We start from the raw sequence: 127,618 nt of genomic DNA, 5'->3' as shown, positions 1-127,618 counted from the left end.
AGGATTCAGCAGCAGCCTTGTGTTCCGATCGGGGACAGATGAGATCTCACAGGGCCCCAGCTCGCTCAGTGAGTCAACGGGCCAGATCCCCACTGGTGTCAATGGGCTGTGGCTCCACTGGAGTCAATGGGGCCAGATCACCACTGGTGTCAATCGGCTATGGCTCCAATGGAGGCAATGGGGCCAGATGCCCGCTGGTGTCAATGGGCCACAGCTCTGTTGGAGTCCATGGGGCCAGATCCCCGCTGGTATCATTGGGCCATGGCTTCTTTGGAGTCGTTGGGGCCAGATCCCTGCTGGTGTCAATGGGCTGTGGCTCCACTGGCGTCAATGGGGCCAGATCCCCAGCAATCCGAAGGGCTGCTGTACCCATCTGCCAAGGGGTAAATGACGCGGGAGGGAGAGAAAAGGTTGTGAGCACATTGTAGGCGGTGGGTTGATCAAACAGTTTAAAGATTGCGTGAATGTAGGAGGGAGCATTTAAACACACCCACATACCCTGTCCAGCCTGACACACAGTGCTTTTGTGTATGTGTTTACTGGTTTACAAACACTAACTGTCTCCTTCACACACACACTTACAAAATAGACTGAGCATCCAGCTCCCATTTCCAAATACGTTGCCAAATGCACATGCCTACAGGGAGAGCTGCCGTCGCTCTCGGGACACCCTCCTTTGATAGGGTTAAAATTTTGTCAGCGCCATCCAGCACAGCGCCAGCTTGACACCAGACAGCTACACCAGCGGTCTCCAAACTGGGGTGCCGAGATGATACCGGGGGGGGCCGCAGCAAGAGCGCCGCCGGATGACACGCCACCAGTTTTTTTTCTTCGGTGGAAGCTCTGCACGTCCGTGGCTGATGTTCCTCTCTGGCAGCGTGCCTGCGGGAAGTCTTCTGTTCTTCTGTCGGTGGCGCGTCTTCTGGTCTTCCTCTGTGGCAGATCTTCCGCTCTTTACCCTAGGGATGCGCGAGCCAAAAAGTTTGGAGACCACTGAACTAGACAATGCCTGTGAGCAGCACGGGCCTTCCCATTCCAGGGCTGGGGAACATGTTCCTGTTTGCACCACAGTTACCAACTGGGGCAGGGGACCAAACTGCACCACAGTTGAGTCCTGATTTCCTTTTGTTTTGGGCTCCCAAACACTACCAATGCCTTGGACTTGTCTTTTGTTCCCAGCCCTGTGTGATGACTAGCAAAGGGCAGGTGGGTGAACAGAGCATGTCTGGTAACAGAGACTGCAAGGCCCTGAGGGACACCATGACAGCTGAATCCTGCAATGCAGCCACAGTCTGGGAGGCCCATCCACACAGCGGCAACACCCTGTCACACCTTGGGTACAACTGACAAACATGTTGCAGCCCAACTGACAGGCAAAGACAAAACCCGGTGCCCTCACTTAGTTAGGAACCATAGTGTGTCTACCAGACTGTGTGCTGACTATCACTCCTCTGTTCCTTGGTGTTAACATGTGAAAGCAACCACCTTACAAATAGGGTTTGGACAACACCCTCTACCCTGCCTGCACCACGTCACCTTGCCATGCAAAGCAGTGTGCCCCACAATGCCAGATGAATATTTAAGTGTCATGTCACCCTCAGAATGTGTGTCAGGAGATCTCTCTGATCATGTTAGAGGAGTCATGGTGCAGAGAGGCCATTCAAAGCTCCAGATACCATCTCAACAAAGCAGCTGTCCTCATCGTCACCCTGAAACAATCACCTCCCTGGAGGAGCACTCATTCCCATCTCCCTAGACCCCAGTCTCCAGCGTATCAGTGCACCACAATTCCTCAGCCATGGAATCTGCACAGAATCCAGAAAACTCTGCTCCAGAATCTTTGCTTTCTGTTTTTTATAAATTATGTTTCTAGCCCTTGTGGTTGTTTTTTTAAAAAAAACTCTGAAAACGTGACCAAGTATAGTGGAAGCTTCTTGAGTCTGCAGACAGCCTGGGACAATAGCTCTGAGGGGCCTGAACTGCCCCAATCAAGAAAAGGGAGTGTTGACTCTGAAGCCTAATGCTGACATATAAATGTCAGCACTGACAGATGTCACTACTGATAATTTCAGTAGAACTATCAAGCTAATTTTCTTATCCCAAATTGCCTCCCCCATTTTCCCTGATGCTATAAGCCTTGACTGTTCCTTCCCTGCTGCCCAAACCTCCAGCTTTCCCCTAGCACAGTGACTCTCAAACTGTTGGTCGGGACCCCAAAGTGGGTCAAGGGGTCACCAGGGCTGGGATAGACTAGCTGGGGCCTGTGGCCAAAGCCCACATCTGAGGGCTTCAGTTCTCCACTCTCCCCCAGCCCCTGCACGGGGCAGTGGGCCTTAGGCTTTGCCTCACACACACACCCTAGGCCTCGGGGGCTCAGGCTTTGGTCCCTGTCATAAATATAAAGGGAAGGGTAAACACCTTTAAAATCCCTCCTGGCCAGAGGAAAAACCCTTTCACCTGTAAAGGGTTAAGAAGCTAGGATAACCTCTCTGGCACCTGACCAAAATGACCAATGAGGAGACAAGATACTTTCAAAAGCTGGGAGGAGGGACAAAAACAAAGGGTCTGTGTCTGTCTGTGTGATGCTTTTGCCGGGGACAGAATAGGAATGGAGTCTTAGAACTTAGTAAGTAATCTAGCTAGATATGTGTTAGATGCTGTTTTCTTTAAATGGATGAGAAAATAAGCTGTGCTGAATGGAATGGATATTCTTGTTTTTGTGTCTTTTTGTAACTTAAGGTTTTGCCTAGAGGGATTCTCTATGTTTTGAATCTAATTACCCTGTAAGGTATTTACCATCCTGATTTTACAGAGGTGATTCTTTTTACTTTTTCTTCTATTAAAATTCTTCTTTTAAGAAACTGAATGCTTTTTCATTGTTCTTAAGATCCAAGGGTTTGGGTCTGTGGTCACCTATGCAAATTGGTGAGGATTTTTATCAAACCTTCCCCAGGAAAAGGGGTGGGGTAAGTTTTGGGAGGTTTTTGGGGGCAAAGACGTTTCCAAATGAACTCTTTCCCAGTAACTGGTGTTAGATGTTTGGTGTTGGCAGCGAAAGCCCAAGGGAAAGTGTAAAATAGTTTGTACCTTGGAGAAGTTTTAACCTGAGCTGGTAAAGGTAAGCTTAGGAGGTTTTCATGCAGGTCCCCACATCTGTACCCTAGAGTTCAGAGTGGTGAAGGAACCTTGACGTTCCCCCATCCTGGGGTCATGCAATAATTTTAGTTGTCAGAAGGGGGTTGTGGTGCAATGAAGTTTGAGAATCTCTGCCCTAGCTGTTATGATGTGAGGCACTTCTGTGTTGTCATTAAAAACTCTATGGCATATTGAAACTTAACCATGTGGGGCCTTGTGAAACAAACAGAGATGAACATCATTGTAACTAATCGGAGCGGCTGGACTGGCTGCACTGTTCATGCTCCCAACTACTTCACCAATATCTCCATGCCCCCAAGCTGCTGCAGAATACCTGCCCTGCTGCCCTGGAGCCTGGCACAGAACTTAGGGCCAGCTTGGTAAATGCTGTTAGAGAGCTTATTCCTTCACTCTCCCACTTCCCTGGTCTCGCATGAACAGAGGGCAACAATACCCGAAGTCCGAAGGTGCAAACAATTCGATGTTTATTGAGGTGAACTTCCAGCAAGCTTAAATTCAAGGTCCTTTTTCCTTATTTTTGAATCCCAACTTACTTCCTGTTTGCCCCTAATTTATATAGTAATATTCTTAGCTATACCTTAACCAATCACTCTACTGAAATTTAACTAACCAATCCTAACATATTGTAACATGATAAGCTAACCAATTATATCCCAACACCTTAATTAGTTTACACCCAGCAAAATTAATTATACAGCAGACAGAAACAATCACAGAACCAGACAGAGACCATGCCAATAAACAATAGGAAAGTGGGAACTATAATGACAAAACAATACAGAAGTGAGGATTTCACAACGACATCTATAAAGACATAAGGGTTTCCCAGCTGTGTCTATTGATAAGTGAGTTCTTACCAGATAGAAAACTATCAACCTAAATTTCCTTTTACATCTTCTCGGCTCTTCCCTTTCTCTGGAGGTGATAGATCGGATCACCTTTCTAACAGCCCCAGATTGACTAGTTTGGAATGTGAGGAGGTGACCGGTCGCTTCCCAGCTTATGGCTGCCTCTGCTGCTTAGCCAAAGGCCTTGGCCTAAGAACAGGGCCTCAGACTGTCACAGTGAGAGAAGACCCTTACGCAGATTCTTTCTTGTATACCTCTGTTACTAGCTAAATGATGAACATATACCTACATTCTTAGAGCATAGGCCTTTACAGACAGGTCTGAATATCTATATCCTAACACTCCACCCCCTTTTTTTCTTTTTTTTTCTTTTGGGATCCTCCTGCCCAGATATCCCTGGAAAAGCATAGGACATATGACGACACACTTTCTGATGGGGCCAGGCATCAAGGTGGAAGGTTTTGAAGCTCCATCTGTCCCACAGCCCCTTGTGTAGTACCATGCCCTGCACCTTCTCTCGTACAGGCATACCACACCTATTCCAGTTAGCATTCCAGACTTCCCAGTATAGTGGGCCCGAGAAGGTTGGTTCTGGGTTGTCAAGTACACTCGGGGGGGCTTACTACATTACTTATAGGTTATAATTAGTGGCTGTTCTCTAGGGGGTTGTGCCCCCCTTGATCGTTTCCATATGCAATGTAACACACATATAGTTAACAATACACCAGCTGCTATGATAATCCACAGCAACACCGAGAGTCCTGACCACTGCAGTATGGTCCAACATCCTGGCCACCATCAAAAACACTGCTTCTCCTCCTTTGATAGGGTTAAAATTTTGTCAGCGCCATCCTGTAGTGTGTATTGTAAGTGTGTCCAACTGTTGGCACTTGCAGCAAGTTGCTCTTGTAATCTTTGTGTACTTTTGTCCATATTGTGTGTCCATTGAATATCCACAGTGAAATTTGGTATTGTCCAAACCAATTCAACTACTTGGTACGGTATGGGGTAGTAGGTGATGGTTCGATTGTTTACAACGATTAAGTCTACTGATCCATTGGTGCACCATAGTCCAGGTGGCAGTGTATAGAAGTTCATAATTTGGTCATACAGTGGAAGGATTTTGCTTCCTAGTGTTATATTGCAGGATTGCATACATTCCCAAGAGAATACACTGTACCCCATAAACATTACCCCTAAATGCTCCCCCCTTTGCAATAGGCTATTGATCCAGCTCCTCCATAGTCATAGGAGAGGGGCACATCCATGTTCCTCCTCTGGATATACACCTGCTTAATGTGATGACAGTCCAATTTACCCCATTCCACCCCCACCTATTTCCTAGTGGCTCCCAACGCGCTCCCCCTTCCCTAGTTACTCCCATAGGGTTCAAGGGAACCACCTTATTTGCATTTCCTTCCCATGGTATCATAGTAACAATTACACAAGAACTGTCCCCACAGGTCGGGGATGTTATTTTCCAGGTAGATGGGTATGTTTTTGCAATTGTGGATAAACATGGGCTAGCCTTCCAATTTAATACTGAAGGCCATTGTTCTGACCAAGCATCTCTCATATATTGCAGGATTGCATACATTCCCAAGAGAATACCATTAACATTATTAACTGAGCATTTTTAATATCTACGCACACTTCTCCCCATGTTAGTCTTCTGAAGCCATCCCCTACCCATGTCACCAGGTCCCCTTCCCAATGAGTTAACTGCAAGTTTACCTCTACTGCTGTCCTCCACCCTGTGGCAACTGCTGATAGTTGCTGTTCCATTAATTCATTAATTTGTTGTTGACATTTCATATTTTGGCTTACTAATTGTTTGGTTACCCACTCGTCCCCCAGATTCCATGTACCCAGCATAGTGTTCCCCGCTGCCCACAACCCCCTTTTCCGACGACAATTCCAGATGTATCCCCTCACCCACCCATTGAATTGTTGTTTCAATCCTTTTATGTACATACTACAATTAGGATGGATTTGGTCCACCCACCATTCCTTGGGGCGTACCACCCCTGGAATAGAGTGAAAGGACACGTTAAAAAGTGCTGGCTGCACCTGCTCCCACAATGGCTCCCAGACATTTGCTCGTCGGGGAATATTCTTGGCTCCAGGCTGTGGCCACTTTAAATTTGGATTCTTTCAACTTGGCGTCCATATCCCCTGTAGGGTTACATTCTGTAAAATGGTTAACTCATCGTACACCCAGTGTCCCAAAGGGGATTTTACGCCTAATGTAATATGTACATAAAAATCACACCTTCGGGGATTATCTTCCATGGAAGTACCATTGTGGTTACATATGGTAACATCACACCCTAAATGTGGGGCCCTATTTTCCCAAGAGGGTTCATTTGCTCCAGGAGACCAGAGGGTTATATTCTTTGGACCCTCTGTAACAAACCACATAGCTGGGTAACTGTGTATTCCACTATCGTTAATCATGGCAGCACCCAGGGAGTACCATGCGATATTTCCTGATAAATTTGATATTCTCCACTTGCGATTCCCCCATCTAATCCATAAACCATATACCGACACTGCTCCCATCCATGACCTGGCCCTAACCCCTGCAATCCTGGAGCATGGTCCCTTTTGTCCCCTGCCCCTGCCCACCCTGGGGCATGGTCCCCTCCAGGGCATGCTCCTGCCTCTGCACACCTTGGGCCATGGCTTCCCCCAGGACATGCTCCTGCCCCTGCACCCCCTGTAACGATGATGGCTTTGGTGCTTTCAGCTGGTGGCCCAAAGAGGCTGCTGGATGCAACTCAGAAACCCATCTCCCAGCAGCCATAGGAATAGTCCCTCCTTAAGAAGCTGACCAAATGCTTCACTGAGGCTACTTAGAATCAAAACATATTAAGATACAAGTACATAGCCAATATTCATAACTTCAACTACAAAAATGGTACACACATACAGATAGCATAATCATAATCAGCAAATCATAACCTTTCCATAGACACCTCACATGACAACCTTTGTACCATATTTGCTGCAAATATACAATAGTGGCTGCAACAATAATCTATAGAGTCACAGGTGATGTCAGTAACGTCACACCCCCACCACCTTAGATTCTGATACCACACCTTGGAGCACTCACACTCCCACTCCCATTACCTAGGTGACGTTTTCAGCAATCTTCCATCCTGGTGCAGAGGATGTTCTGAGCCCGCCTCCGGGCCTGACCTCCGCCAATCCCGTGGTGGCCCGTAACCTGCTCGGGTCGACATCATGGCCAGTGAAAACCCCCCGTGGCTGCATGAGCCACAGCTAGTGCAGGGCGGGCAGGCAGCGGGAGGAGCAGCCGGGCCCGGCCGAGCCCAGCTCGGTCCAGCATGGCCAAGCACCATCACACCCCGTCATGGAGCCCATAGCCCATCATCAAGGTCAAGAGCAAAGTAATAACCTGCCAGCGGTGCCACCTGACACATCTCTGCCCTTCCCCAGAGCCCCAGGGGGCAGCACGTTCAGCCTTTGGCCCTGGGGGAGGCACCAGATCCCTGTTGCAGGGGGTCCTGCTTGGCCCATGGCTGCAGCTGGGACAGGATGGGCATGCTTCGGCTACTGCCAACTCAGCCCGTGTCTCCACTGCTCTGGTGGATGTGGGGTCAAGCGGGTTATTCCATGCACGGGGCTGCAGCCTGGGGGGCTCAAGTCACCCTTCAGTTCAGGGGCTGGCTAGCCCTCAGTCTGTCCCCATCCCCCAAGGAGGCAGGGGGCTAGCTCGGTAGCTCTGTGTGGTGCAAAGCCCTCGCAATAGCTGGCAGGTTATGCAACAGAACCATGCTGCAATCTTGCAGACTGTGACAGCTCTACCTTCAGTCCCTGGGACATCAGTGGACTGTGGAGGAAGGGCCCTCACCAGTGGAGCTGGCAGAGGGACAGGCAGATCTCTGCCCGGCTTGTGCCAGTTGATCAGCTCTTCAGGCCAGAAACTTTGCCTCTCTGGCATGGGGCAGACAGAAAAGCAGGTTCCTGGCTGTGGCCACCCTGGAATCCACCTGGCTTCCTCTCTGGCATCTCTGCCCGCTGGAGTCTGGCTAGGGGCTACAGGACAGTGCCGTGCATCTGCTGTTTTGATCAGCTTCTCTTTGTCTCTCTGTTGGGTGACTGATTTTTTCTGAGGGGAGCAGTAATGAGGGAGTTTGTTGGAGGAAGTACCTGGGTTGTCTGAGGAGAGATGCGGGGCTGTATATGCAGCCTCCCATGCCTGGCTAAGGCGGTTGGTCAGAGAAGTTCCCTTCCACCCCCCATTAACCCTTTATTCTGCCAGCCCAGGCCGAGTGCCAGAGCTCTGAGCATCCCTGCTGCCACAGCAGTGCAGGTTTGCCCAGTGTTCATGGCTGCCACGTGGACTTTATTGTTGCCTCTGGTAGGGGGTTCCACGGGAGGAAGTGTGGGACCTGAGGGCTTGGCTCTCCTGACAGTTGTCTCCCTGGATGGATTTTAACCTTGCCGCTCAGAGGCTCTAGTAGGCAGCAGCTCCTTGTGGAAACGTGACCGTGGAATTGCCTCCTGGCACCGGAGTGCCTTGCCCTGATGTTTGCATGTGCCAGGCTTACAGTTGGTCAGGGAGGCCTCTGCAAACCCAGTGGTGGAAGTGGAGCAGTGGCTACCGGGTCTCGTGAAGCTTGGTTTACAGGGGAGTGAGGGGACATAGAGGAGGCTTTTGGGTCTCTTCCTGCATGGCAGCCTAGCTATATGTGACCCAGGTCTGCTTTCTCTGCCTTGCAAAGTAATGCTGGGCAAGGGGCTTTCCATAGCCCCCTGCAATAGTGAACTGGCCGAGTGCAGAGGCAGTGCTTCCCGTGCAACCTGGGTGTGTGACCCTGTTCAGGCCTCCTCGCACCTGGGAGCATCCCTCTGCCCTGCAGTGCCACCTGGCATTCCCAGTGGTACCTCTCTTCTCACTGGCTTGACTCCTCAGCCCACACATTAGATCCTGGCAGATCCTTGGGCTCTGGACCCCATATGGGCCAGAGGGTGCCCTGCTGCAGCGGTCAGTGTGGGGTGGGAAGGAGCCTCTGGAGAGGTGAGGGTGCTGGGGTGATGCTCAGGGCTCCTGGGGGAGGAGTTGGTGTCGGGGACCCAGTAGGCCATGTGTAGTCTGACCTCACTCCATGTGTGTGCAGGCACCAAGCCCTCGCTATCTTGGTTGGTGAGAGCCCCACTGATCCCCTATGGACTGGACATGAAGCAAATTGTAGGGCAAAGCTGAGTCTGAACCCCCAGGCTACTGTGCTGGCCTGTAGCTCTCTGGCCCTGACCCCTCTTCTCTGCCCCCAGTTTGACACCGAGTTCCACCACTTTGCCATGAAGCGCTCCAGTGTGGGCGGCTTCCAGGAGTTCTACCAGCTGATCCAGACAGTCCATCAGATCCCTTGCGTGGATGTGCTGTTGGGGTACATGGACATTGCTGCCCACAACAATGATGATAACTACCACAAGGCACTCTCCTCTGCCAACCCGCTGCTCAGGATCATCATCCAGAAGTGGGGTAAGTCTTGCCCAGCGAGACAGCACTGGGCACTGTTAGCTGCCCATGTTGGCCTTGGGTTCCTTACCTGACAGAGCTTCCTCCAAGGGGAAAGTGGGGAGTGAATTGGGTTGACTTCCTATTCCAGAGCACTAAACATCAGACCAGCTGCAGCCTGTTTTGTGATAACTTCGTGGTATGTTATTTTATATCCTGGCTCTGATGGGAACTGTCAGCCGTGTCAGTTCATTTGCTTTGATGGTGACTTGTGGCCCAGTGGGAGGGGTGGCTGGGTGGACTTTAACTGTGCAGCTGTTGTGCCTATAGTAACATCCTAGTTGGAAGACGTGATTTTGGGGTGGGGGGAGTCTGGCTGTGCCTTTTCCATATCTTGCATTTGGGGGTGGGAGGGCCTGCCGTGATCTGACGTGTTATAAAAGCATTATAGTCAAAGAAGGAGATGCTCTCTTGATGCTCGAGGATTCTGTTTATTGCTTAAATCTACCACAGCATTGCTGAAAGCATGGCTCTGGGGAAAAGTTAATCTAGGACCTGTCAGGGTTCCCTCCCCACTCTGAAGTACAGATGTGGGGACCCGCATGAAAGACCCCCTAAGCTTATTTCTAGCAGCTTAGGTTAAAAACTTTCCCAAGGCACAAATTCCCTTTCTTGTCCTTGGACAGTATTGCTGCCACCAAGTGATTTACACAAAAGTTCAGGAAAGGGTCACTTGGAGTCCCTATTTCCCCAAAATATCCCCCCAAACCACCTTCCCTTTCCTATTGAGGCTTGAGAATAATATAATAACCAATTGGTTAACAAAGTGAGCACAGACCAAACCTTTTGGTTTTTAGCACTGTCAAGGTTCCTTCCCCACTCTGAACTCTAGGGTACAGATGAAGGGACCTGCATGAAAACCTCCTAGGCTTACTTTTACCAGCTTAGGTTAAAACTTCCCCAAGGTACAAAATTATTTTACCCTTGGATTTCCACTGCCACCACCAAACTTTATCTGGGTTTACTGGGAAACGTGGTTTGGACACGTCTTTCCCCCTAAAATTCTCCCAACCCTTGCACCCCACTTCCTGGGGAAGGTTTGGTAAAAATCCTCACCAATTTGCATAGGTGACCACAGACCCAAACCCTTCGATCTTAGAACAATAAAAAAGCATTCAGTTTTCTTACAAGAAGACTTTTAATAGAAGTAAAGGAATTACCTCTGTAAAATCAGGATAGTAGATACCTTACAGGGTAATTAGATTCAAAACACAGAGAATCCCTCTAGGCAAAACCTTAAGTTACAAAAAAGACACACAGACAGGAATAGTCATTCTATTCAGCACAGCTCTTCTCTCAGCCATTTAAAGAAATCATAATCTAACACATACCTAGCTAGATTACTTACTAAATTCTAAGATTCCATTCCTGTTCTGTCCCCAGCAAAAGCATCATACAGACAGACCCAGACCCTTTGTTTTTCTCCCTCCTCCCAGCTTTTGAAAGTATCTTGTCTCCTCATTGGTCATTTTGGTCAGGTGCCAGCAAGGTTACCTTTAGCTTCTGAACCCTTTACAGGTGAGAGGATTTTTCCTCTGGCCAGGAGGGATTTTAAAGGGGTTTACCCTTCCCTTTATATTTATGACAAGGACAATCAGGTTCTTAAAAGAAGAACTTTATTATAAAGAAAAAAGTAAAAGAATCACACCTGCAAAATCAGGATGGAAGGTAACTTTACAGGGTAATAAAAATATTTAAAACACAGAGGACTCCCCTCTGGATTCAGTTTCACAGTTACAAAACAGGAATAAAACCACCTCTTAGCATAGGGAAAATTCACAAGCTAAAACAGAAGATAATCTAATGCATTTCCTTGCCTTACAACTTTTGTAATTTTAGATGGTTCAGTTCAGGTATGTTTTTAGGAGACATTGTACCTGCCTGGTCTCTCTCTCCATCCAGAGAGAGAACAAACAGAGCACGAACAAAACCTCCCCTCCCAGATTTGAAAGTGTCTCCTTTCCTTATTGGTCCTTTTGGTCAGGTGTCAACAGGTTATTTGAGCTTCTTAACCCCTTACAGGTAAAGATTCAGTACAGCTGCCCAGGAAGGTTTTATGCTATCTTTATTTGTATGTTTATGACATGCCCCCCAAATCATAGATGATGCTGGACAGCCTGTTCCATGCTGGCTGTGATTTCTTCCTGGAGCTCTAGGAGAAAAACAGAGTTAATAAGACACATGCCCCTCTAGACACACTACTGATTATATAAAACTAACAATATTTTCCAAATTTTAAGGATGTAAATGATTCTGGGAAAAACTTTCACAGGAGAGTGCATCAGCCACTTTGTTAGAAGCCCCTAAAATGTGTTGTATTTCAAAATCAAAATCTTGGAGAGCTAAACTCCACCAAAGAAGTTTTTTGTTATTTTCCTTGACAGTATGAAGCCACTTCAGCACAGCATGGTCGGTCTACAGGTGGAAACGCCATCCCCAAACATATGGGCGTAGCTGTTCCGGAGTGTACACAATGGCATAATATTCCTTTTTGGTGATTTAACAGTGGCTTTTCCTCTCAGTTTTTTACTGAGAAATATGACAGTATAGAATTCTTGATCTGGTTCTTCCTGCACTAAAACTGCTCCCACACCTCGCTCGGACGTATCTGTGGTTACTAGGAATGGTTTGTCAAACTCTGGGGCCCTTAGCACAGGGTCAGACATGAGTGTTGCTTCAAGCTGGTTAAGGCCTTCTGACACTCTTCATTCCACTGAACTGCATTTGGCTGTTTCTTTTTGGTTAGGTCTGTCAGTGGGGCAGCAATTTGGCTGTATTGCAGTACAAATCACCTGTAATAACTGGCCAAGCCTAAGAAGGATTGGACCGGTTTCTTTGACTTTGGGATAGGCCACTTTTTGATAGCATCCACTTTGGCCTGTAGGGGATTGATAGTTCCTTGACCCACCTGGTGTCCAATGCATGTCACTCTTGTTTAGGCCTATTTGACACTTTTTAGCCCAAACAGTTAGTCCTGCCTCCCTTATGCGCTTGAAGAATTTTTGTAGATGCTCCAGGTGTTCTGCCCAGGAATCAGAAAATATGGCCACATCGTCAAGGTAGGTGACTGCAGATTCTCCCAATCCCACTTGTAGACCATCTACAAGTTTCTGGAAGGTGGTGGGTGTATTTCACAGCCCGAAAGGGAGCACATTACATTCATACAGCCCCTTATTGGTGATGAAGGCCGACTTTTCCTTGATGGATTCATCTAGCGGTACTTGCCAGTACCCATTGGTTAAGTCTAAGGTAGAGATGAACTAGAAACAAGTCCCAGTTTCTCCAACAGCTCATCTGTTGTGTGGCATTCGATAGTCGTTTGGGCGAGTTACTGCATTTAGCTTATGGTAGTTCACGCAAAAGCGTATTTCCCCATCTGATTTGGGAACTAGAACCACTGGAGATGCCCAGGCACTTTCAGAGGGGCAGATTACACCCATCTGTAGCATGTCCTGGATCTCCCGTTTTATAGCAGTTTTAGCTTGAGGAGTTACCTGGTAAATGATTAGGAGTTACCTCGTAAGGTTGGGATTTAATTGGGCGAGTATTACCTGTGTCAATGGAGTGGTATGCCCATTTGGTCACTCCTGGGGTAGCTGAGAACATCGGCACAAAGCTGGTGCACAGCTAGTACTATCGCTGCATACGTCTGAGGGTCATGGAAAGGTTCACCTCTTCCACACCACCAGCATTTTTTCCTTCATAGTAGACACCTTCAGGCCACTCAATGTCATCTCCTCCCTGGGCTGTAAACTGACAAACCTTTCATTCTCTGGAATAAAAGGACTTTAGAGAATTAATATGGTACACCTTAGGCTTTCGGTTGGAAGTGGGGAATGCTATGAGATAATTAAGAGCTCCAAGGCGCTCCTGGACCGTGAATGGCCCTTCCCACGATGCTTCCATTTTATGGGCCTGGAGCGCCTTTAAGACCATGACCTGGTCCCCTACTTTGAAGGAACGCTCTCTGGCATGTTTATCATACCAGGCTTTTTGCTCTTTTTGAGCATCCTGTAGGTTTTCTTTAGCAAGGGCTAGAGAGGTTCGGAGGGTGTTTTGTAGGTTGGTTACAAAGTCCAGAATGTTAGTTCCTGGAGAAGGTGTAAACCCCTCCCATTGCTGCTTCACCAACTGCAATGGCCCCTTAACCTCACAGCCATATACAAGTTCAAATGGTGAAAACCCCAAACTGGGATGTGGTACAGCCATGTAGGCAAAGAGCAACTACTGCAACACTAGGTCCCAATCACTGGAGCGCTCAGTTAAGAATGTATGTATCATGGCCCCCGAAGTCCCATTAAACTTCTCCAACAGGCCATTTGTTTGATGGTGCTAAGGGGTGGCAACCAAGTAGTTCACCCCATGAGCTTCCCAAAGGTTTTTCATGGCCCCTGCCAGGAAATTAGTTCCCGAATCCATAAGGATGTTGGATGACCAACCTACCCTGGCAAAAATGTCTGTTAATGCCTGGCACACACTTTTAGCCCTGATGTAGCTTAGAGCTACTGCTCCCGGCCATCGGGTGGCAAAATCCATGAAAATCAGTATGTACTGCTTTCCTCTGGGTGTCTTTTTAGGGAAAAGACCCAGAATATCCACAGCTACTCACTGAAATGGGACTTCAATGATGGGAAGTGGCTGGAGAGGGGCTTTGATCTGGACTTGGGGTTTCCCCACTTTTTGGCACACTTCACAAGACTGGACATAGATAGAAACATCCTTGCCCACTCCCACGCTGTGGAATGACTTCCCCAAACAGTCTTTGGTCCTGCTTACCCCAGCATGGCCACAAGGATGATCGTGGGCTAAGCTCAAGAGCTTTACCTTGTAATTAGTTGGAACTACCAACTGTCTCTGAGGATGCCAGTCCTCCTGGTGCCCACCAGAACAAGTTTCCTTGTATAAAAGACCTCTTTCTACAACAAACCAGGATTGATTAGAAGAGCTGAAAGGTAGTGGGTTGTTCCGTGCCTCCGTCCAAACTCCCTGGAGGCTTTCATCTGCTTCCTGTTCGGCCTGGAACTGTTCTCTTGATGGTGGAGACATCAGTTCCTCATTGGATTGTGGACTCGGGCTTGGTCCCTCTGGACACGATGCAGGTGATGGGGCTGTTTCCGTTGACTGTTAACCGTTCTCTGCTGGTGCACTATGTTGTGTTTCAGGCTCTGGCTGAGCCTCTTGCACAGGTTTAGCTGCTGCTGCCAGGGCAGCTCGATGGTGCCCTCTGGTTTTGGAGCTGTAGACGGGGTTGCAAGTGCTGGATTCAGTGCTGGCAATGGTTCTGGTGCTGGTTTCTCCGCCTATTCATTCTGGTTGGGTCTCTGGGACTGGATTTACTACTGCTATTGCAGTCATTGGCATGAGATCCAGTTCTACCTCCTCAGTTTGGGTCTCTGGGAACATAGACGGGGCCCTGTAGAAGGCTCAGGAACAGGGATAGGTGTGGAGGTTTGCGTAGCCTGGCTGCGGGTGACCATTCCCACCCTCTTGGCCCGCTTCACATCGTTGGCCAAATCTTCCCTCAGCAGCATGGGAATGGGATAATTGTGATAGACTGCAAAAGTGCACATTCCTGACCAGCCCTTGTACTGGACAAGCAACTTGGCTATAGGCTAGTTTAAAGAGTTTGACTTGAAGGGTTGAATCATCACTTGGACCTCTGGGTTGATAAATTTGGGGTCCACTAAGGACTGGTGGATAGCTGACACCTGGGCTCCAGTGTCCCTCCATGGGATAACCTTCTTCCCACCTGCAGATCTTCCAGAGATTTAGCACTTGCTCCTGATATCCAGGCATCCCGATTTTTTACAATGGGGTAGGCGTGTCGGGAAAATGCCATGTCTGGTTTCCATCTTAGGGCTCTGAACTGCCGACGGGCATGCTTGGGTGTTAGCTCCATTCTAATTCTGGCCTTTTTTAAAAAAAGTTCTTAGTTGTTCATGTGTTCTTTAAGCATTTCAGCTAAGCGTCCACTGAGCTGCAGCCTCTGCTCCACCATATACTGGTCTGTTGAGATGCTGTATCCAAGGCAGGCACTTTCAGAATTTTCTAAGAAGGCCTCTGTATCATTGCCTACCTTGTAGGTGGGGAAATTTTAGGAATGGGGAGAGGTACCTGGAGAAGGACTGTTAGGGTTATCTGGTAGACCCAGCTTAACCCTTTCCAGCTATAAGAACTTCAGCTCTAACTCCATCTCCAAGTGTTTTGCCTTTTTCCTCTCCTCCACCTCCAAGCGCTGTAAGTCCATGTGTCTTTCATATGCCTTCTGTTTCTCTTCAGCTTCTTCTGGCTAATTCCAGTTTCTTCTGGACCTCACTTTCTGTCATCTTTGCTAACTTTCCTGCCTTAGCCTAGCCTAGCCTGAGAGCTGTGGGGGGAGGAGGGGAACAGCTTGTGAATTCCTTTGCTATAGCTTAACTACTCTGTCCTCAGGCAAAGAAAAAAAAAACAAACCTCAAGCTGCTCTCAGCTTAAAAAAAAGTGTCCTTTTAAAATCCTGAGGTCTGCGCTTCTGGTTCAAAATGATCCCATCACTGCCACCATGTCAGGGTTCCCTCCCCACTCTGAACTCTGCACTAGTAGGAGCATTGCCAGCAGATCTAGGGAATTGTTTATTCCCCTCTATTTGGCACTGGTGAAGCCATACCTGGAGCATTGCATCCAGTTTTGGGCCTCCCACTACAGAAAGGATGTGGACAAATTTGAGAGAGTCCAGCAGAGGGCAACAAAAATGATCAGGGGGCTGGGGCACATGACTTATGAGGAGGCTGAGGTAACTGAGCTTGTTTAGTCTGCAGAAGAGTGAGGGGGGATTCGATAGCAGCCTTCAACTACCTGAAGTGGGGTTCTAAAGAGGATGGAGCTCGGCTGTTCTCAGTGGTGGCGGATGACAGAACAAGGAGCAGTGGTCTCAAGTTGAAGTGGGGGAGGTCTAGGTTGGATATTAGGAAACACTATTTCACTAGGAGGTTAGTGAAGCACTAGAATGTGTTACCTAAGGAGGTGGTGGAATCTCCATCCTTAAAGGTTTTTAAGGCCCGGCTTGACAAAGCCCTGGTTGGAATGATTTAGTTGGTGTTGGTCCTGCTTTGAGCAGGGGGTTGGACTAGAGGACGTCTTGAGGTATCTTCCAACCCTAATCTTCTATGATTCTGTCTGTGCTTCATGAAACTTTGGATCTAAATGGTAAAAGACAGTTGTACCCAATGTAATCATGGCATCCTTTAGGAGTGTCATTAATGCCACTTAACTAGGGAGCAGTGTTCTAAAAATAGTTTACCTGGGCCACAGGTCACCATAGTGTCCATCTTTGGGGTGAACAATCAACCACTAGTACCTGCAATTTCTACCTGAGTTCTTGTCAAATCTTTGACTTTACTTAGAGTAATTTTACACTTCTCTGGAATAGAATTCTTCACCAACCCCACAACATATCAGTAGCGATAGTGACGTATAATTTCCCCAAATATGCCCTTTTATTTCTTTAATCTGGTGGCACAGATTTAAATTAGGGACCAAATTCAGGAGTGCCTTAGAATCCTTGTAAGACACCAAATGTCAGGTATCTATTAAAAAAAGGTATCTTTCTGCAGCTATATCACTTTCAACACGGATTTCATTTTGTACACATTTGCAGCATCTCCCAGGAGTGAGCTGAACAGAAATGTCACTTCCATTTGTCCCATCTCTACCTAGATAGGGATTGCATTTCCCAAATAATAGGCAACATGCATCTGATTAGGAAGGAGATCTCTTCAGGAGCGACCTCCTGCAGGGCCTGGGCCACAACTGCTTTGGGAGCCAAATGCATGGGTATTTTGCTTAGTTACAAGTCATTTACTAGGGAATACTCTTCCCAGCCCTTTAGACAAAATATTGACCTAACCAATTGAACAATAGGGGGATTGGAACGGTGATAGGAAATAAGGGAATCCCTCTGACTTAGCCTATCTTCTTTTATTGTTACAGAGGGTGAAATGACATTTCCCCCCATCCCTGCCCTGTTCCAGCTCTTTGTTATAGTTCAATATATTATAAGTGAGGAAATGGTAGTAAAAATATCTGCTCTCCAGAACAACCTGAAGCAACATCAGAGCAACTGGGAACGAAACCATTTGTTCCCGAAAGGGGAACTTGATGACTACCAATTGCTTTGAAATGGGGGAACAGTATAACCATGGTGCTCAGGGTTTGTTTAGACTAGGAAAAGTGATGGAGTTTAGGTCAGGTCAAGGGGAAAGCTAACGCCAACCACTGCTCATGGGCTGCATCTGCACTACAAGTTTAATTGTCTTTTTACACCAAGATCACTAACTTGAGCAGCCAATGCCATGTACAGCCCTAGTGGATGTAAGGCACAGGTAGTTTTTGCCTCAGTGTAGCTTGTTGGGATCAAACCTCTCTCCCACCTGGAGCTGATGAACATTCCTGGCTGGAAGGACACACACTCCTATGACTCGAAAGGAAAGGAATTGATAGAAAAGATCACAGGACTGACCCCAAAGAAGGGTGAGCTGCAAAGGCAGAAGCAGGGAACTCATCTCAGGGAGCTGAGAGACCACGGTGAAGATGGTGCAAGATCACTATGTGGGAATTAGCAAATGTGATTTAAAAAAAAAAAAAGTCTTTGGCCAGCCCTAGTCAAGACATTTATTACAATTCTCTCTCATGTGGATTTTCTGATGTCTAATAAGGCTTGAGCTCTGATTGAAGGTTTTCCCACACTCAGAGCATGTGTAGGGTCTCTCTCCACTGTGGATTCTCTGATGTGTGATAAGCTTTGAGCTATAACTGAAGCTTTTCCCGCACTCAGAGCAGGTGTAGGGTGTCTCTCCCAGGTGGATTTTCTGATGTCTAATAAGGCTTGAGCTCCGATTGAAGGTTTTCCCATGCTCAGATAATCCGTAGGGCGTCTCTCTCATGTGGATTCTCTGATGTTTAATAAGGTTTGAACTCTGATTAAAGCTTTTTCCACACTCAGAGCATGCGTAGGGCGTCTCTCCTGTGTGGATTCTCTGATGTGTGACCAGGGTAGAATTCTGATTGAAGCTTTTCCCGCACTCAGAGCATGTGTAGGGCTTCTCTCCTGTGTGGATTCGCTGATGTGAGATGAGGGCTGAACTATGAATGAAGCGTTTCCCACACTCAGAGCATCCATAAGGTTTTTCACCCGTGTGGATTCTCTGATGTGTGGTAAGGGCTGAGCTATAACTGAAGCGTTTCCCGCACTCAGAGCATGTGTAGGGTTTCTCTCCTGTGTGGATTCTACAATGTGTGATAAGTTGTGAGTGCTGACTAAAGCTTTTCCCACACTCAGAGCATGTGAAGGGCATCTCTCCTGTGTGGATTCTCTGATGTTTGATAAGGTTTGAGCTCTGATTGAAGCTTTTTCCACACTCAGCGCATGTGTAGGGCCTCTCTCCTGTGTGGATCCGCTGATGTGAGATGAGGGTTGAATTATCGATGAAGCGTTTCCCACACTCAGAGCATCCATAAGGTTTTTCACCCGTGTGGATTCTCCTATGTGTGATAAGGTTTGAGCTCTGATTGAAGCTTTTCCCACACTCAGAGCATGTGTAGGGCGTTTCTCCTGTGTGGATTCTCTGATGTGTGATCAGGGCAGAGCTCTGATTGAAGCTTTTCCCGCACTCTGCGCATGTGTAGGGCGTCTCTCCTGTATGGATTCTCTGATGTGAGATGAGGGCTGAACTATGAATGAAGCGTTTCCCACACTCAGAGCATCCATAAGGTTTTTCACCTGTGTGGATTCTCCTATGTGTGATAAGGTTTGAGCTCCGATTGAAGCTTTTCCCACACTCAGAGCATGTGTAGAGTTTCTCTCCTGTGTGGATTCTACGATGTGTGATAAGGGCTGAGTGTCGACTAAAACTTTTCCCACACTCAGAGCATGTGTAGGGCATCTCTCCTGTGTGGATTCGCTGATGTGAGATGAGGGCTGATCTATCACTGAAGCGTTTCCCACACTCAGAGCATCCATGAGGTTTCTCACCTGTGTGGATTCTCTGATGTGAGATGAGGGCTGAACTATGAATGAAGCGTTTCCCACACTCAGAGCATCCATGAGGTTTCTCACCCGTGTGGATTCTCCTATGTTTGATAAGGTTTGAGCTTTGATTGAAGCTTTTCCCGCACTCGGAGCACGTGTAGGGTTTCTCTCCAGTGTGGGTTCTCCAATGTGTGATAAGGTGTGAGTGCTGATTAAAGCTTTTCCCACACTCAGAACATGTGTAGGGCATCTCTCCTGTGTGGATTCGCTGATGTGAGATGAGGGTTGAACTATCAATGAAGTGTTTCCCACACTCAGAGCATTCATAAGGTTTCTCACCTGTGTGGATTGTCCGATGTGCAGTAAGGTGTGGCCTCTGACTGAAGCATTTCCCACACTCAGAGCATCCATAAGGTTTCTCACCGGTGTGGATTCTCTGATGTGTGATAAGGGCAGAGCTCCGATTGAAGCTTTTCCCGCACTCAGAGCATGTGTAGGGTTTCTCTCCAGTGTGGGTTCTCCAATGTGTGAGAAGGGTTGAGCTCCGATTGAAGCTTTTCCCACACTTATGGCATGTGTAGCGTGTCTCTTCCAAGTTGATTCTCTCACGTGTATTAAGGTCTGAGTGGCTACTGAAGTTTTCCTCTGGCCTCTGCTCAGTCTCACATGCTTTTGCTTTTTCTGGGAGTGCACAACTCCTGGAAACATTCCCTTTGGATCTTCCTGATAACGTTCCATGTGGTTCTTCTTCCTCAGCATCTTCCTGCTGGGGTTTCTCCTCCTCATTTTCACTCACCATCCCATCACCTGATGGGAGACAGAGAGAATCCAGACATAGGTCACTCCCTGTGTCAGAAAGAAAGGAAATCTCAGAGAAAGGAATGGAGAAGGGGATAAACAAACCAAAATATGTGTGGGAGAGATCAAACCTGTGGGAGCTGATTTTCCCCAACCCCTTCCTCAGAGAGAGGAAAGGATCAGTTTTGGTCCGCATCTCACCAGAACACTCGGGGAAAGCGAGATCGGAGAGGGACGGGCTGCCAGTTGTAAGTCAGAATAGGTGACATCTGCCATAATGATTCCACGCCTACAGGGAACAATCCTGAACTTGGAGAGCTCACAGGCTCTTTGTAGGGAATCCCAAATGTTTCCTGCATTCCCAAACAGTTTTTGAGTTGGTTTAAACAATTCCTCACCTGGAATTGGTTAAACCAGCAGGCAGCTCTTGGGAGCACTTTTTGCTCAGAGCCCTGGAGGTCTGGGACCCACAGATCTTCCCCTCGTTCCAGCTGCAAGATCACACCAGGTTTGGAAACTGGAAACCCTACTCCAGGCAAAGAAAACAAGGGAGGTCAGTGGAATTTGTGGGATATGTGTCACAAAGATTATTCCATGGTTTTAATCCCAACCCATTTTTAAGCAGTCACATCAGGATTGGAAGGGACCTCAGGAGGTCATCAAGTCCAACCCCCTGCTCAAAGCAGGGCCAATCCCCAACTAAATCATCCCAGCCAGGGCTTTGTCAAGCCTGACCTTAAAAACTTCTAAGGAAGGAGATTGCACCACCTCCCTAGGTAACGCATTCCACTGTTTCACCACTCTCCTAGTGAAAAAGTTTTTCTTAATATCCAACCTAAAGCTCCCGCACTGCAACTTGAGACCATTAGTCCTTGTTCTGTCATCAGCTACCACTGAGAACAGTCTAGATCCATCCTCTTTGGAACCCCCTTTCAGGTAGTTGAAAGCAGCTATCAAATCCCCCCTCATTCTTCTCTTCTGCAGACTAAACAATCCCAGTTCCCTCAGCCTCTCCTCATAAGTCATGTGTTCCAGTCCCCTAATCATTTTTGTTGCCCTCTGCTGGAAGCTTTCCAATTTTTCCACATCCTTCTTGTAGTGTGGGGCCCAAAACTGGACACAGTACTCCAGATGAGGCCTCACCAACGTCGAATAGAGGGGAATGATCACGTCCCTCGATCCCCTGGCAATGCCCCTACTTATACATCCCAAAATGCCATTGGCCTTCTTGGCAACAAGGGCACACTGTTGACTCAAATCCAGCTCCTTGTCCACTGTAACCCCTAGGTCCTTTTCTGCAGAACTGCTGCCTAGGTATTCGGTCCCTAGTCTGTAGTGGTGCATGGGATTCTTTAGTCCTAAGTGCAGGACTCTGCACTTGTCCTTGTTGAACCTCATCAGATTTCTTTTGGCCCAATCCTTTAATTTGTCTAGGTCCCTCTGTAACCTATCCCTACCCTCCAGCTTATCTACCTCTCCTCCCAGTTTAGTGTCATCTGCAAACTTACTGAGGGTGCAATCCACGCCATCCTCCAAATCATTTATGAAGATATTGAACAAAACCGGCCCAAGGACCGACCCTTGGGGCACTCCACTTGATGCCGGCTGCCAACTAGACATGGAGCCATTGTTCACTACCTGTTGAGCCCGACAATCTAGCCAACTTTTTATCCACCTTATAGTGCATTCATCCAGCCCATACTTCTTTAACTTGCTGGCAAGAATACTGTGGGAGACTGTGTCAAAAGCTTTGCTAAAGTCAAGGAACAACACGTCCACTCCTTTCCCCTCATCCTCAGATCCCAAGGCCATCTTCCTTGGCTCAAAGTGGCAGGAGAGTTGTTATTATTATAAATCATATTCATTACCTTAGTGCCTAAGGACCAACTAACAGTGGGTCCCCATTGTGCTAGGCAAAGTACAAACAGAGAATAGTAGATGGCCAATGCCCTGAAGAATTTACAATCTAAATAGACAAGACAGACACAAAATGGGGGTATAATGCACTGTTAGAATATAGATATTCAGGCCTGCCTGTAAAGCCTATACTTTAAGAACTTAGGTGTACAGTAACTCCCCACTTAACTTCCTCTCGCTTAATGTTGTTTCACTCTTACGTCCCTGCTCCACTACAGAACATACTCCATTTAGAGTTGTGAAATGCTCCGCTATAACGTTATTTAGCTGCCTGCTTTGTCCTCAGCTGACAGCCCCCCTATCAGCTCTCCTATGCGCCCCCCCAGCACCTCCTGCCCACCAGCAGACCCTGCAGATCAGCGCCTTCCCCCTGCTCCCCCCGCCTCCTGCTTGTGGCAATTAGCTGGTTTGTGGCATTCAGGAGGCAGGAGGGAGGGGGGAGGAGTAAGGAGTCTGCACGCAGCCTCCCCCACCTTTCCCTGCCTCCTGCCTGCAGCAATCAGCTGGTTTGCAGCATTCAGGAGGCAGGAGAGGGTGGGGGAGCCTGCAAGCCGAGTCCTTACTCCTCCCCCCTCTCTCCTGAATGCCGCAACCAGCTGACTGCCACAGGCAGGAGGTAGGGAAGGGAGGGGGCGAAGCGAGGATGCAGAGTGTGGACGAAAGCAGGAGGTGGTGTGGGCGGAGAAGAGGCACGTTAAGGCTGGCTTGCAAATCCTGAGTGATGATGATCTTGACAGGAAATGCAGCTCCAAAGTGATTAGGGGAGTTGATCATCTAATGACTTGCTATAAAGAAATTTACCAAGAAAAAAAAAGGAAAGCAAAACAATCTCTAGATTTGTTTTTTCGCGTTCAGAAAGTTCAGCAAGAACAGCAAGAAGAGCAGCCGGACAATCCACCCTCTTCCACTCTCTGACTCCACCACCTCAACCAAGCTTCATACTTAGCAATGATGATTGTATATTAAATTGTTGTTTTCATAGAATCATAGAATATCAGGGTTGGAAGGGACCTCAGGAGATCATCTAGTCCAACCCCCTGCTTAAAGCAGGACCAATCCCCAATTTTTGCCCCAGATCCCTAAATGCCGCCCTCAAGGATTGAACTCACAAGCCTGGGTTTAGCAGGCCAATGCTCAAACCACTGAGCTATCCCTCCCCCCAAAATAGCTTTAAAATAGTTTAAAACTTACACCTGTATTAAATTGCTTGTTTAAAATTGTTTAAAATGTATATAATGCCTTTTGTCTGGCAAAAAAAAAAAATTCCCTGGAACCTAACCCCCCCATTTACATTAATTCTTATGGGGAAATTGGATTCGCTTAACATCGTTTCACTTAAAGTTGCATTTTTCAGGAACATAACTACAACATTAAGTGAGGAGTTACTGTATTTTTAATCACTTAGCTAGTTACAGGGGTATAAAAACAAAGAATAAAAATCACACTCTGCCTATGTATGGGCCTTCTCTCACTAGGATAGTCTGAGGCATTGTTGTTAGGCTAAGGCCTTTGGCTAAACAGCAGGGGCAGCCATAAGCTGGGAAGCGTAGGGTCACATCCTCACATCCCAAACCAGTCACATTGAAATAAGGTTGTATTGGGCTGTTAGGAAGACGATCCTGTCTGGACAGTGCCCATCACCACCAGATAAAGAAACAGATCTTAAGATGATTAAAGAAAACTTAGTTTGATAGCATCCTGTCTGGCAAGAAATCACTTATCAATGGTTGTGAAACCCTCATTTCTGTATTGTTTTATATTTATGGCCACCACTTTTACATTATTAATCAGTCTGGTTCTCTAATTGTTTCTGTCAGCTGTATAATTAACGTTGCTAGGTGTAAGTTAATTAGGGTAGTGGGATATAATTGGTTAGAGAATTATGTTACACTATGTTAGAACTGGTTTGTTAAATTTCAGTAAAATGATTGGTTAAGATATAGCTGAGAATATTACTATATAAACTGGGGTCAATCAGGAGGGGGAAGGGAAATTGGAATCATGTGTGTTAAGGGGTGAAACGGGAACAGGGACACAGGCAAGGCTCTGCGGCGTCAGAGCTGGCAAGGGGGATGCTAGGTAAATGCTCTGCAGCGTCGGAGCTGGGGAGGGAACACTGGGGAACAGACTATCAGCATACAGAGATAAGCTCGACTAGTGTGAAAGGCTTCGGAATATGCTTGCTTGGAAACTAACCCCAATAAACATTGCATTATCTGCACTTCCCGACTTCTGGTCTTTTGCTTCTTCCTGTCTACGTGACAAGAACCAGGGAAGTGGGAGGGTGAAGGGAAAGCCCTCTAACAAAACTGACATGACCTGATAACTAAGAGGTAAGCCTTTAAGGAAGGTTCTAATACACTTTGGAACCGAACAGGGATTCCCATGAGGGCTGAGGAGGGGGCAATGGTAAATATGAATTTAGATCATTTTCTTGTTTTATATCTTTTCCCCATAAGGGTTAACCTCTGGCACATTGTCATGGATCCACAGGACCTGTGCAATGCCCTGGCTTTTAAACAGTCCTTGGGAGGTGCCCCTTGAGTGCACTAGACCTCCAAGGCGTCCCACTCTTTCACAAGGATGGGCCATGTAGCTTCAACACCTGAGACTAAGCCTATGGCTTCAACACTCCTATTCCAACCTGTGAGCTCTGCCCAGCAGGTCCAGCTGAACCACACTGCTGTTCAGAGACTGTTCCTCACGCATGCTTCAATGCACCTCAGCAAGTTTTTGCTAAAAGAAAAGGAGTACTTGTGGCACCTTAGAGACTAACCAATTTATTTGAGCATGAGCTTTCGTGAGCTACAGCTCACTTCATCGGATGCATGCCGTGGAAACTGCAGCAGACTTTATTTATACACAGAGAATATGAAAAAATACCTCCTCCCACCCCACTGTCCTGCTGGTAATAGCTTATCTAAAGTGATCATCAGGTGGGCCATTTCCAGCACAAATCCAGGTTTTCTCAGGTTGTGCTGGAAATGGCCCACCTGATGATCACTTTAGATAAGCTATTACCAGCAGGACAGTGGGGTGGGAGGAGGTATTTTTTCATATTCTCTGTATATAAATAAAGTCTGCTGCAGTTTCCACGGCATGCATCCGATGAAGTGAGCTGTAGCTCACGAAAGCTCATGCTCAAATAAATTGGTTAGTCTCTAAGGTGCCACAAGTACTCCTTTTCTTTTTGCGAATACAGACTAACACGGCTGTTACTCTGAAACCTGTCAAGTTTTTGCTGTGACACTGGGCAGACATAAAACACAGCAGGGTTTATTAGTCAACCAAAACACACCATTGGAAAGTCCTTAGATTAGCACTGGGAAGCAAAGAAGACAATATAGTCTATACTGGCCACTGCCCTTGAGCCATGCTGCTGTAGAAAACATTTTGGTTTCCTTTCACTGTGCCTGTCCATTTGTCTTCACTCCAGTAGAGCTCCCTGCATCTGCGAGCCCAGTTCTTCCTGCTCCCAAAAACATAACAAGTCCATGTATGCTTCACTCAGCCAAGCGGAAATCCTCCCATGGACAGGTGAAAATTATTCCCTTGTCTCTGTCGGGTATTCCATTGATGTAGGTTGGTCCCAGCCAGTCCTTAATGACCCATTCATATCACCCCATGACAGTTACGTGACAAAACACCTCATGTCTCCTGCTCTTTATAATCATAGCAATACCAATAACAGAGGGAAACTGAGGTGTGTATTGGCATCCTACAAGTATCTCCAAAATTCCTACCTCTATCACACACCAACTGCTCACAGCCCTTGGAGAGAAAGCGAAGCACAAGAACTGGACATTAGTCCAGTGAACACAGTGGAGGACAAGCTGCAATCCTCAAACCCTGATCAAAAAGTAGAGGCATGTGGGTCCCTACCCATAGAGAGGGGCTGGCTAGAGGCCTGATACTTGAGAGGGCATTCCTTAAGCAGACCATAGAGGCAGGTCTAAAGCTTAGCTACCCCAGAACTGTGACATCGCAAAAGCACATTTTGGGGAATAAAGAACAAAGGAAGCAGCACTGGACTGGGGAGGGATCCTGACTGAAAGATTCAGCCAGTCAGACTGTTGGAACTTGTGGTGTGAGAGACTTTTGAATTGCCTTCGGGAACGTCTACACTGGCAAGTTTCTGCACAAATCATACCACTTTTATTAAAGCGCTGAAATTAAACTGCGGTTGTGTCCCCACCCTGTGCTCCTCGTGAGGGTGGAGCGCATCCACATTAGCAGCTCTTGCAACAGCAAAGAGAGCAGTGCATTGTGGTAGCTATCCCACCAAGCACCTGGCCGCAGGGTGATTTGGGAAGGGTTTGCAATGCCTCATGGGGCAGGCACAGTGACTAAGGTGTAATGGGAAGGACAATTAAACTCCCCCAGTGTGTGGAGAAGGCTGGGTAATTAAACAATAAAATTCAGGAGCAACAGCCTCTAATTATTCCGGAAAAGGAGAATGTAAGAAAGAAGAACTGGGCCACGCAACCTCGGGAGGAACAGGTTCAAAGATCTAAGGAGCCTGGAGGGAAGACAGCTTGCAGCTGCTGCAGATGGGGGAAAGATGGGTGGGTGGGGGAGAACACACTCTCCAAACGCTCACTCCTGTTGACTCTGATGTGATTTTATGATCTATGACCTAGTCTCATGTCTTGTGGGCAATTTTATACATGCTAGAGGTAAAATGTCATTATCAGAGTATTGCTTATTACCTCGGAACATGCATGGAGGGGCAAGGAGCTGGACGAGCGCAACTCCATGGGACCGGATGCACGGCATCGGACGGTGCTAAAGGAGTTGGCGGATGTGATTGCAGAGCCATTGGCCATGGTCTTTGAAACCTAATGGCGATCAGGGGAGGTTCTGGAAAAAGGATAATGTAGTGCCCATCTTTAAAAAAGGGAAGGAGGAGGATCCGGGGAACTACAGGCCAGTCAGCCTCACCTCAGTCCCTGGAAAAATCATGGAGCAGGTCCTCAAGGAATCAATTTTGAAGCACTTTGAGGAGAGGAAAGTGATCAGGAACAGTCAACATGCATTCACCAAGGGCAAGTCATGCCTGACTAATCTAATTGCCTTTATGACGAGATAACTGGCTCTGTGGATGAGGGGAAAAGCAGTGGACGTGTTATTCCTTGCCTTTAGCAAAGCTTTCGATACAGCTCCCAAAGTATTCTTGCCAGCAAGTTAAAGTAGTATGGGGTGGATGAATGGACTATAAGATGGATAGAAATCTGGCTAGATTGTCGGGCTCAACGGGTAGTGATCAATAGCTCCATGTCTAGTTGGCAGCCGGTATCAAGCGGAGTGCCCCAAGGGTCGGTCCTCAGGCCGGTTTTGTTCAATATCTTCATAAATGATCTGGAAGATGGCGTGGATTGCACCCTCAGCAAGTTTGCAGATGACAGTAAACTGGGAGGAGTGGTAGATACGCTGGAAGGCAGGGATAGGATGCAGAGAGACCCAGACAAATTAGAGGATTGGGCCAAAAGAAATCTGATGAGGTTCAACAAGGACAAGTGCAGAGTCCTGCATTTAGGACGGAAGAATCCCATGCAGTGCTACAGACTAGGGACCGAATGGCTAGGCAGCAGTTCTGCGGAAAAGGATGTAGGGGTTACAGTGAACAAGAAGCTGGATGAGTCAACAGTGTGCCCTTGTTGCCAAGAAGGCTAACAGCATTTTGAGCTGTATAAGTAGGAGCATTGCCAGCAGATCAAGGGATGAGATCGTTCCCCTCTATTCGGCATTGGTGAGGCCTTATTTGGAGTACTGTGTCCAGTTTTGGGCCCCACACTACAAGAAGGATGTGGAAAAATTGGAAAGAGTCCAGCAGAGGGCAACAAAAATTATTAGGGGGCTGGAGCACATGATTTATGAGGAGAGGCTGAGGGAACTGGGAAGCATACATGGACTCGTTATGTTTTTGGGAGCAGGAAGAACTGGGATTGTTTAGTCTGCTGAAGAGAAGAATGAGGGGGGATTTGATAGCTGTTTTCAACAACCTGAAAGGGGGTTCCAAAGACGATGGATCTAGACTGTTCTCAGTTGTAACAGATGACAGAACAAGGAGCAGTGGTCTCAAGTTGCAGTGGGGGAGGTCTAGGTTGGATATTAGGAAAAATGTTTTCACTGGGAGGGTGGTGAAGCACTGGAATGGGTTACCTAGGAGGTGGCAGAATCTCCTTGCTTAGATGTTTTTAAGGAAAAAATGTATAATGAAGAGAAACTGAACAGAAATAAAACTGGAGTGTAGGGTCTAAAGCAACAAGGCTTGGGTAAGGATTTGGGGTTAAAGGTCTGGGATCCCCCACAGCTCTAGATCCCAAACTCTCCTCCCTCCCACTGATGCACCCAGGCCACCTCCCGGGTGCTCTTTCTCCACACTCCCCTCCCCTTCTTCCCATTACGCTCAGCCGGCACCACCTCCCAGCACCTTGGGAGCTTCTTGTGTTCCCCCCCTATTAGCCAGGATGGGCAGGAATGGTGTCCCTAGCCTCTGTTTGCCAGAAACTGGGATTGGGTGACAGGGCATAGATCACTTGATGATAACCTGTCTGTTCATTCCCTTTGGGGCACCTGCCATTGGCCACTGTCAGAAGACAGGATACTGGGCTTCATGGACCTCTGGGCTGACCCAGTATGGCTGTTCTTATGTTCTCCCCATCTCTCACTACCTCATCCCTCCCTGCTGCTTCTTAGCTCTAATCCTGCACACACCCTCCCCAAGTCCTGGCACCCAAAAATGATCTACTCCCCCTCTTCTCCTCCCCTCACCCATGGGGTCCCAAATGGCAGCATTATACATTCTTCTATCAAAAGAGGAGCTCATCTGACTGTCACACAAGCTATGCATAAGTCTGTGATGTTATTGACAGAATCAGTAACTGTACAGATCACTATTGCAACCACTGTTATATATTTGCAGAAAATATGGTACAAAGGTTGTTGTGTGAGGTGTCTGTGGGAAAATTATGATTTGCTGGTTATGTTTATACTGTCTATATATGTGAATCAAATTGTAGTTGAAGTTATGAATATTGGCTCTATACTGTCTGTATTTCAAACTTATGCTATGCTTCTGGGTGACACCCCAGACAAGTTGGGGTCAGCTCTGCCCAGCCTGCTGGGTGGCCCATTAAGGACCACCAGCTTTACAACTAACCCGTTGAGAGAAGGCAGATACACCTTGTGAAGCAGCAAGGTATGCAGGGACAGGTGTATGAACAGAACTCTTGAGGTTTTTCCAGGCCATGTGATGGACAGCTTGTCTTGGGACAAAGAAAGAATGACCACATGGCAAGAGACTATAAAAAGCTGCTGCAGCTCCTCCATCTTGTCTTCAATCCTGCTTCTTACCTCTGGAGGGACTTTGCTACAAATGGAAGCTCTACACAAAGGACTGATGATCCATCCCAGCTGTGGATGTCCTCCGAGACTTGATTTTAACCTGCAGTTTATTCCATCACTGCTACAAGCCTGAACTAAGAACTTTGCTATTATGTATGTAATTAATTTCATTTAACCAATTCTTGCTCTCATCTATATCTTTTTCCTTTTATAAATAAATCTTTAGATTTTAGATTCTAAAGGATTGGCAACAGCATGATTTGTGAGTAAGATCTGATTTGTATATAGACCTGGGTCTGAGGCTTGGCCCTTTGAGATCTAGAGAACCTTTTTTCTTTTACTGGGGTATTGGTTTTCATAACCATTTATCCCCACAATGAGTGGCTCTGGTGGTGATACTGTCACAACCTCAGGGATTCCCATGGGGAAGGCAGATCAGCACTGCATGTTGCTAACACTGTTGCAAGCATCGCAAAGCATTTTGGGGATGGTCAAAGGTGTGAGTGGGGAGTGGAAGATTCTTTTGCAGGCTGCAAGAGGCCAAAGGGGGAAGGAGAAAGAGAGAAGAGAACGGGTTAACACAACACTGCAGCTAGCAAGCTCAGTCCAATGATATGACACTGGCCCCAGCCCAACGACGCTGCTCACAGCCAAGACTTGGCTGACAGCCAAGAAAGACAGGGGCGTGAATGTGCCCAAGCAGCCATGAGAAAGAAAACCCCAACTGCACAGACCTACAAGGCAGCGAGGCCAGGAAAGAAGAAAACAAGGTCTAAGACTGAAGAGATTGAAAACACCGGCGAGAGAGCAAGAAGGGGCATTGAGCCTTGCATCCCTGGAGCGAGGGTGTTTTGAGAAAGCTGAAGACACCATGGAAAGCTGGTTTGGACTGACACAGAGGGCACCAGGAGCAGAGGTCCCTGAACGAAGCACCCCGCACAAGGAGCCCAGGACTTAAAACCCTCTTGAGAGCTGGAGCAACTTGGAGATCACAGCGAATCCTTGGATGACCTGGCCCCAGGACAGCACTCCTGTCCACCCTTCCCCCACTCTTCTTCTTACGTTAAACCCAGGCTTGGCCAGCTTTGGGTCGGGCGTATGTGAGTATGAAAGTGGGTTAGGGCTTGGGGCACTAACTCTTCCTTCCTTCGAGTAACATAGAAGCATTTCCAGCACTCTCCGCTGTTATTTTATTATTTTATCATAGAATCATAGAATATCAGGGTTGGAAGGGACCCCAGAAGGTCATCTAGTCCAACCCCCTGCTCAAAGCAGGACCAATTCCCAGTTAAATCATCCCAGCCAGGGCTTTGTCAAGCCTGACCTTAAATTTTATCAATAAAGTTTAAAAATTTAGACACCTGATGTGTTCCGTCATCTCCTCCCTTAACGATTCTGTGGCCTCAGCCTGATCACCCGACGGCTCAGACAGACTGCTGACAGAAATCTGTCACAATACTGGGAAACTGGAGTGTCTAAGGAAATTGCTTGTGTGACTTGTTGTTAGCCAGTGGGGTAAAACCAAAGTCCTTTCTGTCTGGCTAGTTTGGTTTGGTTTGCCTTAGAGGTGGGAAAACCCCAGCCTTGGGCTGTAACTGCCCTGCTTTAAGCAATTTGTCCTGAATTGGCACTCTCAGTTGGGTCCCACCAGAACCAGCATCGTAACAGAGTCATACACCTATTTACTTAACTTAGAATTCTACAGGCAACATATTTTCTTCTTAAAATGAGGAAGGCATGAAAGCTATAGTTATTAATGTATCCAATAAGGATACATTAAATGCAATTTTAAAATGACTGATGGCACCAAAAAGGCACATGTCCAAAAATTATACTAGTGAGTGGGGGATAAGGCAAAAAAGGGGGCAAGGAAACTTGTCAAAACTTGTAGGATGAATAAAGGTATAAAGTTACTACTACTCAGGTTCTTTAGAGACCCCACAGCTTCGAATAACCGAGGGGACAGGACTCCTTACCCAGCAAGACCACTGACTCATAGTTCTCCTGCATGACATCCCTGTAGAGGGATCTCTGAGTGGGGTCCAGCAGAGCCCCCTCTTCCCTGGTGAAATCCACAGCCACCTCCTCGAAAGTCACCGGCCCCTGAAAGAGCAAGAGTCCAACACTCAGTACCTGCTACCCCAGTGACAGCCCCACTATTCATGGAACAGCAGGACCAGGTAAATGGAAGGTCTGGGAGGCACATGTTAACAGTCCCACCCCACCTTGCTTACAGCAACCAGGAGGCATCAGAGGGTAGAAAGAAAGAACCTTTGTGTCTGCCAGCTGACAGACAGAGGCAGGGTCTTCACATTTATCACATACCTACTAGCCAGAGCTTGATATAGGAGATGGGACTATCTATGGACACTGCTGGTGGCTCCCTGTTAGGAATCCCAACACTCTCCAAATAAAATATATGGAAGAAAGGGGATGTCAATAGTAAAGAAAAGTGGTGGGATCTGAGTTACTACACAGAATTCTTTCCTGGGTATCTGGCTGGTGAATCTTGCCCACATGCTCAGGGTTCAGCTGATCGCCATATTTGGGGTCGGGAAGGAATTTTCCTACAAGGCAGATTGGAAGAGTCCCTGTGGGTTTTTCACCTTCCTCTGTAGCATGGGGCACGGGTCACTTGCTGGAAGATTCTCTGCACCTCGAAGTCTTTAAACCATGATTTGAGGACTTCGGTAGCTCAGACATAGGTGAGAGGTTTATTGCAGGAGTTAGTGGGTGAGATTCGGTGGCCTGCGTTGTGCAGGAGGTCAGACTAGATGATCATAATGGTCCCTTCTGACCTTAATATCTATGAATCTATAAAAGTTAGGTCAGAATTGTAGAAAATTGATAAGGGAAGCTATCAGCAAATCAATGACCAATCAATAAAATAAGAAGGAAGCTTTTAAAGTACAAAATTAATCCTAACAATGGTAGTGGTAAATAGATGGAAATGGCAGAATTATCAAAAATAACGCAGAAGAGGTAAAAGTGTTCAATAAATATTTCTCTCCTGGATTTGGAGAAAAGCAGATGATGTACTCATATCATAAGATGTTGACGACGACATTCTTTCCATTCCAACAATAACTCATGAGGACGTTAAACAGTAGCTATTAAAGTTAGACATGTTTAAATCAGCGGGTCCAGATAACTTGTATCCAAAAGTTTTAAAAGACCTGGTGGAGGAGCATGGTGGATTGTTAATGTTGATTTTAAATTAGGACTTGGAACACTGGGGAAATTCCAGAAGACTGGGAATAAAGCTAATGCTGTGCCAATATTTAAAAAGTGTAAAAGAGATGACCCAGCTAATTATAAGAGTGTTAGTCTGACATCGATACTGGGCAAGTCTGATCAGCCGATACTGGATTTCATTAATAAAGAATTAAAGGAGGGTAATATAATTAGTACCCATTAATAAAGGTATCATTATTGGATAAGATAAAAAGTTTCGTTGCAGCTAATAGTATTGATGTAATATACTTCTGTAAGGTATATGACTTCGTTCAGCACAATATTTTGACTAGAAAACTAGAATGATACATAATAAAAACGGCATACATTAAATAGATTAAAAACTGTGATTGTAAAGGGGGAATCATGGTCGAATGGATTTATTTCTAGCGGGTTCCCGCAAGGATTGGTTCTTGGCCCTCTGCTATTTAACATTCTTATCAATGACCTAGAAGAGAATACAGTAACTCCTCACTTAACGTCCTCCCACTTAACGTTGTTTCAAAGTTACGTCGCTGCTCAATTAGGGAACATGCTCGTTTAAAGTTGTGCAATGCTCCCTTATACCATCGTTTGGCTGCCTGCTCTGTGCACTGCATGTAAGATTTTGAGGAAGAGCAGCGACTTTACAGGAGAGCAATGCATAAGTTCCTCTTCTCCGCCTCCTCCCCATCCTTCCCAGCGCTTCCCCCACCACCAAACAGCTGTTTGGTGGCACTTAGGACTTTCTGAGAGGGACAGGGAGGAGCGGGGAAGCGCTGTGTCTCCACTCCTCCCTCTCCTTCCCAGAAAGTCCTAAGCGCTGCCAAACAGCTGTACATAATGCCTTTTGTCTGCCCCAAAAAAATTTCCTTGGAACCTAACTCCCGGCATTTACATTAAATCTTATGGGAAAATTGGATTAGTTTAACACCATTTCACTTAAAGTTGCATTTTTCAGGAACATAACTACAACGTTAAGTGAGGATTTACTGTAGAAAACCATCACTGATAAAGGTTGCAGTTGCCACACAGACTGGGGGTGGTGGTAACTAATGAAGTGTCAGTAGATTCAGGTTCCAGCACTGGGAATCTGGGAAGTTTTTTCAGCCCTGGCTGGAGGGTTATTTCCTGTTCCACAAAGAGGGGAAGTTCCATTCCCAACTCCTGTGCCTTGAAATTACGCCCTATCTGACACTACACCCCATATTCAGCATAGTGGTAGGATTATAGTATGATTTGGACATAATTATGATGCATTTTGTGCAAGATGCGTCATGTGCAGTGTTATTGGAAAAGTTACGATTTGCTGAATAGGATTATCCTATTTGTGTGCCTGTATCATCTTTGTATCTGAAGTTATGGATATTGACTCTGTATCTGTATTTCAAATGTGCTTACTCTGGGTAACACCCACAACTAGCCTTTAAGGTACAACAATGAAGAAGCAAGACAGTGGTGATGGCTCATCAACAAAGACAATGGACCATGGAAGACCTTAGCCTTCCTGTGAATGTTTCAGCCAGCCTATGAATCATGGCTACCATGACTCAGCAGGGTATGCTAGGTCATGTGACCAGATCACATGACACTGAACTCCATTTTGGTATCTGTATTTTTCCACAAAGTGGACTAGGAATTGAGTTTGGAACAAAGGGTTCCTGACATATGGAAAAGCCACAAGGTTGGGTGTGACATCATCTCTTGGCCTCATTCCCCACACAAGAGAACTGGAAACATCTGAGGAACAAAGACTGAACTGGGGGAAGTGCTGGTCCCAGGGTAAAGGGATTTCTAGCTTGTGTATTGAAACTTGATGGACTGCTTGTATCATCAGTCAGGGTGAGAAATTGCTAATCCAAATTCTATCCATCTAGTATGTTGGGCTTAGTTTGAATTTTTGGTTATTTGCTAAGTAATCTGCTTTGATCTGTTTGTTATCACTTAAAATCTATCTTTCTGTAGTTAATAAACTTGTTTTATGCTTTATCTTAATCTGTGTATTTTGAGTGAAGTGTCTGGGGAAAATCTCAGCTTGGTTAGCACAAGCTTGTTCTACATATCTTTCCCATATCCAGGGGAAGGCGAACTATATTAATGAGCTTACATTATACAGATCCCTGTGAACTATAAGATGGTATAATTCTGGATTTATACTACAGCAGGTGTGCAAAGTTGGGGAGCTGGGAAATTGGCTGTTGTCTTCTATCTGTCCTTGAGTGGCTTAGGTAACGCACTCAGGTAGCTTAGTTGGGTATATGGCGCCAGCTGCTGTTGTGTTGGGTGATAACAGGGCCTAGAGAGGCTGGCTGCATCTCCAGCAAAGCAGTGTGAGAAGGGCCAGCCCAGCTTGAGGGTTAGAGGGCACAGCGGTTCCCAGAAGCCCCCAAGACTGCACCCTGGGGGTGACAACCCATTGCAACCTAGATTACACAAGTCTCAGCAGGTTTGTCACATCCTGTCCCCTCCTTTTCTCCACCCTAGATATTTCCTGCCTCCCACCACCTCTAGCAGCTCCCAACTTCCTATGCATTTACTGCTCCTCTCCCTCCAAGCAGAACCCACCACCAGCTCCCTGATAATCCGTTACCTGAGCCAGCTCCATTGCAGCCATTTCCTTCTCCCTGGGAGGATGGGATGATCTGGAGTGAAACGCAGATGTTATTCTGTAGCCTGCGAGGGTAAGAAGATCTATGTGAAAGAATTCAGATGGAGCTTTTGTCCATTCCACAAGCCGATTCCCCTTGGATTTTTCCCTGCTAATGGACATTCTAGTTTCTACCACACTGTGAAGCACAGAGTGACCTTATTCCAGTTCAGGCCTAGCTCCCTCCCACCAGGGTGTAACCCTGAGACATGGTCAAACCCTCCCAGTAACAGAGTGTGTTACACTTATAAAGTTTGCGGACGATACCAAGCTCGGAGTGGTTTCAAGTGCTTTGGGGGATAGGATTAAAATTCAAAATGATCTGAACAAACTGGAGAAACGGTCTGAAGTAAATAGGATGAAATTCAATAAGGACAAATACAAAGTACTCCACTTAGGAAGGAACAATCAGTTGCACACATACAAAATGGGAAATAACTGCCTTGGAAGGAGTACTGCGGAAAGGGATCTGGTGGTCATAGTGGACCACAAGCTAAATATGAGTCAACAGTGTTACAAAAAAAGCAAACATCATTCTGGGATGTATTAGTAGGAGTGTTGTAAGCAAGACATGAGAAGTAATTCTTCTTCTCTACTCCACACTGAGTAGGCCTCAACTGGAATATTGTGTCCAGTTCTGGGCGCCACATTTCAGGAAAGACGTGGACAAATTGGAGAAAGTCCAGAAAAGAGCAACAAAAAGTGATTAAAGGTCTAGAAAACATGATCGAAGAGGGAAGATTGAAAAAAATTGGGTTTGTTCAGTCTGGGGAAAAGAAGACAGAGAGGACATGATCACAGTTTTCAAGTACATAAAAGGTTGTTACAAGGAGGAGGGAGAAAAATTGTTCTTATTAACCTCTGAGGATAGGACAAGAAGCAATGGCCTTAAATTGCAGCAAGGGTGGCTTAAATTGGACAATAGGAAAAACTTCCTGTCAGAGTGGTTAAGCACTGGAATAAATTGCCTAGGGAGGTTGTGGAATCGCCATCATTGGGGATTTTTAAGAGCACGCTGGTCAAACACCTGTCAGTGATGGTCTAGATCAGTGCTTCTCAAGCTATCCGATGTGGGGGACCAGCAATTTTTTTTCCCCCAATTGCACGCAGATTGGCACCGGTCCGCAGACCACCACTTTGGGTAGCACTGGTCTAGATAATACTTAGTCTGCCTTGAGTGCAGGTGACTGGACTAGATGACCTGTCAAGGTCCCTTCCAGTTCTATGATTCTATGAACCAAAGGAGTCACTTTGGGGGATTCTCCCTCTCATTGTAAACCTGAGACAGCTGCCTTGGGGACAAAGTTGTTTGATGCTCCAGCCTTTGTACAGTCTCTTCTGGGAGTGCCCCCTTTCATGGGATGAGGCCTTGTTTTAGCTTTTGGCAAGTGTGACCCCAGGGGCTCTGAGACTGGGACTTCTTCATAGAATCATAGAATATCAGGGTTGGAAGGGACCTCAGGAGATCATCTAGTCCAACCCCCTGCTCAAAGCAGGGCCAATCCCCAACTAAATCCTCCCAGCCAGGGCTTTGTCAAGCCTGACATTAAAAACCTCAAAGGAAAGAGATTCCATCACCTCCCTAGGTAACCCATTCCAGTGTTTCACCACCCTCCTAGTGAAAAAGGTTTTCCTAATCTCCAACTTAAACCTTCCCTACTGCAACTTGAGACCATTACTCCTTGTTCTGTCATCTGCTACCACTGAGAACAGTCTAGATCCATCCTCTTTGGAACCCCCTTTCAGGTAGTTGAAAGCAGCTATCAAACCCCACCTCATGCTTTTCTTCTGCAGACTAAACAATCCCAGTTCCCTCAGCCTCTCCTCAGAAGTCATGTTTCCAGTCCCCTAATCATTTTTGTTGCCCTCCACTGGACGCTTTCCAATTTTTCACATCCTTCTTGTAGTGTGGGGCCCAAAACTGGACACAGTACTCCAGATGAGCCCTCACCAAAGTCGAATAGAGGGGACAATCACATCCCTCGATCTTCTTGCCTCAGCACACCTTGTTTCTTTCTGTGACTCCCCAGTGAGTCCAAATGAGTAGATACTCCTGATAGAGACTGAACACAAGAACATCCCACTGCATCAGACCAATGGTCCATCTAGCTCAGTGGCCAATGCCAGGTCCCCCAGAGGGAATGAACAGAACAAGTAATCATCAAGTGATCCATCCCCTGACACCCGTACCAGCTTCTGGCAAACAGAGGCTAGAGACACCATCCCTGCCCATCCTGCCTGTGACACTGGCAGATAAAGTGTTAGCTCTTGCAAAAGCCCCCATGTCTTAACTGAACATGGACAAACGCAGAGCTGGAATCAGTCTGGCTCACCTGTGTTAGTATTGTTAAAACAGGCATTAGGGTTATAAGAATGTGTTTAGACTTTATGGAATACTTGTGAGTTGCTGCCTCGGTTAATATCTGACTAGTTGCATTGTGAGCCTCTGTGGCTCTGTCAATCACCAGACAGGAGAGAGACTCTACCTACGTGAAGTGCTGGTTGGCAACAAAATGGATTACACCCTGCCTGGGAGGAAAGGTCCATCAACAGCAGACAGAGCATTATGGGATGTTAAAGACGGCAAAAGACTGTTGTGCTCTTGACTTCCCCTTAGCTGAGTTTGCAGCTCAGAGCACATGGCAGGAAGGGGATAAAAAAACTCATGTAGAAGGAACTGATTATCTGTATGCTGCTTGGACTCCCAGGGGCAAAGTTTCAAGGCATAAGCAAGAGATCCCCAGCTGCTTAGCCTGGGTTAGTTCTAAAGAATATATAGAACTTGCTTATTATAGAAGCTTCTATTACCTTTCGAAATTTAAGACTGTAACTCTTCTGCATCTATATGATTACCTGCTTTAACTCTGTAAACAACTCTCATTTCCTTTTAAACAAATCTTAGGGTATGTCTACACTACGAAATCAGGTCGAATTTATAGAAGTCGTTATTTTAGAAATCGGTTTTATATATTCGAGTATGTGTGTGTCCCCACAGAAAATGCTCTAAGTGCATTAAGTGCATTAACTCAGCGGAGTGCTTCCACAGTACCGAGGCTAGCGTCGACTTCCGGAGTGTTGCACTGTGGGTAGCTATCCCACAGTTCCCGCAGTCTCCGCTGCCCATTGGAATTCTGGGTTGAGATCCCAATGCCTGATGGGGCTAAAACATTGTCACGGGTGGTTCTGGGTACATATTGTCAGGCCCCCATTCCCTCCCTCCCTCCGTGAAAGCAAGGGAAGACAATCGTTTCGCGCCTTTTTTCCTGAGTTACTTGTGCAGATGCCATACCACGGCAAGCATGGAGCCCGCTCAGCTCACTGTCACCGTATGTCTCCTGGGTGCTGGCAGACGTGGTACTGCATTGCTACACAGCAGCATCAACCCCTTGCCTTGTGGCAGCAGACGGTACAGTACGACTGGTAGCCGTCCTCGTCATGTCCGAGGTGCTCCTGGCCACGTCGGCCAGGAGCGCCTGGGCAGACATGGGCGCAGGGACTAAATCTGGAGTGACTCGACCAGGTCATTGTCTTTAGTCCTGCAGTCAGTCCTATTGAACCGTCTTATGGTGAGCAGGCAGGCGATATGGATTGCTAGCAGTCCTATTGCATCATCTTCTGCCGGGCAGCCATGAGATGTGGATGGCATGCAGTCCTTCTGCACCGTCTGCTGCCAGCCAAAGATGTAAAAGATAGATGGAGTGGATCAAAATAAGAAATAGACCAGATTTGTTTTGTACTCATTTGCTTCCTCCCCTCCCCTGTCTAGGGGACTCATTCCTCTAGGTCACACTGCAGTCACTCACAGAGAAGGTGCAGCGAGGTAAATCTAGCCATGTATCAATCAGAGGCCAGACTAACCTCATTGTTCCAATGAGAACAATAACTTAGGTGCACCATTTCTTATTGGAACCCTCCGTGAAGTCCTGCCTGAAATACTCCTTGATGTAAAGCCACCCCCTTTGTTGATTTTAGCTCCCTGAAGCCAACCCGGTAAACCATGTTGTCAGTCGCCCCTCCCTCCGTCAGAGCAACGGCAGACAATCGTTCCGCGCCTTTTTTCTGTGCGGACGCCATACCAAGGCAAGCATGGAGGCCGCTCAGCTCACTTTGGCACATTAAACACCAAACGCATTATCCAGCAGTATATGCAGCACCAGAACCTGGCAGAGTGATACCGGGCGAGGAGGCGATGTCAGCGCGGTCAAGTGAGTGATCAGGACACAGACACAGATTTCTCTGAAAGCATGGGCCCTGCCAATGCATGCATCATGGTGCTAATGGGGCAGGTTCATGCTGTGGAACGCCAATTTTGGGCTCGGGAAACAAGCACAGACTGGTGGGACCGCATAGTGTTGCAGGTCTGGAATGATTCCCAGTGGCTGCGAAACTTTCGCATGCATAGGGGCACTTTCATGGAACTTTGTGACTTGCTTTCCCCTGCCCTGAAGCGCATGAATACCAAGATGAGAGCAGCCCTCACAGTTGAGAAGCGAGTGGCGATAGCCCTGTGGAAGCTTGCAACGCCAGACAGCTACCAGTCAGTTGGGAATCAATTTGGAGAGGGCAAGTCTACTGTTGGGGCTGCTGTGATGCAAGTAGCCCACGCAATCAAAGATCTGCTGATATCAAGGGTAGTGACCCTGGGAAATGTGCAGGTCATAGTGGATGGCTTTGCTGCAATGGGATTCCCTAACTGTGGTGGGGCTATAGACGGAACCCATATCCCTATCTTGGCACCAGAGCACCAAGCCGGCGAGTACATAAACCGCAAGGGGTACTTTTCAATAGTGCTGCAAGCTCTGGTGGATCACAACGGACGTTTCACGAACATCACCGTGGGATGGCCGGGAAAGGTACATGACGCTTGCATCTTCAGGAACTCTGGTCTGTTTCAAAAGCTGCAGGAAGGGACTTTATTCCCAGACCAGAAAATAACGGTTGGGAATGTTGAAATGCCTGTATGTATCCTTGGGGACCCAGCCTACCCCTTAATGCCATGGCTCATGAAGCCGTACACAGGCAGCCTGGACAGTAGTCAGGAGCTGTTCAACTACAGGCTGAGCAAGTGCAGAATGGTGGTAGAACGTGCATTTGGACGTTTAAAGGCGCGCTGGCGCAGTTTACTGACTCGCTTAGACCTCAGCGAAACCAATATTCCCACTGTTATTACTGCTTGCTGTGTGCTCCACAATATCTGTGAGAGTAAGGGGGAGACGTTTATGGCAGCGTGGGAGGTTGAGGCAAATCGCCTGGCTGCTGGTTATGCGCAGCCAGACACCAGGACAGTTAGAAGAGCACAGGAGGGCACGGTACGCATCAAAGAAGCTTTGAAAACCAGTTTCATGACTGGCCAGGCTACGGTGTGAAAGTTCTCTTTGTTTCTCCTTGATGAAACCCACCGCCCCTTGGTTCACTCTACTTCCCTGCAAGCTAACCACCCTCCCCTCCTCCCTTTAATCATTGCTTGCAGAGGCAATAAAGTCATTGTTGCTTCACATTCATGCATTCTTTATTCATTCATCACACAAATAGGGGGATGACTACCAAGGTAGCCCAGGAGGGGTGGTGGAGGAGGGAAGGAAAATGCCAAACAGCACTTTAAAAGTTTACAACTTTAAAATTTATTGAATGCCAGCCTTCTTTTTTTGGGCAATCCTCTGTGGCAGAGTGGCTGGTTGGCCGGTGGCCCCCCCACCGTGTTCTTGGGCATCTGGGTGTGGAGGCTATGGAACTTGGGGAGGAGGGTGTTGGTTACACAGGTGCTGTAGTGGCAGTCTGTGCTCCAGCTGCCTTTGTTGCAGCTCAGCCATACACTGGAGCATACTGGTTTGGTCCTCCAGCAGCCTCAGCACTGAATCCTGCCTCCTCTCATCACGCTGCCGCCACATTTGCGCTTCAGCCCTGTCTTCAGCCCACCACTTACTCTCTTCAGCCCACCACTTACTCTCTTCAGCCCACCACCTCTCCTCCCTGTCATTTTGTACTTTCCTGCACTCTGACATTATTTGCCTCCACGCATTCGTCTGTGCTCTGTCAGTGTGGGAGGACAGCATGAGCTCAGAGAACATTTCATCACGAGTGCGTTTTTTTTCTTTCTAATCTTCACTAGCCTCTGGGAAGGAGAAGATCCTGTGATCATTGAAACACATGCAGCTGGTGGAGAAAAAAAAAGGGACAGCGGTATTTAAAAAGACATTTTATAAAACAGTGGCTACACTCTTTCAGGGTAAACCTTGCTGTTAACTGTACATACATAGCACATGCGCTTTCGTTACAAGGTCGCATTTTGCCTCCCCCTACCGAGTGGCTACCCCCTCAAACCTCCCCCCTCCCCGTGGCTAACAGTGGGGAACATTTCTGTTCAGCCACAGGTAAACAGCCCAGCAGGAATGGGCTCCTCTGAGTGTCCCTTGAAGAAAAGCACCCTATTTCAACCAGGTGACCATGAATGATATCTCACTCTCCTGAGGATAACACAGAGAGATAAAGAACGGATGTTGTTTGAACACCAGCAAACATACACTGCAATGCTTTGTTGTACAATGATTCCTGAGTACGTGTTACTGGCCTGGAGTGGTAAAGTGTCCTACCATGGAGGACGCAATAAGGCTGCCCTCCCCAGAAACCTTTTGCAAATGCTTTGGGAGTACATCCAGGAGAGCCGCGAATGCCAGGGCAAAGTAATCCTTTCACATGCTTGCTTTTAAACCATGTATAGTATTTTAAAAGGTACACGCACCAGAGGTCCCTTCTCCGCCTGCCGGGTCCAGGAAGCAGCCTTGGGTGGGTTTGGGGGGGTACTGGCTCCAGGTCCAGGGTGAGAAACAGTTCCTGGCTGTCGGCAAAACCGGTTTCTCCGCTTGCTTGCTGTGAGCTATCTACAACCTCCTCATCATCTTCATCCCCAAAACCTGCTTCCGTGTTGCCTCCATCTCCATTGAAGGAGTCAAACAACACATCTGGGGTAGTGGTGGCTGAACCCCCTAAAATGGCATGCAGCTCATCATAGAAGCGGCATGTTTGGGGCTCTGACCCGGAGCGGCCGTTCGCCTCTCTGGTTTTCTGGTAGGCTTGCCTCAGCTCCTTAAGTTTCACGTGGCACTGCTTCGGGTCCCTGTTATGGCCTCTGTCCTTCATGCCCTGGGAGATTTTGACAAAGGTTTTGGCATTTCGAAAACTGGAATGGAGTTCTGATAGCACGGATTCTTCTCCCCATACAGCGATCAGATCCCGTACCTCCCGTTCAGTCCATGCTGGAGCTCTTTTGCGATTCTGGGACTCCATCATGGTCACCTGCAGCTTGCCATGCTGGCCAAACAGGAAATGAGATTAAAAAGTTCACGGTTCTTTTCCTGTCTACCTGGCCAGTGCATCTGAGTTGAGAGTGCTGTCCAGAGCGGTCACAATGGAGCACTCTGGGATAGCTCTCGGAGGCCAATACCGTCTAATTGTGTCCACAGTACCCCAAATTCGACCCGGCAAGGCCGATTTAAGCGCTAATCCACTTGTCAGGGGTGGAGTAAGGAAATCGATTTTAAGAGCCCTTTAAGTCGAAATAAAGGGCTTCATCGTGTGGACGGGTGCAGGTTTACATCGATTTAACGCTGCTAAATTCGACCTAAAGTCCTAGCATAGACCAGGGCTTAATACAGGTTACTACAGGACTGGCTACAAGTGTGGTCTTTGTTGTGAGATCTAAGAATCAACTGATCTAAGTAAGTGACTGGTCCTTTGGGACTGACAGTAACCTGAACATTGCTGTGATTTGTGGTGTAAGGCAATGGTTCTCAACCAGGGGTCTGAGGCCCCCTGGAGGGCCATGAGCAGGTTTCAGGGGGGCTGCCAGCATTAGACTCGCTGAGGCCCAGGGCAGAAAGCTGAAGTCCCAGTGCATGGGGCTGAAGTCCAGGGCCCTGAGCCCCACCACCCGGGGCTGAAGCCTAACCAATGTAGCTTTGTGGGGGCCCTGTGGCATGGGACCCCAGGCAGTTGCCCTGCTCGCTACCCCCTAACACCAGACCTGGCTTTTAAATGCAGAAAACCAGTTATTGTGGCCCATGTGGCCTGTGGAGTTTTTATAGCATGTTGGGGGGGCCTCAGAAAGAAAAAGGTTCAGAACCCCTGGTGGAAGGGACCATCTGTCACAAAGGCTGGGTCACCTGCGTGGGGAGATCTACGGGATGACCCAAGGGGACTGTCTGTGATTCCATGTTAATGCTGTTACAGTGCCTGAAGCGTTTACACTGGATACTTGGTTGGTGAAATCTACATATCGACCTCACAACCAATCTGGGGTTTGTGCCCTGCTTCTTACCACTCTGCCTGAGGCTGGCCCTCATGCTCTCGAGTCACTGGAGACAGTGTTACAGAGACTTACGGGTGCAACACCACCAGCAGCAATTGGCAGCCATGCAGAGCAGGCTTTACAGTGACACCGTGTGGGCCAAATGGTCCATGGACTCAGTCAAGCCCCAGTTCTCCTCTGGTGCACATCAGCATCCCGGCAACCTTCAAGGAGGGTCAAGGCTGCCACTCCTTCAGTGATGATGGATCTCCAGCATAGAATCACCCGTGCCCCAGGACCCGCCTTATCTCCTGAGACAGAGGTGAATGACAGAGGGTGCACAACGGATCCTGGAGGGGGGGCGGGGTAGGGAAATATATAACAAAACACACCTTCCAGGAGTCATCCCTCAGGAAGTGAAGGTGACAGGCATTATGGTGACAGTAAAGGGGGAGGGGATGGAGTGGGAGCAGGAGAGAGCAGCACTCTCAAAGGCAATGTTGCCAGTGGGTCGCCCCACCACATCAGGCATGGGACTGATAGAGGGCCATTCCCTGGGTCTGGGTGCCTGCGAAGGGCTATATAAACCCCACGCTGGCATAGAAGGGGTAAAACTGCTGCTTTAGTCTGGACTGGCCCAGCCCCTCCACACCTGCAAACCATGCTATGACTGGAGCAGGAGTTAACAGGAGAGACCTACTCTACTCAGAGGGGAGCAACGCTAGGAAGGGAACAGTCTGTGGAGCATCTCCAGCCGCAAAGAGAGGGCTGGCAGCATTCGGGGCTCTGGCCTTCACCGAGGGAGGGTGGGGATCCCCGGAGCTCAAAGGGGGAGCAGGCTGAAACTTGCGCTGGAGAGCCAGTAAACTCTGCACAGGACTCAGACGCTCCCAGAGCCTCCAGAAGTAAGAGGGGCCAATATCCGGATGGGATCTGTCCACGTTTCCCCCGCATTTCTTTTCTTTCATTCCTTTATTTACCCTTGTTTTCCAACAGTTGGCTCTTTCAGCTGGTACCCCAAGAGAGGAAGAAAGTGCCCCAAGGCCTCAGCCAGAGGATTGAGCCCTGACACACTAGAAGGACATGCCCTGTAGCACACCTTGGGAAGGGGGCAATTGGACTCACAGAGGTGCACCCCAGAAGGCCTGAGGCCCAGCAGTTTGGCACCAGTTTGATGGGCTGGATTGCCTCTCACTGGGGGCTGCCAGCAGCCTGGCACATGGGGTAGATACGGGGGGGCCTGGGGAAGAGGAAGCGGGGCAGCATCCCAGACAGCACTCCGAGAAGAGAAATGGAGAGGGGATGAGGGGCACTGCAGTGAACTCAGCAGCCGTCCTAAAGGCCATTAGTAGAAAGTTGTCCTCTCCTTGGCCTACGGGGGTCAGACAGTGACACAGAGATCCCTTAGAAAAGGGTGACTTGGTCTTTGACAGCAGCTCTCACCTGATACCTGCCATCACAGCAAACACATCTCTTGGAGGATGTGAGGTGTGTACAGAAAACTCATAACTGGTCAAGACTCATAATGACAGAGATCAAAGTATGGGTCACATGTAAGGAACAAAGCATTTATATTGAAAATCTACTTCATGGACTCAGAATGGAAAAAATCAATCACCGAGAGGATTGGCCCATCCACCCAAGAGGGAGTCGTCACTTCTTACTAGTCAGCTGCAAGATAACGCAAGGCTCAAGTGATCGGTCTTGCTCCCTCCAAAACTATCAATGGAAAACCATTTGGGGCACCACCAAACACCTGAAATTGGGGTGGGGAGGGAGCTGAAGGTAACACAAATTTGTAGATCATCTGCAGGGCCGTCCCGGGGGGGAGAAGCAAGAGGGGCAATTTGCCCTGGGCCCCCCCACGAGAGTTTTCAGGGGCCCCCCAGGAGAATTTTCAGCGGCACTTCGGCAGCAGGTTCTTCAGTGCCACTGAACACACCCGGAGTGAAGGACCCACCGCCGAAGACCCGCCGTCACTTCTTTTGCTTCGGGTCTTCGGCGGCGGAGGTCCTTCCGCTCCATGTCTTCGGCGAAGTGCCCCAAAGTCCTGGAGTGGAAGGACCCCCTCCGCTGAAGACCCCAGACCCCCTGAATCCTCTGGGTGGCTCTGATTCATCCAAAATATGAATAGTGTAAAGGTACATGTTACATGTGTATGGTATGGAGGGGCAGGGCAGAGTGTATAGGGGAGGGGACATGTTTGGAGGAGGGGCAGACTGGGCGGAGCTAGGGCATGGCTGGACCAGGGTCAGGGGGCCCAGCTGGAAGTAGCAGTGAGGGACCCAGCTCAATGTGCAGCTCAGGCTACATCACCAAGGTGGCATATGCCATACCGTATGCTGCTGCTGCCTGTAATAAGTGCGTGCAGCAGCCTAGGACAGGAGACAGCAACTGGCTCCTACAGTGCTAAGAGAGGGCTGCAGGGGATGGACAAGAAGGGGAGGTGGAGCTGGAAACAGTGGCAGAAGGAGAAGGTGGGGAAGGAGAGAGACATTTGAAAGCATGACCATTATTCCCATTCCACTGTAACAAAAAGTACAGGAGAGGGCTGCAGCACTTCAGAATCACCCAGCAACTACGTGGAGAGAGCACTGGACGGGGACTTTTCCTGGCTCTGCCACGGGCCTGCTGGGTGACCTTGGGTAAGCCATTGCACTTCTCTGTGCCTCTGATTGCAAACTTGTGTGAGATCCACAACTGCCTATAGGGCTGCTTACTCCTCCAGCCAACATCGCTCTGTGCAAAAAGCTAGGAAGTTCACTTACAAAAAAACTTTTATGAATGCAGGATTTAAGGTTGCCCAGAGCTGTCTGGTGCCCCTCCAGAAGAGACATCAGCAAAACTCAAACTTGTAATAATCAGAAAATGCAGAGATAAGGTACACACCAATGTAATCCTAATTCTGACCCATGTGAGCAATGACCCTTTCTTTACTCCTACAAAACCCCTATGTGCACCCAGCCATTTGAGATTGTGCCTATCACTAAAGTACTAGGGAAAACGACAACCATGGCACAGAATCAAGCACTTTATCTTTGCTACAACAGAATTTGGTTTTATGTGAGCTACACTTTACAGGAGCTACTGACAACTGTTCTACACTCAGACACTGAACCTGCTCCCCAGCAACAGCCGCACCCTTCACCCTCTACCTTTCAGTACATCTATAGCTGACTGAGTGAGTGAGTACAGCAGAGAACACCCAGTGGCTGCATGAGTAACTCACACCCTGCACAAACATAACCTGCTCACTCCCATCTCTTCTCTGTATGTCTCAGAGTCCCAGAGCTGCTGCTGTCATTTATGCACACAGGCTTTCACACCTGTTACTGCTTGCAAGACCTAATCCAGTTACAGGACTGAACCCTTATTTTCCCATCACATGGGACAGTCTCAGCTGAGGGCTAGGTGAGGAGGGGAGGAGGTACAAAGGGAAAAGAGTTGCTGTCCCCAGGATATCAAAGAGATGTATTTTTAATTGGTTCTAAAAGAAATGATCTCACCCACCTTGTCTAGCCAAGAGACCTGAAAGTGGCAGGAGACATAAACAGGAAGACAGAGCTCAGGATTCTAAACCAAACATTTATAAGCCCCTGGAAGAAACTACATTTCCCTTCTGCACCTGGGTATGTTCGTGTCCTATATGAGGGACCACCCCATTCCTTTCATAGCAGCAAGGGGAGACTGCAGCCAGCCAGATGGTCCTTCCCCATCCTGGGATGTGTGTTGTGAGGAAGATTGTGTGTGGTGGGTACATGGGCGAGTCCCCAAACAGCTAGACCCATCTGCAGACTGGAAAGCCAGGGCAACTCCAGCACAGCATCAGGGCTCTGGGCAGGGGTAGCTGTTCTGGAGCTGGGCCTCTGCCCCTCTAGGTCCCATGGCAGATGGCTCTGGCAGCATCAAGTGGGTCCATCACTGCAGGGGAAGGTTGGGGCAGTGTCTGAGATCAGGTTCAGGATTGCCGGGGGGTGGTGGTGTCCATGCCCAGGAATGGAATTCACCTCCCGTCCCCACCCCTCTGCAGAGCCCAGCAACTAGGGATTTATCCAGTGAAGTGAATTTCACTCTGGGTGACTTTGAGGCAGCCACTGAAAGATCCTTGTGCCTTAGGCTCCACACTGGCCAAAGGAGTTTACTAGTACTCCCTCCCCAGACTTCCGGGGGCAGCCAGAGATAATTAGTGGGTTATGGGAATTAGAAGATGAAAATTCATTAAGAACAATGATATTTGTGTGTTTATTATTAAATCCCCAGACACCCACCAATCTGCATCCTTCTTCCGATGAGCTATAAATATATAAGGGATTCAGCTACTGATCCTGCAGTGAGTTCCTACCCCTCCCCACTTTCTATAGCAGCACTTTTAAGAACAGGCCAGGGAAACAAGTAAATACTTCGAACCAAATTCTGGAAGCTGCTAAGCATGCACAAATGAAACCTAGGTTCCGTCTCTCCAAGGACCTGGCCCCTAGTGCAAAATAATAGGCACTCGCCAGAAATCTGAAATGGCCACTTCATAACTGATAGAATGTTATTTATCTATTGACTTCTGGGAATTCCCAGTAAAAGAAACAACCCAGTGAAGGTGATACCCTGAGGGAAAGGCCTCATGTGTCTTTACAAATTGGTATAATCTAATCTGGAACTTTATACACTAAAATACTTTATTCATAAAATATCAGGGTTGGAAGGGACTTCAGGAGGTCTTTTAGTCCAACCTGCTGCTCAAAGCAGGACCAATCCCCAATTTTTGCCCCAGATCCCTAAATGGACCCCTCAAGGATTGAACTCACAACCCTAGGTTTAGCAGGCCAATGCTCAAACCACTGAACTATCCCTCCTCCCCTTGTAGCTATGGCTATTGTCTAATGTCGCTACAGGGCAGAATCCAGGTTGGGTGCCTTAGCTGTGAATTCCATCCTCAGCACATTGTGATTGCTGTTAAGTGGGTTTGGCAACATTCATTTTGTCTATTTCTTTTTTTTTTATTTCAGTTGACAATATTGATATTTATTTTAAGCCCTTTTTTCAATGTTTACAATTTCAATGTTCAGAGCTGTGGGAAATTATGGGGGTGGTCAGACAACAATTATTTAATTACAGTAAATGTTGAGATTCCCAAAGCCAAATCTTTTTAAATGTTCAAACAAATTGTCAATGTCACAAGCAAAATATACAGTGTAAATATCCTTAAAATCAAACTACTTTCTCCAGAAGCATTTCTGTATTTTACCTATATAAATAGTTTTTCCATCTGTGTGTGTGTGTGTGTACAGTGAAATCAACATTTACTGCAATTTATTAATAAAAATCCAATCCCTTCAAGCGTACTTTTAAGTAACTACATGCTTTAATTTTTTCACTTCCTGGACTGTAATGCTTCCTTTGGGGATAATTACACTCTCCCTGTGATGTATTTTACTCTCAGTACCGTAACCCTATCATGATGTAGCTCCTGTCTGGGAGCTCTGCTGAGGCCAGTGGCATTATGATCAGAATGTGACACTCTGACACATGAGCAGAGACCCATGCGGGAGGGTGGAGGATGAGGTAACATGGAAGCTACCAGGGTTGAACATGGCCCTACAGATTGTGAGGAGCAAACTCCCTCTCCCCTTCTCCTCTCTCCCACCTCCCAGAGTCGGTAACTCTGATAAATCGTTCCCTGAAATCTAATTAGCCGCAGAACGTGAGACAGTGATTAACGCAGGTGTCTTAGGGGCTGCAGCACCAAACCCCTACCTGGGTGAGGGGGATGAAGAACTGCAGTAGAAATGGCTTAGGCTGGCTGATGTGGGACTGGGAGCTGAGTTGACCAAGAGGCCAGAACTCATGGGGGGTTGGGACAAGAAGTCAACAGGACTAGGTAGAGGCACTTCTGTGTAATTTCCCCGTTTACCATCCTGCCATGTATTTAATTTAGAAACTCTTCATTCACATTTAAACACAGTGGAGCTAAGCTGTGTTGATGCATTTCCACTTACAGTGGTATAGTTTTAATTAGGTGCTTAATCAGATGCTTATGCAACACAAAGCAGTCAATAATTGGTGTGTTTTCATTAAGTAACTTGACTGTGTGCTGTGCCGCACTTTTAAAAAAAAGATGGCTTGAGCAAGTGTCAAAATTTCAGGCATTAAGAAATGGAAAGTTGGTGTCAGTTCATTTCTCATGTGTTTATCTCATAATTTTAATTTTAGTTTTGAATCAGTATTAATACCATGTTGTTTTAATAGCATTAGAGTCTATTTGTATAATTGTTTGCAAGATTTCATTGGATATTGTGAACCAGCCATCTTAACCTTTTATTTTGAGATTACTAAATACAATCCAGCACCCCACTCCTGAAAGACCTCAAGCCTTGGCTGGTGGCATGCTCCTTGGAAAGCAAACACCTGATGAGCCCTTTCGTCCTAAAATTGCTTTTGGATCTTTGACATTGCTTTATCCACCCCACCAGAAAATGCTATAGGTAACCAGGTAATTACAGCATACCTTTACTAGGTATAGTTCTACCAGCTATGTGCCAAAATTGAAATGGTTCTGTTTGTTTTATCTTTCATTCAGCTTTGCAGTTATTAGATCTCATGTAAAAACTGGAACTGAAATAACCAAAGCAAGTTAAGAAAAGAGTGGCATCGGGCACAGGTGGGAGTAAAATGATAAAGGGCAAGAACTCAGAGCCCCAGACCCCCAATGTGATGTGGCCATGAAATAGGTTAATGCAGTCCTAGGATGGGTCAGGCGAGGTAGACACAGGGAAAGGTTAGTACTGCTATACAAGCAGCAAAGAGTCCTGTGGCACCTTATAGACTAACAAACGTACTGGAGCATACGCTTTTGTGGGTGAATACCCACTACGTCACACGGTGCTCTGTATTCACCCAGGAAAGCTTATGTTCCAATATGTCTGTTAGTCTATAAGGAGCCACAGGACCCTTTGCCGCTTTTACAGATCCAGACTAACACGGCGACCCCTCTGATACTGCTATACAAGGCACTGATGAGACCTCACCTGGGCCATTCTGGTCTCCCATGTTTAAGAAGGGTGAATTCAAACTGGAACAGGTGCAGAGAAAGGCTACTAGGATGATCCGAGGAATGGAAAATCTGCCATATGAGAGAAGACTCGAAGAAGCTAAAGAAGGCTGAGGGGAGACAGGGTTGCTCCCTATAAATACATCAGAGGGATAAATACCAGGGAGGAGAGGAGTTATTTAGGTTAAGCACCAATGTTGGCACTAGAACAAATGGATATTGGCGGCCAACAAGTTTTGGCTTGACATTAGGCGAAGATTTCTAACCATTAGAATGAAATTTTGGAACAGCCTTCCAAGGGGAGCAGCGGGGGCAAAATACCTAACAGGCTTCAAGAATGAGCTCAATGCCTTCATGGAGGGGATGGTATGATGGGACTGCCTACAATGGCATGTAGCTGATCTGCAACTGCTAGCAGCAAATATCTCCAAAGGCCGGTGATGGGACACTAGATGGGGAGGGCTCTGAGTTACTACAGAGAATTCTTTCCCAGGTGTCTTGCTGCTGGGTCTTGCCCACATGCTCAGGGTCTAACTGACTGCCATAATTGGGGATGGGAAGGAATTTTGCCCAGACTCAGATTGGCAGAGACCCTGTGGGGTTTTTATTTTTTTGCCTTCCTCTGCAGCATGGGGCATGGCATGGGTCATTTGCAGGTTTAAACTAGTGTGAATAGTGGATATTTTGTGTAGCTTGAAGTCTTTAAATAATGATTTGAGGACTTCATTAACTCAGCCAGAGGTTATGGGTTTATTACAGGAGTGGGTGAGTGAGGTTCTGTGGCCTGCGATGTGCAGGAGGTCAGACTAGATGATCTTGATGGTCCCTTCTGGCCTCAAAGCCTGAGAGTCTATAAACTGTGCTTTGCGTTGCACAGACACTGATGGCAATCAGAGCCCTATCGTGCAGCACATGGCAGAGAACCTGACTGAGATCAGGATCCCCATTGTGCTGGGCACTGCACAGACAGAGAGGGAAAGTCCTTACCCCAAAGAGATCACAATCCAAGTAGACAATGGGTAGGAGGAAAACAGAGAGGGGCTGTGATTTCCCCAACATCACCAATGAGGTCAGTGACAGAGCCAGGAACAGACCCCGGTAACTCCAGAGCCCCATGACCCACAGCTCGGAAAGGTCCCCAGACCCCATTGTATTAGGCTGCAGGAAGAGCTGGTTTGTCCATGGATGCACAGGCTGCCTTGGCAGGGCAGGGCCATAGCTGGGGGTGTGTCATGGGTCAGGAGAAGTCTGTGTCCAGTCCTGTGGTGCTGTGCTCCTGGCTCATTCCTCCAGCACTCACTGCTGCCCCTCCATTACCAGCTATACTGTTCAGGCAGCCCCAGGCCTCAGAGAGGTCACTGCCCCCCCACCCCCAAACCAGATTTACAGATCTTGCGTAGCAGATAGAATACCCCTGCTCAGGGTTCTAGGGGTGTGTCTGTGCGAATTTGCTATTGTGCTTTTTCAGGGAGTTTGTTGAGCAGATGGTGTAGAAACTCCCTGAAAAATCACAAGAGCAAATCCGCACAGACACATCCCTAGAACCCCAAGCAAGGGTATTCTATCTGCTACGCAAGATCCATAAACCTGGAAATATTCGGCGCCCCATCATCTCGGGCATTGGCACTCTGACAGCAGGATTGTCTGGCTATGTAGACTTCCTCCTCAGGCCCAATGCTACCAGCACTCTCAGCTATCTTTGAGACACCACTGACTTCCTGAGGAAACTACAATCCATCGGTGATCTTCCTGATAACACCATCCTGGCCACTATGATGTAGAAGCCCTCTACACCAACATTCCACACAAAGATGGACTACAAGCCATCAGGAACACTACCCATGATAATGTCACAGCAAACCTGATGGCTCAATTTTGTGACTTTGTCCTCATCCGTAACTATTTCACATTTGGGGACAATGCATACCTTCAAATCAGCGGCACTGCTATGGGTACCCGCATGGCCCCACAGTATGCCAACATTTTTATGGCTGACTAAGAACAATGCTTCCTCAGCTCTCATAGAATCATAGAATATCAGGGTTGGAAGGGACCCCAGAAGGTCATCTAGTCCAACCCCCTGCTCAAAGCAGGACCAATTCCCAGTTAAATCATCCCAGCCAGGGCTTTGTCAGGCCTGACCTTAAAAACCTCTAAGGAAGGAGATTCTACCACCTCCCTAGGTAACTCATTCCAGTGTTTCACCACCCTCTTAGTGAAAAAGTTTTTCCTAATATCCAATCTAAACCTCCCCCACTGCAACTTGAGACCATTACTCCTCGTTCTGTCATCTGCTACCATTGAGAACAGTCTAGAGCCATCCTCTTTGGAACCCCCTTTCAGGTAGTTGAAAGCAGCTATCAAATCCCCCCTCATTCTTCTCTTCTGCAGGCTAAACAATAGCTCAGTGGTTTGAGCATTGGCCTGCTAAACCCAGGGTTGTGAGTTCAATCCTTGAGGGGGCCATTTAGGGATCTGGGGCAAAAATTGGGGATTGGTCCTGCTTTGAGCAGGGGGTTGGACTAGATGATCTCCTGAGGTCCCTTCCAACCCTGATATTCTATGATTCTATGATTCTATGAAAAGAAGCCCTTGAGGAATTCCACCATGATTTCAACAATTTCCATCCCACCATCAACCTCAGCCTGGACCAGTCCACACAAGAGATCCACTTCCTGGACACTATGGTGCTAATAAGCGATGGTCACAGAACCACCACCCTACACCGGAAACCTCCTGACCGCTATGTCTACCTACATGCCTCCAGCTTTCATCCAGACCACACCCATGATCCATTGTCTACAGCCAAGCTCTAAGATACAACCGCATTTGCTCCAACCCCTCAGACAGAGACAAACACCTACAAGATCTCTATCAAGCATTCTTACAACTACAATACCCACCTGCCAAAGCGAAGAAACAGATTGACAGAGCCAGAAGAGTACCCAGAAGTTACCTACTGCAGGACAGGCCCAACGAAGAGTATAACAGAACGCCACTAGCCATCACTTTCAGCCCCCAACTAAAACCTCTCCAGTGCATCATCAAGGATCTGCAACCTATCCTGAAGGACAACCCATCACTCTCACAGATCTTGGGAGACAGGCCAGTCTTTGCTTACAGACAGCCTCCCAACCTGAAGCAAATACTCACCAGCAACCACACACCACACAACAAAAACACTAACCCAGGAACCTATCCTTGCAACAAAGCCCGTTGCCAACTGTGTCCACATATTTATTCAGGGGACATCATCATAGGGCATAATCACATCAGCCACACTATCAGAGGCTCGTTCACCTGCACATCTACCAATGTGATATATGCCATCATGTGCCAGTAATGCCCCTCTGCCATGTACATTGGCCAAACCGGACAGTCTCGATGTAAAAGAATAAATGGACACAAATCAGATGTCAGTGTAGAACACAACAGCACAAAAGAGAATTATTTCAATATAGGCATGGAAGGGATCTTGAGAGGTTGTCTACTGAAGCCTCCTGTGATGAGGCCAGACCAAGTATCCCTAGACTTTCCCAGACCGGTGTACCTCTACCCTGGTCTAGAAACCTCCAATGAAGGAAATTCCACAACCTCCCTTGGAAGCCAATGCAATGCAAACAGACCAAAACAACGCCGTACACGCACACACTGGGCTTGGGGTTCATAGATTCATAATGATCATCTCAGGGGACACTATCACAGGGCCTAATAACATCAGCCACACTATCAGAGGCTCGTTCACCTGCACATCTACCAGTGTGATCTATGCCATCATGTACAAGCAATGCCCTTCTGCCATGTATATTGGTCAAACTGGACAGTCTCTACGTAAAAGAATAAATGGACACAAATCAGATGTCAAGAATTATAACATTCACAAACCAGTCGGAGAACACTTCAATCTCTCTGGTCACGCGATTACAGACATGAAAGTTGCGATATTACAACAGAAAAACTTCAAAACCAGAGTCCAGCGAGAGACTGCTGAATTGGAATTCATTTGCAAATTGGATACAATTAACTTAGGCTTGAATAGAGACTGGGAGTGGCTAACTCATTATACAAGGTAACCTATTTCCCCTTGTTTTTTCCTACCAAGCTCCTTGAGTCTCCTTTCATAAGGCAAGTTTTCCATTCCTCGGATCACCCTAGTAGCCCTTCTCTGTACCTGTTCCACTTTGAATTCATCCTTCTTAAACATGGGAGACCAGAACTGCACACAGTATGCCAGGTGAGCTCTCACCAATGCCTTGTATAATGGTACTAAAACCTTATCTCTACTGGAAATACCTCGCCTCATGCATCCCAAGACCGCATTCGCTTTTTTCACGGCCATATCACATTGGCGGCTCATAGTCATCCTATGATCAACCAATACTCCAAGGTCCTTCTCCTCCGTTACTTCTAATTGATGTGTCCCCAGCTTATAACTAAAATTTTTGTTATTAATCCCTAAATGCATAACCTTACACTTCTCACTATTAAATTTCATCCTATTACTACTACTCCAGTTTACAAGGTCATCCAGATCATCCTGTATGATATCCTGGTCCTTCTCTAAATTGGCAATACCTCCCAGCTTTCTATCATCCACAAACTTTATTAGCACACTCCCACTTTTTGTGCCGAGGTCAGTAATAAAATGATTAAATAAGATTGGTCCCAAAACTGATCCCTGAGGAACTCCACTGGTAACCTCCCTCCAGCCTGACAGTTCACCTTTCAGTAGGACCCACTGTAGTCTCCCTGTTAACCAATTCCTTATCCACCTTTCAATTTTCATATTGATCCCCATCTTTTCCAATTTAACTAATGATTCCCCATGTGGCACGGTATCAAACACCTTACTGAAATCTAGGTAAATTAGATCCACTGCGTTTCCTCTGTCTAAAAAATCTGTTACTTTTTCAAAGAAGGAGATCAAATTGGTTTGGCACAATCTACCTTTTGTAAAACCATGTTGTAGTTTGTCCCATTTACCATTGACCTCAATGTCCTTAACTACTTTCTCCTTCAAAATTTTTTCAAAGACCTTGCACACTACAGATGTCAAACTAACAGGCCTGTAGTTACCCGGATCTCTTTTTTTCCCCTTTCTTAAAAACAGGAACTATGTTAGCAATTCTCCAGTCATACGGTACAACCCCTGAGTTTACAGATTCATTAAAAATTCTTGCTAATGGGCTTGCAATTTCATGTGCCAATTCCTTTAATATTCTTGGATGACAATTATCTGGGCCCCCCCAATTTAGTCCCATTTAGCTGTTTGAGTTTCGTTTCTACCTCAGATATGGTAATATCTACCTCCATCCTCATTCCCATTTGTCATGCTACCATTATCCCCAAGATCCTCTTTAGCCTTATTAAAGACTGAGGCAAAGTATTTGTTTAGACATTGGGCCATGCCTAGATTATCCTTGACCTCCACTCCATCCTCAGTGTTTAGTGGTCCCGCTTCTTCTTTCTTTGTTTTCTTCTTATTTATATGGCTATAGAACCTTTTACTATTGGTTTTAATTCCCTTTGCAAGGTCCAATTCTACTTGACTTTTAGCCTGTCTCACTTTATCCCTACATGTTCTGACCTCAATAAGGTAGCTTTCCTAGCTGATCTCTCCCATCTTCCACTCCCTGTATGCTTTCTGCTTTTTCTTAATCACCTCTCTGAGATGCTTGCTCATCCAGCTTGGTCTGCAACTCCTGCCTTTGAATTTTTTCCCCTTTCTTGGGATGCAGACTTCCGATAGCTTCTGCAGCTTTGATTTAAAGTAATCCCAGGCCTCCTCTGCCTGATAAGTTCTTCAGTCCATTCCACTTCCCTAACTAATTTCCTTAATTTTTGAAAGTCAGCCCTTTTGAAATCAAAAACCCTAGTTGCAGATTTATTTTTGTTAATCCTTCCGTTCAGTTTGAACTGAATTAGCTCATGATCACTTGAACCAAGATTATCCCCTACAACCATTTCTTCTATGAGGTCCTCACTACTCACCAAAACCAAATCTAAAATGGCATCCCCTCCAGTCGGTTCAGCAACTACTTGATGAAGGAATCCATCAGCTATCGCATCTAGGAACATCTGAGCCCTATTATTATTACTAGCACTCGTCTCTAGTCTATATCTGGGAAGATAAAGTCTCCCATGATCACGCAGATTCCATTAGTATTTACTTCATTAAAAACATTAAAGAGGGCTCTATCCATATCCAAATTAGATCCCGGCGGTCTATAGCACACCCCAAGCACTATCCCAGGGGAGGCTCTAATAGTTTTCTTCCCCAATGTAATTTTTGCCCAGACGGACTCTGTCTTATCCATTCCATCGATTCTTATTTCTTTACATTCTACCTCATCATTGATATACAATGCTACTCCACCACCTTTACCTTTATTTCGGTCTTTCCTAAACAGCACATACCCTTCAATACCTGTAGACCAGTCATGACGACTATTCCACCATGTTTCTGTTATCCCTACAATATCTGGTTTCACTTCCTGCACCAGTAGAATCATAGAATCATAGAATATCAGGGTTGGAAGGGACCCCAGAAGGTTATCTAGTCCAACCCCCTGCTCAAAGCAGGACCAATTCCCAGTTAAATCATCCCAGCCAGGGCTTTGTCAAGCCTGACCTTAAAAACCTCTAAGGAAGGAGATTCTACCACCTCCCTAGGTAACGCATTCCAGTGTTTCACCACCCTCTTAGTGAAAAAGTTTTTCCTAATATCCAATCTAAACCTCCCCCACTGCAACTTGAGACCATTACTCCTCGTTCTGTCATCTGCTACCATTGAGAACAGTCTAGAGCCATCCTCTTTGGAACCCCCTTTCAGGTAGTTGAAAGCAGCTATCAAATCCCCCCTCATTCTTCTCTTCTGCAGGCTAAACAATCCCAGCTCCCTCAGCCTCTCCTCATAAGTCATGTGTTCCAGTCCCCTAATCATTTTTCTTGCCCTTCGCTGGACTCTCTCCAATTTATCCACATCCTTCTTGAAGTGTGGGGCCCAAAACTGGACACAGTACTCCAGATGAGGCCTCACCAATGTCGAATAGAGGGGAATGATCACGTCCCTCGATCTGCTCGCTATGCCTCTACTTATACATCCCAAAATGCCATTGGCCTTCTTGGCAACAAGGGCACACTGCTGACTCATATCCAGCTTCTCGTCCACTGTCACCCCTAGGTCCTTTTCCGCAGAACTGCTGCCTAGCCATTCGGTCCCCAGTCTGTAGCGGTGCATTGGGTTCTTCCGTCCTAAGTGCAGGAGCCTGCACTTATCCTTATTGAACCTCATCAGATTTCTTTTGGCCCAATCCTCCAATTTGTCTAGGTCTTTCTGTATCCTATCCCTCCCTTCCTACGTATCTACCACTCCTCCCAGTTTAGTATCATCCACAAATTTGCTGAGAGTGCAATCCACACCATCCTCCAGATCATTTATGAAGATATTGAACAAAACCGGCCCCAGGACCGACCCTTGGGGTACTCCACTTGATACCGGCTGCCAACTAGATATGGAGCCATTGATCACTACGCGTTGAGCCCGACAATCTAGCCAGCTTTCTACCCACCTTGTAGTGCATTCATCCAGCCCATATTTCCTTAACTTGCTGACAAGAATACTGTGGGAGACCGTGTCAAAAGCTTTGCTAAAGTCAAGAAACAATACATCCACTGCTTTCCCTTCATCCACAGAACCAGTAATCTCATCATAAAAGGCGATTAGATTAGTCAGGCATGACCTTCCCTTGGTGAATCCATGCTGGCTGTTCCTGATCACTTTCCTCTCATGCAAGTGCTTCAGGATTGATTCTTTGAGGACCTGCTCCATGATTTTTCCAGGGACTGAAGTGAGGCTGACTGGCCTGTAGTTCCCAGGATCCTCCTTCCAGTACCTCTAGTTCCTCCATTTTGTTACCTAGGCTCCTTGCATTGGTGTACAAACATCTTAATTTTTGCTGTTTGGCCTCGCTCACATTCTGTACCCTATTAGGCACAGTCATTCTACAGCCAGTATAACCTATTAGACTGGTATCCACACTGCCCTTCCTCCTTATATACATTCTCCTACCACGGCTGTATACTTTCTTACTTCGTTTTCTTCCCTTTCAATGCTAAAATCCGGTGTGGAGATTACCTGGACATCTCCCCAAAATTCCTAGTTTAAAGCTCTCTTAATCAGTTGTGACAGTCTCCACCCTAGAAGTCTATTTCCTTCCCTACTCAGATGAAGTCCATCCTGAGAGAACTATCCTCTGTCCATGAATGCCTCCCAGTGGCCATAGATCCCAAAGCCCTCCTTATAGCACTATTGCCTAAGCCATCTGTTGATAGTCATAATCCTGTCACACCTTTGTTGCCCTTTTCTAGGAACAGGCAGAATCCCACTAAAGATCACCTGAGCCTCCATTTCCTTAAGCGTCTTCCCCTGCCCAGCATAGTCTCCCTTAATACGTTCCAGCGAGAATCTAGCCATATCATTTGTTCCCACATGAAGGATAATTAGGGGATTCTTTCCTGCTCCCTTTAGGATCCTTTTCAACCTCAGGTCTACATCCCGTATCTTAGCACCTGGAAGACAGCATACCCTTCTATTCTCTGGATCAGCTCTGGTTACAGGCTTGTCTAGTCTCAGTAAAGAGTTCCCGATTACATAGACCTGCCTTTTCCTGGTGACAGTGCTATTCTCCAGTCTATCCCCTGTTCCCTCTGGCTGCAAGTTCTTTCCATTCCTATTCTCCCTTGTAATCCTCTTCAACCTACCCTGTATCCTCCTGGGGCTCATATTTGGTGTAGTCTCCATTGACTCTTCCCCTTTTCCTATAGGACTAGCCGCTCTTCTCTTCTTCCTTGCCCTTCCACCTTCAGTGACTACCTGCTGAGCCCTTTCTTCATTTTCCAACTCTGCAAACCTGTTCTTGAGCTCTATTTCTCCTTCACTAGCCCATCTTTTCCTCTGCCTGGTTCTTTTAGTCACAGGCTTCCACTGACCACTTTCCTCACCCAGTCTCCCCTCAGAATTCCCCAGCCCTGCTTCCATCTGCAAGTCTGAGCTTTTCCCTTCAGATACCTCATGTCTTTGCTCCATAATCTGCTCGAACCTCTTTCTAAACTCAACCAGACTTTCCACCTGCATCTCCAAACCTTGGATCTTTTCCTCCACCAGCTCTATCAGACGGCATTTCATGCAGACAAAACTCTTACCAGGTACCTCCTCCAGGATCATGTACATACTGCAGCTTCCATATTCAGTCATCCTCATTGTGTCTTCCACTACATGAGTCACTCCCACTGCTGCCTCTGTATCTGTCATACCCTTCCCACCTAAGTCCTGTTAATCTTCTCCAACAGAACTCCCACTCAAACTCCCCTGTTTACAGCTCTGTTTGCTAGCTCCTGTGCCGCGACAGCTGTCTGTGTTAAGGGGAGAGGCAAGAATTCAAACAATCTGGGTTCAGTTTTGCCCCAAATTCTCCACGCAAACTTGAGCAAATTATTTCAGCTCTCTGAGCTTCAGTTTCCCCATCTGTAAAATGGAGAGTCCCACCATTTGCCTATTTAGCCTTTGAGCTTTTTGTGGCAATGGTTCTCTGTCACTGTGGGCATGTCTACACTGCAGTTAGACACTGACGGCTGGCCTGTGCCCACTGACTTGGGCTCACACGGGGTCGTTGGGCTGTGGGGTTGTTTAATTGCAGTGTAGATGTTATGGCTTGGGCTGCAGCCCAAGGTCTGGCACCCTCCCACCTTGCAGGTCCTACAACCTGTCTCCAGCCCGAGCCCAGACATCTACACTGCAATGAAACAGCCCCTTCACCTGAGCCCTGTGAGCCCACGTCAGCTGGCATGGGCCCGCTGTGGACTTTTTAATGGCAGTGTAGACATACCCTTGGTGTCCGTTCAGCACCTCTCACAATGGGGACTCTGACCTTGGTCAGTGTCTGTGCAGAGCCCTGCACAACAGGGGGCCTGATCTCAGTCGGGGGCTCTGCAACTCCCGGCATTATAGGATCCCTGATTTTGTTTGGGGTCTCTGCCGCATCTGGCAAAATGTGGGGCCAGGATCTCCTTCAGTGTCTGTGCAGTGACCAGTACAGTGGTGGGGTCAGTGCAGTACCAGGCCCAACGGAGACACAGATCTCAGTCGAGGTCTCTGAAGTGCCCAGCACAATGGAGGCACTGCCTGGCACAAGGGGGGCCGTGATCTCGCTCCAGGTCTCCGTTTTCCCTGGCACAATAGGGGGCCTGATGTCAGTTAGGGTCTCTACAGCGCCCGGCACAACAGGGGCATAGATCTCACTTGGGGTCTCCGCAGCGCGTGGCAGAACGGTGGGGTCTGACCTTACTTGGGGTCTCCGCAGTGCCTGGCAGAACAGGACCCAGATCTCACTTGGGGTCTCCACAGCGCCTGGCAGAACAAGGTCCCCGATTTTGTTTGCTGTCTCTGCAGCACCTGGCACAATGGGAGCCTGATTTCACTTCGTATTGATGCAGGGCTTGGCACAACAGGGGCCCGGAGATCAGTCAGGGTCACTGTAGCACCCAGCACAACAAGGTCCCTGCTCTCTTTAGGGCTCTCTGCAGTTCCTGGGACAATGAGTGCCCCAAACTTGGTCAAGGTTTGTGCAGTGTCCGGCACACTGGGGCACCTGATCTCAGGCAAAGCCTGAGCCACGCTCAGTACGATTAGAACCCTGATCTCAGTTGGACACCTGGAGAGAAAAGCGGGAAGATTTTCAAGAATTTGATATCAGTATTTCAGAACTGAGGAGAAAATGGGGCACAAACTTAATATTTGCCAATATAAGAGAGAAGCACCAAGATCTGGGTAGATTTTATGTCATCACTCAACAGTTCAAGAGAAAACAGGGGAAATTTGAGGGGATTATACAGCGATATTCAAGCAACAACAGAACAGGATGGATTCTTTTTGCCTCATATTCACATGGACAGCAGGGAGCCCTTTCACAGGGGAAAAGAGTGGGGCTGGAGTCCGGTGGTCACTGCCTGTGGGGCGGGGCTGGCAGTGGGCTCTGGAAATGTGACTAGCAGGTGGTAGGGGCAGGGGCTGCTGGGTTGGGTGGGGGAAAGTAGCTGGGACTGGGAAACCTGGGGCCCGGCAGTCTCCATGGGGAATGGAGCTCCTCTCTTCCCTTCCTGTGCCTTTCCATGCCCTGTTGCCAACAGAGAGTGCCCCCCCCCCCAGCCCATCAGGACTCTCCCAGCCTCTGCCCATTTCAGAAATCACTCAGGGGAACATTTCCCACCTAAACAAGGACAAAACACTGCAGGGAAAAATGGGGGGAACACCCCCAAAGCTGAGATTTGAACTAGACACTGGAGAAGTGGCGAGCAAATGGGGTACAGTCGGTGGAGGAGACCAGAGAAGACCTTCTCCGGCAATTGAGAGAAAAGCGGCGGAGGGGAGGGGGGATCACCATGGAGTTTGATCGTTGCTAACCAGAGAGAAAGGGGAAGGACCGGAAAGGGTGGTATCACCCTGGGAGAGGGCAGCGGTAAATCCGAGGGGATCTCAGCCCCCAGCTTCTCGGGGGTCACCTGCTCTTCTCCCCTTCCTGCAATTTCCTAACTGTACAGACATTTTTCCATCCGCCCCTTTCCCCAGGTCTCCCCCCCCCCAGCCCGGGCTCACTCCCCCCGGCCCGGCAGCCCCCGCCCAGCCACACTCAGGGCCCCGGGGGGCTGGTCCCGGCCCCCGGGGGGCTGGTCCCGGCCCCCGGGGGGCTGGTCCCGGCCCCCGGGGGGCCCCAGGCAGAGCCGGGCGGGGGGCGCTGGGCTCCCGCTCTTACAGCGGCTCTGAGCCCCGCGGGCGGGCGGGCGGGCCGCAGGGAGCAGCCCGCGGCGCTGCGAGACGCCGGGCCCCGCTCCGGTACCTGGAGGTCGCAGCTCCGCGGGGGGCAGAGCCCAGGGCGGCTCCCGCTGACGAAGGGCCCAGGCCGCGCGCGCGGGGCTCTCAGCGCGGCCCCGCAGCCTCAGGGGGAGGAGCAGCAGCAGCACCGCGGCGCGCACGCAGCAGGGGTCAGACCCCACCCCCTGCCAACGTCACTTCCGCTCCTGGGCGAGTCAGCGACTACATCTCCCAGCCTGCCCCGGGGGGGCTTCCGCCCTCTGGAGCCCAGGTAAGGGGGAGGCCTGAGATCAGCCTGGTTCCCCCAACCTGGCATCCCCTCGCCCCGCAGAGAACCCCCAGCCCGCGCCTCTCAGACCGCCCCCGCCAAGCGGCCCCTTCCCGCGGCGCCTTCCCGCGTCTCGGGCGAACTCTCGTGTCCCGGGGGCCCCGCGTCTCGGCCGGGCGCTGTGCTGCGGGGCGCCTCGGCCCCGGGGTCTCCGTGTCCCCCCGGCTCCGACCGCCCCCCCCCGTTCCGTGTCCTGCCCCCCCTTGTCCGACCGTCCCCCCGCTCCGTGTCCCGCCACTCCCCGGCTCCGACCGCCCCGTGTCCTGCCCCCCCATCCGACCCCCCCACCTTCCCGCCTCCTCCCGGGTCCGACTGGCCCCCGCCCCGTGACCTGCCCCCCCCCCGGCTCCGACCGCCCCCCGCCCCGTGTCCTGCCCCCCCATCCGACCCCCCCACCTTCCCGCCTCCTCCCGGGTCCGACTGGCCCCCGCCCCGTGACCTGCCCCCCCCCGGCTCCGACCGCCCCCCGCCCCGTGTCCTGCCCCCCCATCCGACCCCCCCACCTTCCCGCCTCCTCCGGGGTCCGACTGGCCTCCGCCCCGTGACCTGCCCCCCCCCCGGCTCCGACCGCCCCGTGTCCCGCGTCCCCCCGGCTCCGACCGCCCCGTGTCCCGCGTCCCCCCGGCTCCGACCGCCCCGTGTCCTGCCCCCCCATCCGACCCCCCCCCGTCCGGCCTCCTCCCGGGTCCGACTGGTCTCCGCCCCGTGACCTGCCCCCCCCCCGGCTCCGACCGCCCCCCGCCCCGTATCCTGCCCCCCCCTCCGACCCCCCCACTGTTGCCGGCACCCAGTGCTGAGAGGCTGAACAACAGCTTGAGTTGGTTCGTTACCCGGTGTGCTACACCCAATAATCACAACGGGGTGGAGAAGCAGAAAAATTTATTTGAAGCTTTAAAAAGGTACAGGGAGATTTGAATTTCAAATTCTGTACAACAGAGCAGGAAGTTACACAGGCTTTTATACATCCTTTTTTTTAGCATACTTATTTAATAGCAAGCTGCCCCAAGTGTCCATATAGCCAGCCAATCCAGTTCCCAGCCAGTTACCTGATTCTCTGTATCATTTGTTAAACTATACATAAAGCTGCTTTATTCAGCATTGTTCTTCCATATCTCCCCTGTTTGGCCTTGCTTAGTTTCAGGCAGTCTGACTCTGCAACATACTGTTGCAGATTCTCAGCATAACTGCTGTGTGTGCCTCCAGGTGGGGGGGCCAAGGACACTTGGGCCTAGTACGCAGAGCTGCTGCGAGTGCCTCCAGGCAGGAGGGGGGGGCCAAGGACACCCGGGCCTAGTGCGAGGGGGCTTCATCGACACTCGTGGTCTTCCATCCCCTCGAGTTACCTAGTGGCCATGCCCCAGTGTTCCCAACAACTCCCCCCTTTGAGAACACTCAACAGCCTTGGCTCTGAGTTTTCTCACTTGGGCTATTTATTTTTTTACAATATGACTTTGCATAAGCACTTTGTGATAGCCCTGAAGAGAAGGACTTATTAACTTCTGCAAAAGGGCCCTGACACATGATACCGCACAGCATAATATCAGTAATACAAGCAGTACAGGAAAGAGAAATTTTAATAGCAGGCTAAAGAAACCACCAAGCCAAGACGACAAACCCCAGCCTGAAAACAAGGTTTGCAACCAATCGTTCTCTGGGGCAGTATAGGCAACCTGTGCTCCGGCTTGGGCATGGGCCTTAGCCTGTACCATTTTTTTATAGATTTTATAATTGCTATTATTTATATATATATAACATTGGGGCCCGATGAGGGCACAAACCCCTCCTTGGGATGCCAAGAGATAGTCCAAAGCCAGCCTGTTTTGGAGGGAAAACGTCCTGAGCTGCTGTACTTTTTTATTTAATGTTTTTACTGCTGACCTTAAATTATTAACCGAGTCCTTTAACTTTAAGGCCACTTTCTCAAGTACCATTTGCAGCCTTACAGTATAGCGGCCTATGCATGCCAGGGCTGGCCCGGTAAACAGTGGCGCTATTTTCAGTACAGAGCACCCTACCAGCTTCTTGGTTGTGAGGGGATTTTTTATATTGCCCTTTAATGCTTTAGTCAGTCGCCGCAGGGGTTTTTTTTGTGACTTAACAGAGGTGTCTCGGGCATTTTTAATTTTTCCTTTGGGCAGTGTGGCAGTTATGGAAAGATGAGGAACTCCATGAGCTATATAACAGCTACCTGTCCAGTTGGCTGGCAGCACCTTGTAAGCCTTTTGGCCACATACAAAATAGTGACCCTATGGGGCCCAATAAGGACTGTTTTTTAAGGGGATTTCTGGCTGCTTTAAGGCTGCTTTTTTAAACAGTTTATATGCCCCTAGGGGGGCATCCTATTCTCCTGATTGGGTACAAGTGGGGGCATTTCTAATTGTGCCGTTCAAATTACACTCGCCATAGGGACCACTACAAACCCACCATTGGCTTGCTACATTGGAGATATTAACTGGACGGCAAGTTACATTTTTAAACTCCTTTTTTGTGGTAAGATTATTTGTAAGTGTTTTTTTAAAAGGGGAGGAACCATTACACCCACACCGTTGGCCTCCCCTGTTGGTCTTTATTTAATACCCATTAGCCCACTGTGTAATGACACAGGAGCTCTTTCCCACAGGATGCCCATAGGGATCAGATTGGTTTCGGGTAAAACATAACACTCCCTCAGTGAGTACTGCAACTGAATACTCCTGGTCCTGATAGGTGGCTTGCTGTAAAGAGGTCTTGTTCCAGAGCGGTGAGTCCGTTCTTTCCTGCTCTTTGGTGGTGGCTAATTCTGCTAGGGTCAAGGGCAGCATGTCAAGGGGCATTCCCGTTTTGGGGGATAGTGGAGTTGGAGCACACACCCAGCAATCAGTCTGGTTTGTTAAAGTAGCAACATGGTGCGCAAGCAAAACAAAGGAGTTATGCTCCTGATATGCACAATTTGGAAATACCAATACAAAGAATAACAATGTTACCCAATTAATTATTACCAGAGTTTTTCCAACCCAGGGTCTCCAGTACCTGGGTGGGCCCATTTTAGCATTAAGGTGCCCGCTATTTGTGTTTTTTAAATAGTAGCTTTAGCCCGAGATTGTTACTAGATGAGGAGTCAGCAGGTTGGACGGTCCACTGTCCTGCTGACGAGGGGGCAGGTACTACCTTCAGACGAGCGTGTTGGATCCAGTTCTTGTGTCCCTTGATTTTTGCCGCTGTATGGGAGATCAGCAGGACGGTATAGGGTCCTTTCCACTTTTCCTGGAGAGGCTTGTTTTTTCAGGTGCGAACAAGCACAGAGTCACCGGGCTGTAAGGAGTGAACGGGAGAGTCCAAGGGGAGAGGCTGGGAATCCTTGGTATACCTGTGAAGAGACAAGAGAACAGCAGACAGGGAACACATATACTGTGACAAAAAAACATTACCCAACTTTTATTCCCCTGACAGAACCGGGGTGCCATTCATGGGCCATGCCCTTCCAAACATAATTTGAAAGGGACTGAGCCCTAATTTACCCTTTGGGAGAACGCGGATACGGAGTAGGACGAGGGGCAAAGCATCAGGCCATCGCAGTGAGGCTTCTTGGCACACTTTTGAGAGATGCCGTTTAAGGGTCTGATTGGTACGCTCCACTACCCCACTGGCTTGCGGTCTCCAGGGCGTATGGAGTTTCCAGGGGATCCGTAAGGCATGTGAGATGCTTTGAATGATTTTTGACGTGAAGTGTGTCCCGTTGTCAGATTCCATCCACAGGGGGAGTCCAAAGCGAGGAACGATCTCCTTAACAAACTTGAGGGCCACTGTCCTGGCAGTGCAGTTACGGCATGGGAAGGCTTCTGGCCATCCGCTGAACCGATCCACTATAACAAGGAGATATTTGAACCCTTGGGTCCGGGGAAACTCAGTAAAGTCTATTTGCCACACTTGTCCGGGGCCCGGAGTGGGTTCTAGGGCAGCTGGTGGCACAGGATGACCCGGTCGGGGGTTATTCTTTTGGCAGACTAAGCAGTCCGCTTGTACCTGGGCAGCCAGGGGTCGGAGTCCGGAAGTGATAAAGTATTTTCCCATTAGCTGGATAAGTGCTTCCCTGCCAGCATGAGTGGTTTGATGTAGTTTCTGCAGCACCGGCCGGATCAGGCCCTTTGGTAAGAGGACCTTCCCTTCTGGGGAATGGAGCCATCCCTCCTTTTCCCGGAGACAGAGTTTGTCAGTTAGCTGTCTCTTCTTCTCAGAGTACTGAGGGGTTGGAAGCTCCCCTACTGATGGGATAAGGGCATGCATATGGGCGTTCTCAGCCTGAGGGAATGGCAGGGTGGCAGCATGCTTAGCCTCTCTATCTGCCCGGGCGTTACCTCTGGCCACATCTTGATCCTCCCTTTGATGGGCTTTACAGTGTACCACCGCCACTTCCGAGGGGAGTTGTACAGCTTCTAGGAGCCGGAGGATTTGGGGCCCGTACTTGACTGGGGAGCCTTGGGCTGTCAGCATTCCCCTTTGCTTCCATAGGCCAGCATGAGCATGCAGCACACCAAAAGCATACTTTGAATCAGTAAAAATGTTGACCCGCTTTCCTTTTGACAGTTCAAGTGTACGGGTCAGGGCTATTAGTTCGGCAAGCTGGGCAGAGGTCCCAGCAGGCAAACCTTTAGCTTCCACAGTGTCATGGAGGGTCACAACAGCATAACCCGCCCTCCTTTGCCCATCTATTACAGTACTGCTACCATTAGTGTACCACTCATAATCTGCATTTGGGAGGGGTACATCCTTTAAATCCGGACGGCTGGAGTACTGGACATCTATGATCTCTAAACAGTCATGTTTCTGTTCCTCTGTTTCTGGCAAGAGAGTGGCTGGGTTAAGGGAGGGGCAAGGCTGTAGGGTGACTTCAGAGTTCTCTAACAGCTTAGCCTGGTACCGAGCAATCCGAGCCTGGGTGAGCCAAAGCCCTCCCTTTGCATTCAATAAGGCTCGGACCATATGGGGAGTATAGATTTGCATAACCCCTCCCAATGTTAGCTTCTCGGCTTCCTCAAGCAATAGGGCAGTAGCTGCGACTGCCCGTAAACATGCCGGCCAACCCTTTGCAACGTGATCCAATTGCTTAGAAAAATAAGCCACAGGACGCTTCCATGCTCCTAACAGCTGTGTAAGCACTCCTAGCGCAACCCCCCTTTGTTCATGTACATACAACTGAAACGGCTTAGAGAGATCTGGCAGGCCCAGAGCCGGGGCTTCCATCAATTTTTTTTTCAGGATTTTAAATGCCCTGTCAGCCTCTGGGGTCCAATAGAAGGGGTCATGATCTGCTTCTTTTACACAGTCGTACAGGGGTTTAGCCCACAGTCCAAACTCTGGGATCCATATCCTGCAAAAGCCTGCCATACCCAGAAATGCCCTGAGCCGCTTACGGTTACTTGGGGTAGGAACTTGACAGATAGCTTCCTTTCTTTCGCTTGAAAGCTGACGCTCCCCTTGCCGTATGTGAAACCCGAGGTACCGTACCTCTGGGAGGGCAATTTGAGCCTTACTTCGTGCTACACGATATCCCCGGAGTCCAATAAAATTCAGGAGGCTCACGGTGGCTTTAAGACAGGGTTTTTGGCCCACAGTGGCAATTAACAAATCATTTACATACTGCAGAAGGAGAGCCTCCTTATTATCCCACTCCTGTAGGTCCCTGGCCAGAGCCTGGCCAAAAAGGGTGGGAGAGTTTTTAAATCCCTGGGCCAACACTGTCCAGCAAAGTTGCTTTTTAACCCTTTTTTGGTCCTCCCACTCAAAGGAGAAGATCTCCTGTGATGGGGTGGCAACTGGGATGGTAAAGAAAGCATTTTTTAGATCAAGGACTGAAAAATGGGTATACTGTCCCCCTATAGAAGCCAATAAGGTGTACGGGTTAGGGACAAGAGGGTGCAGAGTCTTAACCCGTTCATTGACTGCCCTTAGGTCCTGTACCAGCCGATACGTGCCATTAGGCTTCTGTACGGGTAGAATGGGAGTGTTCCAGGCTGACTGACATTTCCGGAGAATACCATACATTAGGAATCGATTTATAGTTTCCTGTAAACCTTTTTTGGCTTCCCTCTTGATTGGATACTGTTTTACTTGCACTGGGCCTTTCCCTGGTATGAGCTGAATAGTAATAGGGGTCTGGTGGGTGGCCTTTCCTGGAATCCCTGATGCCCACACGAGGGGGTACACCTGGTCTTCCCACGGGCTTCATTCTGGGGCTTGCATGGCTGAGGGCTCAACTGCAAGGGTCATGATCCAGGCATTCTCAGGGGGTAAGGTAAGGGTTATTTTGTCCTCAGTAAAATGCAGGGTGGCACCGAGGCGACAAAGTAGATCCCGTCCCAGCAGAGGTGTTGGACACTCAGGGAGGTATACCAGCTTGTGGGATATAGTCCTGTCTCCCAAAGCACATTCCGCTGGGGCATACACTGGGCACTTGGTGTCCCTGCCTGTGGCTTCCACCACAGTAAGGGAATCTGCTACTGGCAACTGAAGAGGCTGATTTACGGCAGTTCGGGCCGCTCCAGAGTCCACTAAAAAATTTATTTCTGAGCTTCCCACCCGCATCTTTACTCGGGGTTCCGGGGGTAGGGTGGTCCGTCTCCCCTGACACCCCTATTCCTGCTTCACCATTGCCATTATAGGGGCACCCCCCTTTTTTTTTTTTTTTGGGCACTTATTTTTTCAGTGTCCCTCCTGTCGACACAGGGCACACTGGTTGCGACCCAGTCGTCTCTCCTGCAGGCCCGGACGGTCGCGTCCACGGCCCCTTCCTCCCCGGCCACTTCTTTTAGTGCCGGCCTGTACCGCTGTTACCATTAGTCTCACTTGCTTTTTCTTTTTCTTTGTTTTTTTTAGACTATAAGCTTGGTTTGCAGTTTTTAAAATTTGTGCCATGGTCATACCCATTAAATTTTCCTTTTTTTGTAACTTTTTTTTAATATTAGGGGCTGCTTTGCTCGTAAAAATTCCCTTAATAATTGACTCAGTTGCCTGATTATCGGGGTTTGCATTAGTGTTCTGTTGAATGGTGTCCCGAATACGCTGTAGAAAGGCCCCTGGGCTTTCTTTTAAATCCTGCATTACTTCATATGGCTTTGCCCAATTATTATGTCGGACAGCCGAGTGACGGAGTCCATGCAAAAGCAACTCCTTATAGGAGGTAAGGCGGGTCATATCCCCATGATCATTTGGATCCCACCTGGGGTCTGCTCGGGGGACTTGTGCATCCGGGTCAGGGACATTAATACGATCCCGGTCGTACCGTCTCTGTGCCTCCTCCCTTGCCTTGGACACAACCTGTTGTTTTTCAACCTCAGACAATAGGGTTCGCAGGAGGACGTTACAATCATCCCAGTCCGGCTTGTGACTACTGAGGCACCCCTCAAAGACTGATATAAACCTGCTTGGGTTGGTGGAAAACTCTCCTGCCTGTGCTTTGAAAGCAGCCAAATCCACAGGATTAAAGGGCACATGAGTATAAACCTGCATAGTTGTGGCAGGATGCCTGTCTGATCCAGACCGGGCGACTTTAGTTTCAGTGATTAAGGGGTATAGGCCAACCATTGGGGACTTACAAGGTGTGGGTGTAGGGGCCGAAGGGGACACCGGCTCTGCCATTACAGTGGGGGTGGGGGTCTGGAGACTAACATTAGCTGCTACCAAACCAGTTGGAGTCAGATTACAGCGCTGTAAAATATCTGGTCGAGTACATAAAGTCAGAAACAAATGCGCATACATATGTTCATTCCATTTCCTTGTTCTTTGACAGAACAGGAGTAACTGAAGGATCGTGTTGTAATTAATTGACCCTCCTGGTGGCCACCACTCCTGGTTCTCTAGTTGATATTGAGGCCAGTCAACTGTACAGAATCGTTTTAATTGGCTCTTAGTCATTGGATCCGCACCAAATACCTTCCAGTTTGCTAGAATGCACTCTAGGGGCGTACACCGTGCCCTAACCTCTGAGCTCTGTCCCTGTCCCATACCTACAGGGTAACTCTGGGCGTCCCCAGGTTCCAACAGAGCATATAATCCGGATTTTAAAGGATCCTACCTTATTCAAGGGACCGGTTCTTCACCGTGGCCTGCAGCTGCTCCTCCCCCACGTCTAAGGGACCGGTTCTTCACCGTAGTCCACAACAGCTTCTCCACTATATGAGTGCGTTGCACCGTTGTGCCCTCTGGGGTCGATCAAATCGCGTCTCCTCCGAGGCCCCCGATGAACTCACCGGTGCGCTCTGGGCGTCGGTTCTCGCCGCAATCCTTGACCTCCAGGAGGGGTCCGGGCAAGGCTAAATTGCAGCCTCGGGCCCACCCAGGGACGCCAAAAGCTGTTGCCGGCACCCAGTGCCAAGAGGCTGAACAACAGCTTGAGTTGGTTCGTTACCCGGTGTGCTACACCCAATAATCACAACGGGGTGGAGAAGCAGAAAAGTTTATTTGAAGCTTCAAAAAGGTACAGGGAGATTTGAATTTCAAATCCTGTACAACAGAGCAGGAAGTTACACAGGCTTTTATACATCCTTTTTTTTAGCATACTTATTTAATAGCAAGCTGCTCCAAGTATCCATATAGCCAGCCAATCCAGTTCCCAGCTAGTTCCCTAATTCTCTGTATCATTTGTTAAACTATACATAAAGCTGCTTTATTCAGCATTGTTTTTCCATATTTTCCCTGTTTGGCCTTGCTTAGTTTCAGGCAGTCTGACTCTGCAACATACTGTTGCAGATTCTCAGCATAACTGCTGTGTGTGCCTCCAGGCGGGGGGGGGGGCAAGGACACTTGGGCCTAGCACACAGAGCTGCTGCGAGTGCCTCCAGGCAGGAGGGGGGGGGCAAGGACACAGGGGCCTAGTGCGAGGGGGCTTCATCGACACTTGTGGTCTTCCATCCCCTCGAGTTACCTAGTGGCCATGCCCCAGTGTTCCCAACACCACCTTCCCGCCTCCTCCGAGGTCCGACTGGCCTCCGCCCCGTGACCTGCCCTTCCGCTCCGTGTCCTGCCCCCCCCCGTGTCTGACCTTCCCCCCGCTCCGTGTCCCGTGTCCCCCCGGCTCCGACCGCCCCCCGCCCCGTATCCTGCCCCCCCCATCCGACCCCCCCCCCCCGTCCGGCCTCCTCCCGGGTCCGACTGGCCTCCACCCCGTGACCTGCCCCCACCCCCGGCTCCGACCGCCCCCCTCCCCCCAGCTCCGTGTCCCATATCCCAACCCCCCATGGCAAATGGTCTCTATGAGGGGTTGCTTCGCCCAGCGCTGAGACGGAGTTGTCTCGGGAGTAGGTACCTATTGGCCATTATCTGCCAGTCACTGAGCATGGAAATTTCTTAAAAAATTTGGCTCCTCCATGCCATCCATTTTCCTGTTAAAGAAGTCTCGCCCAGGGCTCCCACCACCCCGTGTGAACGGCTGGGAGGCGCAGCTGATAACTCCCTATGCATTTATCAAATACTGATATGAAATCACGACAGACTTTGCTTCTCTCCCCATTTTCAAAACTGGAGGAATTTCAGGTTTTGGAGGGGAAACTGTTGCTGTTCTCAGAAGAAGAGGAGGGAATGAGGGAGGAGGAAAGGACTCTGGCCTCATCCCTCCTGAGCCATGTTTCTGGTCTCACTGAGACACTTCAAGGAAGACCATGGAGTGACTCCAGATTAACATGGGGGCAAATAAAATCAGGATATGTCCCTGTGGGGAGGGGTTTTTAGCTGTTGCTAAAGAGGGGGGAAGCCCTCAGTCTCTGTCTGACTGTGTTTCTCTCTTCTCAGGATATTTGGGTTGAGCTTCCTGGGTAAGATTCTGCTGCCTGCATTGTGATCTGGGAGCCCAGACTGAGCAGCAGCTGCTGCTCCCCCGGTGGGGTCTGGGCTTGGAAGTGACTTGGAGTGAAGCTTCCTCTATGCCCAGGCAAGGTGAGGACTTTCTCCAGTTGTAATTAGCTCCATGGGCCAGCCCTAGGCTCTGCCCACACCAGCTTCAGAGGCAGATACTACAAATGATTGATAGAGACCTCAGGGAACATGCTGGGGATGGGCATGAAAGTGACTGCACAAGCAGCCCCTCCTTACCCCACACTCTCCTCCCCTTAGCAATTGCAGGAGCTGATCCAGCCATAGGAGAGCAAACACCCAGGAATGGCTGGCTGTCCGCCAGAGGGGAAGGGACCGGAGATGGGAAACACAAGGAGAAAAAGGAGAGAGAGATTGATAGGGGTAGTGGGAGAAATAATTGGGGAGAGAGATTCCCAGATCTTTAACGTGCCCACACAGACTTAGTGCAGCATCCCTGGGCAGATTCACTTTCCAGTGAACAAGGTGAAATGCAGGGAGAGGAAAAGCCAATTCCTGACTCTGACTGTGCCCCCTGCTGTGAGAGTGTGCTGCCCTGGGGCCAATGTCAGGAGAATTCCCCCAGGGTCACTCCTTTTGTTCTGCTTGTGATGGGTTGGATCACAGAAACCCCCTGGGAGCTGCCACCTGACGTGCCAAGACTACTTCTGCTCCTGCTTTCCTGCCCTGACAGCTTAGGACTCCAGCATCCTGCCTGGTTTGAGCCAGACCCACTAGCCTGTTGCAAACCCAGACCCAGGTCTGAACCATGTCCCCTAACAGCTGTAGGCTTAACTGAAAGCAGCTTTGTCATAAAAATAAAGGGAAGGCTAAAACCCCTTTAAAATCCCTCCTGGCCAGAGGAAAAATCCTCTCACCTGTGTAAGCAGAGTCAGGATGAGCTCCACCCTGACATCTGGTGGTGAGGTGTGGCAAGTTGTGGAAAAGAACTTCAGGGGCTGATCTCATTTGCATAGGCACACCCACCCCGCCTAGAATGAGGCCATAACTGCCCAAGTCATTTTGGCTGTTGTGGGATCCCCAGTGTCTCTGTTATTGGGGCAGGAAGAATAAATTGTTATTACACTGATTATGGGAACTGTGCCTGGAACTGTACTTGGCCTTTTATTGTGATGGAGGGACTCACCATCAACTTAGTAGCACTCGATAGGCAAGGGACATGGGTTCCAAAACTCTGTGAAATGAGGGGCTTGAGACAGGTATTAGTACCTGGTGGTGTGGGTCCCTTTGTGAGGGCATGAAGCACCAATTGCACTTCTGTCTCTCTCCACTGTGGAATGTCAGAGCTAATTTTGGGGCTATTAGGAGTTTTGCTACAGGTACTGTGCTGAATTCGCTTTGGCCTTACGGTGCACCAGCACTAAGGCTCCCACTACTATGAGCTGAAATCACTGTGTCAAGTAGTGGGGAGCTAGAAGATATAGGGTGCAGTGGTGCTGTTTGTGGATAGGCTGGTGGAGTGTTTGTGAGACAGTGAGGCGAGCTGAGCAGAGCTGCTCGTGAGATGGCGGAGTGGAGTGTTTGTGAGATGCTGAGCTGTGCAGAGTGGGTCCTGTGGGGCAGTCAGCTTCAGGTCAAGTAATGTGCCCCCTTACCTTCCCCCCCCGCACACAGGCACATTGTTTAGTCAGACTGGGGAGTAACACTCTGGGAGATGAACTTTTGAACTCTGGGGCTGAACTTTGGGTGATTTGTGGATTGCTGGACTCCAGACGGTTGGGTTCTGGGACTCAAGAACCTGAGGGAAAGGATATGGCCCAATTTGCTGGTGTGGGTCTTTGCTCATGGTTTGGTTAATCAACACTAGTTCTGGTGTTTCCCCAATTTAATGCTGATGTCGTTTACCTCATGTTATTAAAGATTCTCTGCTACACCCAGTCTCTGTGAGAGGGGAAGTATTGCCTCTTTGAGGTGCCCAGGGGGTGTGTAAGATTTTCCCAGGTCGCTGGATGGGGGCTCGAGCCATTTTTGCATTTGTTTTGATGAGAGGGAACCCCTGTGTACTGAACCCGGCCCTTGCTGCTATCAACTTGGCCTGCCAGAAGGGTTACACCTGTAAAGGGTGAAGAAGCTAACGCTAACCTTGCTGGCACCTGACCAAAATGACCAATGAGGAGACAAGATACTTTCAAAAGCTGGGAGGAGGGAGAAAAACAAAGGGTCTGGGGCTGTCTGTATGCTGCTTTTGCCAGGGACAGAACAGGAATGGAGTCTTAGAACTTTTGGTAAGTAATCGAGCTAGGTATGTGTTAAATTATGATTTGTTTAAATGGCTGAGAAAAGAATTGTGCTAAATAGAATGATTGTTCCTGTCTGTGTGTCTTTTTTGTAATGTAAGGTTTTGCCTAGAGGGATTCTCTATGTTTTGAATCTAATTACCCTGTAAGGTATCTACCATCCGGTTTTTACAGAGGTGATTCCTTTACTTCTATTAAAAGTTGACCTTTTAGGGTGCACAAGGGCAGTCTGTTCCTCCTCTCAGCCAGTCGCTTGGGCTTGTTTTTCCTCCCTTCTGGGAAGGAATGCAGCCTCCCCTCCCGGAGAGGCTCACTGTCTTGATGCACCTATCCTGCTAGTAGCTGGACTCCTTTTCTCCCTCTCCCACCAGGGGAGGGTTTAAAAAGGTCTCAGGCAGCCCTTGGTTGGAATCAGCCTCAGGTAACTCCCTCTCAGCTGATCCGAATTGGTTCTCAGAGAATCCCTTCTCATCTGAGCCTGATTGACCTGTAGTTACCTCTCCTCTGTTGATGGGAGGAGGGCCTTTTAACCTTCTGGGGCAGTTTTCTACCCCACCCCTTGCAGCTGTCTGGCCTGAGTTTATCACATATTGCTCCCCACACTGCTCAACACTATGGGGTTGGGCTACTTGGGTCGGCAACCAGTGCACTCTCGACAGGCCATCCAAGTTGCCATGCTTGATTCCGGATCTATGTCATACTCTGAAGTGGAAGGGTTGTAGCCACAGGAACCACCTTGTTACTCTTGCATTTCTTTCTTTGTTTTGGTGCATCCACTTCAGAGGGGAACGGTCAGTGACAAGGGTAAACCTCTGTCCAAGTAGGTAGTAGCGAAGGCTTTCTACGGCCCACTCTACCGCAAGGCATTCCTTCTCTACTACGGCATGTTTACATTCCCTGGGCAGGAGTTTCCTACTGAGGAACAGGACTGGGTATTCTTCTTCTTCTCCGACCATTTGTGAAGGAACCGCTCCCAACCCAACCTCAGAGGCATTGGTTTGCAAGATAAAATCTCTCTCCCAGTCTGGAACTACAAGCACTAGGTGCAAAGGGTGGTCTGCAGATCTGCAAAAGCCTCCTCAGCTGCACTGGTCCATCTTATTATGTCTGGGCCACAGGCTTTTGTTAAGTCTGTTAATGGGTATGCCCTGGTGGCAAAGTGGGGGGATGAACCGCCTATAGTATCCAACTAGTCCCAGGAATGTTCTGACCTGTTTCTTCCAGACTGGTCGGGGCCAATTCTGTATTGCCTCTAACTTGTTGAGTTGGGGCTTCACCACACCCCTCCCCACTATGTACCTGAGGTATTTGGCTTCTGCTAGCCCAACCACGCATTTGGAGGGATTTGCAGTCAGCTCGGCCTTCTTCATGGTGTCCAAGACTGCTTCCACCTTCTCCAAGTGCGTCTCCCAATCTGGGCTATGTATTATGATGTCGCCGAGATTGGCGGCTGCATACTTGCCATGTGGATGCAACAGTTTGTCCATGAGTTGTTGGAAAGTTGCGGGAGCCCCATGTAAACCAAAAGGGGGGACTGTGTGCTGATACAGTCCCTCTGGTGTTGAAAAGGCCGTCTTCTCTTTGTCGGCCTTGGCCAGGGGGATTTTCCAATAACTCTTGGTCAGGTGGACAAAAATCATGCTTTTCCCAATCGGTCAATTAGCTCATCTATCCGGGGTATAGGGTATGCATCAAATTGGGACACTTCATTTGGTTTCCAGAAGTCGTTGCAAAACCTCATACTGCCATCAGGCTTAGGTACTAGGACAACTGGACTTGACCATTGGCTATGAGACTCTTCAGTGACTCCTAACTTCAGCGTTTTCCTGACTTCTGTCTTGATCTCTTCTCTTTTCGGCTCCGGTATGGCTTGACATTCACCTTCACTCCAGGCTCTGTGAGGATGTGATGGTGAACCTCAGTAGTCCTGCCTGGCTTTTCCAATAATATGTCCTGGTTGCATCTGATGATGTTGATCACTTCAGTTCGTTGGTCAGGGGTCAATTCTGGGGATATTCCCACTTGGCCAGGCCAGTTGCTTTTGTGGGGTGGCGAGCCTAGAGTGACCACATAAGCTTCTCTGTCTTGCCTAGGTTTCAACAGGTTTATATGATAGATCTGTTCCAGCTTCTGGCGACCAGCTGTTGGACCTTATAGTCGACCTCTCCAGTGGCTTCTATTTTCTCGTATGGCCCCTGCCACCTGGCCAGGAGCTTGCTGTCTGCTGTGGGTACGAGCACCATTACCCAGTCTCTTACCTGGAACTTCTGGATCATCTCTTGGCGACTGTAGTCTGGGCTGCTTGTGCCCTCTCCATGTGTTCCCGCAGTATGGGGGCGACTTGGGCTATTCTGTCTTTCATCTGCAACACATGCTCGATGATGTTTCTCCCTGGGTTCGGCTGTTCTTCCCAGCCCTCTTTGCTCGAATGGGACTTCAGTAATCAGCAGAGGTACCAAAGGGGCCCTTAAGTGTGGTCAGGAGCCAGGTAATTGGCATTCAGGACAGGAGGCCCAATATCGTCGGACCGCCGCATAAATTCCAAGCCAGAAAAACCTCTGCAGAAGTTGGAGGGTTTTATCTACCCCTAGATGCCCCCGAACAGATGGCTGTGGGCTAGATCCATCACACCCCTCTGGTGCTTCTGCAGTACTAAGAGCTGTTCCATGACTTGCTCTTGGACCCAGACTACTCTGTATAGCAGGTCCTTCTTTATCATATAATATGGCCCTGGGCCCTTGGCTCTCCCTTCCACAGGGACCCCATTCACCTCAACTACTTCTTGGCAAATATTGTTATATATCGGATCATTGCCCTGATCCTGCCCAAAATTCTCCAGTGAAGGTCCAATTTGCCCAAACTCAGGGGGATCTATTTCTGTCTCCCTCTTGGAGGGAGTCCCCGGGGAACTAGGTCCAGCTGCCAGTTCGTCGACTGCCTGCATAGTCCCCTTGTATGTTGGGCCAACTCTTTCCCCTACAAGTATAGACTTCTGGTTCTGGGCCAAGATTCTTATTCCCTTCCTCTTATCTGCCCTCCTTTCTCGCCGAGTCTTCCTGGGCTTCCCAGGGGGAGAAAACAAATCCTGGGCAAATTCATGGAAGACTGGGGCGGGGGGGGGGTGCTAACTATCAGGGTCATCCCATTGCTCTCGGGGTTATTATCTTCTTCTGACTCCTCTCTGGGGAGTAGGCTGCCAAACCCTGGGAAGTCTTATCCTATGAGGACTGGATAGGGGAGTTTCAGGACTACTCCCACTGTCACCTTAGTGGGGTTTCCCAGGACTTCTATTTTTACTGGGATGGTCGGGTAGTAAGTGACATCTCTATGTATACAGGATATTCCTGTGTACTTGGCCTGAGATAGTTGGTCTTGCCTGACCAGCTTTCCCGAGTCCACTAACACAGTGGTCTCTATGCCATTCATTTTAACTGGTCTAGTATACGTATGAGGGACCATCACAACCCCTACTAATCAACCTCAGGTTACCTCAGGTAATTCCCTCTCAGCTGATCCTAACTGGTTCTCTGATAACCCCTTCTCACCTGAACCTGATTGACCTGTGGTCCTCTCCTCAGTTGATAGGGACGTGGGCCTTTTAAACTTCTGGGACTGTTTTCTACTCCCCCTTGCAGCTGTCTGTCCTGAGTTTATTACAGTACGCAGCAGGTACCGAGTGAGGGGCTATTGCTCTTTCAGGGGCCAATAGCCTTAGAGGAGGTGGCTGTGTATTTCACTGTAGACGAGTGGGCTCTGCTGGACCCTGCTCAGAGAGCCTTCTACAGAGATGTAATGCAGGAGAACTATGAGAATTTGACCTCGCTGGGTAAGGATTCCTGTCCCCTTGGTTATTGAAGGGGAAAGAAGAGTTGAGGTTCACAACACCCCTCAATGCAACCTCAGTTGTGCCCTTTTTCAGCAACACTCCAACAGGCCAATGAGACGCATATGAACACTTTCCAAAGTGTTGTGTAGCAGGGCAGAGCAAACAGAGGACAGGAGCAGGATTACAGTAAGTCCAACACTTTCTCTTTGCAAAGGCAAAACTTGGTTAGGTCCAGTCCAGGGAACAGAAGCTACCTACCCCTGGCCTGTACTCAAACACTGAGTCTACTGCTCACTATCTCAGACTTTCCTAATGTCACCACCACTTTACCCTTGCACTCCAGATTCCTTTACTTACCGTCACTGAGCATTGGAGACCATTAGCACATATGCCATCAGACTGCTGACAACCCTTGTGGAAAGAACATACCCTGTGCACCTTCATTGACACAACCTACAACACTTAGCACTGATGTGAGGAATACCTGTTCCTTCAAGACTCACATGCACCTCTCTTCAGGCTAATGTAGTGCCCATCTTTAAAAAAGGGAAGAAGGAGGATCCTGGGAACTACAGGCCAGTCAGCCTCACCTAAGTCCCTGGAAAAATCATGGAGCAGGTCCTCAAGGAATCAATTCTGAAGCACTTACATGAGAGGAAAGTGATCAGGAACAGTCAGCATGGATTCACCAAGGGCAAGTCATGCCTGACTAATCTAATTGCCTTCTATGATGAGATAACTGGCTCTGTGGATGAAGGGAAAGCAGTGGACTTGTTGTGCCTTGACTTTAGCAGAGCTTTTGACACTGTCTCCCACAGTATTCTTGCCAGCAAGTGAAAGAAGTATGGAGTGGATGAATGCACTCCAAGGTGGATAAAAAGTTGGCTAGATTGTCGGGCTCAACGGGTAGTGAACAATGGCTTCATGTCTAGTTGGCAGCTGGTATCAAGTGGAGTGCCCCAAGGGTCAGTCCTGGGGCCGGTTTTGTTTAATATCTTCATAAATGATCTTGAGGATGATGTGGCTTGCACCCTCAGCAAGTTTGCAGATGACACTAAACTGGGAGGAGAGGTAAATACGCTGGAGGGTAGGGATAGGATACAGAGGGACCTAGACAAATTGGAGGATTGGGCCAAAAGAAATCTGATGAGGTTCAACAAGGACAAGTGCAGAGTCCTGCACTTAGGACGGAAGAAACCAATGCACCGCTACAGATTAGGGACCGAATGGCTCGGTAGCAGTTCTGCAGAAAAGGACCTAGGGGTGACAGTGGACGAGAAGCTGGATATGAGTCAGCAGTGTGCCCTTGTTGCCAAGAAGGCCAATGGCATTTTGGGATGTATAAGTAGAGGCATTGCCAGCAGATCGAGGGACGTGATCGTTCCCCTCTGTTGCCGGCACTCAGTGCCGAGAGGCAAAACAGCAGGGGTTCGTTACCCGGTGTGCTTCACTCAATCGCAACGGGGTGGAGAAGCAGAAAAGTTTATTTGCAGCTGCAAACAAGGTACAGGGAGAATAGAATCTCAAATCCTGCACACCAGAGCAGGTCATTACGCACACTTTTATATTCCTTAATGCTACTGCACTACACATCAGCCAATTAAAACTTTGCACAAATACTCTGCCTTCCTTATATGGGTTACAACAATGTTTATTTCCTACAATCTCTAACAAGCATTCCTAGCAACTTAAACAACCAGCACATTCTGTCTGGCCTTGTAGCCGTCTCCTTTTATCTTTAACTTGGCGTCAGCAAACCTTACACTATAAGGCATTATCTGCGGCTGCAACATTCTTTTAAGAGCAAAAGCGCTTACTCAAACCAGCCAGGCCTGAATTCTATTAAGGGGGGTTGAGAAGAAGCCCTTAGGCCTTCAGCAGGGAGGCCTTCCATCCCCTCAACTTAACTAGTGGCCATGCCCTGGGGTCTCCAACACCTCTATTCGACACTGGTGAGGTCTCATCTGGAGTACTTTGTCCAGTTTTGGGCCCCACACTACAAGAAGAACGTGAAAAATTGGAAAGAGTCCAGCGGAGGGCAACAAATGATTAGGGGACTGGAACACATGACTTATGAGGAGAGGCTGAGGGAACTGGGATTGTTTAGTCTACGGAAGAGAAGAATGAGGGGGGATTTGATCGCTGCTTTCAACTACCTGAAAGGGGGTTCCAAAGAGGATGGCTCTAGACTGTTCTCAGTGGTGGAAGATGACAGGACGAGGAGTAATGGTCTCAAGTTGCAGGTTTAGGTTGGATATTAGGAAAAACTTTTTCACTAGGAGGGTGGTGAAACACTGGAATGCGTTACCTAGGGAGGTGATGGAATCTCCTTCCTCAGAAGTTTAAGGTCAGGCTTGACAAAGCCCTGGCTGGGATGATTTAATTGGGGATCGGTCCTGCTTTGAGCAGGGGGTTGGACTAGATGACCTCCTGAGGTCCCTTCCAACCCTGATATTCTGTGATTCTCATCACAGTTCTGCCAAGCTGCTCCAACTGTTCCCTCCACTGTTCATGTAAAGCTACAGCTGACACAGTGTGCATAGCTGAAGTGCATGGAGATAAGTGGTGGAATTCAAATCTGTCAAACACAACACAAACATGGCATGTTCTCTGATCAGTACATTTTAAGGCCAGGAGATACTATTAGGTCATCTAGTCTGACCTTCTCTTAATACAAGCTATACAGTTTCATCCAGTTACCATTGAAGTGAGCTGAATACCTTGTGTTTTGATGAAAATATCTTCCAGAAAGGCATCCAATGTTGCGTTGAAGACTTCAAGAGATGGAAAATTTATCACTTCCCTGGTTAGTTGGTAAACCTTTGCATCACCCTTACTGACCTATTCCCAGTGACATTTACTGGCTCCATGGTTAGAGAGTAGGGGCAGAGTTAAGCTTCCTTTTGCAGGTGTGGTGTATAGTTTATTTGCTGGTTGTCAGATGTTTTAACTTTCACCACTCTTCATATGCTGGAAGGACAAGAGGCAGAACTAGGCAACCTTAACACTGCTTTAATGTAGTTTATAGAATCATAGGACTGGAAGGGATCTTGAGAAGTCATCTAGTCCAGTGCCCTGCACCCAAGGCAGGACTAAGTATTATCTAGACCATCCCTGACAGGTGTTTGTCCAACATGCTCTTAAAAATCCCCAATGATGGCGATTCCACAACCTCCCTAGTCAATTTATTCCAGTGCTTAACCACTCTGAGTTAGGAAGTTTTTCCTAATGTCCAACCTAAGCCACCCTTGCTGCAATTTAAGCCCATTGTTTCTTGTCCTATTCTCAGAGGTTAAAAGGAACATTTTTTCTCCCTCCTCCTTGTAACAACCTTTTATGTACTTGAAAACAGTTATCACGTCCCCTCTCACTCTTCTCCAGACTAAACAAACCCAATTTTTCAATCTTCCCTTAAAGGTCTAGAAAACATGACCTGTGATCATTTTTGTTGCTCTTCTCTGGACTTCCTCTAATTTGTCCACATCTTTCCTGAAATGTGGTGCCCAGAACTGGACACAATACTCCAGTTGAGGCCATATCAATGTAGAGAAGAGTGGAAGAATTAATTCTCGTGTCTTGCTTACAACACTCCTGCTAATACATCCCGAATGATGTTTGCTTTTTTTGCAACACTGTTGACTCATATTTAGCTTGTGGTTCACTATAGCCCCCCAGATCCCTTTCTACAGTACTCCTTCCTAGGCAGTCATTTCCCATTTTGTATGTGTGCAACTGATTGTTCCTTCCTAAGTGGAGTACTTTGCATTTGTCCTTATTGAATTTCATCCTATTTACTTCAAACCATTTCTCCAGTTTGTCCAGATCATTTTGAATTATAATCCTATCCTGCAAAGCACTTGCAATCCCTCCCAGCTTGGTATCGTCTGCAAACTTTATAAGTGAACTCTCTATGCCATTATCTAAATCATTGATGAAGATATTGAACAGACCCGGATCCAGAACTGATCCCCGTGGGACCCCACTTGTTATACCCTTCCAGCATGACTGTGAACCACTTATAACTACTCTCTGGGAATGGTTTTCCAACAAGTTATGCATCCACCTTATAGTAACTCCATCTAGGTTGCATTTCCCTAGTTTATGAGAAGGTCATGTGAGACAGTATCAAAAGCTTTACTAAAATCTTTACTTATGGACATTTAATTTCCTAGATTTCGTTTAATTGGACTTTTGTTTCTATAACTGTCTACATTAGAGCTTTTGTGATTTTTTCACACCATTAACTGACAGAGCAATGCTGCAAAATGCGTAATTAGTCCCATATCTCCATGTAGATTTGAGACCACCTCAAAACATTGTTCTTAACACACAAATATTGATACAAGGACAAAACTTCTAAGAGAAACTGTTAGGGGGCTTATTCCTTCACCCACTTACTTCCCTGGTCCTTCTTGCATGAACAGAGAGCAACAATACCCGAAGTCCAAAGGTGCAAACAATTCAATGTTTATTGGGGTGAACTTCCAGCAAGCATGATTCCAGTTTCCTTCCTTAGTATCCTCCTTCCCAGCTCTGACCCACAGAGCCTTACACCTGTGTCCCTGTTCCCATTCCTACCCTTAGGAAAACATGATTCCAATTTTCTTACCCCCATTCCCTGTTCCCATCTCCCCCACACCCCCACCCAATTCCTCATTGACTACAGATTATATAGTAAAACTTGAGTTCTGCTTAGCTATACCTTAACCAATCATTTTCCTGAAATTTAACTAACCAATCCTAACATATTGTAACATGATTATGTAACCAATTATATCCTACCACCTTAATTAGTTTATACCCAGCAAAATTAATTATACAGCAGACAGGAACAATCACAGAACCAGAGAGATTATACAGACAAACAATAGCAAAGTGGGAACTATAATGACAAAACAATACCGAAGTGAGGATTTCACATCCCAGCTATTGATAAGTGAGTTCTTGCCAGACAGGATGCTATCAAACTAAGTTTCCTTTTACATTTTCTAGGCACTTCCCTTTCTCTGGAGGTGATAGGAATACAATTCTGTCCTGATAGTGCCTAACAGCTCAATAGCACCTTATTTCAATGTGACTGTTCGCTTCCTAGCTTATGGCTGCCTCTGCTGCTTAGCCAAAGGCCTTAGCCTAAGAACAGGGCCTCAGACTGTCACAGTAAGAGAAGGCCCTTACACCAGCAGATAGTGATTTTGATTCTCTCTTTTATACCTCTAGAACTAGCCAAGTGATAATACACCTAAATTCTTAAAGTACAGGCCTTTGCAGACAGGCCTGAATATCTTTATCCTAACAGAAACTCCTTCAGAATGTAAGCAAAATCCACAACACATTGTCAGAAAGTTGTCAGTGATAGGGCTCAGACTCAAATGTCTGATGTAGCTCAGGTTCAGTGGCCATGGCCAGACCAAGAGAACACGCTAATTACTGTGACATTAGATTGCTGGAAACACTCTAGCTGTTAAAAGACCTTCATCTTGTTGCACATGTGAATTTCAGTCGCTTTGACTCATCGTTGATATTGATATAATAAGTATTACAGAAACTTTGTGGAATGATGATAATCAGTGGGACATGGTAATACCAAGATTCAAACTAGATAGGAATGACAGAGTAGATTGTGCTGATGGGGCAGTGTCACTATATGTAAAAGAAAACAGTCAAATATAGTAAAACCAAGTTTAAATGAATGAAACTGTGCCATAAAATCAGATAGAAATTCCATGCTTGAATAATGAGAGTATGGCAGTAGGAATATGCCCAGGATGGTGATGGTAATTATGAGATGCTTAGGGAGATTAGAGAGGCTATAAAAATAGAAAACTCAGTAATAATTGGGGATATCAACTATCCCATGTTTACTGGGTACATGTCACCTCAGGACGGGATCCAGAGATAAAGCTTTTAGATACCATTAATGATTGAGCAGCTAGTCCTGGGAACCACAAAGGGAGAGGCAAGTCTTGATTTAGTCCTAAGTGGCACACAAGATGTGATCCAAAAGGTGAATACAGCTGAACCACTTAGTAATAGAGATGATAATGTAATTAAATTTAACATCCTTGGAGACGGTAGGGGGAATATGAAGAACTCCACCACAGGAAGCCATATAAACAAACTTGTTTGTCTTAGAGATTGGCTGAACCAGAAGTAGGACTGAGTGGACTTGTAGACTCTAAAGTTTTACATAACTGCACTCAAAAACAAAACAATGTAATAAAATATATATTTGTAAGTTGCACTTTCACGATAGAGATTGCACTACAGTACTTATGAGGTGAATTGAAAAATATTATTTCTTTTGTTTATCATTTTTACAGTGCAAATATTTGTAGTGAAAAATATAAAGTGAGCACTGTACACTTTGTATTCTGTGTTGTAATTGAAATCAATATATTTGAAAATGTAGAAGAACATTCAAAAATATTTAACAAATTTCAGTTGGCATTCTATTGTTTAACAGTGCATTTAAAATGGCGATTAATTGCGATTTTTTTAGTCACCCTTTTTTTGAGTTAATTGCATGAGTTAACTGTGATTAATCAACAGCCCTAATAGTAATGCAGGACTGGAAGAGACCTTGAAGGTCATCTAGTTCATTCCTTTGAGCTGAGGAAGGACTAAGTATTATCTAGGCCATCCCCTACAAGAGTTTTTCCAACCTGTTCTTAAAAACCTCCAGTGACAGAGATTCCACAACCAGCCTAGGTAATTTGTTCCACTGCTTAACGATTCTTACAGTTGTGAAGGTTTTACTAATGTCTAGCCTAAGTCTCTCTTGCTGCAATTCAAGCCCATTACTCCTTCTCCTGTCTCTTCAGCCAGGTCCTTAATGAGCTTCCTATGCAGCAATGGAGATTTAGGTTAGATATTAGGAAAAAGTTTCAATCTATAAGGGTAGTTATGCTGTGGAATAGGCTTCCAAGTGAAGTTGTGGATTCCCCATAATTGGACGTTTTAAAAAGCAGGTTAGACAAACACCTGTGAGGGATGGTCTAAGTTTACTTGGTCCTGTTGTTATCCGGGCTTTTCAGAACCCACAGCAGGGGCAACTTAACTATTTCACCCTATGTGGTGTCACTAATAAATCAATAGGAACACAGCAATTCTGTCTGATCCAGAATTAAATGCAAGGAAGCATGCTCTTGTCTAACACTGCAGTTTATTAGATTTAAGGAAACACAGACATAAGCAATAGGTTTAGAACATCCCAGATATTTACCTAACATCTGGAACAGTATTGAGTAATTATCAGCAGATTCACAATGGCCAGTTGCTCACCCACCGGGGAGAAAGGATATCAGGAAAAACATCTCCCAAGATAGCTTAAGAGGACAGCTCCAAAATACACTATATTATCTAGTCTTTTATAACTAACTTCTACAAAACACATAGGTCAGGGGTGGCCAACCTGTGGCTCCGGAGCCACATGCGGCTCTTCAGAAGATAATATGTGGCTCCTGCCAGGAGCTGACTCTGGGGGGAAAAATGGTGGGTGCTCAGCACCCTCCAGCAGCCCTATCAGCCCCCCGCCCCTCCCCCAATGCCTCCCACCTGCCGGCGCCCCCCCCCCCCATCAGCTCGTTCTATCTCCCACAATGCCTCCTGCCTGCCGGCGGCCCCCCCCCCAATCAGCACCTCCTCCCTCCCCCAATGCCTCCTGCCCACTGTGATCAGCTGTTTTGCGGTGTTCAGGAGCCTGGGGTGGGGGAAGGGCAGAGGAGTGAGGATGTGGCGTACTGTCCCCTTCCTCTCCTAGCGCCTCCTGCCTGCCACAATCAGCTGTTTCGTGGCATTGAGGAGGCTCTTGGTGGGGAGGGGAAGGGGTGAGGACATGATGCGCAGCCTCACCCCTCCCTCCCGCAGTGCTGCCGCCTCCTCCCTCCCTGTGCTCTTGCCCACCACGCTCAGCTGTTTTGCAATACGCAGGAGGCTTGGGTGGGGGGAGGAGTGACGACACAGCTCACTCGGGGGAGGGGGCAGGAAGAGGTGGGGTGGAGGTGGGTGTGGGAACTTGGGGAAAGGGGTGGAGTGGGGGATAGGGCCTGGGACACAGCTAGGGGTCCAGCACCCCCTGGCTGGCACCAGTGTCTCCTTGACTAAAGCACATGGTGACTAGCTGGTAGAAATTTTTAATCAAAATAAGAAAAGGAGTACTTGTGGCACCTTAGAGACTAACCAATTTATTTGAGCATAAGCTTTTGTGAGCTACAGCTCACTTCATCGGACGCATTCTGTGAGCTGTAGCTCACGAAAGCTTATGCTCAAATAAATTGGTTAGTCTCTAAGGTGCCACAAGTACTCCTTTTCTTTTTGCGAATACAGACTAACACGGCTACTACTCTGAAACCTGTCATTTAATCAAAATGTTTTACACCATCACCTCTGTAAAATCAGGATGGTAAATACCTTACAGGGTAATTAGATTCAAAACATAGAGAATCCCTCTAGGCAAAACCTTAAGTTACAAAAAGACATACAGACAGGAATAGTCATTCTATTCAGCACAGCTTATTTTCCCAGCCATTTAAAGAAATCATAATCTAACGCATATCTAGCTAGATTACTTACTAAGTTCTAAGACTCCATTCCTGTTCTGTCCCCGGCAAAAGCACCACACAGACAGCCCCAGACCCTTTGTTTTTCTCCCTCCTCCCAGCTTTTGAAAGTATTTTGTCTCCTCATTGGTCATTTTAGTTAGGTGCCAGCGAGGTTACCTTTAGGTTCTTAACCCTTTACAAGTGAAAGGATTTTTCCTCTGGCCAGGAGGGATTTTAAAGGGGTTTACCCTTCCCTTTATATTTATGACAAAGAGGAAGAGCCTTTGTCCACAGATCTCCAGGGCTCAGAGGAAAGAGAGATCCTGAGAGGCATCTGCACAGGTGAGGGGTCGTTAAACTGTGCCTGAAGGAAACTGCTCGGATTCCCAACAAAGACCTTGTGAGATCTCTGGGTTCAGGATTGTCCCCAGCAGGTGGCATATCCTCAGGGCAAATATTGCTCATAACTTCCTTCTTGGGCTTTCAAACAATTAAAAAAAAATTGTAATTAATCGTGGGGTTTAAAAAAAAGTTGTGATTTAATTCAGTTTTAATCACACTGTTAAACAACAATAAAATACCAACTGTGACAAAGTTCTTGGTGGGTCTTGTGCTTATTGGCAGATTTGCTCACCTTGGAGCTTCACAGCAGCCCTCAGCTTGGCCATTTTTCTGAACCCACGGTCCAGGTCAACTCCTCCGGTGTCTGACCAGGAGTTGGGAGGATTTGGGGGGAACCCGGGCCCACCCTCTACTCTGGGTTCCAGCCCAGGGCCCTGTGGAATACAGCTGTCTAGAATGCCTCCGGGAACAGCTGTGTGACAGCTACAACTCCCTGGGCTACTTCCCCATGGCCTCCTCCCAACACCTTCTTTATCCTTACCACAGGACCTTCCTCCTGGTGTCTGATAATGCTTGTACACCTCAGTCTATGTTCTCACTCTCAGCTCCTAGTGCCTCTTGCTCCCAGCTTCTCACACACACACCACAAACTGAAGTGAGCTCCTTTTTAAAACCCAGGTGCCCTGATTAGCCTGCCTTAATTGATTCTAGCAGCTTCTTGATAGGCTGATTAGAACACCTGCAGCCAGTCTTAATTGTCTCCAGAAGGTTCCTGATTATTCTGGAGCCTTCCCTGTTGGGAAACGGAATGTCCTTTGCTTGCTCCTCAGCTATCTGCTTTCTATTCTTTCCTAAAACCCCCTGGCCTGGATTTTTCTTACTTTTTGAACCTGCCTTAGTTTCCACCCCCCCCCCCCCAATTGGGCCAGACGCTTTTTTGTTTTCGTTTCGTTTTTCTGCCATTTCTCTGTTGCTGCTGAGTGCTGGTCAGCTGCCAAATTGGCACCAGCACCCCCCCCCCCCCATGCCTGTTCCCAGGCACAGCTATTTGCCTCAGCTGAAATCCCCGGGGGGGGGGGGGAGATTGCCGACCTGCCATCCGGAGAGGGGAGTGGAAGCCCCCAGACCCAGCCGTTTTGCTGTCAGCTTATTTTTGTAATTTTTTTCAGCCGGCCGGAAGCCTTGGAACACAGCCAACACAGCTGGAGAAGAAGATTTCAGAAGACAGGAGAAATAATCCGGGGAAGCTACAAATCATCGTGAAGGGGGCCGTAAGACTGAGTAATTTTCTGAATTATACTCTCGTGGGGGGGAGTTTGACTGTGGTTTACTTGCATTTGTGGCGGCACAGGGGGTGTGGCATGGAGCCCCCCCCCCCCCGATCCATCGGTGCCCACCCCCTCACCATTACTACAACTGTCATGGCACCCCCGCTGTCCTTCCCTGCTGGCAACCTGCCATCTCCCTTCGGATCCAGCTGTTCGCTTTGAACTTTGCCTTTCGGACCGGATATAACAGCCGACCAAACGAGACTCTTTGGACAAACGTGCGAGGGTCTGCGCCACCCCCCCCCCCGGATTGCTTATATCACAGCTTGCCCCTATTACCGGACCCTGATTTGTTTCCCCCCCCCCCTCCAAGTCCAACCCCTTCATCATTCCCCCCCCACCTGCAGCCCAGCAGGGAGGAGCGGTTACTCTGCTTCCCCCTCCCTCCTCCTCCTTCCGGTGTCTCCCTGTCTCTCCCTGCTCACAATGGCGGGGAATGAGAGGGGCGAGGCCCCTCCAACAAAATCAGTTGCCCTTCCCCCCCTGCCCGACCCCCAAGGTCCCCCCCCACTATTGTTAAGATACTTGCCACCCCCTCCGCTGGGGCACCGGCGGCAGGAGGCACCGGGGGATTGCTGCTGCTGCGCCCACCCCCCCCCCAGATTCTAGGAAACCCCCCCAGCTGGCCACAAGGGCCAGGGCGGGAAGAAAGGAAAGGGTCCCGCTAAAACCACTACACCCTCCATGGCAGGGGCTGCCCCCACCGCTGTGGCCTCGTCATCAACCGTGGCACCCCTCCCTGCGTTTCCCTCCACCAGCTCTGCGATTGTCCATCCTCCGGCCCCCAGGATGTATGCCTGGGCGGTGACGGGTTCCCCCCTGCCTGCTGCCTCGTCATCTCGCCCCGCGTCCGCCACCGTCACCAGCGGCCGAGGCCCTTTCCCCGCCTTGACCAGGAAGCACGGCGTCCGTTGCCTCCTGGTGCCCGCCTCGCCCCACGTGGAGACATACGTGCAGGCGTTGGCAAAGGTGGTAGGACCCACGGCTATTGGGGCGGCCTCCAAGATGTATGGGAAGGTCGTTTTTTTCTTAGCCTCGGAGGCTTCCGCCCAGGAGGTGGTGGAGAGCGGCCTGGCGGTGGAGGGGGATTTTGTCCCCCTAGAGCCGCTAGAAGACCTGGGCATTTGCCTCATCCTCACCTCCGTTCCTCCCTTCTTACCCAATGTTGCCCGCTCTCTCCACCCTGGGGAAACTTGTCTCTGTCATCAGCCCTCTCCCGTTGGGCTGCAAGGACCCCACCCTCCGTCACGTCCTTTCGTTCCGCCGGCAAGTGCAGCTTCTACCGCCGGCGGGGGCACGTGACGGAGAGGCGCTCGAGGGGTCTTTCCTAGTCCCCTACCAGGGAGCCCGCTATCGGGTCTTTTACTCCACCGGAGAGGCCCGGTGCTACCTCTGCCGCTCAGCGGGGCATGTCCGCAGAGACTGCCCTTTGGCCCGGGGGGGAGGGGCACCCGAAACCCCCGAGACCCGGCAGGACATCGGCCCCGTCGCTGCCGACGCCCCTGGCTGCCCGGCGCCTGAAACCAACCCTCCTCCTACTCGACCCATCGCTGCTCCCGTCTGGGCCCAAGAGATACCTTCCCTACAACGCCCGGGCGAGCAAGGGAGTTCCACCCTTGCTATTACCAATCCAGCAGAGCCTATGGAGGAGGGTGTGGCAAGAATATTACCAGGTATAGGAGAGGGCCCGCCGCAAGGAGAAACCCCCGCCCCTCATGCTGCCTCACCACTACCCCCCCGAACCCCTGAACCATCGCCTCCGCCCCCCGACATGACCCCTGCTAACCAACCCCCAGATGACACTATGGAGGACTGGACCCTAGTCCAGGGGAAGTGAGGCAAGCGGAAGGCTCGAGCTCCGCTGCATCCATCCGATGCAGAAGCCCCCCGGAAGATCAGGAAAGGAGGCACTGATATTGAGCCTCCCTCTACGGCCACGAGTGAGATCCGTCTGCTGGTGTCGGGAGGGGAAGACGGACTGGCATTGGAGGGCAGAATCCCCCCTCCATGGGAGACCCTCCCCTCCGAGACTCCTGAGGACGCCTTCTGCCTGGACACTACCTGAACCCCCCGTGGACCCCGAGGCGACCGTTGAGGCGGGCCCTAGAGGAGAGGCCCCGGGGTAGCAGGAGCTGGCCTCTCCCCCGTGTATGCGGAGATTGAGGCCCTAGATTTGACCCCGGTCACCCAGGGAGAGGATGATCTACTGCCGGCTGGCCTCGAGCTGGGCAACCTTACCCCAGCCCCCTTTTCCCCATGCTCCCTCCCCCTAATTGCCTTCCCGGGCGAGCACCCTGCAGAAGGTGGTCCACCACCTGATGCCATGGCCGCTAAGACCACCATGGAGCCAGTGCCTAGCCCTCTTTTACCCTTTAACCCTTGACTCTGCTCAGGAGGCACTTTCCTTTAGCTGCTTGCCTCCTGAACCCCAGAGCCTTACCCCTGACCCTGTCCCCACCCCTGTCACTGCCCAATTCCCGTCCTCCTGCAATGCTAATGCCACCCCGGGGTTATTTCCTTCCCACCTTTCGCAGATTCCCCCCAGGGAGCAGTCTTTGCACTTTCTAGTCGCGACCCATTAGGCGTTGCAATTTTCTCCCTGCCATCCCCTTCCACCCCAAGGCGTGAAATGAACTTAATAACCCCAGCCTGTCAGACGCCCCATCGGTGGTCCGCACCCTGTCTACCCGCCTTAGCGGACCACGAGGCTGTATTAAGAGTTCCACCAGGGAATACCCCGGAAATTGTAACCCCACCCCCCCATGAGCTGCGGCATGCACTACGGAAGTTCCTAGAACACACCCGTGGCGCCCGCAATAGGGTACAGCTGGCTCTTCAGCTATGGGGGGACTTTGACCAAATCCTCCAGGCCACAAGGACCCTTATACAGGAGGGCAGGGGGCAAGGAAGGCGCGGTGCTGCGGCCTACGAGCGAGCCTACGGCTTCCGACATGATCTACTCATCCACGGGATGGGTCACGGGTTGCTGTGCAACCCGCCGGGGGCCCTGAACACCCCCACCAACAAGAAATCCCCACTCCCCCAGCCCTCCGCATGACGCCTCTTATTATTGCAACCCTGAATACCAGGGGCTGTAGGATGGCTCTCCGCAGGTCCCAGGTGCTCTCTGACCTTCAGGAAGGGGGGTACTCTGTAGTTTTCCTGCAGGAGACCCATACGGACCCGACTGCCGAGGACAGGTGGCGGCTGGAGTGGGGGGATGGGGCATACTTTAGCCACTTCTCGACTTGGCAAGCTGGAGTGGCGACCCTGTTCTCCCCCAACCTACGGCCTGAGGTACTAGGGGTCACTGAGGCCGTGCCAGGCCACCTGCTGCACCTTCGAGTCCGTATGGAGAGGCTCGTGGTCAATCTTGTTAACATCTATGCCCCGCAAATCAGCTCAAGGCTGCCACAATTCTATCAGCGGGTATCCGACTTTCTCGGCACCCTAGATTCGCACGAGTGCCTGGTCCTGGGAGGGGACTTTAACACCACCCTCGAGGAACGGGACCGCTCAGGGGCCGAGCCGAGCCCGGCCGCCGCGAATATTCTCCGAGGGATAGTTGAACATCACTCCCTAGTGGACGTCTGGCATGACCATCAACCAGATGACACTTCCACGTTCACTTTTGTCCGGGTGGAGGTCATCAGTCACACCACTCTCGGTTGGACCGTATTTACTTATCCCGTTTCCATCTTTCACAGGCCCACTCCTCCGCCATTTGGCCAGCCCCATTCTCCGACCATCACTTAGTCACCATAACGGTCTCCCTCCGTGCAGAGAGACCGGGGCCGGCCTATTGGCACTTTAACAACAGCCTGTTGGAGGACGAGAGCTTCGTGACGTCCTTCCGGGAGTTTTGGCTGGCCTGGCGAGAGCAGTGGCGTGCCTTTCCCTCGCTGCAGCGATGGTGGGATCTCGGGAAGGTGCGCGCCAAGCTCTTCTGCCGTGACTACACTTGGGGCACCAGCCGACGGCGAAATGCAGCGAAAGAGCAGTTGGAACGGGAAGTCTTAGAGATGGAGAGGCGCCTGGCCGCCAACCCCGAGGACCCGTCTCTCTGCGGAGCGTGCCGGGAGAAGCGGGAGGAGCTCCGGGCCCTCAAGGACCACCGGGCCCGAGGTGCCTTCGTTCGGTCCCGCATCCGCCTCCTTCGGGAGATGGACCGCGGCTCCCGCTTCTTCTATGTCCTGGAGAAAACGAGGGGGGCCAAGAAACACGTCACCTGCCTTCTTGCGGAAGACGGAACCCCCCTCAAGGATCCGGAGGAGATGTGTGGGAGGGCCCGTGACTTCTACACAAGCCTTTTCTCCCCGGATCTGACCGATCCTGGTGCTTGCTGGGTGCTCTGGGAGGAACTCCCCACGGTCAGCGTGGGCGACCGAGACCGACTAGAGCTGCCTCTCACCCTGGCCGAGTTCTCGGAAGCCATCCATCACATGACCATCAATAAATCTCCGGGCATGGACGGGCTGACCGTGGAGTTTTACCTCACGTTCTGGGACATCCTCGGCCCAGACCTAGTCACCGTCTGGGCTGAGTCCTTGCAGAGCGGGGTCCTCCCTCTGTCGTGCAGGCGTGCGGTGCTCGCCTTGTTGCCGAAGAAGGGGGAACCTCCGCGATATCTCCAGTGGTAGATACGCTGGAGGGGAGGGATAGGATACAGAAGGACCTAGACAAATTGGAGGATTGGGCCAAAAGAAATCTGATGAGGTTCAATAAGGATAAGTGCAGGGTCCTGCACTTGGGACGGAAGAACCCAATGCACAGCTACAGACTAGGGACCGAATGGCTAGGCAGCAGTTCTGCGGAAAAGGACCTAGGGGTGACAGTGGACGAGAAGCTGGATATGAGTCAGCAGTGTGCCCTTGTTGCCAAGAAGGCCAATGGCATTTTGGGATGTATAAGTAGGGGCATAGCGAGCAGATCGAGGGACGTGATCGTTCCCCTCTATTCGACATTGGTGAGGCCTCATCCGGAGTACTGTGTCCAGTTTTGGGCCCCACACTTCAAGAAGGATGTGGATAAATTGGAGAGAGTCCAGCGAAGGGCAACAAAAATGATTAGGGGACTGGAACACATGAGTTATGAGGAGAGGCTGAGGGAGCTGGGATTCTTTAGCCTGCAGAAGAGAAGAATGAGGGGGGATTTGATAGCTGCTTTCAACTACCTGAAAGGGGGTTCCAAAGAGGATGGCTCTAGACTGTTCTCAATGGTAGCAGATGACAGAACGAGGAGTAATGGTCTCAAGTTGCAGGGGGGGAGGTTTAGATTGGATATTAGGAAAAACTTTTTCACTAAGAGGGTGGTGAAACACTGGAATGCGTTACCTAGGGAGGTGGTAGAATCTCCTTCCTTAGAGGTTTTTAAGGTCAGGCTTGACAAAGCCCTGGCTGGGATGATTTAACTGGGAATTGGTCCTGCTTTGAGCAGGGGGTTGGACTAGATGACCTTCTGGGGTCCCTTCCAACCCTGATATTCTATGATTCTATGATCTACGAAACTGGCGTCCCGTCTCACTCCTTAGCACGGATTACAAAATCGTAGCGAAAGCAATCTCGCTGCGTCTAGGGTCTGTGATGGCGGACGTGATTCACCGAGGCCAGACCTATACTGTCCCGGGTCGCAGCATTTTTGACAACCTATTTCTAGTCCAAGACCTTTTGGAACTCGGGCGGAGAGATGGTCTGTCGTTCGCCCTCTTGTCTCTTGATCAGGAGAAGGCGTTCGATAGAGTAGACCATGGGTACCTCCTGAGCACTCTGCAGGCGTTTGGATTCGGACCTCAGTTTGTGAGTTTTCTCCGGGTGCTGTATGCCTCCGCAGAGTGTTTGGTTAGGCTCAACTGGACCCTGACTGAACCGGTCCGCTTTGGGCGAGGAGTGCGGCAGGGGTGCCCCCTCTCGGGCCAGTTGTACGCTCTGGCGATCGAGCCTTTCCTCTGTCTCCTCCGCAGGAGGATGACAGGGTTGGTGCTGCGGGAGCCGGAGCTGCAGCTGGTCCTGTCGGCATACGCTGATGACGTACTCCTCGTGGTCCAGGACCCGGGCGACTTGGCCTGACATGCCTCCACTCGTGCCATCTATTCGGCAGCTTCCTCCGCCCGAGTCAACTGGGTCAAGAGCTCTGGTTTAGCAGTGGGGGACTGGCGGCAGGTGAGCTCCCTCCCACCCGCGCTTCAGACCATCCGGTGGAGTGCGGGTCCACTGCTCTATCTCGGCATTTACCTTTCCGCCACGCACCCTTCCCCGCCGGAGAACTGGCAAAATTTAGAGGCCGGGGTGATAGAGCGGATCCGGAAATGGACGAGGCTACTCCAATGTCTCCCCCTCCGAGGGAGAGCACTGGTGCTTAACCAACCAGTCCTGTCCACGCTCTGGTACCGGCTCAACACCGTGGCCCTGGCCCCGGGTTTCCTGACCCACCTCCGGAGATTGATTCTAGAGTTCTTCTGGTCAGGAATGCACTGGGCCCCTGTTGGAGTTCTTCATCTACCCCTGAAGGAAGGAGGGCAGGGCCTGAAGTGTCTGTACGCTCAGGTCCGCGTTTTCCACCTCCAGGCCCTGCAGAGGCTCTTCTATAGTGCAAGTAGTTCGGCATGGAGCATACTGGCGCACGTCTTCCTGCGCCGCGTCCAAGGGCTCCGATACGACCGGCAGCTCTTTTATTTTTGTCCGAGGGGTTTTCCGTGAGACCTCTCCGGGCTGCCGGTCTTCTACCAGGACCTCCTCCGGACCTGGAAACTGTTTCTAACGACCAGGTCCGTGGCGGCCACTGTGGGAGCAGATCTCCTCACGGAGCCCCTGCTAGACAACCCCCAGCTCCGTGTGCAGGTGGCGGAGTCCCACTCGGTGCGCCGGAGGTTGGTCCTGGCGGAAGTCACGAGGGTTGGAGACCTCCTGGACTACGACCGGAGAGACTGGCTGGATCCCCTGACGCTCGCTCGGTGCATGGGGCTTTCCAGCCCCCGTACCCCCCGGCGCGTACTTTAGGAGGTGAAGGCCGCCTTGACCCCTGCTGCTCGGGCTTATGTCAACCGAGCCTTGCGCGAGGGCACACCCCGCCCATCCTCCACCCCAGGCCCGCCGGACCTTTCCATTGGGCCCCTACCCCGTAGATCCCAACAAACCCCTCACCCTTTCACTGCAAGCTGGCTGCATGAACTGCAGCCGGTCAGTTTTCAAATTGCACCACGGAAATATTTATACACACTCACGCTTCACACCCTTCACGCCCACACCCTGGTGTCCCACCCTGATACAAAGTGGCGGGACCTCCTGCCACCTTTGGAGGGTGAGCAACCTCAATGGGCCAGCCTGTATTCCACCTTGGTCCCGAGGCCCGTCAGGGACATCAGTTGGTGGCTCCTTCACAGAGCTGTGAGCACGGGCGTGTTTTTCTGACACGGTTTACCCCCATCCCGGATACTTGCCCTTTTTGTTATGTGAGGGAAACCCTGGCGCACGTACATTTAGAGTGTTCCAGATTGCAGCCCCTTTTCTGGCTCCTCACAAATATTCTATTGCGCTTTTGGCTTCATTTCTCCCCTCACCTTTTTATCTATACACTTCCCATCCATGGCCCCACAAAGTCACGGGATCTCCTGGTCAACCTTCTCCTAGCTTTAGCTAAAACAGCCATTTATAAAACCAGAGAGAGGAGGTTGGCCCATGAAACGTCCTGCGATTGTAGGGCCTTTTTCCGATCCTCAGTACACTCACGTATCCGGGCGGAGTTCCTCTGGGCGGCGTCCACCGACTCCCTTGACACTTTTGAGGAGCGGTGGGCGCTGTCTGGGGTTCTCTGCTTGGTGACCCTGTCCGGTTCCCTCCGTCTGACCCTTTGATTGAGGGGAAGAGCGAGAGACGCCAGCCCCAGCTGTTGCCGCTGTGGATACCATCATTACTGTCATGTAGGAGGGGTCCTATAATACATGGGTGTCTACCCCCCCCACCCCTAAACCGCCCACCCCGCAGCAGTGCCCATCTTGCCGGGCACTCTTAGGAGAGGGATAATCGGTGACACTGGGCTCGGCACTAGGTAACTCGAGGGGGTGGAAGACCACGAGTGTCGAGGAAGCCCCCTGGCTCTGGGCCCAGGCTAGCCTGGACACTTCTCCCTCCTGAAAGCTGCTGTGTTATACCTTCTTTTTGCATTGTTTTGTTTCCTTTGGTAATTTTGTAAGTGTTACCAATAAACTTCTTTTCTGTTTTTAAAAAAAAAAAAAAAAAAGCCTTCCCTGTTGGGAAACGGGACGTCCTTTGCTTGCTCCTCAGCTATCTGCTTTCTATTCTTTCCTAAAGCCCCCTGGCCTGTGGATTTTTCTTACTTTTTGAACCTGCCTTAGTTCCCCCCTCCGACCGGGCCAGACGCTTTTTTGTTTCGTTTTGTCTTTCTGCCATTTCTCTGCTGTTGCTGAGTGCTGGTCAGCTGCCAATGTACTGCCAGCACCCGCCCCCCCCACGCCTGTTCCCGGGCACAGCTATTTGCCTTAGCTGAAACCCCTGGAGGAGGGGGGGAAGATTGCCGACCTGCTATCCGGAGGGGGGAGTGGAAGCCCCCAGACCTCATCATTTTGCTGTCAGCTAATTTCTGTAATTTTTCACAGCCTGCCGGAAGCCTTGGAACACAGCCAACACAGCTGGAGAAGAAGATTTCAGAAGACAGTAGAAATAACCCAGGGAAGCTACAAATCATCGTGAAGGGGGCCGTAAGACTGAGTAATTTTTTGAATTTTACTCTCATGGGGGGAGTTTGACTGTGTTTTAATTGCGTCTGTGGTGGCACAGGGGGTGTGGCACGGAGCTGCCCCCCGATCCATCGGTGCCCCTAACCCCCCCCCCCATTACTACAACTGTCACGGCCCTCCCGCCGTCCGTCCCTGCTGGCAACCTGCCATCTCCCTTCGGATCTAGCTGTTTGCTTTGAACTTTGCCTTTCGGACCGGACTTAACAGCTGACCAAACGAGACTCTTTGGACAGACGTGCGTGGGTCTACACACCCCCCCGGACTGCTTATTTCACAGCTTGCCCCTATCACCGGACCCCAATTTCTGTTATTCCCCCCTCCCAGTCAACCCCATTTGGCATTTCCGCCCCACCCCACCTGCAGCCCAGCAGGAAGGAGTGGTTAATCTGCTTCCCCCTCCCCCCTCCTCCTTCTGGTGTCTCCCCGTCTCTCCCTGCTCACAATGGTGGGGAATGAGAGGGGCGAGGCTGCCCCCACATCGTCATCGACCGTGGCGCCCCTCCCTGCGTTGCCCTCCACCAGCTCTGCGAATGTCCCTCCCCCGGCCCCCAGGACGTATGCCCGGGCAGTGACGGGCTCCCCCCCTGCCTGCCGCCTCGTCATCTCGCCCCCCCCGCCTCCGCTACCATCAGCAGCGGCCGGGGCCCTTTTCCCACCTTGACCAGGAGGCACGGTGTCCGTTGCCTCCTGGTGCCCGCCTCGCCCCACGTGGAGACATACATGCAGGCGTTGGCGAAGGTGGTAGGACCCACGGCTATTGTGGCAGCCTCCAAGATGTATGGGAAGGTCGTTTTTTTTCTTAGCTTTGGAGGCTGCCACCCAGGAGGTGGTGGAGAGGGGCCTGGCGGTGGGGGAGGTGTTTGTCCCCGTAGAGCTGCTAGAAGACCTGGGCGTTTGCCTCGTCCTCACCTCCGTTCCTCCCTTTTTGCCCAATGTTGCCCTGTTACCCGCTCTCTCCACCCTGGGGAAACTTGTCTCTGTCATCAGCCCTCTCCCGTTGGGCTGCAAGGACCCCACCCTCCGTCACGTCCTTTCGTTCCGCCGGCAAGTGCAGCTTCTACCGCCGGCGGGGGCACGTGACGGAGAGGCGCTCGAGGGGTCTTTCCTAGTCCCCTATCAGGGAGCCCGCTATCGGGTCTTTTACTCCACCGGAGAGGCCCGGTGCTACCTCTGCCGCTCAGCGGGGCATGTCCGCAGAGACTGCCCTGTGGCCCGGGGGGGAGGGGCATCCGAAACCCCCGAGACCCAGCAGGACATCGGCCCCGTCATTGCCGACGCCCCTGGCTGCCCGGCACCTGAAATCAACCCTCCTCCTACTCAACCCATCGCTGCTCCTGTCCGGGCCCAAGAGATACCTTCTCTACAACACCCAGGCGAGCAAGGGAGTTCCACCCTTGCTATTACCCTTGCGTTGTTTTGTTGCATAGTTTGTTTTGTTTTCTTTAGTAATTCTTTGCAAGCATTACACAATTAAATTCTTTTCTATTTCAAAAAAAAACAAACCCCTTCCCTGTTACTTACCCAGGGAAAAGGGACCTACTTAGCCTGCTCTCCTGCTGCTGCCCTCTGGCCTGGTCTTTCCTTGCTTTTGCCCCTGCTTTCGGCTTCCCCCGACCGGGCCAGATGCTCTCCCCTCTTTCTTTTCTTTTTGTTGTTTTTTTTCTTTCTCCGCTGTTGCTAGAGTGCTGGCTGGCTGCCGGCTGGCTGTTAGCACCCCCCCCCCCCCCGCCTGCCCTCGGACGCTGCTGCCGCTCCAGCTGAAACCCACCCCCGAGAGAGGGCGGAGCTGCCGGCCTGCTTCCCCGGAGGGGGGGAGTGGAAGGACCGAGCCCCCAGACCCAGCCGCTTGCTGTTTGTCTGTGGACCCATCTCCGGCTGAGAGAATTTCTTATCATCTGCTCCGGCATCCCTGGAATGTGAAAAAGAAAGCCCGGAACAGACAGAGAAACAGCTGTCTACTGGAGGAACACCGCCCGGGGAATCTACAAATCGCCGTGGAGGGGGCCCAAGACTGAGTAACTTTCGAACTGTGCTCTCATGTGGGGGGAGGCCTTGACTGTGTTGTGACTGTGTTTGTAGGGACACAGGGGGTGTGACATGGAGCTGCCCCCCGATCCATCTGTGTCCTCCCAACCCCCACACTACTATCCTCATCACTGCCCCCTCCATCATCATTGCTGGCTGTTTAACGTCTGCCTCTGGACTTAGCTGCTCGCCCTGATTCCACTGTGTTGGCCAGAAGCACCAGCCAACCAAACAGGACTCTCTGGACAAGCGTACGGTGGTTCATGTGCCCCCCCCCGAACTGCCCATCCCACAGCCTGTCCCTTTTTACCTGACCCCAAATCCTGTTAACCACCTGCCACCACCCCTGCTGGGGCATCGGCAATGGAGGGCACCGGGGTGACGTCCGCCGGTGCCATGCCCACCGCCTCCCCAGACTCTAGGGGAGCCCCCCCAGCCGGCGGGAAAGATGAGGGCAAGAAGAAGGGAAAGGGCCCCGCTAAAAACACCAGGCTCTCCGTGGCAGGGGCCACCCCCACTGCTACGGCCCCACCACCGACCACGGCGTCCCTCCCCACTGCCCCCTCCACCGGCTCTGCGGGTGTCTCTCCCTCACCCCCCCAAGGACGTATGCCCGGGTGTTGTACCTGAAAGGCTAGTTGTGGATGTTACCCAGAGTAAGCACATTTGAAATACAGATACATAGTCAAAATTCATAACTCCAGATATAAAATTGATACGCACATACAAACAGGATATTCATATTCAGAAAATCATAACTTTTCCATAGATAGCTCACAAGACACACCTTGTACCAGATGCATCATTATTATGTCACAATCATATCATAATTATAGAACTATGATTAATATGGGGGGCAGTGTCACACAAGGTATTTACGTGCCAGAGATGCAAAACATTCGTATGCCCCTTCAGGTTTTGACTTCTTGTCATTTTTACCATGCAAATATTTGTAATAAGATAATATTAAGTGAGCAACTGTGCAACTTGTATTCTGTGTTATCACTGAAATCAAAATATAGGAAAACGTAAAAAAACATCCAACATATTTATAGTAAATTCAAATTGTGTGACAGGGACGGGCCAGATGGCTATAGGAGAGTAATTTTTTTTTAAGCAAAAGATGCTTTTTTTGCATAACACACTTACAAAGTAAACACAGCAGCATATGCAATGTGTAACACAGCAACCAATCACAATTGTTTTCTTATTAGCTTCAGGGGAGGGAAGTGTTCAAGCTTGCCTGGGCCCAGAGCGGGGGGCTTCCTCGACTCAAGTGGTCTTCCACCCTTCCGAATTACCTGGGGGCCCAGAGTGAGGGGGCTTCATCGACTCTCGTGGTCTTCCACCCCCTTGGGTTACCTGGCGCCACACCTGAGTGTCACCAACAATTCCCTCCTCAGAAAGCACCCAACAAGAGGGGCAGGCTGTGGGGTGGACAATCTGGGGGGGGGGGAAGTGCACCCACGTGTGAAAGGATCCCTCTAAGGTGGTGGTGTCCGCAGCAGCAATGGCTGGGGCTGGGGTCTCTTACTCTCTCCCCCAATCAAAGGGTCAGACAAAGGGACCCGGATGGGGACACCGAGCAGAGAACCTTGGACAGTGCCCACCGCTCCTCAAAAGCATCAAGGGAGTGGGTGGACGCCGCCCAGAGGAACTCCGCCTGGATACGTGAATGGACTGAGGATCAGAAAACGGCCCCACAGTCACAGAAAACTCCATTGGCCAACCTCCTCTCTCTGGTTTTATAGATGGCCGTTTTAGCCAGGGCCAGGAGGAGGTTAACTAGGAGATCCTGCGACTTTGTGAGGCCACGGATGGGGAGTGCATAAATAAAAAGGTGACGGGAAAAATGCAACCAAAAACGTAATAGGAGATTTGTGAGGAGCTGGAACAGGGGCTGCAGCCTGGCGCACTCCAAATATACGTGCGCCAGGGTTTCCCTCACTCCACAAAGGGGACAAGTATCTGGGACGGGGGTGTACCGCGCCAAGTACGTGCCCGTACTCACAGCTCCAAGAAGGAACCGCCAACTGATGTCCCCGACGGACCTCGGAACCAAGGTGGAAGGTCAGTATGCCAATTTTCTTGATCGTAGAGTTTGTCTGGAGGAGACGGAGATTGATGAGTTGACCATCCATATGACACTCAATCCCAATTCCGTCAGGAAGGCGGTCACGGATGAGAATCAGGGTTGTGGCAAGGTAAATGGAGAAGAGTGTTGGAGCAATGACACAGCTCTGCTTGACACTGGTGCAAACGGTGAATGATTCTGTCTCTGAGCTGTTGCACAAAATGGTGGCAGTCATCCCATCATGGAGTCATCTGATGATGAAAATGAATTTCTGTGGACAGACACAACACCTTCCATAGGACATCATGATTGATAAGAGTCAAAGGCCTTGGTTAGGTCTATGAATACCATGAACAATTCCTGGTGTTGCTCTCTGTACTTCTCCTGAATCTGTCACGCCACAAAGATCATGTTGGTTGTGCCATGGATGGCCTGAAGCCACCCTGTGATTCAGGGAGGAGTTCCTCAGCAAAGGAGAGGAGGTGGTTTTGTAGGATCCGGGCAAGAATCTTCCCTGCGATGGAGAGGAGAGCTATATCTCTATAGTTCCTGCACAAAGATTTGTCCCCTTTCTTGAATATTGTAATAATGTTAGCATTCTTAAAGTCAGGTGGAATTTCTTTGCAGGTCCAGATTTTTTGAGGAGTTGGCAAAGTTTGTGCTGGAGCATAGTTCTACCAGCTTTAAAAACCTCAGCTGGCATGCCATCTGGGCCTGGAGCCCTGTGATTTTTTTGTCTGGGTGATGGCATGCTGGACTTCCTCTGGTTATGGGGGGATCAGCAAGGTGTTCCATTGCTGAGAGTTGTGGAATAAACTCGATGTTGTCTTCAGAGACCCATGGATTTGTGGTTTAGTAGCCTCTCAAATTGCTCCTTCCAGCATTGTTTAATGGCTGCACTGTCCTTGACGAGGGTGAAGCCATCCTGAGAACGTAAGGGGGTTGGGCCTTTGGAGCTTGGCTCATATATAGCTTTGGTTGCTTGAAAGCAGCTGCTTGTGTCATCCTGGTCTACGAAACCCTGGATCTCAGAGGCCTTCTCTTGCTGCCACTTGTTTTTGACGTCACGTAGCTTCCTTTGGACTTTGGCTTTAAGCAGGTGATAGGCCTCATGTTTTCTTTTGTTAGAGGAATCATTTTGACAGTTACAAAATTAATTTCTTTTCTGTGAATTATTGCTAGGATTTCCTTGTGGTTTTTATCAAACCAGTCTTGGTGCTAAAGAGTGGAATACCCTATGGTTTCAGCACATGCATTACAGAATCATAGAATCGTAGAATTGTGAATGTGTTTTTAAGTTGATCCCAGTGCTCTTGAAGGTCAATGATGTTGTCAGGCAGTTTAGAGAGTTTCTCAGACAGATGTTGCTGGAACGTCTCACAACTGGCTTGGTTTTCAAGTGCTTTGATGTTGTACTGCTTTCACTTAGTCTTGGGGTGTTTGCAGTATTGTGGAGCGAGCCGAAGGTACATGACTGATCTTACTAATCCATGGTCCATCCAACAATGATCGGTACCTCTCATAGCTTTTGTTATATGGACATCGGTATAGTCTCGGGCTCTGCTATAACGTAGTCAAGGAGGTGCCAATGTTTGGACCAAGGATGTTTCCAGGTGGTCTTAAATGTGTTCTTATTGGAACAAGGAGGTTAGTCTGGCCTCTGATTGATACATGGCTAGATTTACCTTGCTGCATCTTCTCTGTGAGTGACTGCAGTGTGACCTAGAGGAATGAGTCCCCTAGATGAGGGAGGGGGGGAAGCAAATGAGTACAAAACAAATCTGGTCTATTTCTTGTTTTGATCCACTCCATCTATCTTTTACATCTTTGGCTGGCAGCAGACGGTGCAGAAGGACTGCATGCCATCCACATCTCATGGCTGCCTGGCAGAAGATAATGCAATAGGACTGCTAGCAATCCGTATTGCCTGCCTGCTCACCATAAGATGGTTCAATAGGACTGACTGCAGGACTAAAGAGAATGACCTGGTCAAGTCACTCCAAATTTAGTCCCTGCGCCCATGTCTGCCTAGGCGCTCCTGGCCGACGTGGCCAGGAGCATCTCAGACATGACAATGATGGCTACCAGTCATATTGCACCATCTGCTGCTAGAAGGCAATGGGTTGCTGCTTCTGTGTAGCAATGCAGTACCACGTCTGCCAGCACCCAGGAGACATAGGGTGACGGTTACCTGAGCGGGCTCCATGCTTGCCATGGTATGGCGTCTGCACAGGCAACTCAGGAAAAAAGGTGCAAAACGATTGTCTGCCCTTGCTTTCACGGAGGGAGGGAGGGAATGGGGGCCTGACGATATGTACCCAGAACCACCCGTGACAATGTTTTAGCCCCATCAGGCATTGGGATCTCAACCCAGAATTCCAAGGGGTAGCAGAGACTGCGGGAACTGTGGGATAGCTACCCAGAGTGCAACACTCCGGAAGTCGACACTTTCCTCGGTACTGTGGAAGCCTTCCGCCAAGTTAATGCACTTAATGCACTTAGAGCATTTTCTGTGGGGACACACACACTCGAATATATAAAACCGATTTCTAAAAAAACAACTTCTATAAATTTGACATTATTCCATAGTGTAGACATACCCTTAGACTACTTAGCCACACTACCAGCTGTAGCAAAAAACAGCTGCTTTGTCTTCTCTCTGTGAGGGCTTATCTGCACCACCAAATTAGGTCAACACTGTAGAGTGGAGGAGGGTACCCGCAGCAACTCGGGGGATGGGGGGTTCTCACAGCAGAAAACATTTCTTCCTTGCAAAGATGCAGCAGACAATCTCATAGTACCTGGGGAGACAGGTCAGGTTGCTGGGAAGGTAACAGGATATTGGGAATCATCAGGAAAGGGATAGATAAGAAGACAGAAAAGATCTGATTGCCTCTATATCAATCCATGGTACGCTTCCAGCTGTCACTCCATCTGTCTGGGAGGGAGGCCATGCCCCTTGCAACAAGTCCTCTGGAAGGGCACAGTTCAGGGGAGAATTAGCACAGGGGTCTCCGCCACTCTGTGGGATAGCACAGGACTGAGGGTAGGGGGCACCAAACAGTTGGAGGGCTCTGGCCTACAATCAGGGTAGGGCAGCAGTGTCCATAAGCCCGAGCCCTCAGGCAGATCAGAGCAGCAAGCAATCAGGAGGTTCTGGCCTGTGTTCTGGACAGAGCAGTAGCGAGTCTATATGCCCAGGCCCTATGAAAAGGGAGGGGCTCATGCCTCTGTAGCAGGAATGCAGGGCAGCCAAGTTCACAGTGGGCATTGTGGGATACTGGTGGAGGCCAGTTTTGCTGACAGTCAGAAAGCGCTATAAGAAAATTGGTAGCGCATGTTCACACGACACTCCCTTGGTTGGCGGCCTTTGGCTGGTGTACACACTGCAATGCCACGTCTGGCGACAAAACTGCCCTGTTTTGCCGAAAGAATAAAACCACCTCGACGAGAGGTCTAGAGCTTTTTGCGGCAAAGGTAAAGCAAGAAAACGTCAGTGTAGAAGCTGCTGGTCATTATATCACCATAACTGGCCTCTGCCAGTATCCCACAATGCCCGCCGTGAACTCGCCTGCCCGGCATTCCTGTTGCAGAGGCTGGGCCCCTCCCCTTTCATCGCTCCGGGAAGTTCTGACAGCTGAGCCTGCTGCTCTGCAAATCACGCCCATGGACATCTGCTCTCCCCCACGCGACGAACACAGAGCTGGGCGGCGGAAGCTTCCTTACTGTGTGGGGGCCACCGGCATCTGAACTGTGGAACCCCCAATGACACCCCTTTCCCCAAGTCCCCTTACTCCGCCCCTCTTCCTGGAGGCCTCACCCCACCCTTCCTCCCGAGGCCACACCCACAGACAGGGCCGGATTAATTTTTTGTGGGCCTGGCTCCAAACACATTTGTGGGCCCCCATGGGGCAAAGTGTAGGGGGGGGCGGGATGGTCAGTCTCCAGTCTGAAGGGCGGGCTGGGGGCAATGAGGCACAGTGCGGTGGGAGCAGCCCCGCTCTGCACAGCCCAGCAGGAGGCACTGTTTACTATCCTGCAGCTGCCAGATGCACACTGGCCTACCCAGCTCTGTGCTGCCAGCGTGCCCCTTCCCCCTGAGGGTGGCCCTGCACCACACCCGTCCCTGCCCAGTGCCCCACCCTTATGCCCACTGCCCCCTCGCCCAGAGACCTCCTCCACAGATCTCTATGCCCAGCCCCCACGCCTCCCAGAAAGCTCCCCGCTGGCCTCCCACCACAACTGCACAGCACCCTGCACACCACACCGCTCGCCCAGCACCCCCCGCCCATAGACTTCCCCACTGCCCACCACCTTCCACACAGTTCCACCATCCCAGCTGCACAGCATCCCGAATTCCTGAGGAGATTCTGCACCAAAAAATTAAAAATTCTGTGCACAACATTTTAAAATTCTGCAAATTTTATTTGTCAATAAATAAATGTGGAGGCTCCAACATGGCAGTGGGGAGCATAGGACACTGATTGCATGAAGGTGGGAGATCCCTGCAGCCTTCCCCCACCCCACCCCGGGACAGGGACTCGGCAGTGAGGCTGCACCCGACCCTGACACAATGCAAGGGCCAGACCTGCCCCAGAAACACCCTGGAGCCCTACCCCTCTGTGCCAGGTGCACCGGGGTGGGCGAGCAGGCTCAGCCCGGCAGCAGGATCCAAGTGCAGAGGGACTTAGTGTGGGAGGATCCAGGTGGGGGAAAGAGAGTTCTCTGGGTGCGGGCGGCTCAGTGGGAGATCTGGATGCACAGAAGCTCATTGGGGGGTTCTAGGTGCAGGGGCAATGGGACTCTGCAGGGGATCCAGGTGCAGGTGGTTGGGGCTCAGTTGGGAGGGTATCTGGGGGGCTCATCGGGGTGGTACAGATGCAGGGGAGGTGGGGCTTGTCATGATGAGGGTTTGATGGGCCTGCTTAACAGGGGAGCCCCAGCTTCTGCCAAGGGGATCCGCATGCTGAGCTCCAGCTTCCCCCCTGCCCCCGCTTCCCCCATCCCCTTCTCTTCCCCATCCCATGCCCCTTCCCCACTACTCCATCTCCTCCCCAGCCCACTCCCTTCCTTCCCCCTGCCCCTGCTTCCCCTGTCCCCTTCTCTTCCCCATCCCATGCCCCTTTCCCACTACTCCATCTCCTCCCCAGCCCACTCCCTTCCTTCCCCCTGCCCCTGCTTCCCCTGTCCCCTTCTCTTCCCCATCCCATGCCCCTTTCCCACTACTCCATATCCTCCCCAGCCCACTCCCTTCCTTCCCCCTGCCCCTGCTTCCCCTGTCCCCTTCTCTTCCCCATCCCATGCCCCTTCCCCACTGCTCCATCTCCTCCCCACCCTACCCCCTTTGTCCTCTTTCCTCCTTGCTCTTCCTCTGCCCCTTGCACGTCTCCCCTGCTCCCCCCAAGTGTTTCCATCTCTCACTGCATGGCTGAGAGCCCCGCTGATGGAGCAGGCTGACAGCTGGGAGGGATGCTATAGAAACTGTGGCATGAACTCTGCTCCGAATATTACCAATGCCTCCGTGTCAAACACTGCAATTCGGGTGGAGGAGAGTCGGCTGAGCACCTTTGGACAGATCTCTCTCCATAGCCACTCCAGCCCCCATCACTATGGCATCCAAGCAGCAGTGATCTCTAGGGCTGACTCTTGTTGACACTAGTCTTATTACTGTAGCACTGGCAGGCCCCAATCCAGCTTGGCCCTCCAGGAGGTTTAGTCTAAACCTAAAACTTAGGTGGGCTTGGCTGCCTTGTTCAGGGCTGTGAACAAAGTCCTGCCCCACACCGTGTAGTTCGTTTGGTGTAACTCACACTGCAGATGCAGCTAGGTCAATGGAGTAATTCTTCCAGCTACTGCCATTCCTGGGGGTGGATTTACTAGAGGAAGGGGGAAACCCCTTGTCCCCTTTTGTCTCGGTAGTAAGTGTCTATCCTACACAGCACAGCTGTAGCTGGAGCACTTGCCATGTTGACACACCCATGGAGCACGATGGTCCCTGCCCAGAAGAGCTTCTAGCAGATTGGGGGGGGGGAAGAACACCTAGGTTCCTTCTTCATCACTGACTTCCAGTGTAGCCCTGGGCCAGTCACTTAAACTCTCTGTACCTCAGCAGCTCCTCTGAGACGTGGGGATAGAGCCATGGCACTGCCCTGCTTGTAGGGGTGCTGTGAGAGGTTTTTAGTTGTTGGGTTTTTTGACAAACCGTTTTCGGTCCCAGAACTCCAGTTTTGTCAAAATCAAAATGTTTTGCATGTAGATTTTGGTGACATTTTTATCATTTTGGATCCTGTTGCCAATATGGTACCACATCATATTTCATAAAAGGTGACCAGCAAAGCAAAATAAACCTCCATGATCAAAATGCAACAATAGGAGGGATCAACTGAAGCTTTTTCATCATTCTTGTTCCAAGGGACACTTTGAAATTTCAGCTTTTTTGTTCCCTGTTTATTTATTTATTTTTTTGTATTTCACAATCACCAATATTCAACCAGCTCTAGTTAGGAAGTGTTCCTATTCTAAAGTCATGGGGAGCGAGACACACGCAGGTGGGAAACTGAGGCACTGACCGATGGACAGGGACTTTACAGCGGAGGCAGGACTGACTGCTGCTCACCAGAGCCCCAGGCAAGTGCTTTACCCACAAGCCCACCCTTCCTCTTCACTCCTACAACTTAAATCTCCATCTGACGCAGAGCCGCTCTCAGCAGTGCCTCTCCTGGACCCAGCCAGGGGGGTGGTTTCTGTGTCCCAGCTGCAGGAGCTTGTCAACATCATTCCAAACACCCGAGAGAAATCCCCACCCCCTGCCTAATTTGCAGGCACTGGTCTCACTTACCTCTTTGAGATCATATGCAGCTGCACTTTTCAAAGTCCAAACCCAGCCATTCTCAGGCTGGTTCTGGCTAACGCTTTCCGCCTAAAATAGAAGCAGAGCCTCCTTGAAAGACTAAGAACTCCTTCTGGCTCTCCATAGATTCATAGATTCATAGATATTTAGGTCAGAAGGGACCATTATGATCATCTAGTCTGACCTCCTGCACAATGCAGGCCACAGAATTTCACCCACCACTCCTAAAAAAGACCTCACACCTATATCTGTGCTATTGAAGTCCTCAAATTGTAGTTTGAAGACCTCAAGGAGCAGAGAATCCTCCAGCAAGTGACCCGTGCCCCATGCTACAGAGGAAGGCGAAAAACCTCCAGGGCCTTCCAATCTGCCCTGGAGGAAAATTCCTTCCCGACCCCAAATATGGCGATCAGCTAAACCCTGAGCATATGGGCAAGATTCATCAGCCAGATACTACAGAAAATTCTTTCCCGGGTAACTTGGATCTTACCCCATCTAAAAACCCATCACAGGCCATTGGGCCTATTACCAAAACCATGTTATCCCATCATACCATCTCCTCCATAAACTTATTGAGTTTAATCTTAAAGCAAGATAGATCTTTTGCCCCCACTACTTCCCTCGGAAGGCTATTCCAAAACTTCACTCCTCTGATGGTCAGAAACCTTCGTCTAATTTCTAATCTAAATTTCCTAGTGGCCAGTTTATATCCATTTGTTCTTGTGTCCACATTGGTACTGAGTTTAAATAATTCCTCTCCCTCTCTGGTATTTATCCCTCTGATATATTTATAGAGAGCAATCATATCTCCCCTCAACCTTCTTTTAGTTAGGCTAAACAAGCCAAGCTCCCTGAGTCTCCTTTCATAAGACAAGTTTTCCATTCCTCGGATCATCCTAGTAGCCCTTCTCTGTACCTGTTCCAGTTTGAATTCATCCTTCTTAAACATGGGAGACCAGAACTGCACACAGTATTCCAGGTGAGGTCTCACCAGTGCCTTATATAACGGTACTAAAACCTCCTTATCCCTACTGGAAATACCTCTCCTGATGCATCCCAAGACGACATTAGCTTTTTTCACAGCCATATCACATTGGCAGCTCATAGTCATCCTATGATCAACCAATACTCCAAGGTCCTTTTCCTCCTCCGTTACTTCTAGTTGATGCGTCCCTAGCTTATAACTAAAATTCTTGTTATTAATCCCTAAATGCATGACCTTACACTTCTCACTATTAAATTTCATCCTATTCCTATTACTCCAGTTTACAAGGTCATCCAGATCCTCCTGTAGGGTATCCCTGTCCTTCTCTAAATTAGCAATACCTCCCAGCTTTGTATCATCTGCAAACTTTATTAGCACACTCCCACTTTTTGTGCCCAGGTCAGTAATAAAAAGATTAAATAAGATTGGTCCCAAAACTGATCCTTGAGGAACTCCACTGGTAACCTCCCTCCAACTTGACAGTTCACCTTTCCCCGCTGAATCCCAAAGCTGTGTTCAAAGTAATGACCAGAGATTGATCACTGGCTGGATTTTCTTAGGGTTTCTTCCACAGCAAAGGCAGACTTTAAAATGCACAAACTAGAAATGCTCCCGGCTGAAATGCTGGTTAAACCGCCGCTGCCCAGCAATTAGTGCCACCCAAATTATGACATTAATGCTTGTCTAAGCCATTGGCTGCTTTGGCTCATACGCCTCTTCCCCAGGATTCCAGTCTTACCCCACTAGTTCCCTGCCTGGATACAGTGGCAGAAACATTATTACAAAGAGAACAAACTGAGGTGCCTTCACATTTTAAAGTAATTAGGCCCTGAAACAATGTACCCAGGGTTCTGGTGGATTCTCCCTCACTGCCCATTGTTAAATCAAGACAAGATGTTTTTCTAAAAGCTCTGCACTAGGAATGAATTGGTGGCAGGTCTCTAGGCTGTTCTAGAGGAGGGCAGATGAGATTATCTCTCTATCATCCCTTCTGGCCTTGGAATCTGCATTATTCTGATTTCTCGGCTTCCTGGGGGGTTGAATGTCACACATGGAGTGGGTCTGATCTTCCTGGGGGAAAGTAAGAATTCCACTGATGCCCAGCATCGCAGGAAGAGCTGGGGCTGTGGACTAAAAGCGAGCACATAGATTCACATCACAGCTCGCTCTGCCTTCCCTGGCACCTGGGGAATGCAACAGGCACTGAGCTCCAGGTCCCCTTTCAAGACAGAGGGGAAAGGACTCTGTGTGTGTGTGTGGGGGGGGGGGGATGACACAGCCTCTCCACTTACAGCTGGAGATCAGAGAGATCACAGATGTCAATCAAGTTTCACATTTCTAGCAGTGGTGCCGGGGGATACTGGAAAGAGATGTCTGTGAGTCCAATGGATGTGAAATCAGCTGTGCACTAACACTGACAGCTCCCGCTCCCAAAGCGCCCCTGCCAGTCCATGCTGATATCCACAGGGGAGGGGGGCAGAGAAGAGCGGGCCAGGCAGGGGCCCCTTTGGAGCTTGGGCCCGGCGCCATGACGCCAGGGGTGCCATGGTAAACCTGGTACTGATGGTAAGAGGCTCCACGGGGGGCTGGCCCTGCTTTCCTACCACCTTGAGATGCTGGCCGCAGAACAAATGCTGGTCTGTGGGTGGCCTTCAGTGGGGGTTTTCCATGCCAGAGAGCAGGCTGGCTGGATGTCTTTGTGGCTGTCTGCTGGCCACGCATAGGCATGATCCTCTTGCCCCACCCTCAGTTGCTCTGTGCCTTTTAAGCCTTCCCTTGGAGCTGTCAGCACCAGCCACCTCTGCTCTAGGTGCCCAGAGGAGGAGAGGTGTGCTGGGCTCCAGCCTGGGACTCTTCCTCCCTCCTGCCTATCAGGCCTGGCCCTGACACTCCTTCCTTTAAATGCCATGTGGGCAACAGGAAGAGGGTGGCAACTGCCCAGAGAGGAGAGGTGTGCTGGGCTCCAGCCTGGGACTCTTCCTCCCTCCTGCCTATCAGGGATGGCCTGGCCCTGACACTCCTTCCTTTAAATGCCATGTGGGCAACAGGAAGAGGGTGGCAACTGCAGGTACAAGGATCAAACTTGTGGACATCAGGTGAAGCAGCAACACACACAACCATCAGGTCAATCAGCAGGAATCTCTAGCCAGACTGTGAAGTTCTAGGGCCCCAACCTATAGCGGCCATTCTGTCAAACCAGCCGGACCAAAGACCTATCTCCAGTGGACGTCAGTCACCCAGCACAAGGGGAGGAGCGTCACTCTGGTTCACCCAGAGACACGGAAACCAAGCACACTGAGCTCCAAGGCTTTGCAGCAAACCAACATAGCCCCAGGAGGTCCCACTGAGATTTGAACTCAGATCGCAGGATTCAGAGTCCCAAATGCTGACCATTACACCATGGGACCTGCTGTTGTTTCTTTTTCCGGACTCCTGTGACTCCCAGCTGGCTGGCTAGCACTCTGCACTTATTGCTTCCCTTCAGCTGCTTCCTCTTGCAGGATTCTCTCTCCTCCATCGACCATGGTCCTGCTCTACTGGATCCGCAGGTCCTGCCCTGAGTCCCTGCATCCCCCTGCTTTGTATCTGTTCCCTGCAGGCTGCAAAAATGCCAGGGGAGGCCTCCCCTCCCTTCCCTCAGTGGTCCCACTCATATCGGCCAGCTGCAGCCGCATGTCCTGGAACTCAGCCAGCTGTCGCTTGATCTGGTCGTACAGTCACACGCTGACTGGCTCCCCTGCCTGGATGCTCTTGTGGAAATCCCACAGACGATGCTGCAGAACTTGGCTCCGTTGGTTTCTTTAACACGGTGGTGTTTGCCTGGCTGCTGGAACAAAGCCACCAGCTCCTCCCGCACTGACTCCCACTAATCCCCCTGGTTGCCATAGAACCCTCTGATGCTTTCCTGTTCTGCCAACACCACCAGGCCTCGCCACCCCCGCCCCCTTTATCTTGCTAGCTCTGGATGTTCAGCTTCCAATATCCTCTGCCATGAGTCAGGGAATTGCCCACATTGAGGCACATCGTGAGAACTGCATGATCTGAACAGTCCATTGGCACTACCCTGCACTGGGCTGTCGACATGCTCTCTTTCATGTAAATCCAGTCAATGCGACTCCTGGCCTGTCCCTGCAGAAAGGTGTACCCCCTCTGCGGCTGGTGTGAGCTCGGATCAGAGGAATAGGAGGCTACAGCCCACCCTCACTGATTCCACTATAAAGAAACACATCGTCTAAGCCAACCTCGCTACAGAGCTGTACCAGGTAGTGCTCATCATAGAAGAGTTTCCTCTGATGGTCAGGAAAACAGGACCAGTGGTCCTCAGGCTGGCTGACACAATTAAAATCCCCCCGCAAAACCAAACACCATGAGGTCCAGAGGAAGGGAACCAGTTCCTTCCATTGATCTTTCCTTTCACACCTTAACTGAGGACCATACATACTAATATAATGATAACCAGTGCCACGGAGCACAAAGTCCACCAGTAATACCCTCCCTGGTCAGAGCTCTACCACCTTCTGTACTTGCACCCCAAATGTGAAGAACAAGACTCCAGCCCCATCATTCTTCCCTGGCCCAGAGGACCAGAAAGACAGACCCTTCCTCCAAACACCCTTTGCCCATCAAGCTACCCTAAAGTCATTAATGTGTATTTCCTGAATGCCAAGCATGTCCAAGTCCAGCTGCTCCAAAGCACTGAATATCAAATGCCTCCTCCTGGGCCCCCAAATCCCTGCCCCACTCCACCTGGCCACTTTTACAGATACCCCTTCCCCAGTACTGCCCTCACTCAGCTGCACAGAGGAGCTTTTGTCCCCAATTCCTGTCCAGCACCCCCTCTGGCACCATTACCAAGGGCCACCCTGCCTCACTCTCTTCCTCCCACACTGGGTCGACCAATAAGTTGCATGGGAAGGACAGTTCCCATCTCTCATTGTTAAAGGTCAGGAGGGCCAGCTAGGGGGTAGAAGCCCACCCTATCTTTTCCTGCTGCAGAACACGAGATTAGGGGCTTGCATTGGGTGTCGGCACTGCTAGAGGACAGGCCACCACTGCATGAAGAGAGGAAAGGTCCTGCCAAAGCCCAGGGTTGAACCAGGGACCTTTAAGAGTTTCAGTCTAATGCTCTCCAAACTGAACTACTTCAGCAGCTGCATGGCACCCTTTTGGGCTCCTGCATGTCTGTCCAGAATATCTTTGTCCTCTGTGGCACACAAAAAGGACATCATTGTGAGCGGCTCATGAAGGCAAGACTCGCTTTGGCCTGCCTTGCTCAGATTGACTTACTTCCTCCTATGACGTGCCCCCCAAATCACAGATAGGGTGAAACGCTGGCTGTGATTTCTTCCTGGAGCTTTAGGAGAAAACAGAGTTAATGAGACACATGCACCTCTAACAATATTTTTCACATTTCAAGGATGATTTTAACCAGTTGATTCAGGGAAACTTTCATGAGAGAGTGCATCAGCCACTTCGTTAGAAGTTCCTGAGATGTGTTGGATGTCGAAATCAAAATCTTGGAGACCTAACTCCACCAAATAAGTTTTTTGTTATTTCCTGTGGCATTATGAAGCCACTGTAATGCAGCATGGTCAGTTTGCAGGTAGAAATGCCGTCCCCAAACATACGGGAGTAGCTTTTCCAGAGCGTAGACAAAGGCGTAACATTCTTTTTCCCTGACTGACCAGTTGCTTTCCCTCTCAGACAGCTTCTTGCTGAGAAACACTACAGGGTGGAATTCTTGATCCGGTCCTTTCTGCATTAAAACTGCTCCCACACCACGCTCGGACGCATCTGTGGTTACTAGGAATGGTTTGTCAAAGTCTGGGCCCTTAGCACAGGGTCAGACATGAGTGTCGCTTTAAGGAGGTTAAAGGCCTTCTGACACTCTTCAGTCCACTGAACGGCATATGGTTGTTTCTTTTTGGTTAGGTCTGTCAGTGGGGCGGCAATTTGGCTGTATTGCGGTACAAATCATCTGTAATAACCGGACAAGTCTAAGAAGGATTGGACCTGTTTTTTTTTAAACTTTGGGACAGGCCACTTTTGGATAGCATCCACTTTGGCCTGTAGGGGGTTGATAGTTCCTTGACCCACCTGGTGTCCAAGGTAAGTCACTCTGTTTAGGCCTATTTGACACTTCTTAGCCTTAACAGTTAGTCCTGCCTCCCTTATGCACTCAAGGACTTTTTGTAGATGTTCCAGGTGTTCTGCCCATGAATCCGAAAATATGGCTACATTGTCAAGGTAGGCAACTGCGTATTCTCCTTATCCCGCTAGGAGACCATCTACAAGTCTTTGGAAGGTGGCGGGTGCATTCCGCAGATCGAAAGGGAGTACATTAATTTCATACAGCCCTACATTGGTGATGAAGGCTGACCTTTCCTTGGTGGACTCATCTAGCGGTACCTGCCAGTACCCCTTGGTTAAGTCCACAGTAGAGATGAACTGGGCCCGTCCCAGTTTCTCCAATAGTTCATCTGTGCATGGCATTGGATAATTGTCTGGGTGAGTTACATCATTTAGCTTACGGTAGTCCAAGCAAAAATGTATTTTTTCATCTGGTTTTGGAACTACAACCACTGGAGATGCCCAGGCACTGCGGGAGGGGCAGATTACACCCATCTGTAGCATATCCAGGATTTTCCATTCTATAGCAGTTTTAGCTTGAGGAGACACCTGGTAAGGTTGGACTTTAATTGGGTGAGCATTCCCTGTGTCAATGGAGTGGTATGCCCGTTCAGTCAGTCCTGGGGTGGCTGACAACATTGACACGTAGCTAGTGCACAGCTCCTGGATCTGCTGTCACTGCGTACGCCCAAGGGTCAGGGAGAGATTCACCTTTTCCATGCTACCAGCACTTTTTGCTTCGTAGTAGACACCTTCAGGCCACTCAGCGTCCTCTCCTCCCTGGGCTGTAAACTGACAAACCTTTAATTTTTTGGAATAAAAGGGCTGTCAGGGTTCCTTCCCCACTCTGAACTCTAGGGTACAGATGTGGGGACCTGCATGAAAACCTCTTAAGCTTACTTTTACCAGCTTAGGTTACAATTTCCCCAAGGTACAAACTATTTTACCCTTTGCCCGTGGACTTCTACTGCCACCACCAAACTTTATCTGGGTTCCTGAGAAAATGTAGTTTGGACACGTCTTTCCTCCCAGAATCCTCCCAACCCTTGCACCCCACTTCCTGGGGATGGTTTGGTAAAAATCCTCACCAATTTGCATAGGTGACCACAGACCCAACCCCTTGGATCTTAGAACAATGAAAAAGCATTCAGTTTCCTTACAAGAAGACTTTTAATAGAAGTAAAGGAATCACCTCTGTAAAATCAGGATGGTAAATACCTTACAGGGTAATTAGATTCAAAACATAGAGAATCCCTTTAGGCAAAACCTTAAGTTACAAAAAAGACACACTGGCAGGAATATTCATTCTATTGGGCACAGCTATTTTCTCAGCCATTTAAAGAAATCATAATCTAACACAAGGGCTTTAGAGAATTAATCTGGTACACATTAGGCTTTTGGTTGGAGGTGGGGAATGCTATGAGATAGTTAACAGCTTCCAGGCGCTCCTGGACAGTGAATGGCCCTTCCCACGACGCTTTCATTTTTTGAGCCTGGAGCGCCTTTAAGACCATGACCTTGCTCCCTACTTTGAAGGAACGCTCTTTGGCATGTTTATCATGCCAGGCTTTTTGCTTTTTTTGAACATCATTTAGGTTTTCTTTACCAAGGGCTAAAGAAGTTCAGAGGGTGTTTTGTAGGTTGCTTAAAAAGTCCAGAATGTTAGTTTCTGGAGAAGGTGTAAACCCCTCCCATTGCTGCTTTACCAACTGTAACTGCCCCTTAACCTTGTGACCATATACAAGTTTAAATGGTGAAAACCCTAAACTGGGATGTGGTACAGCTCTGTAGGCAAAGAGGAACTGCTGCAACACGAGGTCCCAATCATTGGAATGCTCAGTTACAAATTTACATATCATGGCCCCCCAGGTTCCAATAAACTTCTCCACCATGCCATTTGTTTGATGGTGGTAAGGAGTGGCAACCAAGTGATTTACCCCATGAGCTTCCCAAAGGTTTTCCATAGTTCCTGCCAGGAAATTAGTCCCTGCATCTGTGAGGATGTCGAAGGGCCAACCTACCCTGCAAAAAATGTCTGCTAGTGCCTGGCACACACTTTTAGCCCTGGTGTTGCTTAGGAGCTACTGCTTCCGGCCATCGGGTGGCAAAATCCATGAAAGTCAGTATATACTGCTTTCCTCTGGGTGTCTTTTTCAGAAAAGGTCCCAGAATATCCACAGCTACTCGCTGAAATGGAACTTCAATGATGGGGAGTGGCTGGAGAGGGGCTTTGACCTGGTCTTGGGGTTTTCCCCCTTTTGGGCATATCTCACAAGACAGGACATAGGTAGAAACATCCTTGCCCATTCCCTCCCAGTGGAATGACCTCCCCAAACGGTCTTTGGTCCTGTTCACCCCAGCATGGCCACTAGGATGATCATGGGCTAAGCTCAAGAGCTTTACCCTGTAATTAGTTGGAACTACCAACTGTCTCTGAGGATGCCAGTCTTCCTGGTGTCCACCAGAAAGAGTTTCCTTGTATAAAAGTTCTCTTTCTACAAGAAACCTGGATCGATTAGAAGAGCTGAGAGGTGGTGGGTTGGTCCGTGCCGCCGTCCAAGCTCTCTGGAGGCTTTCATCTGCTTCCTGTTCGGTCTGGAACTGTTCCCTTGATGCTGGAGACATCAGTTCCTCATTGGATTGTGGACCTAGGCTTGGTCCCTCTGGAAGTGATGTAGGGGATGGGGCTGTTTCTGCTGACTGTGAACCGCTCTCCGCTGGTGCACTGTGTTGGGGTTCAGGCTCCAGCTGAACCTCTTGTGTAGGGTTATGGGCTGCTCTGGTTCAGGTTCGGTGGGACCCTCTGGTGTTGAGGTTGCAAGTATTGGATTCAGTGCTGGCAATGGGTCTGGTGCTGGTTGTTCCACTGGTTCTGGTTTTGGGACTGGCTCTGTCTGGGTCTCTGGTACTGGATCTACTACTGCTGTTGCAGACATTGGGCTGGGGTCTGGGTCCATCACCTCTGACCGGGTCCTGATAGAAGTTTCCGGAACAGAGCTAGGCCTCACGGCTTGTTTAGCCTGGTTTCAGGTGACCATTCCCACACTCTTGGCCCGCTTCACATGATTGGCCAAGTCTTCCCCCAACAGTATGGGGATGGGATAATCATCATAGGCTGCAAAAGTCCATGTTCCTGACCAGCCTTTGTGCTGGACAGGCAACTTGGCTGTGGGCAAACTGAAAGAGTTTGACTTGAAGGGTTGAATCATCACTTGGATCTCTGGGTTGATTAAATTGGGGTCCATTAAGGAAGCATGGATAGCTGACACTTGTGCTCTGTTGCCCCTCCATGTGGTGACCTTCTTCCCATCCACACTCACAGTTTCCCTCTGTTCCAAGGGTATCTGGGAGGTATCTGGACCTGAGGACCTCTGGTGTGATCTGGGAGCAATGAACTGTAATCTGTCGGGGTTCTTGGGGCAGTTGGTGTTTACATGCCCCGGCTTGTTACATTTAAAACATCGTCCAGCTGTCGGGTCAGTGAGGCGAGGTGGGTTGCTGGAGAATGGTGTGGCGGGACGATAAGGTGTCTGGAGGGTTCCTTGGGGGGCAGGTGGGGCCTTGGGTGGCCCCTGGTAGTAGGGGGTGGTCTGAGGTTGTCCCTTCTGGTATCTGCTCCAACTGCGACCAGTTTTTTTCTTTTCTGCCACCTCCACCCATTTGGCTCCAATCTCCCCCACCTCGATTACAGTTTTGGGTTTTCTATCTAGGATGTATCTTTCTATTTCCTCAGGAACACCCTTTAAGAACTGCTCCATTTGTATAAGGAAGGGCAAATGTTCTGGAGATTTAACACTTGCTCCTGATATCCAGGCATCCCAGTGTTTCACAATGTGGTAGGCATGTTGGGTAAATAACACGTCTGGTTTCCACCTTAGGCTCTGAATCACCAACGGGAATGCTCGGGTGTTATCCCCATTCTGACTCTCGCCTTGGTTTTAAACAGTTCATACTGGTTCATTTGTTCCTTAGGCATTTCAGCCACCACCTCAGCTAAGGGTCCACTGAGGTGCGGCCTCAGCTCTACCATGTATTGGTCGGTAGAGATGCTGTACCCAAGGCAGGCCCTTTCAAAGTTTTCTAAGAAGGCCTCCGTATCATTGCCTGCCTTGTAGGTGGGGAACTTTCTGGGATGGGAAGTGGTACCTGGAGAAGGATTGCTAGGGTTTGTTGGTATATTCTGCTGAGCCTTTGCCTTCTCCATCTCCTCCACATGCTTCCTCTCTTTTTCCTTCTTCTCCTGTTCTTTGGCCCTAGCCTCCATTTCTTTGTCCCTTGCCTGCATTTCCCTCCTGTGGGCAGCCTCCCTTTCTTTTTCCCTTGCCTCCATTTCCCTCCTGTGGGCAGCCTCCCTTTCTTTTTCCCTGGCCGCTTGTGCATCCATCTCCATGAGTTCTAGCCATCTTTCATATTCCTTTTTTTCCCCCTCAGCCTCAAATCTGGCTAATTCCAGCTTTTGTTGAACCATGGAGTCTGTCATCCTAACCTCTCTGTTTTTAACTAACTTTACACCTGAAAGTTAAAAACAAAACAAAACAAAAAACTTGGCTTGTAAAATTTTGCTGTGCTGTGCAAATACCTATGTTCTCTGATAGTGATTGTCAGCCTACAGAGAAATCCTAAGAAAAAAACAAGCCTAACAACTTTGTCTCCAGGCAAATATGCAGAAAACCCCTCTAGTTGCTCTTAGGTAAAAAAAAAAACTTCAGGTCTGTGAAGAACTACTTTGAAGACTTGTGAATTTCCCTGCAGGAGGTTAACTACCCTGCCTTTAGGTAGAGAAAACTCCAGCTCACAAAAGACAATTCCCTTTTGTCTCTGCTATGGCCCCAAAGCAGAGAAAAAAAACTTTAACTGTTTTCAGTTTAACCTGCTTTCCAGCAGCCCAAAGGAAAAAAAATATTTCCTTTTCAAATCTGTGCTTCTGGTTCAAAAAAATCTCAAAATGATTTCAAGTTGATCCCACCGCTCTGCCACCATGTCAAGGTTCCTTCCCCACTCTGAACTCTAGGGTACAGATGTGGGGATCTGCATGAAAACCTCTGTAGCTTACTTTTACCAGCTTAGGTTAAAACTTCCCTAAGGTACAAACTATTTTACCTTTTGCCCTTGGACTTCCGCTGCCACCACTAAACGTCTAACCGGGTTTATTATTGGGAAAAAGCCATTGGAAACGTCTTTCCCCCCAAAATCCTCACCAAAACCTTGCACTCCCCTTCCTGGGGAAGGTTTGACAAAAATCCTCACCAATTTGCATAGGAGAACACAGACCCAAACCCTTGGATCTTAAGATCAATGAAAAATCAATCTGGTTCTTGAAAGAAGAATTTTAATTGATGTAAAAGAATCACCTCTGTAAAATCAGGATGGTAAATACCTTATAGGGTAATCAGATTCAAAACATAGAGAATCCCTCTAGGCAAAACCTTAAGTTACAAAAAGACACAAAAACAGGAATATACATTCCATTCAGCACAACTTACTTTATCAGCCATTTAAACAAAACAGAATCTAATGCATATCTAACTAGATTGCTTATTAACCCTTTACAGGAGTTCTGACCTGCATTCCTGCTCTGGTCCTGGCAAAGAAAAAAGACACAGACAGAGAGAACCCTTTGTTTCTCCCCCAACCTCCTCCAGCTTTGAAAGTATCCTGTCTCCTCATTGGTCATTTTGGTCAGGTGCCAGCGAGGTTATCCTAGCTTCTTAACCCTTTACAGGTGAAAGGATTTTTCCTCTAGCCAAGATGTTTACCCTTCCCTTTATATTTATGACAAGACTGAAGATCTAAAGGTCCCTGGTTCAATCCTGGGCTTTGGCAGGCCCTTTCCAACCTCTTTGTGCAGCAGTGGCTTGTTTTCTGGGAGTGCCATGATGTCTTTAACTGAAGCAATTCCCTGATCTCAAGCTCCCAAGCAGGACAACAGAGCATGGGCTGTTGCCTCACTTGACCTTTCTTTCACAGCTGCTGAAGTAGCTCAGTTTGGCGAGCATTAGACTGAAGATCTAAAGGTCCCTGGGTCAATCCCAGGCTTTGGCAGGCCCTTTCTTTCTTCTTTGTGCAATGGTTTTCTGCAAGTGCAGCGGTGCCTGTATCCAAGGCAAGTCCTGATCTTGGGCTCTGCAGCAGGAAAAGATAGTGTGGGCTTCTGCCTCTATCTGGCCCACCTGACCTTTAACAATGAGGGATGGGAGCTGTATTTCCCACATGACTTATTGGTTGACCCAATATGGGAGGAAGAGAGTGAGGCAGAGCGGCCTTTGGAGATGGTGCCAGAAGGGGTGCGGGGCAGTGTCAGGCAGGGATTGGGGATGAAAGCTCCTCTGCACAGCTGAGCGAGGGCAGTACCAGGGAAGGGGCATCTGTAAAAGTGGCCAGGTGGAGCAGGGCAGGGATTTGGGGGCCCAGGAGGAGGCGCTTAATGTTCAGTGCCTTGGAGCAGCTGGACTTGGACATGGTGGACATTCAGGAAATGCACATTAAGGATTTTAGGGTAGACAGATGGGTAGAGGGTGATTGGAGGAAGGGCCAGTCTTTCTGGTCCTCGAGGCCAGGGAAGAATGATGGGTTTGGAGTCTTGTTCTTCACATTCACAGTGCGAGTACAGAAGGTGGAGGAGCTCTGACCAGGGAGGGTATTACTGGTGGACTTTGTGCTCCGTGGCACTGGTTACTGCTATATTAGTGTATATGGTCCCCAGTTAAGGCGTGAAAGGGAAGATCTATGGAAGGAACTGGTTGAGGGAGGCAACCTAGTGACAGAGGATGTGGAAAAAGCTAATGTACTCAATGCTTTTTTTGCCTCTGTCTTCACTAACAAGGTCAGCTCCCAGACTGCTGTGCTGGGCATCACAAAATGGGGAAGAGATGGCCAGCCCTCTGTGGAGATAGAGGTGGTTAGGGACTATTTAGAAAAGCTGGATGTGCACAAGTCCATGGGGCCGGACGAGTTGCATCCGAGAGTGCTGAAGGAATTGGCGGCTGTGATTGCAGAGCCATTCGCCATTATCTTTGAAAACTCGTGGCGAACCGGGGAAGTCCCGGATGACTGGAAAAAGGCTAATGTAGTGCCAATCTTTAAAAAAGGGAAGAAGGAGGATCCTGGGAACTACAGGCCAGTCAGCCTCACCTCAGTCCCTGGAAAAATCATGGAGCAGGTCCTCAAAGAATCAATCCTGAAGCACTTGCATGAGAGGAAGGTGATCAGGAACAGCCAGCATGGATTCACCAAGGGAAGGTCATGCCTGACTAATCTAATCGCCTTCTATGATGAGATTACTGGTTCTGTGGATGAAGGGAAAGCAGTGGATGTATTGTTTCTTGACTTTAGCAAAGCTTTTGACACGGTCTCCCACAGATTTCTTGTCAGCAAGTTAAGGAAGTATGGGCTGGATGAATGCACTATAAGGTGGGTAGAAAGCTGGCTAGATTGTCGGGCTCAACGGGTAGTGATCAATGGCTCCATGTCTAGTTGGCAGCTGGTGTCAAGTGGAGTGCCCCAGGGGTCGGTCCTGGAGCCGGTTTTGTTCAATATCTTCATAAATGATCTGGAGGATGGTGTAGATTGCACTCTCAGCAAATTTGCGGATGATACTAAACTGGGAGGAGTGGTAGATACGCTGGAGGGGAGGGATAGGATACAGAAGGACCTAGACAAATTGGAGGATTGGGCCAAAAGAAATCTGATGAGGTTCAATAAGGATAAGTGCAGGGTCCTGCACTTAGGACGGAAGAATCCAATGCACCGCTACAGACTAGGGACCGAATGGCTAGGCAGCAGTTCTGCGGAAAAGGACCTAGGGGTGACAGCGGACGAGAAGCTGGATATGAGTCAGCAGTGTGCCCTTGTTGCCAAGAAGGCCAATGGCATTTTGGGATGTATAAGTAGGGGCATAGTGAGCAGATCGAGGGACGTGATCGTTCCCCTCTATTCGACATTGGTGAGGCCTCATCTGGAGTACTGTGTCCAGTTTTGGGCCCCACACTACAAGAAGGATGTGGATAAATTGGAGAGAGTCCAGAGAAGGGCAACAAAAATGATTAGGGGTCTAGAACACATGACTTATGAGGAGAGGCTGAGGGAGCTGGGATTGTTTAGTCAGCAGAAGAGAAGAATGAGGGGGGATTTGATAGCTGCTTTCAACTACCTGAAAGGGGGTTCCAAAGAGGATGGCTCTAGACTGTTCTCAATGGTAGCAGATGACAGAACGAGGAGTAATGGTCTCAAGTGGCAGTGGGGGAGGTTTAGATTGGATATTAGGAAAAACTTTTTCACTAGGAGGGTGGTGAAACACTGGAATGCGTTACCTAGGGAGGTGGTAGAATCTCCTTCCTCAGAGGTTTTTAAGGTCAGGCTTGACAAAGCCCTGGCTGGGATGATTTAACTGGGAATTGGTCCTGCTTCGAGCAGGGGGTTGGACTAGATGACCTTCTGGGGTCCCTTCCAACCCTGATATTCTATGATTCTATGATTCCCTTCCTCTGTACCTCATGGTGTTTGGAGTTGGGGGGGATTTTAATTGTGTCAGCCGGCCTGAGGACCGCGGGTCCCGTTTTTCCGACCGTCAGCAGAAACGTTTTTACAATGAGCACTACCTGGTGCAGGTCTATAGCAAGTTGGGCTTAGAGGATATGTTTCTCCCTAATGGAGCCCATGGAGGGCAGGTGGTAGCCTCCTATTCCTCTGATTCAGGCTCACACCAGCTGCAGAGAGTCGTATTGACCGGATTTACATGAAAGAGAGCATGTCGACAGTCCAGTGCAGGGTAGTGCCAATGGACTGTTTGGATCACACAGCTGTCACCATGTGCCTCAATGTGGGCAATTCCCTGACCCATGACAGAGGATATTGGAAGCTGAACATCCAGAGCTGGCAAGATAAAGGGGAGGGGTGGGGAAGCCTGGTGGTGCTGGCAGAACAGGAAAGCATCAGAGGGTTCTATGGCAACCAGGGGGATTGGTGGGAGTCGGTGAAGGAGGAGTTGGTGGCTTTGTTCTGGTGGCCGGGGAAACACTGCAAAGTTAAAGAAACCAATGGTGCCAAGTCCTGCAGCGTCGTCTGTGGGATTTCCACAAGAGCATCCAGGCAGGGGAGCCAGTCAGCGTGTGACTGTACGACCAGATCAAGAAACAGCTGGCTGAGTGCCAGGAGATGAGGCTGCCATTGGCCGATTTGAGCAGGACCATCAGCATCCCTGGCCAGCCAATGAACTAGGGCAGTGGTCACCAACTGGTAGATGGTGATCAACTAATCAATCCTGGACTATCAGACAGTCGATCGCGATTGCTGGCTGCTAAAATTCCGGTGGTGCAGCGGGGCTAAGGCACACCCCTGTCTGCCCTGGCCCCACGCTGCTCCAAGGAGCAGCCAGCTTGCCCCTGTGGGAAAGGGGTAGGGGTCTCTGTGCGCTGCTCCTGCCTGCAATCACCACCTCCGCAGCTCCCATTGGCTGCAGTTCCCTATTCCCAGCCAAAGGGAGCTGAGGGAGAAGTGCCTGTGGGGAGGGGCTGCACGCGGAACCATATGCCCACCCGGGGGAGGCAGGGGTGTGTTGGCTGCTTCTAGGAGTGACGTGGGGCTGGGCCATGCAGGGAGCCTGATTTAGCCCCTCTGCACTACTGACCAGGAGCTGCCCGAGGTAAGTGCTGATGGGTAGGAGCCCACACCCCTCCCACACCCCAATCCCCAGCACTGAGTGCCCTCCCAGAGCTAGTACCCCAGACCTCCTCCTCCATCCTGAATCCCGTCCTGCACCCCAAGCCCCAGAACTGAGCTCCCTCCCAGAGCCAGTAGCTCATACCCTCTCTCCAATCCTGAACCCCAATGCCCTACCCCAGCCCTAAGTCCCATCCTGGAGCCAGCACCTGTCAAGGTTCCTTCCCCACTCTGAACTCTAGGGTACAGATGTGGGGACCTGCATGAAAACCTCCTAAGCTTACTTTCACCAGCTTAGGTTAAAACTTCCCCAAGTACAAATTAATTTTACCCTTTGCCCTTGGAATTTCCACTGCCACCACCAAACTTTAACTGGGTTTACTGGGAAACGTAGTTTGGACAAGTCTTTCCCCCCCAAAAATCCTCCCAACCCTTGCACCCCACTTCCTGGGGAAGGTTTGGTAAAAATCCTCACCAATTTGCATAGGTGACCACAGACCCAAACCCTTGGATCTGGGAACAATGAAAAAGCATTCAGTTTTGTTACAAGAAGACTTTTAATAGAAGTAAAGGAATCACCTCTGTAAAATCAGGATGGTAGATACCTTACAGGGTAATTGGATTCAAAACATAGAAAATCCCTCTAGGCAAAACCTTAAGTTACAAAAAAGACACACTGATAGGAATAGTCATTCTATTCAGCACAGTTCTTTTCTCAGCCATTTAAAGAAATCATAATCTAACACATACCTAGCTAGATTACTTACTAAAAGTGCTAAGACTCCATTCCTGTTCTGTCCCCGGAAAAAGCAGCATACAGACAGACCCAGACCCTTTGTTTTTCTCCCTCCTCCCAGCTTTTGAAAGTCTCTTGTCTCCTCATTGGTCATTTTGGTCAGGTGCCAGCGAGGTTACCTTTAGCTTCTTAACCCTTTACAGGTGAGAGGATTTTTCCTCTGGCCAGAAGGGGTTTACCCTTCCCTTTATATTTATGACAGCACCCCATACCCCCTCTTGCCCCCAACACTCTGCTCTAGCCCATTGAAAGTGAGTGATGGTGGGGGAGAGCAAGCAATGGAGGGAGGGGGATTCAGTGAGCAGGGAAGGGCCTCAGGGAAGGGGCGGGGTAGATCCTGGGTTGCCCTTAAATTAAAAAGCTGATCTTGTGCGTAAAAAGCCTGGAGACCACTGAACTAGGGAAAAGGTTACAGACAGCCTTACGGAGACCTTAGAAACAATTAAATAACAAAAATCCCATAGACAAAGTGGCCCAGTACTTAAAACAATAGCCTGCTAATCATTTGTCATCCTTGTGGGCCTCTTTATTCTTCCCTCATTTCTCTCAAACAAGCATTTCCCTCCCACAGCTCAGTGACAGCCCCACACTCTTTGCTTCCTACACACAAAGATTCACACATAGACCTTGCAAGGCAAATTCACCAGTGAGTCAGATGCAGCTGCTGGATCCCTGCACCTCTGCTTTACAGAATCCAAACACCAGCAAAGCTTGTCAGGCCCAGGTAGGGGCTGGCTGGGAGCCAAGCACTGGATCAGTTAAAGCAGCATTTAAACGCAGCCACTGCATGTCGCCACCAGTGGATTGTTTTGCAGCCACCCCAGCTGCAAAGCATGGGCAGAGACTGGGTGCGGGGAAGGAAAGCAGCAGCCCCTTAATGCAGCACCCAGCTGTTGATCCTGAATAGCCATTGGGAAGGAGAGCAAGATGCAGTGACTTGGTGTTTGCGCTGGTGCTGCCAGCAGGGATTTGAACCCTGCACCATGCAGCATAAGTGGATTTTGACTTCTAGATTTGAGGGCGTTGTTCCAGTCAGGCCAATGAGTCCACGGTGGGGGGGGGGGGAAGATTCTGTGCCTGCCCACAGGAGGGCCATTTCCTATTTTGGGGGGCAACTTTAACCATGATTCTCAGGGCTACTTGCGCAATGGAAAACTCTTGGGTTTTTCACAGATAACTTATAAATTAGCTGTCTGGAGCACTGTATCTAATTCCTATATCAGGAAATAAAATTAAATAAATATGAGACCCACTCAGCTCTAATACTAACATGTTCCCACATCTTGTGGCACGTTACTTAAGGGCCACTGGCTAGGTTTAAAATTGTAATGTCTATTCTTACTCAGATTCTCTTACTAAAGTCAGAAGGCACCATCATGATCCTCTAGTCTGACCTCCTGCACCTTGCAGGCCACAGAACCTCACCACTCCTCTATTAGACCCCTAACCTCTGGCTGAGTTACTGAAGTCCTCAAATCATGATTTAAAGACTTCAAGTTCCAGAGAATCACCATTGACACGAGTTTAAACCTGCAAGTGATCCCATGCCCCATGCTGCTGAGGAAGGCGAAACCCCCGCAGGGTCTCAGCCAATTTGACCTGAGGGAAAATTCCTTCCTGACCGCAGATATAGTGATCAGTTAGACTCTGAGCTTGCAGGCAAGACCCATCACCAGACACCTGGGAAAGAATTCTCTGTAGTAACTCAGATGATGGCTGCATTACCCTGGTAAGTCGACCTAAGCTACGCAACTCCAGCTATGTGAATAACATAGCTGGAGTCAACATAGCTTAGGTCGACTTACCATCGGATCCACACTACACTGGGTCTACAGGAGTCTTAAAAAATCATTTATCTTCTCAAAGCAAGATATTACTAACTTTGTTCCCCCTTCTTGAATACAACAATTGAAACAACTATAGAAGAATCTATAGTTACTTTCTATCATTTAGGCTACTTACATTTCACAGTTCACCAAGCTTGGAACAGATCATTTAACTTCAGGAGGCACGCTAACAGTCATTTCTTATCTCAAGCCCCTGTTAATCACTCTATTTGTAAATGAAATTCTGGCTCCCTGCCTCAGGAGCACAAGCTGGGAGCAGCGCTCTTCTGTCTCCCTTGCGCAACTCATTGCATTGCACACTCAAGCTGCATCCCTGCCCCCACAAACTCTGCCAATGGGAGAGGGGGAAATGAAGTGAGGAGACATTTCAAGATTGATTA

The 127,618-nt window shown here is 49.4% G+C and overlaps 1 protein-coding gene, 1 long non-coding RNA gene and 2 other non-coding genes across 12 annotated transcripts; 2 read left to right on the top strand and 2 right to left on the bottom strand.

Annotated features, from left to right (window-relative positions):
- Positions 1 to 13,239: 13,239 nt before the first annotated feature.
- Positions 13,240 to 62,862, bottom strand: LOC140901721 (uncharacterized). 9 transcript variants are annotated; one of them, XR_012155942.2, is made up of 5 exons: positions 62,704 to 62,862; positions 42,223 to 42,791; positions 35,427 to 35,509; positions 14,380 to 20,407; positions 13,242 to 13,327 (listed from the first exon to the last, which is right to left on the bottom strand). XR_012155942.2 is itself a non-coding variant. In XM_073321058.2 (4 exons), exons 2-4 carry the CDS (start codon positions 42,768 to 42,770, stop codon positions 18,192 to 18,194), a joined length of 2,847 nt encoding a protein of 948 aa, XP_073177159.1. In that variant the 5' UTR covers positions 42,771 to 42,791; positions 62,704 to 62,862; the 3' UTR covers positions 13,240 to 18,191. The 9 variants fall into 9 exon arrangements, 8 of the variants coding, with proteins under 8 accessions (XP_073177159.1, XP_073177158.1, XP_078706014.1 ...); XM_073321058.2 differs by having other exon boundaries at positions 13,240 to 20,407; XM_073321057.2 differs by having other exon boundaries at positions 13,240 to 20,368.
- Positions 62,863 to 62,879: 17 nt separating this feature from the next.
- Positions 62,880 to 99,224, top strand: LOC140901720 (uncharacterized). Its single transcript, XR_012155941.1, has 4 exons — positions 62,880 to 62,949; positions 72,769 to 72,912; positions 88,964 to 89,075; positions 97,734 to 99,224. It is a non-coding gene; the product is annotated as an uncharacterized LOC140901720 (long non-coding RNA).
- A 12,920-nt stretch (positions 99,225 to 112,144) lies between these two features.
- Positions 112,145 to 112,216, bottom strand: TRNAQ-CUG (transfer RNA glutamine (anticodon CUG)). The gene has a single exon. It is a non-coding gene; the product is annotated as a tRNA-Gln (tRNA).
- Positions 112,217 to 120,907: 8,691 nt separating this feature from the next.
- Positions 120,908 to 120,980, top strand: TRNAF-GAA (transfer RNA phenylalanine (anticodon GAA)). The gene has a single exon. It is a non-coding gene; the product is annotated as a tRNA-Phe (tRNA).
- The last annotated feature ends 6,638 nt before the right edge of the window (positions 120,981 to 127,618 follow it).

The sequence above is a fragment of the Lepidochelys kempii genome, chromosome 22, assembly GCF_965140285.1.
Source record: "Lepidochelys kempii isolate rLepKem1 chromosome 22, rLepKem1.hap1, whole genome shotgun sequence".
In the NCBI taxonomy this organism is placed as follows: Eukaryota; Metazoa; Chordata; order Testudines; family Cheloniidae; genus Lepidochelys; species Lepidochelys kempii.
The sequence above is the reverse complement of the archived record's forward strand: the minus strand, read 5'-3'. Positions and strand labels throughout refer to the sequence as shown.

Bases quoted from the DNA above. Each gene is read 5' to 3' on its own strand.
- LOC140901721 (XM_073321058.2), bottom strand. From the start codon at position 42,770: ATGATGGAGTCCCAGAATCGCAAAAGAGCTCCAGCATGGACTGAACGG. The intron at 35,510-42,222 runs GTGCGTGTACCT...TTACCCTCGCAG, and splicing joins AGGCGGAGAAGGGACCTCTG to GCTACAGAATAACATCTGCG. The intron at 20,408-35,426 runs GTAACGGATTAT...TTTCTGACACAG, and splicing joins CTGCAATGGAGCTGGCTCAG to GGAGTGACCTATGTCTGGAT.